This window comes from Haliaeetus leucocephalus, unplaced genomic scaffold (assembly GCF_000737465.1).
Source record: "Haliaeetus leucocephalus isolate CR32 unplaced genomic scaffold, Haliaeetus_leucocephalus-4.0 Scaffold702, whole genome shotgun sequence".
NCBI classification, from domain to species: domain Eukaryota; kingdom Metazoa; phylum Chordata; class Aves; order Accipitriformes; family Accipitridae; genus Haliaeetus; species Haliaeetus leucocephalus.
Window position 1 is genome coordinate 2,210,844 of NW_010973138.1, and position 133,198 is coordinate 2,344,041.

At 41.8% G+C, this 133,198-nt stretch overlaps 4 protein-coding genes across 4 annotated transcripts; 1 reads left to right on the plus strand and 3 right to left on the minus strand.

The window, feature by feature from the left end:
• The first annotated feature begins 7,497 nt into the window (after nucleotides 1–7,497).
• TMPRSS2 (transmembrane protease, serine 2) lies at nucleotides 7,498–19,995 on the plus strand. Its single transcript, XM_010580311.1, has 13 exons — nucleotides 7,498–7,512; nucleotides 8,373–8,568; nucleotides 8,880–8,963; nucleotides 10,391–10,510; nucleotides 11,867–11,996; nucleotides 13,101–13,211; nucleotides 14,060–14,103; nucleotides 14,823–14,997; nucleotides 16,692–16,867; nucleotides 17,873–17,968; nucleotides 18,833–18,975; nucleotides 19,534–19,686; nucleotides 19,879–19,995. Exons 1-13 carry the CDS (start codon nucleotides 7,498–7,500, stop codon nucleotides 19,888–19,890), a joined length of 1,455 nt encoding a protein of 484 aa, XP_010578613.1. The 3' UTR covers nucleotides 19,891–19,995.
• Nucleotides 19,996–22,918: 2,923 nt separating this feature from the next.
• Nucleotides 22,919–40,307, minus strand: LOC104839840 (interferon-induced GTP-binding protein Mx-like). The gene is made up of 13 exons (XM_010580403.1): nucleotides 39,997–40,307; nucleotides 38,280–38,472; nucleotides 37,217–37,354; nucleotides 35,797–35,951; nucleotides 34,028–34,166; nucleotides 33,325–33,523; nucleotides 32,489–32,567; nucleotides 31,396–31,518; nucleotides 30,461–30,602; nucleotides 28,494–28,652; nucleotides 27,508–27,584; nucleotides 25,836–26,078; nucleotides 22,919–23,152 (listed from the first exon to the last, which is right to left on the minus strand). Exons 1-13 carry the CDS (start codon nucleotides 40,252–40,254, stop codon nucleotides 22,919–22,921), a joined length of 2,139 nt encoding a protein of 712 aa, XP_010578705.1. The 5' UTR covers nucleotides 40,255–40,307.
• Nucleotides 40,308–60,609: 20,302 nt separating this feature from the next.
• On the minus strand, nucleotides 60,610–71,780 carry FAM3B (family with sequence similarity 3, member B). Its single transcript, XM_010580312.1, has 8 exons — nucleotides 71,714–71,780; nucleotides 67,879–68,022; nucleotides 66,956–67,079; nucleotides 66,203–66,261; nucleotides 63,840–63,890; nucleotides 62,516–62,603; nucleotides 61,641–61,773; nucleotides 60,610–60,699 (listed from the first exon to the last, which is right to left on the minus strand). Exons 1-8 carry the CDS (start codon nucleotides 71,730–71,732, stop codon nucleotides 60,610–60,612), a joined length of 708 nt encoding a protein of 235 aa, XP_010578614.1. The 5' UTR covers nucleotides 71,733–71,780.
• Nucleotides 71,781–84,879: 13,099 nt separating this feature from the next.
• On the minus strand, nucleotides 84,880–115,798 carry BACE2 (beta-site APP-cleaving enzyme 2). The gene is made up of 9 exons (XM_010580405.1): nucleotides 115,675–115,798; nucleotides 112,465–112,594; nucleotides 105,148–105,364; nucleotides 103,450–103,578; nucleotides 102,093–102,227; nucleotides 98,778–98,879; nucleotides 93,955–94,104; nucleotides 92,595–92,763; nucleotides 84,880–85,984 (listed from the first exon to the last, which is right to left on the minus strand). Exons 1-9 carry the CDS (start codon nucleotides 115,796–115,798, stop codon nucleotides 85,731–85,733), a joined length of 1,410 nt encoding a protein of 469 aa, XP_010578707.1. The 3' UTR covers nucleotides 84,880–85,730.
• Nucleotides 115,799–133,198: the final 17,400 nt, after the last annotated feature.

Sequence of the window (133,198 nt, forward strand, 5' to 3'; positions counted from 1 at the left end):
CGTCCCGTCCCGGCTCCGTTCCGCTCCGCTCCGGCGGGGGCAGCCCCAGGTGAGCGCGGCGTTCCCCGCCGCCCGGCTCGGCCCCTTCTCCCCTCACGGGCTCTCCTCCGAGGCAGAGCGGAGCCACCTCAGGGCCGGGCGGCTCCCGAGGGCCGGAGGGTGCCGTCGCCCCGGGGACACACACACACACCGTCTCGGCTGCCTCGAGTTGCGCCTGCGGTTATTGGCTTTTAATTAAGGAACTTTGGCTTTGCTTCGGGGGGGGCGCGGAGGGAGCCCGGAGACACCTGAAAATCCCCCGTCCCGCGGGGGCAGGGCCCCCGGACGTAAGCTCGGCCCTTCCAGCCGTGTTTCCCTCCCCTTCACCCGGTTGCCCCCTTTTCCGCAGCCGGTTTCTCTGCTGGTAGGTGCAGTGGGAAAAAGTTGCGCTTCCCCGCGGGGCGGTGGGTCGGGCACGGACGGGAGCTGAACGAGCACGGAGAGCGGGACGGGTGTTGTGAAAAGTGAATAACGCGATCCGGCGAGGTACGGGAGGCAGGGCGCAGCGTGCTGGACGCACGCCAACGCTGTCCCACCTCGTCCTTCTCGAGGTTGTCCGTTTCTTGCCGTTGTGGTGAAGGGAGACGAGAGGCTGAGGGATCGGGCAGCTTTTTCCAAGGTCACGGAGCAAGTAGTCGCTCATATGGAGAATAAACTAGAATAGCATCTAGTTCTGGGGCCTCTTTGTTGTGTTTTAATGTCGCCACTGCCTTGGCTTCTTGCAAAAGCGCTGATTTCTGGTTAAAGTTGTCGCAAGTAATTTTGGAAGAGTGACTTTGTTGATAAGAGTGCCTTCCCACAGGAGCCATATCATTGAAACTTCTGGGCCAAAGCTTTGAATGCTGAAATCCACCCCACTCTGCACCTCCCCTCAGGTGGCTTTACTGATGATCACAGCTTCCCTTGGACCTTGAATTTCACCTCGGGTTTCTGGGTGGGTGGGTGTCAGTGAATTTAAGGGACCATTCTCACATTGTTGCCTTTGTCCTAAGTATCCCTGTTTGCCCTGTGTAAAGTGACACTACTGCCTTTAGTGCTTTAGAAAGAGCCAAAGGAAGCAGCTTCACCTATGAAAGATGATTTGCATCAACTAAGGCAGCGTTAGGCAGGGGAAGAGGTGGACGTTGCCTGTGGCACAGATCAATGAAACGAGGAAATGATTGCAGTTGGGGCTGTTGCCTACGGGTATCAACGTAAATGTAAAGCCGAAGGTGGACTAAGATAGTATTTGATGTCAAAGTAGGACTTAACTTTTTTTCCTTTTTCCTTTGGTTCTTAAACTGTTAAAAATTATACCGGGACATAGGAATGGCAACCTAGGGCAAATCTATCATGGTAGTCTAGCCTGAAAATGGAAATAAGTTGAAACTATGTTACTGGATGTTGACGGAAAACCAAAGCGAAACAGTATTCTAGGATGCTGGTCAAAATATTTCTCTTGGAGTTGCTGTTCCTGGTGATACAGGCTCTTCCTCCCGTGTCAGGCAAGGGTCAGTCCACACTGAGTAGTTCCAGTACCGTGACGGTAGCTCAGCTGTGTCTGTGCTACTACATCAGTACTTCTCCTATGTCTTTGATGCATGGGTGGATCCCTAAACCTGTCTCTGGCAATACGAGCCTACCTGTGGAATGAATTCAAACCTTCCGCCAGCAGGCTTGCTTTTCTTTCTTATCTGCCATAGACCCCTTGGAAGTGGTTTACGGCTCCTCAGGATCTGTAGTTCACAGGTGGAAAACAGCTGACCTGGACAAATACCTAAATAAGTCTAATTTGTTAACATTGCTAGGCTTTATTTTTTCTGTGGAGTGGGTACCTTCTGGTACTGTATTCATACAATATTCATTTGCAACTCGAATATGGTAAACAAGTATTCTTGAGAGCTTTTTTTCCTTCCCGGAGACTTTCAGTGCTGTAGACAGACTTGGATTTTACTGCCAGAAGGTGAGGTTATTTGCTTCTGCCATGGAAGGAGAAGGGCAGAGGCGGAACTGGGAATGTAGTGTAGGGGAAGAAAGCATCCAAATGCCAGGGTGGCTGCCTCCTCTAGCAATGCTGGGATCTGTGCACATGAGTTGGTGGGTGCTGTGGGCAATGGCTGCCTCTGCAGTTGTTGCCTGGCCAATAAGTCCATCTTCTACCACACCAATAAATCTGGTTCTTCTGGGCTCTTGGTCCTTTCTGTTTCAGAAATAGATTTTTTTTGTAGGGTCTTCTGCCACTCGTCATCCACTCAGCTAGGCCACAGCTTTTCAGCCTCCTTTCCCACCCCACCGTTCTAACAAAGGCATGTGATGTACGTGTGACAGGCTGAGTTTCATGGTAACAACTGTTTTCAGAGAAGACAAATAAGGTGATTATTCGTAGTATGAATACAGCATCCTATAACTGTTTAAAATGAGACTGCTATGCTCAGAGCTTTTGAATGCCTTTTTTTTTGCATGTGGAAGTAGTATAAATCTTAGTTTGCTGGCCTTGGGAATACTGTTGTGGACTTTATTTGAGCTGCTGGTAGTGCTTATCAAGAGGTACTGGTTTTTGACACCAGTTGATAAATAGTTCTACAGTTTAATGATATTTTAGGAGCTAATCTAGAATAGCTTCAAAGCTATTTCTTAGGAGATCTAAGAATGTCGAGGTACTATTTGTTGCGGCAACATTTCATATAAATATTTACATAGTTTCGTATAGTTCTCTGCAAGATGTGTAATGTTGCTGCATAGGCACACCGAGTAGAGCTTACCTCTATTGAGAAGGTTAGCTGAAAGGCCAGGACATTGGAAGAACCTGATACTGATGACTTTTGAGACATTCATTTGCTTGTCAATTTGTCTTTGAGCTCTTCGAGAGGATAAATTTTACCCTGTGGAGTAAATTGCATTCACTTTTTTTAATTGTCACAATAAAAATATTTAGTACTACTTCCTGAAGAAGTATCAAGGCAATCTTAATGAAATGAGATGAAAATTCTTATTTAGTTCCTTTCCTTTTTCATACATAACTGGATTTTTTTTTTTAACCTTTCTATACTTCATTTGCAAGTCATGATAATTTTTTAGTGCTGCCTGTTAAACAGGAATCTTTACCATGTTTCTCTTCTCTTGTCCAGATAGCAGAAGCAGGAGTCTCCCACTGTGTGAAAGGATCATGCAAATGAATCTGGAATCACCTCTTTGCTTGTTTTCTCTCTTCTTATGTTTTTTATTGCCCCTCCTCCCTTTCCTCCCCACCTTCGTATCATGCTTATATTGTGTTTAAGGTTACTCTACTGAAACTTCTAGGTGGTCATAAAACAGTTGGGAATAAAAAAAAATGAAAGCATACTTCCTTTCTAGCATCATCAACAAAAGCCATAATATGTTGCCTTGCCCTTTTTTAAGATTGAGCTTTGCACTGGAATTACTCCTTGGCTATCTTAATGAGTTTTGGCAGTTTGTTCATTTGCATGTACTGTATTTCTTTATCTGGATAAAGGGAACTGGTAATGTTTTCCATGTGTCACTGTGTTAGTGTTCATGTAGAGTGTTTGGATGCTTTTATGCTTCCTCCTTTTAGAAGCTGAACTTGACTTCATGCATTTGGCTTTTAACTCTTCTGTCCTCTCCCTTCTTCCTTGTTTGCGTGCAGTTGCTTTTACATAGGTCTAACTGTGAAGAACTACTTTGGGTTTTTTGTTGCTATTGTTTTTTCAGTTGTTAATACCTGTCATAGAGCTTAGCAAACAGTTAATGATGTTTCTATTTCAGGAAATAGCACAAAACATGTATTGAAGTAATACGTAAATGCAGGAAGCATACTGTTGCCTATATAACTCTGGCTTCGTTGGCCAAGTTGAATTCACAGTGTTATATTAGTATATCTGAAGGTAATTATTGCATCCTATTGACTTAGGCGTCTAGACATGGAAACAACATGCAGTGATCTCTATATAAAAGCTTGTGGAAAGTAATATAGCTAGTGGTACTTGTGGAACTCTATGCCTCCAAAGCATGGTACTGCTCTTAATTAGCAATTACAACATGGTGTGTACTAAGGAAGTACCATTATTATTTCTTTCATGGAGAACTAGGGTAAAAGCCAGCAAGTCTGGTTTCGTTAACAAAATTGTGGTTCAATCTTTAGGGTTTCTTTGCCTTTCATTCTTTCTGTTGCCTTTGTGGGATGTTACCTCCTGACTAGCAAAGGACACACGCAGTATAAAGGAGTCATGACCTGCTGCTGTAAGGAGGCAAAAGCGGAGGCTCATCTTTGCCCAACAGTAGGGAGGTGAGGGGCTTAGGAGGATGGGGCGGTGAGGACCACTTTCAGCTGAGCAGCACGACTCCATGCTTGGTGCTTTTCCTGTCCAGGGAGAGCGTGGCTGTCACTGCGGTAGGGAGGAGGACAAGCCTTTGGAGGACTAGGAAGATAGTCTAGGAAGTCTATATTCAGTTAAGTACTATGTTATCAAATGAAGTACAGACCAACTCCACTGCAACTTTTGCTTAAATATAAAGAATTGATTTGCAGAAATCTGTAGAAAAACTAAAAAAGCTATTGGATTAAATTTGTTTTGAATTAATCTAATATTTTCAATTTTTTTATTCTGACAACTTTTATTGGAAAAAATGATGTATTTTTTAAATCTTAATGACTCGCGACAGAACTTTAATTATAACACTCCTAAGGCATATGTAAGAAGCAGCTAAGGTATTTCAAGTAATAGTTGCAAGCTGTGAGGCAGTACATTTCACTGTATTGATCGGTATGCTATGTCGGTGATGGCTATGCATTTTCTACTCTTATTATTGCCTGTCATTAGAAACAGTAGCATTATTTCTTTGCTTTCAGAGTTGTGAAACAGAAGCACACTCGATCTTGGATCTTCTGTGTTGCTGGAGGTCCAAAAGCTGGTTCTGCTCCATCCATACTGGAGTACGCTGAAGGTTTTGAAATTCAAGGGCTTGACTGCATATGAGTGATGGGTCCTTTCATTATTTGGGTATACTTTTTCCAAAGCTAGAAGCTGTTAGCAAGCTGACCTGCAAGGCTGTGGCTCCCTGGGCCCTGTCTCTTACACGTTCAAGCCTGCTGTGGGGGTGAGCTCCATCCCTGTTTCCTTGCCTGGGGATCTCTGTACCCTTTAACTCAACCAGCTCACTTTAAAGGACTCTTGAGGTTTGTTTCTCCAGATGTACCCAGTAAAGTGCCATTATAGCTCGGCAGGCATCAGGAGGAATGACTGGCAATGGGAGGGAAGGATAGTTGTGCATTCCCACTAAACTCTTCTGCACCTACTCTACTTTTAAGTGGGATCTATTTAAACCTGTCTGATGTGTGAGGTGAGTTAGGGGCCAAAGTATTGGAGTGAGATAAGCCGGACCAGTATCTTCTAGCTCTATAACTGTTGGGACGCAGAGTGTTTGACAGGTCACTTGTTTCTCCGTGACCCAGCTTCCTTATCTGTGAAGTTGTTGCAGTACCCTTGATGTATTTGTAAAACATTTTGAAGTGTGTCAGTGATGCTTATTTAAGAAAAGTAGATTGTATCATTATTGGATGCTACACATAAGTTTTTGCCTTAAATGTTTGCAAACTAATGGGAGCCCGGTGGTTCTGGTTTAATCTGTTTTTAATACACTGGTGAATGTGTATGTGCAATACCATGGAAATCTGTATGTACCTATGACTTCCCTGTGTTTGGTGGTGTGATAACAGAAAATTGTTATTAATCAGAATCTGGATGGGAAATAGATTAACAAAGACTAAATTGGGAGTGATGGTTGAAAGCCAGTTAAGAACAGAGATTTTTTTTTTCTCAGTTCCTTAAAAAAAAAAAAAAGGCAAAACCAACCAACCAACCAAACCCCCACAAGAGTGAGGAAGACTGTCATCTTCCAATTTGCAAAGCCTTTCAAATGGTAATGTAAAAAATATTTGGGTTTTTCTTTGGTCACAGTACCTGTTGGCTTACCTCAGAATCACCACCTAGTATTCTTCTGTCTGCTATCACTAAACTTCCTAATCCTTTTTCCCCCCTACTTTTCAGAGAACGAGGAACAAAAGTATCTTCCTGTGACTTGTTACTTGTCCTTTAAGTCTGGGCAGAGCTACACTTCCCGACTCTGCTGTGAAGAGCTGGGTAAGAATGGATGCGACATAAGGCAGAAGTTGTGAAGCCTTAGTCACCAATCTGATGGACTTACTGTAAGTAGGAGTAAGACTTGTTTTTCAGCTGTCTGCCATGCAAATAAGGGTTCAACAGTGCATTATTTACTTTTTTTCGCTAGCGCTAATAAGCAAATACCAGAATCAGCCTTCCTAAACTGTCAGGAAGTATTGGCATGCTCGAGGTGCCCAGCTGCTGTTGAAATCTGCTTCAAAGACATTTGCAGTTCAGTTTTGGGTGGGATGACACCTTGGTACAGGTTCTAAAACATAACCTCATACTTCAGGCTGAATTATGCTGTGTCTTAATGCAACTGCTCTTTATAGTTGTGGCTTTCGACAGGGGTCATGGGGTGTGCCTGTGTGTTGGGGTACTGCTCTGCAAGTTGTTCTGGAGAAAGGTATTTCTCAGTGCATGACTGAGGCACTTGCTAGGCATTTTTTCATGTAGAGTAGCATTATGAGAGGACTCAATACATTAAATTATTTATTAAAATGATTGCTTGTGGAGGCGTATAACTGCCTATTCTGGAACTGCGGCAGCAAACATTTTGTATGTGTCTTTGCTAATCCGTAGTTTTACTTAAAGTTAATGTTTAACTTTAAAATAAACTGCTATATGCTTGAAACATTGTACGTAGCTCCTCTCTTTTACTCTATTTGAGAAACTTTGGTATTGGTGTGGCATAGTGTTTCCTTGCCATGCTTCTCTCCCTGGTTTTGGTGTGGTGGCTACAACACACAACCAAGAAAACTGTTTGCAACGCGGAAGAGTGAAAAAGATGTGACTTGTGGGGCTGCTAGCTGTGGCGTTATCAAATGAGTTAGTTGAATTTGTGTTTCCTGATGCTTTGTTCATGTTCTCGTTTCTGTGTCATAAACCTCAGAGCGATACATGAGTAAGCGTTGAGAGAGGCAGGAGGACCTGAACTTGGTACTGACACCATGTGGGTTGTTGCCAGGATATTCTTTAACTCCCATTCTGTCAGCGAGAGTGAGCACTAACTTAATCTTCTCGGTTTGTGTGGCGCTCGTGTTAATGAATAGTTGCCACTGTATAATCCTTAAGGTTGTATTGAGAGGCTATTGAGATCCGATTTCATGCTGCACCTTAATTTGTATTCTCTCTTGAAATACTTCCGTATTTTTTTTTCCCCCAGATTGGCGTTTTTCCAAAGGAAAAAACTGACAAGAAAGGTGGACAAAGCTTCTGGTTGTGATTGTTTTCTGTTTCATTTTGTTTTTGTTTTAATATAGGTTCATGCTTTACTTCCAAACACTTGTATTGTTTTTGTACTGCTGACAAAGGAAAGATGACCTCTACCGTAGTAAGTAAACAAAATATTCAAAATATTCCTCTCTGATTTTTTTTTTTTTATGAGGTTTTTATTTCTTTACAAGTAACAGCCTATTGAATGATGTCCTGGTTAACAAGTGTTTTAAAATGTGGAGTATTTGTTGTGTTTTCTTTTCTGCAAAAAGGGAAAAACATACTGTGAGGCAGGTGTAAGAGGCTTGACTTAACTAGCATTTCAAGTGCTCAGATACTCCTGGGAGATATTTATGCTTTTAAAGCTTATTTTGGAGGGATAGAATGGAATGGCTTCTAACTAGTTTTTAAAGCTCTTCCAGGATAAATATTCCACAACCTGTTGTAGGCCAGGGTGTTTCAGAAATAGCTTAGGTATACCTGGTGTTATCATAGAACAAAATGGGGCAGTAAGCGTTTATCCGAGACCTGGACAGCTGCACGCACAAAGGCTGTTACTTGTCAGCATTTCTTTCGATGATGGTACTGCCTAAAACCATCCTTGCTGCTAATTTCTACCCTGTCAGATGTTCCAGTGCAATGGTTTGTGTGGCCAGCTGGAGGGTTGGGCTCAATAATCCTTCTTAGGCTGAGTTACTTTGGATCAAGAAACTGATCTCTTCATAGTCCTTCCAGCCTCACTCTGTTATTTTTATTATTCAAAGTGCAAGGTATTAGGCATGTACTGTAAGTCTCTTTCTCTGTGTAAATTGGAGTCACTAGCATGTGTATGCATGCATGATGCATTTCTGCATTGGCAGAATTACTTAGTAGGGTTCTGAATGTAAATGACATCTGAAACTTATTTTGTCCTAATTGCAGTCTTGCCTCTTGTTTTTCATGTTCTCCTATTTCCATCCCCTCAACTTTATTATTTAGGGTCCACCGCCATACTATGAAAATCATGGCTTTCAGTCAGAAAACGTCTATTCTGCTAGGCAGCCAGGAGGTGCTAACCCGTATCCACAGTACTTCTCAACAAATGCTCCGTCAGTGCCAAGCTATGTCCCAAGGGTTGCTACCCATCAGTCAACGAGGCCAGTAGCACGTTCATCCAGGACAACATGTGGATCAAGTAAGTTTTGTAGGGATTTCTTCCAATTTTAGACTTAAGGTCTTCCAAAGTAAGACAACAAATAAAAGGGATCTTCCAACTCCTGTATTGAAGGAGCCACCTCCCCATGGATGAAGAAGTAATAGCTGGCTGGGATGCCAGTGTAACTGGACAGGAACCTGGGCAATTTGGAGGAAGGGTGGTGGAATGGAGGAAAGTCTGTCTGGCAAAAAATGTCTGGTTTTAATGTCAAGGAAGTAGATAGTGTTGGTGCCTGGAAATTACCTTATCTGTGAACCTAATTTCTCTTTTTCTCCTTGCTTTCATTTCAGGTATAAAGAAAACCATAGTCATTATATTATCCATTTTACTTGTCATTTGTTGTGCAATTGCTGCTTTCTTCGTCTGGTATTTTGGTAAGAATTTTTTTTTTTTTTTAATTCTGAAATAAAAGGTAATATTAAACTTTTAAAGTTAGAAATATACCTTCTTATCTTCCATTTTATGCTGAATTGAGGACAGGAAAGTCTTTGTTGTTTGTCTCCCGAGAGATGAACTAATATTGCTTCCTAATGGCTCAGTTTTGTTTGTGTTTTTATTTTTTTTACTTTTCTTTTTAATGAACAGTGCTGCTGTCACTTTCCTTTCCCTTCATCAAGTAAATACGTTTTTGATGTAAGTGATGTCATCAGCTTTTTGACTCTTCTGCAGTGGCTTATTCTCTAGAAAGCTCCAATCCATCTGGCAAAAGCTGGTGCAGGACAACTGCACAGCACCATAGCTGTTAGTAAAGAGTAGTTTGACCTCCTGCAAGGGCTTTTGCACTGATGGATAGCTGGCACCTGACTGTGGATGGCCAACACGTTCTGTGGTGCATTTCATTTGGGAAGTCACTGCTGTGCATCCTCTCTGAAATGGAACCCTGTTCCAGATTTGAACTATACTTAATTTCAAGTGAAGGATGGAGATTGAAGTAAATTTGTATACCTTAACTGCAAGAGTGTGAATGGTCAAGATATGTTTTATTTTGGTAAAATGGGATCTCTCTTGGAGCAGAAGTAATTCACATCCATTTATTTGTTTCTGTGAGGCTTTTGCTTTGAAATTGTGTTAATGTTGTGTGAGTCCAGCCTGTGTCTCACCACTGTAAGCCATACCACAGATGATATGTTTGCCTTGGAAGTCATCCCCAACCGGGGTGACTGAGCTCTGAAGCTGGGCTAGAGCAATTCTGTTTGGCTTAGGTGAGGTTTGCCTTGTGCTATCTTAATTTCCCTTTCAATTAAAGCCACTTTTGAGAGGAAACTAAAAAACAATTTGCTGTGGTTTTAGGAGCCTCTGCTTTCTGTTCTGTGCAAGAAATGGAAGGGAGAGAGAAAGGGGTTCATTTAAAACTATTAGGATGACACTTTGTGTTCTTAAGGTTGTTTTTTTTTTTTTTTACTCACTTTGATTTACACAGGGTGAATGTAATCTTGTTTTAAATGGCAGCGAAAGCAAAATAATGTAATTGGAGTAATTGCTTTCTTCCTCCTTTTGTGTTTATAAGTCTTATGCTTTGTCAGTGTAAAGCTGACTCCTTTTAGACAACTTAATGGTGCTTACTTATTGGGGGAGGCAGTGGACAAAATCCAATCAGCTGCATCAGTGACTTAATCTGACAAGTGATGTAAAGGACAGAGCAATACATCTGTTGTGTCAGGGTAGGTCTCCTCCCATCTTTGAGTTTAAGAGCTCTTTCTGATGTTTTGCTCTATCAAAGTGGAATACTCCTTAAGATGAGAGTTGGCAGTAGCTAAGCTGATGTTCAGAACTTAATGCCTGTGTTGCTCTCTCCCCGCAGTAGAGAATCGTTGTCTCGGCTCCTTGATAGAGTGTGGAACTTCAGGAGTGTGCATGCCGCCCTCGCAGTGGTGTGATGGAGTGGGCCACTGCCCCAACGGGGAGGATGAAACCCGGTGTGGTGAGTGCCGGCAGTGAAGTGGGGGGACCTTCAGCCAACTGCAGGAGTTTTTTGAGCCGATTGCCTTGTCCAAAGCTTGCCTAAGTTAAAATAGAGCCGCTTTAGCCTCTATCTCTAAAGGCTACCATAAAACTCTAGCTATATGTAGAGTTACATCTCTAAAATGGTTTAGGATGTTTGAGCGCTTTGAAGCCTGTACCTTGATAGTCAGTTTGTTTTCAGTCTGATTGGAAAGCTGAAACAAAATGACTGACTCCGGGGTTTGAGCTGGCTTAACTTTGAATCAATTTTTAAAATATTACCTTTTAATTTGAACAGGCTTTGTGCAAAACTGAATGTAACATTGTCTCTGGAATGAACAGTCGTCATTGACTTCTTAGTAGAACTTCAGGTGATAACATAAATTTGGTGGTCTTCAGTCAGGCTTGTCTTTTTCCACATATTTTGCATTCCTTGTTCTCCCAATAATGCTTCAACTACTTCATAACTCCTTTGCGTGAGAAAGCCTGGTCTGATCAGCGTTTCCAGTTGAAAAGTTGCCAAGGGAAGCTGTAGTGCAGAGCTGAAGGTGGAAACATCACTGATTTGTCCATTCTAAAGGCATGGGATCTGCTTTCTAACACCTGTGTTGTGCCAGTGCCACCCTGGGAAATCTGTGCTCTTATTCTCTCTCTGGGAACTTTTATTCTGCACATGCCTCATGCAGGGTTAGCATGTACTGGCATATGCCCTAAAGCTGTTCCTCTCCATTTGGTTGTATAATGGGTTTTTAGAGAAGCTTGTTCAATCTATTCTTTTGTTTGAACTATTTTATATTAAATTCCTGTACAAATAAATACATAATGGGGCATGGAATGTCAGCGCTTATTGCTCCTTGTTACACTCTTGCTCTACAAGGGCTTCTCTGAGGAAATTTGGTGTATTAAGATATAAAATAAAATGTATTACAATAGATGATATTTTCTTTATACACAATATATGATATATTAAGAAATATATGTTTGTATAGATAAAAGATAAGAAAAGATTGGCTATTGCAATCTTTCTCAGTGGTAGAATGTTAAAGAGAATATTGAGCATAAAAGCTGAAAAGATGAATGCTATCTTGTGTACTTGCATTTTTAAACTGGTAGCTCCTTTAAATTGCCTTACGCAAAAGAATTAAGACATTGTGATATTCCTGTCTACTTGATATTTACTCAGAATTTGAGTAGAAGGCAGCATTAAATTAACACCAGTTTACACATACAGACAAATATTATCGGTAACAATACTTTTAAGTAGAGAAAGAGCAGTAATATAGCGTGTGGTGTTCTTGGTTTCTTTTTTCTTTTCCCCTTCTTCCTTTTCTGGCAGTTAGACTTTTTGGACCAAACTTTATCCTGGAAGTTTATTCACCTGTCAGCAAATCCTGGTATCCTGTTTGTCAAGATGACTGGAATGATGATTATGGGAAGATTGCGTGTAAAGACATGGGCTACAGTGTGTAAGTCTAACCTTCGTCATACACTTGCACATACACAGAAAGGTTAAAATTTCCCTCTTGCTGTTTTTGAGAATGCATACCTGAAACAAAAAGCAGTTGGCAATCTAGTTCTTGTGAACCCAGGTGGGTTTGATTTTAAGGGTGGTAGCTGTTAGAGAATAAAAACGAAATGTTGCTCCAACAAGTAACAGGGTCTGGCACGCCTGCGGTATTTACTCAGTGGGGTCACTTGTATCCAATACATTCACTGAAAACCATGTTCCAGAGCTCGCTTCAGATCATCTTAATTGCTCAATAACATCCAGTCTGACTTAATCTGTCATCACCAGTATTATACGGCAAGCCTTGGTCTTCTGAGGACACAAGTAACTCCAGCTCATGTGGAAGATTGCAATAAACATTTGTGGCCCTGAGTGCTGCTCACGTTCTCTCCACGTAATGCCGTAGCTTAAATTCTTCTGCGGTTGAAATACTTGATGTTGCCTCTCTTTGATACAGTTGGCAAATACTGTCTTCTGTTGTGCGTGGAGTAATGGAGTGAATTTATTGCTCAGGCAGGCAGAACTTCTGTGTGCCCATGCTATATCGTGGTGTTCTGGATTCAGGTCTCTGAACCAGTAATGACCCTAGTAGTTCCAACTCCAGTAAGACAGCCCAGCAGCAACTACACAGAGCTGGTCCTCAGGTAGAAAGCCTGGCAGAACAGCAGCACTTGCTACCCCTCTTGTTGCCCCACAGAAAAATGGCTGTCATGACTTATTGGACCTGAACTTTGCTATGCTGTGTAAATGTACCAGCAAAGGCATCTCTTCATCTTGCCCTGTTTCATGAGGCTGAAGATTCCTACTGTGCATGCATATTAGATAAAAATATTATTTTAATCTAGTAACTGATGGGAAATGGAACTTGACAAATGTTTAAAGAATCTGTGTCTCTGGCACTGTACTATACCACCAGGGTTCTGAGTTTAATTAAAAAAAAAATTAAAAAAAAAATTATGTTTTTAGTGTTGTTCATGTCAGAAGCTCTAGCTTGGCACAGTTTATTGTTACTTGTTTGAAAACTGAAACTACTGGGTTTCATAATGGACTTTCTGTTTTGCAGAGATACGTATTACTATAGTCGAGGAGTAGCAGCTGAAGTCAGCTTTAAAAGCTACATGAAGGTGAACACAAGTGCTGGGAATACAGACTTGTACAAAAAGCTGTATAGCAGGTATCTTTATACAAACTTTATTCCTTTTATCAGGGGTCTTCCTCACTGTTGTAAGAGGTGTACCTTCTGCCTGTAATGTAATGCAACACATCTTTCAATGGGGATTGTTAGAGAGGAAGAGACTTTTTTTTTAGCCTGGTTGCAGCAACTGCTCTCCCTTCTATTTAAAAACACAGCTGTCATTTTTCCATCCTTCCTCTGCTCTTTTAAAAGCGATGTCCCACCCCGTTCTCTCCGTGCTGTCTAGAAGGTTGCCATGTCAAAGATACTTTTCTAAGGGTCTTTGACCATCAGGAGAAGTTTCTCTATGGTGACAATAGCTACCAGCTGTAACACATTCACAGCAGCTGGTACAGCTTTTTTTTTTTTTTCAGTCACATGAACACACAGCATGCAAAATACGTCTTTCACTGTGGAAAGTATCATTTTTTTATTCTCATTAAACAACTCTGAAGTGTCTAGTTTCTAAACCTGTAGACTGCTGTGCCTGCTAAGTTCCCATGGCTCCCTTTTTTAGGTTCTTCTACAACTACTTCATAAATCAGCCTAACATTTTCTCATGCTGTTCTTCATCCTGCTCCTCAATAGGCTTACAAACCTTTTGTACTGGCAAGTGCAGTCTTCCACATGGCAGTTTTGGTGAATGCAAGAAATGGCACAGGCCAGGTGGTTGCTGGTAGGGTAGCTGGAGAGATTGAAGAAAGGAGGGAACCCTCAGCAGGAAGATGAGGGTGAAGGCAGGGCACAAAGCTGGAAAGGGTAGGAAGCAGATGGAAGGTGAACTTTGCCTACCACTTGCTTCACTGTGTGCCTAAAATCCCGTCTGTTTTTTTTTATTTCTATTGCAGTGATTCCTGTGCATCAGGAAATGTGGTTTCTCTGCGCTGCATAGGTAAGTGACTTTGTTTCTCAAACTTCTGCTTGTTCATGCTTTGAAATGCTCTGGCCAGGAAATCCTTTTGAATCTGCAGAAATAATTGCCCTTGTTTGATGGGCAGATGATTTAACTCCGGTTCCCAAGTTTCAAACAGTGCAGTTTAAGGAGCAGGGTGGGAGAGGAGACAAGGAGGTTGTTGGATCCCCAGTTGCTTTTGTCTTTGCTGCCACCAGTTCCTTTAAATGACTTGCCTGCGGTGAAGCTCTGCAGCCCTCGCCTGGCAGCCGTGGTGGGATGTTTGTGGTTCATCTGCTCTCAAACACACGGCCATTGGGTGGGCAGGGTGTTCTTGATGGCCATGAAGCGACTCCTGGCTGTTGTCTGTTTTGTTCCATGGCCCAAAGATGTGTGTCTGTCCGGCTCGCCAGAGATGCTTGAATACCATAGTCAAAGGTGTCATGAACCACCAGTTTATGGTTTGTGGTGTACCGAGGGCAGCAGCTACCAAATACTCATCTTGACGTTTGCAATGGGAATGGGATCTAGGCTATGGGACGCTTGGGGTCTCGGTGTCCAGGGCAGGGGCCGGAGCTGCGGTGTATCGAACGGCAGCAGTGCAGAGGTCAGACGTGGTCTGCGCTCCCCTCTGCTCATGAAGCCTGAGCTGCAGAAGCCATCTTCCAGACCAGCTCCCTCTTTAACTAATGCCTGTGTGTGTGTAACTGACTCCTTAGAGTGCGGCATGTCCACTAAAAGCGTGAACATTATGAACAGAATCGTGGGTGGCAGCGGGGCGGTGCTGGGGCAGTGGCCGTGGCAGGTCAGCCTCCACGTGCAAGGCACCCACATCTGCGGGGGCTCCATCATCACCCGCCAGTGGATAGTGACGGCGGCACACTGCGTGGAAGGGTGAGTCTTGTTCACCTCTCGAGTGGCAATTTTTCTTGCTTCAGGCTGAAACGCACAAATTTACTTAAGTCTCCCAACTGTCTGCTTTAAAACTGAATTAAATACCATTCCTCCCCCTGCCTTGAATGCACATGTTATGTGCAGTATTTTGTTTATGTAGCAGTATGGTTTTCAAGTGTTAAGGGAAAATTTGTTCTGGAGGAGACTGGCTGCAGATCATCTGTCTGCCTTCTACAGGAAGAAAATCTTATTTTACTTGTTAAAGGTGGAGATTAAATTGAATGGTGGTGCTGGGCACAGATACCTACACAACTCCAGAGGTAAACTCAAGGCACCAAACATAATGCCCAACAGTGCAATGTTTTCATGAAGATGTTGAATTACACTGTGAGGAAAAACAAAGAAAAGGAAAAAAAGAAAAAAAAACCCAAACCCAAGTGCTCAAATATCACACAACTGTAGATATGATCAATTTGAAGATGCCTGTACCATTTATTTCCTCGTATCTTCATGCCACGGGTTAGTAAAGCCCAAGTCATTATTAAATGTAGATTTATACCTATCCAAGGAGCGCTTTATATAGGCATCAACAAGAAAAATAGCTGGTGCTTTGTACATTTTTAACCTATAAAGGAGAGTTGAGAGTGTTGTGGTACGTTGTGTACAGTGGCAGAATATGTTTAAAAGGTGTCTGCTTTTGTTGGAGGGAAAACCCACTAAGCAAAAACATTTTAATGGTTAGTTGGCTGCACCACATTTTGAGGCTAAGCCAAGGAAAAATAGATTTGTCCTTAACCTTGAGAAAGGAATGCAAGTGTTTATTTTTATGTGATGATCTTATCCCTCCTTTGTTTTCTGATTTCAGCTCGGTAGTATGCAAAAGCTTTAGGAATGGCAACCAAGCTGTAGCTGGCACAAAACTGGTTTTCAGTCGTGTGGGTGGTTTGTGGTTTGTTTTTTTTTGTTTGTTTTTTTGGGGGTTTTTTTTTTGGTTTTTTTTTGTGGTTTTGTCTTCGGGTGGTTTTTTTTGTTTTGTTTTGGAGGGGGGATGACTTACAAGCACTACTGCCTTGGCAGTTCTCATGGAGGGAGTTTTAACACTTGTGGGAAGTTTTCTACTGAGCATTTGGAAACTGTGCTGAAGTGCAAGAAACTACTTAAATTACATCCTAATGAGAATGCTTAACATTTAAAAAAACCCCACCAAACCCCAAAACCAAACAAGAAAACCCCTGGCATTTTCAAGACAGTGAAATTCCTTCACTAGATCATGTTTTTACTAATTCTGGCTTCTGCTGCTCGTGCATGCTTTGGATAGTACATGCGAGTGATACCACTGACATGTGAGACCTCGAAAATAACTGCTTGATCCCTCAGCCATGGAAATCAATAGACTTCAGTGTTGCAGTCTCAGACTATAATTTGCTGTGTTGAGTGACTAAGGGGATAGACAGTGATACTTAACCCATTTCAAAGATTTTTTTGGATATATTTATGAAATTAGAGTGAAGCTTTCCCAAAGTTAGATGTCTTGCAATTTGTTTACCTTGTTCTTCAGAAATGGTAGTCAAATGCATGCACATTCTTGGTCGTGCATGCATTTGACTAACATTTCTGAAGATAATTTTTTGAAGGTAATAATCTGTGACTCGTTACCAGAGAAGCAAACCTTCTAACCTTTCTTTTTTCTATAGACGATTTTCTGACCCGTACAGCTGGAGGGTTTATGCTGGGATTCTGAATCAGGATGAGATGCTCTTAAGAAATGGGTACAGAGTGCAACAGATAATTTCCCATCCAGATTATGATACAGATTCTAAAGACAATGATGTTGCCCTTATGAAGTTAGAGACACCACTGAGTTTTACTGGTATGTATTCTGCTCTTCTTAAGGCAAAAATCCAATGGCAATGAGCACGTCTTCTAAAACTTCTGAACTTTATCAAGAAATCCTTGTAGGTACTTATGGGAAGAACACAAAATGTGGGTAGAGACACCTTAGAGACAGGATAGAGGGAGAGGGCACATCCTCTGATTTTCTAAGTAGGATTTGTTTAAATCTAGTACATGGTAAGGGAGTTTGGGCTCATCTCAATAATGTACTTTTAGCCGAGAATGCTGTGTGGTGCTGAAGTATTGCCACTCCTATATGTGCGGACTCAGGATGTAGTGGTGGAGTGGCTGACTAAACCCTAAACCAAGTTACATCAAATAACAATTGGAAAAAAACCCCCCACAACCCCAAACCCAAACGTTACAAGAAGTTGCTTTCTTAAAAGTAGATGTAGGTTGTTTGTAAGGAAGCAGTAAAAAACAGAGGACAAACCATTATTTAAACTAGAAGTGCTTTTTGTGTACAGGTCCTTTATATTTCAGTGCATCAGTTTAAAGCTACTAGAAGTAACCTGGAGGGGCTCTTCTGCTGCTGAGAGCAGGGAGGTTGTCTTTTTACTGGGTTTTTGTTTCACACTTCTTGTATATAGGCATTGAATCCTGCTTGCATTGTGATTATTTTCAGCAGGGTTTTGCAAAGAGAATGTGGCGAGTTAGTTGTCAGAAGTTTTTCTTTGTCCTCTACTGATCTGAGGAGCTGGTGTTAATTGTTCTAGTTAGCCCGATGAGCTAGTACCATTAACTATGCTTGTTCCTCATTCTGAGGTGAAGATTAGGTAGCCATCTGGAAAGGGCAGCTGGTAAGCTTTCTGCTGCTGCCTGCATCGCACAGTGTTGCTTATCTGCAAGTGTGTAAAGTTGAGAGAAAATGCATGGCGTGTATGTATTTAAGTGGTGGTCATACCTAGGTATTTCATATGCATTTATTTTGAATTATGTCTGGACATCTGGGATTACAGATGTTACTGTGTTTGTTTTGTAGATACTGTACGGCCAGTCTGTCTGCCTAATCCAGGAATGATGTTCCAGCCTGATCAGCAGTGCTGGATATCTGGCTGGGGAGCAGAGTACCAAGGAGGTAAAGAGTGGCTCTGGAATATTTTGGGCTTCTGCATAAACCACTCCTCTTCAGTCTACAAATAACCTTTGCATGGGCTGATTGGGCAGTTTGAGCCAGATTTGTTGATATGCTATTTTTTCACCCATTTTACAGTCCCTAATATTTACACAGGGCATTCTGTCTCAAAGCAAGCTGTGATGTGTTGCATTCAGCAGACTGCAAAGGAGCCTCAAATCAGTACTGGGGGGCAGAAATATTCAGAGGAAACAATTCTGTGCCCCTGCTAGCAGGGCCACCTCTCCTGTAACAAGGGTAGCTCTATGCCAAGCCAGTCCTCTGTGGACATGGGAAAGGGCAGGAGGCTGTCCTTTCCACCCCCTCAAGCTAGAAGAACGCGTTGCAAGTAAATTTGTAAGTGAAAAGGAAAGGGAGGAAAGGTTTCTTTCAGTGTGAGAAGGTCCTGGGCGGGGAGGGGGGTGCTGGGGAAGCTGGACCCTGGATAGGGCAATTGCTGGCAGCTTGTGCTGGACCATGAAACTGTGGGGAGGTCCTCTTTGCCTCTTGCAGACTTCATGTGCTTTTAAGAGGCCTGTGGATAACACAGTTGATTTGGGGCTGGAGTAGGGAGATAGGTGCCATGTTCTCTTGCTTTACAGTACACTGAGAGTAAAGCAGGGTAACTCACTGACCTCTTGGAAGGGAGTTTTAATGTCACAGTTGTTTCTGTGCGATGGACTGTACATCTTAAGTGTCCATCCCGATGTTTCTAGTAAGTTTATTTCATCTTGAACAGTGCTAGCTGCTGGGATTTGTAATAGCAACGTAATAGGATGCTTGTTCTAATTTTGTCTCTGTGTGTTTTTGTGTATGTTTCAATTTTAGGTAAAACTTCGAATAACTTGAATTATGCTATGGTGCCCTTAATAGAACATTCTAGGTGTAATTCTGTCTATATCTATAATGGCATGATTTTGCCTACAATGATCTGTGCTGGATATCTAGCAGGAGGAATTGATTCCTGTCAGGTAATTATTCTTAATTAACACCTAATAATGATCTGATTATTTTTATGGTCTTACTAGTAGGCTTTTAAAATCATTAATTACAAACAGATCCTATGCAAAAAGAAAATAAAAAGATGAGTAACATTTTGGCTGGGCTTCTAGTTCCTTTTGTGGTGCATCCCTTCAAAAGCGAGAGCTTTTGTTTCATCTTCTGAATGGCTTCCAGTGCCCGAGTTCTCGCTAAATACCCAGAGAGGGTGAGGCAGTCCTTTTTAATGCTTCAAGGATGTTTTGTTAACTGGCACTTGAAAGTGAAGGAATGCTCTTCATGATCATGGCATCATGCCTGTGAACAAGAGTCAATAATGCATATCTCATTTAGTGGTTTGGGCAAACAATTTTCATCCCTATTGCAAGCAGTCATCATTTAATACTGTAATTGCCATCGCATTTTGGTTTAGTGATTGCCTTAAAACGGTGGTTAGCTTTTTTTGAAACTTAGCCTATATTCCTGAAGTGAAATGGATTGTGTCTTTCCTGGTGGCCAGGTCACTAATAATATGCTTGTATTTTGTGCAGGGTGACAGTGGAGGTCCACTAGTAACTAACAAAAACTCCGTGTGGTGGCTGGTTGGAGATACCAGCTGGGGAACTGGCTGTGCTAGTCGCAATAGACCTGGAGTGTATGGGAATGTGACTGTGTTTACAGATTGGATTTATAAAAATATGCAGGTAAAATATTTGGGTGTTTTTAATAATTTTAAATGTCCAAAATCTGAAACTTGATTTTATTTAAAAAAATAAATGTCACTTGTCTGCTAATGAAGCTATTCTGTTGAGAAGCATCCAGGTAATTGATAAGATAGTCTGTCAGCCTGTCAGCAGAACTTGAACCTTTGGTTTTTATTTTGTTTTTTTAAACAGGCAAACAGATGACAATGCTGTCTGTCCTTCTTGCTGATCAACGTTTCTGAGAACAAGAATAAATGAAGCCATGGGTGCCTGGGATATTTATTCACTTTGCAAATGATTTTTTTTTTTTCCTCTTTGAATTTTCTCTTTAAAAATAACATGAAGGATTGCACACTCGGTTCTGTGCTGGCTACAGTGACTGACCTTAATCAGTGAAGGATTATCACAATAAGCACCTTTCTTCTTGTTGTGGTGCCTGGCAGAAAGTTGTTCTGTCAACTGCTTGCTGAAATGTCTCTCTTTAGTTGAGTAACTTTCACTTGGTAATCAGGTACAGGCTTATAATGACAATTTTAATCACAATTTAATTTAAGATTTTCGTAGCAGGATGCTGAGACAGTTGGTTTAGTAGTGTTTTAAATTAAATGTTAAGTAATGTGAACACTGAATCTCTGAGCTGCTGGTTGGCAATTTAAAAAGAAATGAATGTTTTTTGGTACATATGAAGGGAAGTTTTCATGCACTACGGTAGAGGCACAGAAAAAAAATATTGTATATTCAGGTAGTTAAAAATCCTCAGGATCTTGACACAGCCATCATCCAAGTCAGATTGATTGAAGTGAGACCAGTCTGACTGTCTCAAGTAATTAAAAGTGCTGTTCTGCCTTAAGCTGCTCTGAACCCGAAAAGGGCAAGACATGCCATCACTCTAGAGGTAGGCTACAGAGAGGGATGCTCCGGAGCTGCCGCAGGAAGCGGGCAAGTTAAGTGTCCGATGGCGAGGTCCCTGGCTGCGCACATCGAGGTCGGCTCTTGAACTCTCCCTGCTGTGAAAGGCAAAGCGCAAAGTTTTTCAGTAAGGCTGTGTTGCAAATGATAGACCTCTGATTGCAGACACATGTACAGAGGCTGGATGTTTTATACAAAGAAACACAAATCTGTGTTTCTGTGTAACCAGATGAACTACCTCATTTATTAAATTTGGCTTTTAATTCCTTAGCGCTCTCCTTATGTATCTGCATGTACGTTTTTAGCAAAACGTAATTAATATCAGTGCCACCTCAAGTAGGATTTTGAAAATAATTTATAATCATAGTACAGAGGATCAAAAAGCCATACCAAGTCACTTTTGTTAAGAAGGATAAATCTCTTGAATGAAATGACTCTACTAGTCTTGTTTTCTCTTTTGGTACTGAAATGCAATTATCTTGCATGTGAACACTGCACCAAATAAATATTTTTTTTTTTTTTACAAATAGTTTTCCTTAGTAGTGGTTTATATCTGTTTGCTTGGATATTTTTGGAAGCAGTTGCTGGATTCAGTGTCTGAAGTGCTTTGAGAATCTGATTTAAAAAAACCCCCACAAACCAAAACCAAACCCAAAACAAAAGAGAAACAATGCAAAAGAGTGATCCAAGATATTATTTTAATTCCACTATTTCAGGTCCTTGAACAAACCCAGCGAAAGAGAGCTGGATGTCCAAGAATGTTGGATGTCTTTAGTGGCTGCATCTGATGAACTCACTCTGACTTGTGAAACTGAATTAAATAAGGAAGTTTAGTCTAAAGGCAGTGGGTCGAGGGTGTCACGCCCTAGTTTATCATTACACCTCATGCTGCCTGAAGCAATGTGTACCTGCCTCTCTTCTCTAGGTATGAGACAGGGTGTTTTCAATAGCACCTGAGTATCAAGTGTGCCTTGGGGGATACCATGAAGTAGTCAACAAGTTTAAAGTACTTTAAAAATAGAAATGAAAGAAATTAAGTTGTTGTGGTGTCAGGCTTTTTTATGGCTTCTGACCTGCAGCACTCCAAGTCAATAGTAGCAAAACGATATGCTGAAGTGTGGAAAACCAGCTGAAGTGCTAAACAGGGTTATGAAAGCTGTATGCTGTACTGGCGTGAATGCTGTGCCGCAGAAGTCAGCTATCTGCTGCTGCAGGTTCATGTCAGAGGATCAAATGCCTTCTATTGTTTCTAGCCTGAAGAGAAGGCTTCTCTTCTAAGCATCCTGGAAATTACTACATGGCACACTGGTACAAGCATGTTTTGTTTTTTTAGCTGAATGCAGACATTACTCTGGCTACACAAAGCACAGCTTTGCCCATTAAAATAAATCCTTCGTATGAAAGATGTCATAAATACAGCATGCAGTATTATATTTTGCACTGGCTTCCATGAAATGAAAGAGCTTTTGGAAAGGTTCTCCTTGTCCTGGGGAGGGGAGGGATAAAGGCAGCAAGCCACATGCTGAGACACCCTTCTAATGTTTAACATCCTGGGTGGTTTAATCCCTTTTTGACATCCAAATCCTGCTATCTATTGAATTGCCCATCGGTCCCAAAATTTCAGGTGGTGCTCTGGGTATCCAAAAGAAAGAGCCTCTTAGCCTTTCTCTACAAATCAGAGAACTTAAAAAGGAGAGACAGCCTACAGCATCCTGTGGATGTACCGATCAGATGAAGTTAACTTTCTTTTCTCTCTAGGCTGGAACTGTTTCATGCCCACTGTATGCACCCTCTCTGCCTACTGGGCTGGGACTTAACAGTGGTGACACCTTGCAGAGTCATCTTTCAGGCGATGGCAGGAAAGGCAGCAACCACAGTGAGGCAAAACCACGAAGGGAAGCGGGGGATGTCACTAGGGTTGTGCAGTAAGCTTTATCTAGGAATGTTAGTTAGATAATTTGATTTCTGCAGTTTGTAAGTTACACAGCTGAAAGCCCTCATCCTCATTTAGAAAAAAACCCACAACAAAACACAACCCTCAGAGCTCTAGCTTTTTAATAATTATTTCAATGGTTATACAGAGTTCATGAAGCAAATGATTAGAAGTGGGATAACTTTTATTTAATCACAGCTCCCCCAGTGGAGCACTTTACATAAAGGTAGGTGTTTGCGTATAACTGGTTATGGAAAATAAAGCAGAACTGAGCACTAGAAATGAGTGTTAAAGGTCTGTACTGATATTATATTTTTAGGGGATTTTACAAAGTTCTTCAATAATGCTAGAAAACAAGAGTAGAAAAATACTTATGGAAAATGAAGAAATCTACAGTGAGGTGAAGTTTCTCAGGTACTGGCAGGCTTTGGTGAGACGATTAACTCGTTGACTGAGGTAGTCCCTATGTTTAGCAGCTTCAGTGTCCTCCTGAAGGAGATGGCTTAACTTGTCTTTTTCTTGCAAAAGATGCAACATTGTAGTCTGCAAGTGATCCCCGAAGTCATGAAGGGCAGAAGACAGGATGATCAGAGGTATCTGATTGGCGAGGCGTTTACTAGCTCCCTGCAGGAAGGGGAAAAAAAAGGCAGAATACTTGTTTTCCAAAAGGAACTAAAAAAGGAAGGGGCTACAGGTAATCTGGTAAGAAGCGACAGCACATTTTGAAGTGTTGTGTTGAGTTACTGTTCAAGAAGTGCGTGCTTCTAGGAACTAAAAAATGTTTGCCATTAGTATCTTTTGTGCCTAAAAATTAAGAGTTATGGGAATGTCAGCTGTTGCTTTTTTCCCTCAGCAAAGTAAACCCAAGGCAGGCTGTTCCCTGCTTAGATCTGCCAGCTATCATTGGTAAGAGTTATATGAGGACATGCCTGACGAATAGTACTTGTGAACAATTTCTGGCGTCAAACCTGTCTTCTCTGAACACTACCAGTGTGTTATGGTATAGGAAATCAAACAGTGATTTTTTCCAAAGGTAGTAAATTCCTGTATTTAGATGGTATTTCTGACGTGGTTGTCCTTTTAAGCATAAGACAGCTTTGGAGCAAGCTTTAGCCTTAAGGGAAAACATCTTCAGCAATAGGCTGTGCCTACATTACATCTATTGATATCTCAATGAGATAATTTTCTGCTTCACCTGACAAACTGTCTGGTCTAGTTATTTATGCAAATTGAAACAGATTGACCTAGGAGAGCCTGTGGGGCCCTTTACCCAGAGACATCCACAGGGCTTGGGGGCTTAGCTGGTGCTCTTGGGCGACAGGAGGTTCAAAACCTCTCCAGCGCTGGGAGGGAGCTGCCTCCAGCCTTCCTGGTGCCAGGCGAGCACTTATGCCTGAGTGCCTGGCTGCAATTGAGAGAGGTGCCGTCCTCCTTTCTTTTTGTGGCATCTGACTTGAAAATGGCAGTGGGAAGACCAGGTAGAGGCGCATTTGATTTGTAGGTCCTATAGGGTTTACCTGTTTCCAGAGAAGTCTAAGGTGTTTCTGGCTTTAGATAACTCTGGGGCTTAGTAGCTGCAAATCTTTCAAGTACAAGGATGGGGTTGAGCTCAAGCTGGAAAATACCTAAGACTAGATGATTAGTTTTTTGTTCTAGTTTGCAGAGATCTAGTCAATACCAATTCGGCTGAGTCAGCTAAAGCATTTACTGAGCCTACGTATTCTCTAGGCACTACTGACCATGGCAGGAAGGAGCCTAGGTGCTTTAAATATGAGTGTTTTTCTGGAGCCAAACTACCCAGAATCTTGACAGTCCTGCCATAGGTGACACAGATTCATGCATGCCATTTTCAAAGGCTATGGACACTTCAGAGCTTCCATCTCATTCAAAGTGTATTTGGCCTTGCATAAGTCCCATGAAGATATGATGCCCTGGCATTGGTTATTGTTGAAAGCGGCACTTAGGGCATTTACAAAAATGTGTAACTAGCATCTAAGAAATTTGTGTTATAGCAGAGAGTATAGTGAGGCAGGAGGGAAGAGCTTATGCAGTTTTGCCTTTGTCTCTTGTTCTCTGAAAGCTGATGGTTTTCTCTCCATCAGCCCGAGCAGCCTGAACATTTAATTGCAGGAATTTGTCAAAACCTTGCTATTGAAATTCAAGGTGAGCTGCTACCTACGGTACTGCATTATTAATACTGAACTTGTTGCTTTCTGAGGGAGTTTTACAAAACAAAGGTCAAAAGCAAATCCTGATAGTGCGTGTTCCCTTTGCTGTCTTTCTTTAACACGATCAACAAACATGATCATTTTTGTTAAAACATCCCATTTGTCTTCAGAGACTTCACTTCTATGGGGCTATCTGCAATATAGCATACGCACTCTGATCTCTACAGATAGTTGAATCCATTTTAACTTAATGTTTTATTATTGGTCCTCCTGCCGCATTGGTTTAGGATCTGACTGCAATCCAGTGACACCACTTTCTGCTAGCAGCAGGAACATGCAGAGGGGCTTAAGGCTGACCTGAGCTCTCAGATGCTGTACCAAACACCAAAGTGCTGTACATAATGTTGTTAAGCTTGTGGAAACTAGTGTCATTTGAAAACCATGAGATGAACTTGCAATGGGGAAAGCAGTCCTAGGACTGTTGCTTCCTTTGCTGGAGAGGGGGGCTTGCCATCAGCTGAATACCAGTAACTTCTAATTACGCGGTAAAGGCTCTTCCCCATCCTATCCTCTCCTCTATGCTGGTAAATGACTGTCCTCTCCTCCCCTGACATTTGTCCCCATAGGAAAGCCAGCAAGAGAGCATTGTACTGGCGTGGGGCTGTATAGGCAGCAGGGAGTCACCCCCTTCTCCCCGAAAGGCTGGAGGAGGGTGAGGACTCACTTGTCAATGGCACATTCCCCAAGCGAGGGGCGGCAGCAGCAGCAGAGAGCCACGCCGGGCTGGAGGGTAGCTAACAAGTGGTTTAGGAGCCAGCTGTCATTTTAACAACCTGCAGGCTTTTCTAATCATTGTATCCCACAGCGTGCAACTACTTCTTCCCAGTGACTGTGCTGACACAGCCCATCAGACCAGCTCTGCCCTCACATTTTCATCACTGGTCAGAAGCTCCGATTAATTCGTACAAAAGCTGTGCGCGTACCTGGATGAGACACTTATACCTTCTGGCTACTATTCCCTGCATAGTAGTAGTATTGTATGAAAGACTCATACTGGCTACAGCAAGATCTGGACGAGGGGTATATGCTATAACGTTGAGGGTGCAGAAGAACTGCTGTGTCATGGTCTGTAAACTCACATTGAAATAGGCCTTTGTGTGAGAAACCATTTCCTGGACAAAGGAGGGCTCTTGATTCGAAACAGATCCAACTTGCAACTCTTTCACATTGCCAGCTTTGGTAGTGTTTTCTGCCTTAACAAAGTTTAAATCGTTAATGTAAAGGTTATCCTGGCAGTATACAATTCTCTCCATTTTAAACTGGGTCCGGATGTGTCTTTCAGCCTCCGCTGCTTGTTGCTCTCTAATGTCTTCAATTCTGGTCTAGGAAAGAAAAGAACAACAAATTCTCAGACATCTATTTCCTTTTTAAAGGTGCCGGTGCTCAGCAGTGTCCCCAGGGAACGGCAAGTTGGGCACAGTGTTCAACAGTCCTTGCGCAGCACTAATCCCAGACCGGCTCTTGGGAGCATGGAGTAATGCTTTAGACTCTGGTTCCTCTGTTTTGAAAGAGCAGGAAAGCATGACATTTTTTTCCCCTCCTTAAACACGAGTGGGATCGGTCAAAACCTGGTGCTTGGACCCTGAAGGAAAATACAAGGTTGATGGGAACAAGCAGCAATAGCCAGCCATGAGTTCAGCCTGCAGCCTCAGTTTTTGCATGCAGTTTGTTTGTGTCTCCCTCTTGCAGTAGGCACTGACAGCAGGCACTAGTGTGAACTTCATTGCTCCTCCTGCCCTTCTTAAAAACTGGAGTTTCTGATCTGTTGTCAGCAAACCAACCCTGTCTAACCACTCAGTCTGGTGTTTTTATTGCAGTAATCTGATGCTCTCTGGCCTTTTCGATACTTCTACCCAAAAGTCTGTGGGGGCAGCAAAGTTCCCTCGGTCATCCGCAAATTCCCTTAAAATGCTTTCCTAGTATCCCTAAAGATGCCTAAAGATCCTCCCTAAACACTTCTGTGTTTGGCTGAAGTAGCTTATTTGCTTGCTGTCTGGTTGGCCTGGGAGCTCCGTAGGGTTTGGCCATGCAAGTCAAATAGCAAACCCATCTATTTCACTGACATTTGCCTTTGACTTTCCTTTTCCAGCAGTGCCCTGTGAGGGCACTCTGCTTCTTGGCTGTCCAGCATTGCTTCTCATCTCTTCCTCAAAGCTCTTTCTGAGAAAAGGCCTTCAATGAGATCCATATCATTTAACTCCACCCCAAAACATGCAATCCCCCAAATTGTGAACAGTCATCTTCTAACTCTGTCATAGTTCAATGATTTTTGGCTTATCTGCTGCTGCTCCTTTTTATCAAAGATGAGATTCGTGCAGTGGCTAATATCCTGGCTTGCTTTTCAGAGAGGTAAAAGCACTTTTTAGCCCTCTGAGGCTACCCAGATGCTTATAAATCATTGCAGGACTTAAATTTGAAATTATGTTTGCCTCTTCAAGGCAGCCGTATCAGGTTTTCTTTGTACTGTGTTGTATGCGTCAAGAATGTGATCAGAATGAATGAGGAATATATGTTTTAGGTCTTGTCAAAGTTGTACCGAAAGGCAGAATGCACTTTCATTAATGCCATTATAAATATTCTATAATTTTCAAGCTCTTCCTTAATTTATAAAAGCCATAGACCTGCAAGAAATTCCATGCTTGCATGAGGGTAACGCAATGGGGTAGGTACTGTAAGCATGGCTGTATTTACAAATGCCATTCTGTCTTGCTCTTGTTTTATCTCAGTTTATAGGTAGTGTCAGCGTCTCACCTTAGCAGCTCTGTTTAGGTTGTGAAAATTAGCAAAATGCTTTTTAGTGAGTTCCATAAATTTCTCTTCAACCAGTCCTAAGGAAGAACACACAGACAAAATAGTCAGGTAAACAAGTGAGGTTTTTAAACTGTTAATATGAGACTTGGGAAAATTACCCATTTTCTGTGTCCATCCAGAAATAGCTGAGCAGCTGTACTGATGCACTATGCCTTTATGACCAATAAAAACAAGTAGGAATTTGGATTTCTAGGTCAAAGAGTGTGAGCCATTAAAGACCTCCTGTAACCACTTAACACCTGAGAGATTGAATATCCCTGAGATTTCTTTGATAAAGCAGTTTCTGAGCTTTGTCTGACCAGATGTGCCATGACTTGGCCATGTAAGCACATCTGCATCTCACTCTGAGTGGCCTCCCCAGGAAGAGGGACTAGTGTATATAGTACAGAGCACTGAGTCTGGCACAGATGCTGTAGCTGCCTTCTAAGGCAAACACAGGAGAGAGAGGATCATAAAGTACTTTTTCCTTAGGCGCTTTTTACTGGATGAACTATGTACCCTTTCCCCCAGCCGTAAGAGTCACTGTATAATACATACAACATCATGCAAAGAGTTGACAAAGAAGCTCCGTTCCCAGTTCAGGTTTGTGAATGCCATTCCTAGGGCTTGGGAATACCAAGCAGCTTGGTTGGCACCAGGTACTTCTACTATACTATTTCTTTACTGTGTTATTTATTATAGTTACTTTCCTCCCTTCCACCAGCCACTGGGAAAAGTATTAACAAATGCTGGAGACCGGTAGAGATTAGAGGCTCTAGAGAAGAAACAAATCCCCAGGTTGAATCAGATTCACTTCCCCACTCTGGAGTACCCTGGCTGGAGCTCTTGCTCCAGCAGTGAGAACATCATCTTATCCTGGGAAAAAAAAAGTGTCAGGCGCACCAGTAACTCCCACGCAACAGCCTCATGTGGCCTGTGAGACATACCAATCACGTTGTTCAGTATCTCAACGGCTGGCTCCTCCAGTTCTATGATTTGCTCTTTTATGATGTCCTCAAATGTCCTATAATTGGTAAAGCCCGGGAACTCCCGTCCACGATACTGGTCTTCATATTTCCACACTTTACTGGGTATATTTTTTTTAACTGTAATATTAAAATAGCATTGCTTTACTACTAAATCACTCAATTTATAAATTTCAGATTTAAGAAGGAAGTCTATTTCTCCTCTTCGAAATAGCCTTGAGAAGAAGAGATACTTGAGACGATCTTTCGAGCAATACCATTACTACAGAACTGAGCTAACACACATTATTGCTCAGTGAATGAGCCATCTCACGTGCTGGATCAAGAATCTAACTAACAGAAAGAATCCAGAAATTATGGTGGGGCTCAAAAATACCGGTTCTTCTTGGAATTGCTACCCTCACAGAAGTGGCCATTACCAGTCAGTTCTGCGTTTTAAAAAACTCAGAACAAAACAAAACCCCAAACTCGCTAAACAGTCTTATTCCAGGGAAACTACTGTTGACTAGCTAAATTTATTTAAGTTATCACAGTCAGTATTTCTTCGTTGACATCATATGAATTTGCCATCTTAAATGAGGTAGATCCCTTTGAATTGGTTTACATATTCAGGCAAATATGTGTTTCTAAGTGTTTTGAAAGGTTTTGATATTGCCCTGTTTTGGGGTCAAATTTGTGAATCATGGATCCAGTCCACATGTGGAAAGTAGAAGTCAAGACATGAATGCATTCAGTTCTAACATTCAGATATATGAGTCCATGGTTGGATAACAAAAAAAAAAGGGCAGAAGTAGATGTGGAGTATCTGGCTCAGAGTCTGAAGACGTACCTGTACAGTTAAGGTAGTACAAAGCTGCAACATGGCCACAAGAACATCCATCAGCTTTGCAACAGAAAGTTCAAGGCTTAAAGTATCTGCTATTTTTAATACTTTCATTCATCGTAAGAAAGGAGAAGTTAAACAGAATAATCTGACATGCAATGACGTACCTTCAGAAATCCTAGTGGTGGCCGATAACAGTGCTTTTTGCTGAGGAAGGGCTTGCTAAAGCTACCACTAGTTTCCAAGCTATGTAAGTGAACTTACTCTGCTGCACATGTAAATACTTCACCTGAGCATATGTACACATGATTTTGGGGTAGCGTATTGTCAGCAAGAGCTGTGCTGTTGTAAGAGCTGCTGTGTGCTGCTGCCCTGATCCTATGGTGAAGTCGGACCATATAGTTTAAATCAATGGGGATAACTTGAAAGTGCCCAGAGGATTCCCCACTGTGGTTCAGCAGCCATGTGATGCCTTGCAAGGCAAAAGCAAATAATGGGGTCTCTGAAAGATGTGAGAAAGATGCTGCAAAAGCTGTTGCGTGTACAGCAGAGTGCAGTCTGCGTGTATCACCCTACACCTCAGTTTAGAACTGAGTTCAGTTAAGCAATTAGCAAGATGGGTGATGCACAGAAAGGGGTACTCTTTACAAGGTTGTGGTTATTTCAGGCTCAGAATTGCTTTCTCCACACCTTAAACCAGAGCTAAAGTAGAACAAAAAAGACCAAAATTCCAAAACACTAATAATAATAATGTTACTACTACTACTATTACTATTATTTAGTGTTGGTTTTATTGCTGTTATTTAGAAGAATGGTTTGGAGAATCACCAACCAATTCTGTGCCACAGTCCACAGTCTTGATTTTATTTCTTTCCTGGGAGAAAAGACATCCACTGATCTCTCCCTAGTGACAGCATTTAACACAAGCTGGGTCTTTGTCCCCAAGGACCAAAGCATAACTTGCCTAACACTACAACAGATGAATGCTCCTAGCTTCTTGTTTTTCACTTTCTTGAAAACAACCTGTTGATGATGCTGTGTCTTGATTTAAAAGCAAGGGAATGGAATCTCAGGTCACCTGCAAGTGATGCTTTTCTATGCTTACCCTTTGCAGAACACTCTAGGAGAATCAACTCCCACGTGCAAAACTCTTTGCGGATTTTTGTAAACAGTCTGATTTCATTTCGAAACAACTGTTCCTCTCCACGCATTGTCTGAGAGATGTCTTGATTAAAGAGTTTGATCAACTGCAATGAATTAAAGAACAAGCAAGCAATGTAGTAAAGTTTCAATTCTTCAGACTAACTTGCATATGTTAAGTAAATCTACAGTCATTTGATATTAAAGCAGGGACATGGTTCATTGAAAACATCCCTTCCTTACATCTTTTATGCTCTTAGCTCCTGCTCTTTCCTTTTTTTTTCCCCAAAACCAGCACAGCTAGAGGAGAACAAACTTGATACTCTTTTGTTTGTTTTTTTCTTTTGTTTTCCTGTGGACTCTCAGAACCATTTACTAAATTCTAATTGACCAGACCTGTATGAAGTCTTTGAAGGCTGATAAGCCTTCATGAGCACCTCTGCCGTTCTGCTGAAAGCTCACTTAGGGAGGGATTAACTCCCCAAGACAAGACACTTAGGTGGACTTGCAAACCATATTTTGATACCAGGAATGCATTTGATCTTAGAAGTGCTGTAAACAATAGAAACCCTTCAAAATGTCAGGCAGGCAGTAGTGTAAGTTTTCCCTCTCTGAGATGCTTGATTTTGACTAATCAACTGAGTTGTTCACTTCTCTTGTCACATAATCACAGGAAAAAAAATTGCTGGAAGGGGGCTCGAGCTCCTGTGGTCCATTATTTTTGCAGGTATGATATATTCCTGCCAGAGGTTTGTCTGTGTTACTCTCGAAACACTTCAGTGACATACCACAAGCTTACTGGTGGTCCATGCTGACGGTTTGCTAACTTTAGGTAGTTTCTTTTTCTCCCACACTTACCTCCTAGCTCTGCTCTGTGACCAAACCAATATTGATACTTACATCTGTGAGGAAAAACAGCTTCTCAGACTCTGTTCTGGGTGTGCCTCTTCTATACTTCTGTAAATCTTGTAACGTTTTTTGGAGTGCCTCACGTATTTGGTTCTCTACTGCTGGCAAAGTTTTCTGGGGGTTAGACAGTAAAGAAGGTAATTTAGGTAGGTTGAACATGTCTGGTTTTGGAAGGAAAACAAAATCCCTCTAAGAGTGACCTACACCTGCACATGACATTTGCTGCTCTTAGGAGTCCAAGAGCTCGCTGTCCTTGCATCCTACGCATGCGATAGCATGGAAGCGCAAATATGGCCTTCACTGAGAGAAGGCAGGGGCTAGCATCTCCCTGCGAAATCAGGCTGGACCTCACTGTGAGGTGGGCAGAGTAACGGCAGACTAGGGCAACATTTCGCCTACAGTGAGCCAAAAACTATGTCCTCCCAGGCTGTGCCAGGGAGGTGGTGATGCGGGGATTGTACTGACCCCTCCATTCCTGATAAATACCTGATCGAAACATGGCTGTTCAGTTGCTTATTTTATGTGAGGTTATATAATTACATATTTTTTTCTGCTTCAGGACTGATTTTAGACGCTCCCTGTATTTTAGCATTTTCCCTTAATGGAATAAGATATATTACTTACAGATATATGTGTATAAAATCAAGACCCCAATATACTTATATTAGTATAGTAATATCATAAAACAATTAGATCGTACAGACATTTTTATTTAAATAGAAATTATTGCTTTTTAGTAAGCTTTTAGCAGTAACTTGTCACCCAGCCGATCAACACTCTTCACAAACAAAAAGAAATATCATGGCTGCCATTGAAAAGGCAGGAGTTAGTTAGGGTCACAAGTAGATGAAATGATTTGCCTATTGTCAATCTTCAGCTTAAAGGCAAATCTGAGGACAGAGCATGGGTTTCTTTACCTCTAACTCTCAGGTCAATTTGTTCTCAGATTGCCGGATTGAAGGATAATTAAGTACCACCTATGCATGTAAAGATGCAATCAATTGCAATCTAAGGTTGAAGGGCTAAACTTATTTTTAGGTAGTAACTGATACAAACAACTTAGTATGGCACCTCTGTTACTCACAATAATATGTTTCACAAGTTCATTTGTGAGCTTCTCTGCCAGATGAGGGATAGTAGCCCTTCTTTCTTCCATAAGAACGCTGCAAAAAAGAGGAAAAGGTGGTTTGGGATAGACCGCTTGTGCAGGGCAAGGAGGCAGCACTGATGCTCTGCTCTGTTTTCACTAGTTCTACTACACAAATTGAGTAAAGAAAGGGCCCTCTGGGGAGTGCTAATACAGATGCAGCAGCAGCCCAGGACTCTCTGGGCACCATGGCTTTTATGCAAGAGTTGTTTGACAGCTACTGCTACTGGCTAAGCAAAGGGAAACGGAGAAGAATCTGAAAATAGCAAATTCTAACAGCAGATTAATGTGCTGCTATATTATTTCTGCATGTGTGAAGTTCACTGATTCAAAACCCTTTTCACCTGCCTTTATATTATTATTGTTTTGCTGCTGAGTCATCTGGGGAAATCTGTGCCCACAGCACAGGCAGTATCCTTTCTCATGCTGAGTTTCACTGTGTTTTCCAGTGAATAGAAATATTTCAGTGCTTGACTTGACATGCTCAGATGCTTAACCTGAATTCTTTGGGACTATTCTGAACTTCTGAAGTTCATTGCACTTCTCCCAGGCTTAAGGAGAGATATATATCAATCTTGCATCCAAAATACATTTTAAAAGTTTGACATGTAAAATTCTTCTGGCTTACTGGAATGCAAGACTACATGGGCAATGAGAAATAGCGAGTCTAATTAATACCTGTTTGAAACCCTAATTTGAATCTCAGCAAGTCAACAGGAAGCTTTGAAGTGACTTTAATATGTTTTTGTTTAGGTCCTTTCTGTGAGAAGTACCTGAAATGTTTATGAGTCTCAAAGAATTTTCTCTCCTGCTGGATTGCAGCAGCCAAGGCCACTTTGTTGTGGATGTCCTGCTGCCCACGACACTTCACGATCATGTAACCTTTTTTGAGGGGGATGACCAGGTTTCGTATTATGTTAAGGATAGACTCTTCGGTTCCTCTGTCCACCAGGTCGGGTTTCGTGAGGATCCCTGTGAAGTTCCCCAAAGAGAAAGTTAGTTGAGTGCAGAAGTTAAAGGTGGGAGAGGTGCAGTAGGACACCCCGCCACCAGTGCAGGAATGTTCTGTACTGTGTTTTATAAAGTAACTTCTCTTTGGTTTTTTTTTGTCTCTCCTAGAAAGCTCTCAGCTCCTGGGCTTCGCACTGTAAAACTTGCTCTACAGTTGGCCTCCCACCATGCCTTTTGCCTTGCAAAACTTTTTTAACAGGCAACAGCAAAGCTTTCCCACCATTAACTCTGAGATTTTCAATTTCCAATTATTCATAACATGAATGCCAGCAAGACCAAAATTGAGGGATTCTTAGAGCTACTGGATCATCTCAAGCTTTGTAAATAGTTTATTTAGGCTGTTTGCTTTTTTTTCTTCTTCTAGTAGCTAATTTCACAGAACTGGGGTGGAATACAGAACATCAGACCTTCATGGAAAAAAAGATTTGCACTTCTCTTCAGCTTGTAGCTTAAAAATTGCCTCACCTAGTGTTCTTTCTCCACTGGGGTCCACCTCTTGAGCCATTTTCAGTGCTTCTGTTGTTGCAATATCCACATTACATGGCACCACTACCAAATTGAGTGTCTCTTTGCAGCCAATAATTTTTTTAAGTAGCATTTTGATCTGCAATGCAATACAGCAGTAATGAAATTCAATGAAATCAGATGCTTGCATGTAGGCTGTGACCATTTCTAGCAATACAAGCCACTGTCTGATGACATTAAATATCACGTATACTGAGGATAGTATTACATGCTAGAGGATGGCATGGAAATGGGTCAGCAGAAGAATGCAGCCTCTTTTCCTATGTCAAGATTAATCTGAACATCTAGCATGAATGAGACCAGACTGTTGTTACGCCTTTCCTGAAAGCTATGTAAAGTTTAACCTCTCATGCATATAATCTTTCATTATAGAAATATTAAAGACATTTCATAAATAATCACATGTAAGAAAAACAAGTTCTGATGTCTAGGTACACACTTATGGAAAGAAAGTGAGTTAGATTATGCTGATAAATCTCAAATTTGCATCTCTGAAAGGAGAGCAAATGTCTTTGGCTTATATTGCAGTGGAGTATGTGTGAAAAAAAAAAGTCACACCTGACATCTAGTTGGTGTTGTTTCTTTGTTTCAATGCCAAACTGAAAGAGTTTCTCATAGTTTGTGTTGTATTGCAAAAGGTTAACACAGATCTATTGTGCTTATACTGAAGTAAGTTAACTCTTTTTTTCCCCCTGAGTTTTGGTAAGGGTGCCTCTCTTTTCTACTTCCCATCCATCCCAATTTCTGACATGCTACAATACTATAGCCTCCACCTCTGAAGCATGCAGGCAGCTGGGGATGATGGAAATCTGTGGATCATGTCACATCTGCTGCTTTCTTCTGAATGCAATAGAAAGATTACTATCTAATTGTGAAATGAAATTCCTCTTCTCCCAGAGAGTAAAGCCCAGACAATCCAATCTTGTCTCATTTTTGTTGATATGTCTAGTTTAGTTTGGGCCACTCTTATTCCAAGTTCCTATATAAAGGTATTTTAGGAGAAACGATACACCCAGCTCCTGCACTTCACCCTCACAGCTGGCCTTGTCCAACTAGAGTTTTATTTGCATTCCCCAACATTTCTTCTAAAAGCAGCTAGAGGAAGAATAGAGATCCCCTCCACTTTAACGCATATTCTGTTTACTTCAAAAAGGGTCTGCTGAGATCCCTTAAGGGATGAGAAAAACCAGGACAGGTCTGATTCTGATGTGCTCTGTAAGTAAGGGATCACAGAGCGATGAAACTGCAAGAGGACCAATTTGCTGCCTTGCTCCAGAAGAGCTTACAAGAACTCAGATCTATTCACCTTTGCCAAATACATCCACAAGAGACAACTCATTCCGGGATGTATCTATCTTGCAGACTGTGGTCTAGCCAAGGGACACAAGGGCAACCCAGTGCTCAGGGTCCATACGGACGCGTTATTCCGTGCTGCCATGGGTAGGCTGTGTCAAGGCACCTGAGGTAGCTCCTTCACGGCTAGCGTGGGCAGCTCCCTCCTGCACGACAGGACAGACAGGAGATCCTGGATGTCACTGTTCCTATCAGCAATTCCTTGCCTGAAAAATAGGCCTGTTTGTTAGTGTAGCTGTATTGCTGGCTCAGAAGCCCAACATAACAACTCTGGTGTCCTACGGCAAAGGCTCGCGTGTGAGGTAGGTTACAGAAGTGACCCTGTGCACGGGTTGGCATATAAGACTGAGTTTTACCTGTTCCCCGATGTCTTTTGGCTGATCCCCCACAGCCACTCTGGCAATTCCAGGAAGATCAATTAGTGTCAGATCTGGGACATCTGGGGACCGAATTTCTAGGGAAATTAGTTCTCCACTAATGGCACCTCTCGTACCAGCCACAACATCCTGAGCTGCAAGAAGAAAAGAGCAAGGCAATGAATACAAGCTTCAAACAACGCACCAAAGAGAAGTTGAACACAATGACTCTGAAAAGTACCTACTACCACCTAAGGTTCCTTTAGGCTTGGCTTTTTTCAGATCCAGCCATGCACGTAAATCCATTTATGCAAAAATCTAAGGAAAATTGTTATGTAACACATGGATACGTGAAGTCCTTTTAGAATGTGAACTGTAATACTTTACACAGCATATACTTATGAACTCCCATATATGCAGTCAAAATACATGTAAATAAACCACAATGCAAGTGATCAGATAAAATACTGGTCAGTTGTAGAAAAGCTTCCTCAACTTCAAGACGGTTTGTAGTCATTAATTAATCCTTTCCTGCCTTGAAAGATAAATAGATTTTATTCTATATTCTTCACATTTTGATAGAGAGGTTGAGAGATCAAGTAATTTGTCCCAGATCTTATAAGGCAATAATGCTTGAACTATGAACAACATAGAGAGGCAAGGAAACCCCATACTTATTCTCATGAGACTTTTTCAGCTCTGTAATTAGCTTAATCAATTCATACTACTTGCCTTGCTGGTTTTGGAAGGATATATTGAAAATATCCAAATAATGCATTGAAAAGCTAATGGAAAAACATTAGGACCAATAACAATGTTGCAGAGCTGTGCTAGTCAAGGAAATAAGGACAATCCAACTTTCACATTTGGGGCAAGTGCTTACTGCCCTTTGGGTAAGAAAAATGTTTCCTTACACAGCATGAAATACCATAAAAGTAAAGCTGTGACATGGGAAGCACGATGATTGAGGCTGTAGTCACACTAGCTGGCAGAGTCTCTCTAATACCCTCCACTCTGCCTTCTTGCAGCTTTCTCCAATATCACAAGATTCCCTGCCACAGACACCTCAAGCATTCTCTGAGCTTTTGAACTAATGACAGGAACCATTTCAGGCTCTGCATGTTCACAATTTGACAGACAACCTCCCCAAACCAGGCAGACAGCATACAGCTGAGGACACAGCCTGAGCTTATGTTGAACATCATGGGTCATCTTAACCACTGAAGTAGTAATACAACTCTCTTGAGAGAGTTATATTATGCTATCCCGCCGCCTTCTGCTCTGAATTCAGCTCTCGGTGTTACTCGTGGCTACAATTGCTGTGTTAGGCTGGGGACTGCTGCTCAGCCTAAGAAAAGGGCAGAAAGGATTCAGAGGAGATTGAGCAAGCCAAATCAGAGGGGAATACGTTACAACTCACCTTGTCTTATTGCTTTCTCCACCTCAGAGGCATTCTGGAGCTCTGCGCTGATGTTGCGGTAACAAATTTTCCCTTTCCATGGCTGGCTGGCAGGTATTCTTTTCAGTTTAAGTTCCAAGGGACATCGAGTAACAATACCTGCAGAAGTTCCAAAGACAGAGGCAACTCTCTCAGCAGTTGTTATGCATGATACACAGCCATGGACTGCGTGGCGTACACAGCATTGCCTAATACTTCACATGGAGACACAGAAGTGTTCCAAGAGACATTGCCAAAGGGCTCTGGTCTGACTTCCCGCCCAGAGTAGGACTGTCACTGACACTAGAGGAGGTCAGCTGTGGCTCTGCCCAGCCATGTCTTGTCTTGCAAACCTCCAAGGATGGAGATTCACACCTCTCTGGGTGACCTCTTTCAGTGCACCTACACCCTATGAAAACCTTTTCCTCAAGTCCAGCCTGAAAGACTAGATAGTATTGTCAGCTCATACAGAACTTGCAGAAGTTGTATGTGTGTGTTTACACACACACACAGAGATGGAAAGTGAGCCTTCCAACAATCTTCTCTGACTTAAATAACATCCAAGGCACATGTTTGTAAGTAAAGATCTTTGTATGTTTTTGCCAAAAAAAGGTATGTGTAAGAAAACCGTGTTACAAAAACCCAAACCAACCCCAAAAGCAAATTTCAAAACTAGTCTTCCATGTGAAACCAATACTCTGCTGCACTACTCTTTGCTGGGAAATGAACAGAGTCAGCTGATGGTACCTTTCAGTCTGTCCGTAGTTTGGGACAAGTATGCTATACTATACTCTTCTTACTTCTGGTCTCTTGACCACCCAGAACATGTGCCTTGCTGGAGTTACCCTGAGTGCCCCACCTGTACATCCATTTCTTCTACTGGAGACCAGAACTGAGAAGGCCCCTGGAGTCTCACAATTTAGATATAGTCTCAGTCATGGAGTTATCCAATCCTAGACCAACCAACCAAACAAAAAATCCCTTCCATCTCATCAAAGTGATCAAAGTGAAATTCAAGTGAAAACCTGAGAAGGTGAATTCTTACCATTGCCCCTAGGAAGAGCAACACCAGACAGGGCTTCTAGGACGGAGCTTTTCCCGGAGCTCTGGTCTCCAATCACTGCGATAGCGGGCAAAGCCAGGTCTTTTTCTATTCCGAGAGCTCTTAGGCTGTCGATGAGATCAATGCAGGGTCGGATCTTTACCTCATATTGGTTGTACAAGCTATGTTCTTCTGTCTGCTAGAGATAAACTTACAGTGAATTTTCCATAATTTTAAAATAAGTTGTTTCCACAAAACCCCCCACCCACCCTTCTAGGCATCTTTTCCAGCTCATCATTCTCTAGTAAACCTTATGTAGTGGTATGAAGCTGTACTTCATATCACTGTACATCCTTGCACCTCCATGTTATAAACAGGTATTCTATAAATATGACAAGGTCAGTTGAGGTTGGCTCAATCACCATCCTTAGTAAAATTATCAAATTTTGTAAGCTATCCTGAGAAGGTAAATAGTAAAAGGAGACCTCATTGCTAAGTGTGCTTTGTTAATTTTGTTTTTTAATAACTGCCATTTTCTTCCACTCATCTACAGATGTACTGAAGTATGTGTATGCAAATGAATACTAGTCCCAGTAATAAGAGAATTTAGTTCAGCTTATTAAATCTTTGTTTTGAAGTTTGAAGATTCAGTCTGTGCGCAGACACCAAAAGTGTTCTGCTGTAGTGTCCTTAACAGGTGACTAAAATCTTTTAGATCATCATGGCTCTTCTTTCTTTGCCTCATTTTAGGCTAGGGTAAGGGATGAATATGAGTGATTTGTTTTAAATGACTGATTATTGTCATTTTTGGTTTTGATACATGTGCCAGGTATTAACATGGGCTCTTCACTTTCATGGAATCAAACCAAATAATTTCCAGCCCTGCTGTTGTTAAATATGCCCAGCTAAAGTGTATAAAGATCAGCTTGGTCTCTTCTCCCTGTTCCTTTCTCTGTGTTCCAGTCTGACTGCTGCATTTAGAAATGCAGTTTTGAGAACACCAATATTTTACAGGCCCTAACGGGCCAGGCACATTCATACCTGATTACCTGAAAAGAAAAATTAAATTTTCCCACCATCACGTTTGTCTAAGAAAGCCACTTCTGAAAATATATCTATCAATCAGATGTAATCAAACAGAGCAGATTTTTCTTTCAAGATGAGAAAGACAGCACACATTACTGGAGGCAGGTATTTTAAAACCTTTTGGTAACCCCTCCCCACTATCTTCATTACGATGTTTACTAGCCAGTAAATCCCAACCATTCTCAAGGAACTTCATTAACTATGACACAGACTTCAAAACAATCTGTTTTCAGTGTCAAATATTCAACATGTTATTATTAACCTTTCTTTGTATTCCTGTTGAAGGTGGCAGAGCCTCAAGTAAAAAATATCTCAGATTTTAGGATTTCTGTTCAACTTTTGCTAATTGTTACCAATGAAACAGATAGACGTTGCACATTAAATTGGCTGCTAGGCTGCTGCCATCCTATTTTTTACACCTACATTTTTTTATGCGTGCAGATTAATTGCAGGTACCTATCTTCCTACTTACACAAATGACTGCTTGGCCTTGATCCCAAAGGTACTCCTCTGCTTAGACCTAACAGATCTTGCAGACTGCCCAAAGAGACAAAGGAATTCATTTTGGGGCACAAAGTGAAACACAGGAGTAAGAGTGGGGAGGATCTGTGCCCTCTTCTGATATCTGCCTTACCTTGTTCTGTTCTCCGTAGTACTGTTTCTTCAACTCCTCCTGCTTATAGTTAGGCTTTCTCTCAACTGTGTTCTCCGACATCACAAGATCTTCATTTTCTAAGTCTGGTGGGAGAGGTACTGAAAAAGCTTCTAGAGAAGGTGGTGCAAAAACGTCTTTCTTCACGGCAAGTTTGGGTCTTTCAGAAAGTTGTTTGAACACTACACTATTTTTATCCATGGTCTGCTGATTTTTTGGCCTACCACTTAGCTTGTCCATAAGTGCTTCACTAAATAGTGATTACTGTCTGGTCCAACCACTCTTCTGTACAGATTCTGAAATCAAATATGGGGCATAGAGTGACTCCAGCTTGCAACAGTGATCATAGCAGAGAAAATCAAACACCACTTTTATTTACTGATTCAAACCCTCAATAGATACCAAGTGCCACAGCTCTTTTCAAATCTCTAGAATTGCTCTCCAGAGGGTAGACTTGAAACACTTCTCCCTACTTCCCTTATGCTTTCTTTGTGTTTTCAAAAAAAAGAAGTTGCCACAGAGTAAACAAGCATATTTTTGGGGAGGGAAAGCATGCTACTCCAGTTTTTGCAAAAAGCCAGTTTTCCTCAATGAAATATTTTACTGAAAGGTGTTTAGAGAAGCTCAGTCAGTAAGACACCTGCTGGGCATGGCTGGAGAGTCTTACACCAGTTTTAGAAGCTCGGGATCTCAGTGTCCCCCCTCTATAGCTTAAAACCCTCTCCAAAAAGCAGACTTTGCTTGGCATGATGTTAGAGAAAGGAGAACTAGGAGACTTTTTATCCTCTTGTTCAGCTTTTCTTTATGTAAAAGTTCTGTTGACATATTTTCTATGGGTGACTGAAAAAAATGGGGGCTTTTGATGTGATGTGTTCCAAGGAAAGCGATTTCCAGAGAGAATGACCTAATGAAAAAAAACCCCAACAGTATTTTTTCAAAGCTAGGTTTTTTTAACCTCCCCCTGCCAAAACCAAGATCTGTTTAACTCAAACACTTGGGAAAATGAATTAGGAGAAAGACATTTTTGCTTGAAATATCTTCCTGTTCTTTATTTTTTTGGTTGAATTAAATTTACAGGTTTTCTAATTTGAGCAGATGTTGAACTAGGATGATCAGACACAACGTAAGTTATACTTTCAATGCGTAAAACAAGTGTAGAAAAAACCCAGTATAATTCCACACTTGCTATTCAGTCTTTCTTTTTAATAAAGCGATACTTTTTTTAAATACATATTCCTGTCTCCTTTTATTGAAATAAAAAATAAATTACTATGGGGAAACTTTTCAATTTTGATCAGCAATAAAAGATGACTGAACTACTTTAATTTCTTTATAGGTATTTATTTTACAGTTCCCTCATCTTTTGCCACATGTCCCCTTTCTTTAATATTTTAGTATGAACTTTGTTCTCTTTCTGTTAATTAATTATAAGATTTTTCTTCCTTGAATGAAGACCCAGTGCTTTATGTGCAACAAATATACATTCCTCAGTTCACTGGCCACCAGATTCTTTTGTGATTTTCTACTGCTACAGGAAATAATTTACTGATAATAATGTTTCTAACAGTAATCCCTTTTATAGCCTCTCCCATTCTCTACCTGCCTTTCAATTTAGTGGAATGAACACTCCCTATAAATTTTTATTTTAATGTAAATATTATCCAGGAACAATTTTCTGTCACTTTTACATTATTATTTATATTCACTGGGCTGCGTTCAGAGTTATTCATGTACTGGTTTTAGCACACGGCCTCCTAAACATGGATGTGTTCCCTTCAGAAACACATATACATACAGCAAGCTTTAGCCATCCTTATAATGAATAGGATAAAATGCAAAAGTAGTGTAGTGAGGCCACCAGGAAAAAACAAAACAAAAAGAAAAAAGGAAGATCTTGCAAGATAAACTTGTGACATCTGGGAAACTGAGAATTAAGGAGTCTGACAAAAAAAGTGACAGCTTTTAAAAATTTTAGTGCAAGGGCTATATCTTACCACGTACCTAGAAGTTTTTTTAGCTAGGTCTACAGTGCAGACAACAGTGTGCACACACAGATACACAACCTAACAAAGACACCCACAGTAAGCAGAGGAGTCAATCAGCATGCGTGGATTTCTGGGACTACCCAGCTGTTCTCCACCTGGACCTCAAAAACGTTAGATAGGTTGGTGCAACCCTTCACTCTGCCATGCAGGCATAGTGATTTCTTTGTGTACTGAGCCTTGACAACATCTGATGAAAGAAAGAAAGGAGAGGAAAAGAGCTGCAATTTTCAAGTGCCTTTCTGAAACTGGCCAGAATCCACATGTGAAACAACACCTGGATGACCTGATACTGAAAGTTTAACACCGCCCTCACCAGACCCGCCCTGCCTCCGTCATTGGGATAATATTCGTTTCCTTGAACCTTACCTTTAGATGCCTGCCTGCCTGTGTGTTGAAAACCTCCCCCGGCACAACACGAAGCGCACCAACCTCTACACAACCACATCTGCATGAAGCACCAACCTGCTGATGGTCCTGAAGAGGAGTTGCCTCGTTTTTCTCTAATGATGCTGCCTTTGCATCTGGAGGGGTAATCCGCTATCAAACCCAAAGCTGCGGTGCTGAACCCACACTGCTCTTGCATTCATTCACTCTGTGTCCAGCCAGAGGAGTGCATGGACTTCTGCCTGCCATAGCCTCTGACTTCAGGGTATTTGGGTAAACCACACAGACTCTGGGTTATATGTTTATTAATTCTAGCTGTCTTCTCAGAAAAAAATGAAACAGTGCAAAGCTTATGACGCTACACATGACTACTGCTGGCTGGACTGTGTTGTGGAACACTGCCCCCACACAGCACATACTTTAAAAAATGTGTTCCAATTTAAATGCCATCTCTCAGTCATCTTCCTTTAAAGAAGAAATGATGCTAATGTCTTGACTTTTTCCTTACCCCAGAAAACAACAAATCCGACTCCTGGCAACCTTGTTCGAGCACATTTACTTTAGACACTTATGCAGCCTTCTCACATGCAACTATTAAAGGGAATGAAGCTAACAGTCAAAAATTGCATGACTATTTTTAGAAGAAGGAAAAGAGAAACTCCTACCTGTGTAGCGTCCTGTAGCAAGGAGAAACAGTAACTTCTCAACTTCTTCTGGTGCTTTTTTATTTACAGGCTCCACCTACACACTGTGACAAGAATCACGAGAAATGAAACCAATTCTTACATGAAAAGGGGCTCGTTTCATGATAGCTCCGGAAAGAATAATGCAGTGTGCTTTTTTTTCTTTCATTTCCTTATATGCCAGCCAACTTTCCTCCTGTTGTTTAGCGGATGACAAAACCAAAACTCCTCAGGAGCACAGCTGGCTGCCTCCTGGTGTGGCTCTACTGCGTGGTGGGGTGACAGGGGCAAATGGCAGAGGTACTTGGAAACATTGCCCATGAGCAGCAACCCCTCTTTCCTCCCCCAAAAAGTCAGCTTACCGAGTCAGCTCACTGGCACGGGTGGGGTAAAACCAGCCGGGTCGAGCGGAGACCAGGCAAGCTGCCGTGCCTCACTCCCAGCAGGGCTGCCCACCGGGGATGCTGGCCCCACGCCATCCAGGGGACCCTTTCAGCCTCCCCATCCTTTCCTGTAAAAAGCAAGTGGGTGAGGGCCCCCTCCACAGGAAAGGGAGGTTTTTTTCTGCCTCACAACGAGACTTTTCAGCCCAGGCAGGGTGGCAAGCCGTGCCAGCGCTCACCCGGGCTGCACCTTTGCTGTCAGAGGCTGCAGGGTACGGCTGAGGTTGCTGAACACGGGTGACAAGAAAGCAAAGCCACACACAGTGTGATTTATCGGTGTTATGCGCTGCTTCGGGGCAGCCAAGGTCTTGAGCTGTTTCTCAGGTCCTTGCGCTGTTTTCGCAACGTTACTGGGTCAGGATGCTCCCTCTTCTGCTGTCTTTGCTGTCCTGCCCTCATCTTTTGTGTTTTTGTAGGCTCTAAGCTGTTAAGCAAAACCAGCTTGCTTTGTCCAGTCAGGGGCTTTGCAAGTCTGATGCAGGATCAGCCCTTGTTTCTCACTCTCTCTGGTTTTGACTGCTGCGTCAATCAGCTGCTGTCAGTTCCTTAGTGGGTTTTGTGGGGCTCAAACTTCCTTACTCCAGTCCGTGGGTCCGACCGAACAGCAGTCACAGTGTTCATTAGAGCCAGCCCCAGCCCTTCTTCCTAATTCCTCGTCTAGCAGTGACTGAGGGGGCTTGTTCCCAAGCTCTGGCTGCAGGGAGTGACACAGAGCCAGCCCTGCGTGGGCAGCACCACGGCTCGGCGTGGGCCGCGGCACAGCACCGCGGCTGCCGGCTCTCCTGGCCCCTCCACCATCTCTCTTCTTGCACTCAAGCCTGTAGGAGACCTGTCTGAGTGGGAAAAAGAGGAGCTCTGGGCAGTGTCACCTTGCTGTGAAGGGAGAAATCGGGGTTCTCCTTTCTCCAAATGTCAGGATTTTGGTTCTCCTATTTTCTCCTGAATCAGCAAAATAAAATCTTTACCCCGTTACTGCAAAATGTTTTAGTGTAATGCATTGAAAACAGTTTTCATGCTTATGTAACGATTTATAACAGCATGTTTCACTGGCAATACAGTTCTACAGATTAAGACAACACAATAAAGGATGTTTAAAAATAGGTTAAGCAGAATTTCGTTCAGAAGTCAGAAATGTAGATTATGTTTTGAAATGATTTTAATGAACAGAAGAACGGGACATGATGCAAAAGATGAAAGACCAAGCATTTGTCAAAGCAAATTCAGATTATACTTTAAAAATGGAATATTGTAATGTAAATGCACTAGTTGGCAGGATCATTAAGTGACATAAACCATTAGGCAAAATCCTTAATCATAAAATTATTCAGGTAGGAAGGGACTGCCAGATATCACCTAGTCGAACCTTATAACTCAAAGTGGTTCAGACTGTGTTGTCTCAGGCTTTATCCCATTGAGTCCTGAAAGCCCCCAAGGATGGAGATTCTACAGCCTCACTGTGAAATTAATTCAATCGATTAAATAGGCTTAGCGTGGGTTTTTTTTTTCTTCTTCATATCCAGCTGGATATAACCCCCCTGTTTCAGTATATGCCCCCTGTCTCTCATTTCCCCCGCCCCATGCATCTCTGCAAAGAGCCCAGCACCATCCTCTCAGACATAAGTGCTGGGGGGCTGCTACAAGCCCACCCCCACAGCCATCCCTTCCCCGGGGTGAGCAAGCCCTGGGGCCACTGCTCCTGCCCTGCCCTCCCTCAAACTTGCCATTCTGTCCATGTCTTTCCCATACTGGGGCCTCTAAACAGGAGGCTTGTCATGAATGAGTGATTTAGGTCACTTAAAGCATCACCGTCAAAGTTATTAGCAAAAGGTGATTTTCATGTGAATTTGTAGAAGTGTGACTTAACAAGGTTCAATGGCAAGATTCACTCTATTACTTAGTACATGGAAGAAACATACAAAGGAAAATTGAGTTAGAATCCAGTTAGAATGATTCATACAGAGAACAGAGATGCAAAAGGATAAGGGAGACCCTCCCATTACATCACGAGGTTCAGAATGACCTCCTTGCTTTCTAAATTCCTTCTCAGAGAAGAGTCCAGGTGCGGCTGGATCCAGACTTAGTCTCAGACTTGGTCAATGGTTTCTGTCTGATTGTATTAATATGAAGGGTAAGGAAAACCTCCCGTTGAGTAACTACGCCAATGTGTCGGGGAATGAGTGATTATGGATCCTACACAACTTTGAGGTAGCAGCAATTTAAGATTTATTAGCACTATAACAGTAAATCACAAGATTAAGTCATATGATTTTTAACAATACATAATCATCAGCCAATTATCAGAGTGATTTAATAAAATTTGCTATAATCAACACTACAGTTTCCTAAATCGAATCGCACACACACAGAGATACAGAGGTTAACCTATGATCAAGATTTTTTCTCTCTTTGCCAATTGTAGTAAATTATTGGTACCAAATTATCTTTGAAACTTCGCAAAATCTAATTGTAGCAAATTACTCACTATTTTCATTTGTCAGCATTTGTCAGCAGACAACCTTTGACCCCTTCTTCATCGGCATCTATCAGCGGAAGATCTTGGAAATCCTTGCAAAACCTACTCTTCGAAATCCTGGCAAAATCTACCCTGAGAGGCATCCCAACTCAGGGGGAGATGCTGGGTCACAGCCTGTTGCGATCCTGGAGAGCTCAAAGACTCTTGCTTAGGATCGCTATTTATAGGATCGTGAGATGATTGACTTTGGTCAGTATATTTCCATTCTGGCCACAATTCTTGTCAGGTAATTCTGGCACCTTCCAGGGCAGGCCACGATCCAGGCAGCAGGAGTTTCAGGTATGGTTAGGGAGTGCCTAATCGTCCTAACTCACTGTACCATAACCAGGAAAAGAAACTATCAGATTGTCCCAACTCACTGCACTTGTAGCCAAAACAAGAACACAGTGTTGGCTGGTCTTGACATTGCAACGTGGCGCAAAGGGTCTGCACCACCACAAGGCTGTATCCAGATGAGGTCTAACCAGTGACAAGCAGAGGGGGACAGTCACATCCCTCCATCTCCTACCTGCTCCTGTCCACACTACGCAGGGCACTGCCAGTGTTCATTCTTGCCGGGACACGCCGCTGGCTCACGTTTAGCCTAATGTCCACCACAACCTCTACGGTGCTTTGCAGCAGAGATGCTCCCCAGCTGGCCGGTCCCCAGTTCACGGCACTGCAGGGGTTTATTCTGTCCCAGGAGTAGGATTTTGCATCGGTCCTTGCTGAGTAGACAAGGTCCTTCATAAAAAAACGCAAATAAATTAACATCCACAGACAACTGTTAAGAAAAACACTACCAAAAAAAAAAAAAAAAAGCCCAAAACCCCTACAAAAGCAACCACTGCCTAAATAAATAAATAAAAGTCCCACAAACAAGCCAGAACAGAAACAAAGCCAGCAATAAATAAAAAAATCCTACAAACAATACTAGGAAAAAGAACACACCCCCAAAAAACCCACACACAACAAAACATCCTGCCAAAATAAATGAAATAACCCCAACAAATAGAAGCTACCAAAAAATAACAGGAGAGAGAAAAAAAAAGAAGAAAAATATCCAAACTGGTGTAAAATGAAAAGGAAAACCAAACCCTTAAGCTGCTTAAATATCACTCGACTCAGGAAGTTACATATAAATATGCAAGAGAAGGGCGCTCATTTCAAGTCTCTCCTCTTCCACTGTCTCTTGAGTTCCAACCACGCAGAAGCAGGGTGGAGCAAGTAGTACTGGTGTTTTTATGTGAAAAAGAGAAGTTGACTGGGGTGTTGTTTTGGTGTAAGACACAGCTGGTAGGAAAGTGAGCACTTTCATTCCACTAGCCTGCTCAGTAGCTCCTGTAAAGCTGCATAGCTGCCTGTAATTCTGCTGCTGCAAGAGCATCGTCCTGGTAGCTGCAGATGAGTTGGCTATACGTCCACAGCAAGGGCGACGTTAGCACAGCACGGATATGTGCTGTCAAGGGAGAAGGGTGTGGGTTTGGGGTTTAGTTTTCAACGCACCCCTATTCCAAGGAGTGTCAGCCTAGAGTAGAAAACTCTTTAATTCCCCATGGAGTGACATGAGCAATGACAGGATGATGTACATTCAAAGTCTTTGGAATTAATGTTATGTGTATGGAAACGTCGTTTAGGTTATGTAAATTCCTTCAAAGCAGGGGACCTTTTCCTCAATTTATATAAGGTAGTGTGGCTAAAGAATTGAAGAACTGAAACTGTTATCTAGAGTATTAAACCTATTTGTTCAAGGCATATTGGAATCTGTTAATGATCATTATGATGATGGTATCTTAACAGTTCCCAGGAGAGAATGGATCCTGACATCTGGATATTTACAAGTGGTGATATTTTTCCCTAACCTTTTTTCTACTTTTCTAGCTTCTGACAATGAGAAAGGAATAGAAGAGCATTATCTACTACAGGTAAGGCAAATAAAGTCAGTTCCTCACAGCTGTTTAGTGGTTTAGTGTTATAATTTGGGGCAGGGGGAGTATGAAGCCTAAAATACTGCATGTAGTGTATATGATTGCCCATGAACTGTGTAGGTGGAACTAGCTTTGCATGTACTTACTCTGCTTCTGTTCCTTTAGTCTTGTTACATTAAAAAGTACTGACATGAGCTCCTCAATTAATGTAAGTTAGCACTTTCAACAGGAAACTAAATGGTAGCAGAGGATCTGGCAGAATAGCGTTGGGGGATTTTTATTGTACCCCTTGAGGCGAATTAAACACATGTTTGTGCTTAAATACAAAAAGATTTAATGAACAATGTATTGAACAGAGTCCTACCACCATAAGCGGTTCTATGAGGACTATGCAAAGACGTAGCACAAGCTGATTCCTTACACTTGCACCTGTACCCTTCATGTCAGCATCAGCATGGGGCACCTCAGCCCCATGGTCCATCCCCCAGCACCAGCTCTGCTGCCCAAAGGTGGCCCCTGAGCTCTCCCATCGCACCATTGCTACAAGACACTGCTGTGGCATTTCTTAATCTCATCACCCAGTGAAACTTCACTTCAACTTCACTGTCTCTGGCATCCCTGCTTCCAGCCAGGGCAACCTCTTCTTGCACTCCATGCCAGATCATTCCTTGGTCATGAATGACCCTTGCTGAGCAGTTACAATTTGAATTTCCCTTTCTATGGCATACTAGCAAAACAGGTCACGAACCAAATCAATGCTGTCTGTTTGCTATGAAATACGGCTGTAGCTCAAGCTGTCTGAGCTTCACTCCAGCAAAACAGAGGTGCAGACACCAAGCAGTGGACTAGGAAAGAAGGAGAATGCTTTCACCACAGCTTGGGAATAAACATAGGGACAACTGCGTAAGGAAATCTGAAGGGCCAGTTTCATGTCTGAATTGCATTTGTTGTGTCTTACAAGTGTTCAAGTACTTAAGAAACAGCCTTCTTATAAGGAACGACGTGATTCCTGACTGATGTATATGTTTCACTAATGTTTTGTGGCTAAATTATATATATGTGAAACAACACCTTACCTTGTAAATATCTAAATGCAAATTCATCTGTGGGAAATCCCTGGGATATTGCACATTAGTTTCAGCATTATTTTAACATTTCAGCAGCATTAGAAAATGACTGTTGTAGTGATATACGCATAAACAAGGAGTCTTTTACACTCTGTTGAGCAGGGTGAGGAAGTCTCGCTTTCCTTAGTTTTACTGCATCCCTAATGGAGCTAGAGCCAGCCCCGACAGCTAAGGGATGTGTTGCATCCCTGCCTAGGTGCCCTGCAAGAAAAAATGTGGGAGATTATATCATAGAAAACCCTTGAGCCCTTGTTTTTAGTACAGTGCTATGAAAGTGTTAAGAGAGCAACAACAAAATAAATCCCCCCTTTTTTGTCGATGGGGTTGTTAGCCAAGGGAAAGGAGGAACGCGGCGCACAGTGTGGTGCTGGGCTGGGCTCCCAGCTCAGGGGAATGTTACACGTTAATCCAGATGTGGAGAGCTGTGGGCAGCAGCAGGGAAATTTTCTTTCACTTTTTGTTGCAGTCCCCCAGGTGTTTGGGGAAGTGCAGTCTCGCAGAACAAGGTTATTCTGCATCAAAGTCTCACCAGCCGTCAATCCCTCCTCTGGAGGGGGTTCTCAGCAGCATCAGCTGGAGCTGTACATGGACATGGCTTTTGTGACAGGGAAGACCATCAGGACCTGAACTTTCTGTGCTCCTGGCCCATTTCTCTGAAATGACGTGAAACAGGACCCTAGAGAAGAGGGATGAAAAAGCCCTCAGGGTTTGTTCATATCAGCTGTCAGAGGTGGGACTGTCAGTAAAGCAGAAGAGATTCACTCTAAATCAGTTGCTGGGTACGTGCAGAGGCACTGTCAGGCCAGTGCTGTAGTTGATGAAGTGAACAGGGATGTGTGGAACCCTGGTAAATTTTGAGGTCCAGACACTTTACATGTCTCTAAAAATTCGTCACTTGTTTATTTGTGCAGAAGCAGCTTTGAGTCTACAGGACTTTTCAGAAGATTAAATTACCACGCGTGCCTGACTGAGCCTTTGCAACCCTCTTGTGATGACTAGAGAACAGTATAGCTTGTGTACTTGATATAAAATGCTACCTCAAAGAGTAACTAACAACAACCACTCAGGAGGAACTCCTCATCGGTATGACCCCTGCAATAGGTCCTTTCTTCTCCTGCGACAGCAAGCCTTTCAACGCGCTTGAAAGATTGATAGATTAGTCCTAATTTTAGATCAAATGTGCGCAGTGCCCAGAGAAGCAGCCCTCAGAAAAAGCCCTGCAGTCTAACCCTTTTCTGCCCCAGCTGGAGGCATCTGCTTCTTCCACGTCTGAGCCCTCACCTTTTTGCACTGCACATTGAACAGCCCAGTCTTCTCCTATATGATATACTGGAGTGTCCCTGAGAACAAGTGCCAGTGCAAGTGGTGCTCTACTGGTACAGAATTACAAATGTATTGGGCTGTAATAGCTGTTTGCTGAACAATTCCTCCTCAGCCAACACTGTATACTGTGGTGATAGTCCTGCACATAGGAGAGTAGCTACCAAAAGCAGCAGTTAAGCTACTGGTTTTACCAATAGGGGATTATTTTTCTTTTTAATGTCAGAAAGCAGAAGTTACCTTGGGTGGTGAATGAGAGGAAAAGACCCGGCCCTACACTGAACTCGTCGACAGCTTGCAAGCCCTCAGAGCAGAAGAGAGCTTGGCGTTGCCAGTAGTTGCACGGACCGGAGATGGTTGTTGGAAGACAGCTCGGTCCTAAAAGCCCTGTCTGTATTGCTTTTCCTAGAGACTGTAGCAAGGGTTCACTTTATCAGCTTTAGACCCCAAGTGTCCTGCAGTACCGAGGCATGCAGAGGTAGCATTGTTTGGTCCAAGGATTGCTTCAGCTCCGTGACTTTTGACTTTTTTAAAGCAAATCTCAGGATCGTCCCCAGCTACAGCATTTTGCCTCATGTCACGGGAGACTCAGCACATCCAAACTGGATTGCTTCTGGATGAGAACAAGCCAGCAGATGTACTCCAGGAGTGCACCTAATGCACCTCAGTCACTCTCAGGTGTACAGTCCCTGAGAGCAAACAAAAGGTTGTCCAAAGCAACCTCCTCCTCTCCCAGGAGCTGTGTACAGTGAGGCCATGGGGACCTTGGCAGGGAGGATTTTGCCCCACAGACCTGTCCCCTTGGTCCATGCTGAGGAGGCCAGACAGGGCCTGAGCAAGCTGGAGGGGAACCGGGGCCGTACCTGCGATCCCAGGGACACGCGAACCTCAGTGGGGCTCTCAGCTGTGCCAGCCTGTGGGTAGCTTTGCCCCCCAACCCTGTCTGTCAAACTGAACTACCAGTTTGTAAAACAGGTCTAACTATAACGTTCTTGCATATGCATATATATGATGGTAAAGAGCACTGTGTGTTTTAAGTGAAGGGGATTAAAAGCCTGATCAGAAAATCCTCTGTGTCAAGAGAAAGCACCACAATAAATGTTAGATTCCTTGATCTTTAATACTGGGCACCTGCAGAGCAACTACAGGTGGTGTCTTTGGTTATAAAAGACAAACTCATGAGGAGTCACATAGCAGTGGCTTCTGAAGGGGAGGAGAACATTTGGTTTTTTTCTTTCTTGCAGAAGTGGGTTGCTTTCGTTTTGCTTTGAACACATCGCTACAGGAGCAAAGTAAGCGAGAGTTTATTTCCTGTTCTGATTTTTTTTCTAGCTTGTCTGAATAAATACCCCTGTAGATACACTGAGTATTGGGTCTTCTGTCTCTAGACCAGGATTTGATGGCTGCTAATGGAAAGTATATTTAGCCAAGTATGAATAGCTACCAGAATCAGGTGCCCTGCCTCCCAGATGCCAGGGACCATGAGATCAGCTGCGGGAGATCAGCTGCAAGATGCTGAACCCAGAGAGCGCTGAAAAGGGCTCTGGCTGAGAAGCTGGCATATTTATAAGAGTAAAAGTTAAAGCGCCCTGGTCTTTGAAGAGGTTTTCTGTGCGGGGGGGGGCGGTCCCTGCAGAGCCGCAATTTGTTCCGTGGAGAATAGAAGAGAGCGAGCAAATGAGGGCTTTGAGGTTAGCACGGAGAAAGACTGCTGTGTGCCGTCATCTCTGAGCGGAGGGAAACAACTTAATTCTGTAGACAGGGCTGTTGTTCTGGGAACAACGAGACTTTGATTAGGATTGTGTGAAAGGATTTTCTTCTGAACACAGGCTTGGGTTTTGTAGCCCTGGGAGGCTCTTATTTTAGGGCTTGCTCTGTGCTTTTTCTTTCTCAGTTCCATTTAACCTCTCAAACTTTCCTCATTCGCTTTCCCTCCCTTACTGTCAAAAGAAGGAGCAGGAGAGATTTCTTTCTTACTTATAGTATCCCAGGGATGCTGCCATCATCAGGTGCAAGCCTCTGATCACTGAGAGGGTCCCAAATTCGCGTGCACACGTATGACAGAGCGAGCGGGGAGCCTGCCCCCCCCCCCCAACAGAGGGTGGCAGTTTACGCTGAAGCTGAGCTCTGGGCAAACATGGGCCAAGCCACAAGTCCTGCCCATTTCAGCAGCAGTCTGCTCTCTCTTCCTCCTACCACTTCTCTGTCTCCTGCTCAACGGAATTAATTTTCCTCGACATTGCTTCCACATTGCTTCTTGGAAAAGCCCCAGGGTAATTAGCTCATTCTTCCACGCAAATATGGGGCAGATCAGTGAGGTTTAGTTGTATGTGAGAGACCCTGTAAGCCCATTTGCTATTCCTAGATGGTTCACACACTGGAAAATGTTGGAAATCCCTGGCATTGCTGGCTATCCTTGCAGAACAAAAGAACTTGGTCAGAGAGGGTTACAGACCATCCCTCCGTATTATGTATTTGGGGGAGGAGTGAGGAAGGGTCTAGACTGCTATAGATAGGAAACTGAAAAGGATGGCATCTGGGCTGCCAAAATTACTCTCACGGCCTCGTTGTCATTATTTTCTTCAGGAGAGGGTTGTGAGGAGTGAAGGGATTCACAAACAGCCTCTCAATGGCACTTGCCAAGTCATATCTCTAAATAAATTAGTGGGTAACATCTCCATCTGAACATGGAGAAGATGCATACTCAGGGCATGCATATACACCCACGATCCTGAGGGCAATAACTTTATATAGACAGAGACACCCTGTATAAAATAGAGTGCTTCCCAGTCTGTAAAAAATCGGTTCATATGACTCCAGCTTTGAAGGAAGGCAAATACCTGCAGGGCCATTTTGTACATCCTCATGTTCTGCTCCTATAGCTTACCTGGAGAACAGGCAAGATTTTGTCGTAGGTGAGAGGCTTGGTTCACTCAAAGAGCAGGGGGAGGAATACTTCAGTTGGGAGTTGGAAAGGGAGACAACATAAAGGGGTCTGGGAAGTTGTCTCTTGCAGCTCTTAGCTGGTAGTACAAGAGGCACAAATTTCCACTCCTGCTGGGTCACCAGGGAGAGAGTGCACTGCAAGCAGGAGCCAGAGCACTCTTATGTTCAAACTCTTGTTCATGGGCAAAAAGGAAGCACACCTTATATATATATTTAAAGCAAAGCCATCAATTGATTGTTAGTATAATGGAAATCTTAACAGACTAACTCAAGAATCATTATTACACAATCTAATTATTACAGAGAAACAAAGAACAGTAATGCAGGTAGTGTGCTTATATACAGAAAAAGTCACAATAATAGCAATAATACAATTAAAATTGTAACACACACCTCTTAGCTCATTCCTTCACCATTTCTCTTGGTCCTAAGGTCAGTGGTTTCGTGCTGCAGTTGTTGGTGGTGGGATATTACAGTGAGCTGTGAGCATCTGAGTCCTTCACAGGAAGGAATACGACGTTTGTGTTGATGGTTTCTTTCTTCCTCTTTTCTTTTCTTTTTTTCCTCTCTTCCTCCTTCCACTTTGGGTCACATATATGTGTTTGCTAACACATATTTACACCTTTCTCTTTCTTCATTGGTCTGCAGCTCCAGGTTACATCTGGATTTACTATATACAGTGCCATTTACACATTAAATACTATTTCCTTGCTCTCTTTGCTCCCCCTAAAACCAGTTCTGTCCAGCTCCAGGTCTGCAGGTTGGAGCTTTTTGGTTTTTTTTTTTTTTTTAACTGACCATTACTGAGTTGGCTGAGGAGCACATTCGTATTTGCCACCTCTGCTACGGAGCCAGGCACGCACAGCAGAGGGTACAGCGAGTGGTGATAGTGATTTTAAACGGTGGGATTCTCAGTGCTTTTTGTTAAAATGTTGACTATTTGTGAGTAACCTGGAAAAAACTGATTACTGTATTAATCAGAGCACAGTGAAACATGTGAAGCACTGTAGGAAAAATCAGGAAAGTTGAAGACGTAAAATAAAATGCCATAGCCTTTAGTAAATAGCACAATTCAGATCTCAGAGGATCTAGATAAAGCTTACCTTTTATATCACTATACCATTTCCTGGAGCAGATGATAATCAGGGCTAACACTTGTACCAGCTGGGGCAGCAGTGCTTCTCTATGCTGAAATGCTTTTTCAGATGGAGTAACATTAGAGGTGATATATTTCCATTTTTTTCATTTTTTAAAATGACAGAGCATAATTATAGGCATAAAAGAACCACGAGAGGAAAGGACTAAAATTATGATTAATGAACAATTCAAACCAGAAGGGATTTAGTGGTAGAACAATGCTTACCAAGATCTAGTAAAATAAATGGGGAAAAGCCTGTTACTTTTTGTGTTCTCAAGAACCATGCTTCTCCGGGACTGATTAAGGGTCAAGTTCTTCAGTAAACTGCAGAGCTAATTGCATGGTGCTGTGGTAAGTGCTATTGCTGGGAGCTTTGCTGTGCTGCAATGCCAGAAAGCCACTAGCACATGAGAAAGTTCAGGGGCTGACTTGAAACTAACTTTGGCAGCAGTTGAGCTGGAGCAGCATGAGGTTCAGCATTGCCTACGTGAGTCTGCTGAGCTCCATATTGCTACAGCTAGTTTCTGTGACCTACCCAAATCAGCTAGCTAGCTTAGAGCTGAAACTAAATGGATAGCAGTAATCTATCTTTGTTAACTATGCTTTTATATCTCCACTCAATGGCTTGAAAAGTTTCTAAGTGGAAATTAATTTGTGAATTGTAGAATCCCTTTTCTTATATGTCCCTTTCCTTTTACTTGAAAATTATTGTGTTTCTAGATTTCCTTCTCAAGGAAATTACTGAGGCCCCAGCAGAGCGGGCAATAATTTACTGCAGAATGGACTTACCTTTAGGGCTGAAGGTTTCTTGTGGAAGGACCAAATCCATTCAAGCCTCCTTGTGCCTGCAGTGGGCAGGAATACATCACATCACACAGAAATCTCCCTCATGAATGTGGAAGAGCTGAGGACAGAGGAGGAGTGGTCTTTCTCTTCCACTTCTATTATTATGGGCATTTTCAACAATCAGTAGCCAAAAGACTGTGATTTGGGACTCGAGCTTTTGTTCATCTGCCACGAGGGATGCCTGCTTAGCTGGCGAGTGGAAACATGGCAAGTAGGGACTTCAGGAATTAACTAAACATCCAGAGATGTGAATCACTGTGAGGGATACAAGTCTTGCAGAAAGCAGAGCTTTTCTACTGGGCTCCAGTTCTATCCTGTAAGTTATCAGAAGGAAAATCAGAAACTGGTGTTTTCTGTTCTGGCTGCAAAATCCAGAGATATTCAAGGTCTAATTCTTCCACTTCCAGTCCTTGCAGGCAATAAAGTCTGATCAGGTAGCACAATGCTGTTGAGTGAACCCGGATGGGATCAAAACTGGAATTTATGGTCAGATGTGACATCAAAGCACTAATAACCCTTTAGAAAGTCTTACTTCAAGACCTCCTTCCTCTTTTCCAAGTCCAGATTGTCACAGACCTCCTGGCCCTGGGAGAGAAGGTAGAAGTTCAGTCTCATTCCCAAGAACTCTGGTAGGGGAATGCCCAGGATATAGAAAGCAGCTATATAAAGCATAACAGCATAAGATTTATATGAGAAGTACAAGGCTGAAATGCATATTGCTTTTGGCCGAAACATAACAATTTAAAAAATATTTTTTTATTTTTAATGAGACCTGCAGTGGAGACTGGGACAGACTAAAGAATCTGTCTCTATGCTCTCATCTTTGGAAGAGGGAAAAAGTTATATTAGAGCTGCTAGTGTAAAGTTTGCATTTGAAGGGGGAGAATCTACATTTCCTATGCTACTGAAAATCTCCCCTGGAAAGAAAAAAAACAACACCAAAAAAAAAAAAAAACCCAGCAGAGAAGGGAAACCACAACTTTAGAGTCCTAGGAAATGAGGAAATTGCTGTCACTCAAGCATTATTAAAACCACCCATTTTAATCTTCTGAATTCTAGTCATCGTTCAGCATTTCACTTGCAGCTAAGAAGAGATCAGAGATATAACACTCATATATTACTTCCCACCAGGCATTATGTATAAGTAAAAGCATCAGCTTCTCTTTGCTCTTCTGAGTGCATTGCAGTCAGTGGGAGTTTTGCTTTAAGCACAGCCTGCCTGCAAAAGGGCATCTTCCACTGAAGAACTTTTCCTTTCTTGCATTTTTCTTTTAAATGTAGCGGAAACTTCCCACTTTGTGGTAGATAACATTACACAAAGAACCTAAAGAAGCAGTTACCACTGAGAAACTGAAAATGTTACCTATTATTTGATCAATATTTCCTATGGCTGGCATCAAACTGGACTGCCAGGGATTGAGGGATTTTTAAGAGACATGTCGAGACCCTGAAATGCTTCTCATTCTCTTAAACGGAGAGATAAAAAAGGGCCTCTGTCCAGGTACTTCGTTCTTTATGGGATTGGTTGTCACGGTCACACTGGAGGGAAAAATGGGAACAATAGCTACTTTTTCTAATTGCTTTTATCTAAAATGTCTACCTAAACGGTCAGGGAGTACGAGGGACCCTCTTGTGAGGAATGCTGACCAGCTGGTGGGGATATTTGAAATGGGAGCCTGCCACTGGCAAAGCACAGGAAAGGAAGGTCTGGTGTGGTCGAGGCAAAGCTGCTGGCTTCCCTCCCGGCCGCAAGCGAAAGGCAGGGTGACCTCCACCCGTGTCCGTGGCTTCCAGTCTCTGTCCAGGACAGGTAACCGCAGAGAGGTCGGGTACTTCGACAAAGGGATGCAGAGGCTCTGGAAAGACACTGCTGCCACCTGCTGTGTTATTTTGCTTTTAAATATATAAACCCAAGCCCGGAGTAATGCCACTGCCTCATTAAAGCTCACGTTTTCCCATTGGATTTGCCTACTAGGGTTAGAAAAAGATGAATTGCTCTGCAAGTTTTAACCTTATTTTGTGGTGGTGATCCCGCGTGTTGTACTAACCACCCAGAAGTATTTCACAAGACATGGTGAAGATCACAGCACCTGCCCAGCCCCGGAGAGCGCAGCAAGTCGCTTCCTACCCACTTCCTAACCCACTGGTGGTTGGCAGTGTCATCTGGCACCCACAGCCTTCATCTCCACCTCCGGAGTCTGCCTGTGGTCTACAGCACATGAAGAGAAGGTAAGGAAGGAGACCCGCATTAGGGATCCTATGCCCCATGGTCTCGATCCCAAATAAAATTAGCTTCATCATCTTTTGATTGTTTTTATATCAAAAGCTATTTAGTATTTCCGCAGATTAATTTTTCAGAATTACAGTTCCTTGAAAAAACTTTTTAATCCTCCTTAGAAGGCAGTTCATTTGAAAGTGTTCCAGTTATGTGTGCAAAGTTGAAATCTCACTTTCAAACCAACTCCCTGTAAAATTGCTTCTAATCTGAAAAGTGATTGAAAAAGTGGCACTTTTTTTGCTCAGGTGACTACCTTCCCATGTTTTCTTGAGATCAGAGAGTTATCAAAGTACTTGAGGCTCCTCTGCCTACTATATTTAAACACTGTGGCATAAGCAAAGAAAAACAAAGCTGACGATAGCTATTCAGCATTCAGATTATTAACACTCTTGTCTAGGTGACTCAACTGCATCTCTGAAAAAGTGAAAACACGATGGAGTTAAAGAACATTTTGCAGGGACTTGCGCTGTGAAATGTTCTCAGGTGGTTTGATCTTTGATTCAGATCACAGGTATGCACCTTTTACTGTTGTCCATTTGTAAAGAACAGAATACTTGCACAGAGTGTGAAGAACAGAGCAAACGTAAAGAATGGAGTACGTGCAGAGAATGGAGTACTTGGAGTACTTGCACACTTCATGGTAACTGCTAAACAGAAATTGATGTAAAATTTAATTGTAATTGATGTAAGATTAATTGTTGCCTGGAGTAGAAGGCAATGACTGTCAGACTACGCAGAGTTTGAGGACCGTCTCAGAGCTTGGCACTCTGAGGACTGCCAACTGTTAGCACTGTAATTATGTCATTCTTGTAATTCAGGCGTGTAACAAAGGGTGATTACAATGTAAAGGAATAAATGTTCTGCCAGTAACATTAACACTGCCTGAATAAATTATTGGTGACATGAAGCACTTCTTAAGAAAATGGAACATACACAAGCCCTATGTCTTGGCATTGATCTGGATGACAGGAACGTGTAAGTACAATTGGTTAGGTCACTTTATCCAAAGCACATGAGAGGTTTGATTTCGCTGCAGTGCTGTAACATCCCTAGGATGCATGCACAAGGCACCTGGAACCCCCTGCTTCAAACCTCCCAAGGAATAAGCACAGCAGCTGTGTCCCACCACAGGCTCACATGGAAGATAGACACCTATGATAGCTCCCCTCTCTTGCAAAAACACATGTTTAAGGAACAGCAGCAGATGCGGAGAAGCTTTCTTAACTGTGAAGTAGCCTGCAACTGCTAGCAAACCCTAGGTCTTCCATCCAAATTCCCAGGTTTCAAGAATGAGGCCAAGTTCAGCACGTTACAACAGTTCACATGCATTTACTGTTAGATGTATAAAACACCAAAGTGAGACCTACACAACATGTAGGATGAACAAGCAAAAAGAACAGAAGAATGATTTCGATGTGGAAAAATACTGAAACAGCTACTTAATTACTTAATTTGTAACCACCTCATCAGAAGCAAGGTGATAAGGAGCAACCATTGTGAGTCTGCCAAAGTCAAATTGAATCAAACTAATTTAACTGCTTTCTTTGGCAGCATCCCAGAGCTATGGAGCAGTTTGCAAACTGGTAGCAGGAAACGTAGCTTTATGTACTGGTGGGGGATGTGATCCCAGAAAGCTGCTGGGAACACAGCAGTGACTACAAGTAGATAGTGGCAGCTGAGACAACAGTAGAGATTTGAAGCACCACTGAGAGGGATTCAACCAGGCAACACGGAGAGCAAGAGCAGACTGAATCTGGCTGTTGGCAGCCACCCTCTCAGGTCACCACTTCTGATTTTCTCCTGCCCAAAGTCTAGAGTGAGGGACACTTGTAAGTAGCTGCATAGAGTGCTGTGACCTGTTTGGAGCACAGCACGTTAAGAAAGTTGCTGCTAAATGACCATTTTAACATTGAGAAAAATGTAAAGAAAGATTAAAATATACCAGGTAGGTTCAGTCTAGGGATGAGAGAGTTGATAAGGACAGTCTTCAGATATGTAATAGACTGGCATAAAAAGAATGGTGATGAGTTATTCTCTGTATAATTGGCTTGGTCCTTTTAGGTTAATTCAGTATGTTTGGGGAATAACTAGAATAACAGTGAAATGCTACAGGAAGCAACTTAAGCTGTGGAATCTGCCATATGGGAGGCTTCTGAACAACAGCAGGACAAAAACCACTTAAGAAAGGTGCAGACATACTTGATGTGCTTCAGAAAAAGGGAGATTAAATGAATGGCTTTTACAGTTTCCTTACAATCATGCGATTGATTCTACTGTTAGCATGAATAACGCTTAAGCTTGCATGAAGTCACTGCATTTTTTAAAGCTAACCTTACAGGAATTATAAATAATTAAAACAAACCATGTAGATTTGCAGCTTAAATTCGGTAAAATAATTCAAGTAACTTGATCTTTACATGTTAACACTGCTATTCCATGTTGTCAACATCACTAAAACCAGCTCAACAAATGTAACTGCTATTTCCATACTTCTTCTGAAGACAAGTGACATTACTAATAAACTAACACCAAAATAATTTGCTTTATTGCTAGTGATTTTATATTACAATTTAGTCTAAGTTCTGTTTGCATATTAGTCTTTAAAGAGAAAACACATGCTAAAACCAACCAACCAACCAACCAAAACCAAACCCCTAAAATTACTAATGACAATGTATACTCATTTTCAAAAATCCTGGTATTTTATGACTGACTTCCTGAACACTGTAATTCCAAACCAGAGCATTTTATTTCCATTTGTCATCAAAATACCTACATGTTTTCAGATTAGAGTAAAACTTCACAGAGGAAAGAAAGGTTAAAAACTGTGCATATGACTTATTTTACAATTAGCATTCAGATGCTTATTGGGTTCTGGAGGCAATTTACTAGAGTCACAGATATAAAAATATAGAATCATCTTTATTAGTGAGGTATGCATTTGTTCAGATCAGGTTTCTTGGGATACAGCCTTCTATTTGAATTTCAGCTGGCCAGCCATCATATCTGTTCTTCTTCTTGTCAGAATGGTTTATCTGTTTTAACAAAAAAAAAAAAAAAAAAAAAAAAAAAAAAAATAAAAAAAAAATCAACAGTTCGTTCTTCATTTACAAACTATTTTGTCAAATCAAATCTCACACAACAGAAGGGGGTAATGGGGTAGGACTGGGAAGCTAAGGAGCATGTTGCACATCTTGCTCGATGTAACAGGTGAACATTACACCAGCTTCTCTCTTACACAGAGTGCTTTATTTATTTCCCAGATGGCTGTCATACATACACTAAATTGTATGAGCAGAAGCTCTGTAATGTGAAGAAAATTGCAACAATATTCTGGGAAAAAAATCTATGGAAATTTCACATGCCTTTGGAGGAGTCAGTATCATCAAGGGAACTGACCTTTGTATTGGGTTTTCTCATTTCTGCCTGCCTCTGTCATACAGATGAGCACTACTGGGCTTATGGAAACCAAATACAACAAGGTCACAGATGCAAACAGAAATCTGATATAAAAAATGGTATCTTTAGTCCTCCTGAAGCCTGAGGGCAAGTTATTCAGAAAAGTTTTGTGATGCAAGCATTGCTGTACTTCCACAGCCAATTTTACACAGCCCAATTTTCATATAGAAACAGTCTTTATTTTTAGGAAGTCCTTGGAATTTGTCCTTCCAGAAGAAAACATAAGTCTCTGTACAGCATGTCAGGTTGGACATTTCAAAACTGAGACTCTCTAGAATTGCTGGTCACTTCTGAAATTTATCTACAGATGATTTAGCGCTAGTGTGGTAGAAGTCAGTACTGTACATGTACATGCCCCAGATCCAAAGCAAAGAATGATGATACATTAGAGAACTTGCTTTGTGCGACTGAGGCTTACTGAACAGCCTACAGTTATTATAGCCACATACAAAATCTGCACCCGAAGGTTATATCTGATACACAGCCAAATATAAAGTGAAAAAAAAATGAACCTGACCTTTTCTTTTTGGATGTTATCTGGCAGCTTGAAGCCTTTGGCAGCTATAAAAGCCCAGCTTGATCTGAACTTTATATTCTGTATTTCTTTACTTCCCAGCTCTTCTACTAATTTTTTGGCGTCATTTTTTAACCTAGGAAAATGTAGTGAAAGAAAGTGTTAAAAGTTCAGGATGTGAAAAATGCTGAAAAAGAACACAGCTGATTCATGCTTTATTGTAGTAAGTCAGCAGAAGCAAAAATGAGAAGTTTAAAAAATCCTGAGAGCTGTCTTAGTAGCATGCCATTAAACTCACAGAGCAAAATTCTTTTTCTTCCTCCTCTCTACATTCCTGATGTTAATCCAACCTGTTTGTAACAGCACAGCAGAAAGAAAAATGTATCTCAAATACTATTTGATAGTTCAACCCTTCTTAAATAAGGACAAGGGCATCAAATGTTTATCAACTGCATGATTAAGTCTTTCCCTGTATAATTACCATATCATGAATGCAGCTAAAAAACCCCTAAGATTCGAAAGCACTTGAAGAATCAGGTTAAGATGTAAGAAGGAATGCAAACTAGATACATTATAACTGGAGGTGTGGATCCCTTCTTAATAGAAGGTTGTGACCCAGAGGTAACAGCAGTGCCCTTTATGAGGACGACCGGTGCTTTTAAACAAATACAACACTATCTATCCCTCTTTGGAAGCATCAACATACATGATATGGGCAAGCACTGAATGGACACGGAACCAAAACCTTTTAGGCAGGAAAAGAGAGAACAACCCTGACTATAGAGTGAAATTTACCATTCCTTTACACCATTATGCAATAGTGATTTTCAAGCTATTCTTTGCTCTGTTCCTCAGCCTGTCATGAATAACCTGCTTACCGGGTGCTTCCATCATCATGAGTCACCATCAAAAGGAGGGACCCTTCTGGTGCATTTCTAATGAAAGTCATCATCTCTCCTGAGTGGTCTGTTGAATCAATTACAAAACTGATTATGCATTACACACATATCACAGTCCACCTACTTTCAACTTCTTTTCACTTTTTGGTCTTGTCTATTCAAAATGAGACCTAATGAGGCAGTTTTTCTGTTTACAGGCAGCAGAAAGCTGCTAGCTCTCACTGAAGGCTCGGAGAGCATGGATTGATCTGCATTTCCCAGTAGTAAACAAAGATACTTCTGAACTTCTACAAAAGCCATTTACGCCCAGGATAAGTATATAGATGGTTTCTTAAGTTTACCTCACATAATATTATACATGCAAGCAAAGCATGGAATCGCCTAGAAGTCATTGCTATTCTGTGAGCTTCCATGCTAATACTACCATGGAATATTACCACGCTAACTGTGGAGCTGAGTTACACACCCCAGTGTCCACCCACTTTCATTAAGGAGCAGCCTATTTGCAGCACTAAGCTATTTATTGGTTTTGCAATTGCTAAACATACACAAGACACTTGTTTTCCATACAAAAAAATGTAACAGGCACCCTGAAGACATTATAGTCTACATACCATATATAAAATTGTAGCCTCATGATTAGTCCCAATTTGACTTCTGTTCATGCACATAAGGTCACAAACATTCCTAACTGGTCAGATAATCAGCTTCCAGTGCCTCATAGCATTCTGTTTCTCCTTACTAATAGGTAAGGAAACTGTTATCATTCAAAGTTTGGAAAACATGTTAAAAGCTATTCTTAAATAGCTTAAATATTCTTAAAATCATCTTTCTAGCTACATGGAAGGATGTTAAGAAACAGACTAACATATTTCCTATGATGATTTTACAACTAAAATAGAAGAAAATCTGCCAGGAAAAGGAATTTTGCTGAGTGAAGTATTTGGACGTGGTACCTGGTTAAGTGCTACTCCTACCAGACTGAAATAATGGACACACAAAAAAAAAAGACAATTAAAAAATTGCAATTTTAAGAATTAAAAAAAAAAGGGGGGGGGTGAAACAATTTAAAAAAAAGGCAATGAACTATCTCAACCGACAGGAGAAATTCAGCTTTTCAGGCAAAATTTGTCTTCAGATCTGCCCAGAGCATATTTTATGAAGACAACGGCTGTTTGCTTCTAGCTTATTCCCATTGATATTACAATCATAGTCATTTGAAAGAACAGGATAATTATACAAATAAAAGTCCTTTCTTAATGCTGAAACACTAACAAAAGCTCTATTGCACTCTTTTCCCTACCTCCTTCCCACATGTCAAAAAATTTTGCCGATGTAACTTTTCCTGTTTTATCTGTAATTAAAAAAAAAAGTTGTGTAAATATGAGCAAAAATTATTAAATGCAATCAGCTTATACAGTGTTTTCAGCTAAAGCTAGGCATCTCTGATTTTGTGTATTATTGGGCTTCTGAGTTTTCTTTTGTTTAAGTTTTTAAATTGGAAGGAATATGGAGTAACATAAGTTTAAGATTTGGGGAGAATATTTTGTTTCATGTAGTCTCTGAATCATCAAATGTGACTAAACCATTTTTATTGCTTTTTATTTTAAGGAAGGAGTTCAGTTTACTGTGTGCTTCCATGGTTTTAGATCTATAAATACTATACTAGGTCACAACCATAAACAGGAAAATTGGTTAAGCCTAAGACTATCTGAATGAGCTTAATACTATTCTTTGCAGTTTCAGGTGTGCAAGTTTTCATACCATTTGAATCTCAATGGAGAGAAACTCAACACTCATCATTACCATATCAGAAATTGGGCATGCAAACAATTAGTCATTCCAAAACATTTTGGTCAATATTAATAATTAATTATGCTGCTTTAGATGGCTATCTTTGTTTAAACAAGACATGTACAATTGGAAATACTTTCCAAATTTCTAAATCCACGCCAACTGAGTTAATTGATTTTCATTATCCAAAACCCATATCCCTGCTACATGAGAGGGTCTTTTCCATTTAGTGTGTCAGCTCATTTCTAGTGAGAAGAACCAGCAGTTCCTGATTCATTTCTGGCTTATATATCCATATATGGTAAAATCATGAAGGCAAATTCTTCTGAACACTGGATTTTAAATGGCAGGTTTATCACACTGATGAGGGTAAAAGGTGGCAAAAATCTGTCAGTGGTAAAACAGCATACTGGAGCTGGGCTTCTGAGCAGAGGTCGCAAAAAAATGGAAAAGGCTGTAGTGAGGACTGCAGAAATCCACAAAATTCTTTTTCTCTCCCTCTGTGTTGTTAGCTTAGGCTTAATAGTTCTGTCTTCCTTCTCACAAAAGACCATATTCATTCAGAGAAGAAAGTTATTATGGAATAAAATACAAGTTTGATACCATAGGAAACTTACTGAGCACAGTCATCAGCCTGACTGATCTAATTAGAAGACATGTAGAAAATATATCTCACTACAAATTCGTTCAAGATAAAGGGCAGATTTACCTGCAGATGGAGATGAAAGTGTAGCTAAAACAACTATGTATGATGAAGGAAATGGCTGTTTAAAAATGTGTAAAAGTTGATATATCACTTCTTTTTCCTCACTAATGTCAGATGCAAAGACAATGCTAGTTCCCTACTCGTATTTGCTATAGCCTTGCTTATGCACTCAGGATGACTATTTGCCCTCTTACTCTACAGCTTTATGCTGAAAACTCATTTTTAACTGTTTACCTATTATAACCAGTAAAGTTTTTATGACTCCTTATCAGAAAAAAAAGCGCAGTAGTTAACTGGGGAAAAAAAAATGGAACAGGTTCTTGTCAATGGTAATTTAAGCCTGTGACTTCAATAAAATCATGCAAGTTTAGACAACGTCAAGATCTTGCTTAGCAATACTGAGACAGAAAAACTGGAACATGTTTTGTGATCAAAGTCAACTTGACTGTGCATCTGAACTCCCTTTCTTTCCCTCCTCCAACACATTTAGGCATTCATTTCTCTCATGATCCATTATTGAATACACTGCACTTCATCACCATTCCCATTCATCTAAATTAAAACGGTGCCTCCAGATCTGGAATAAACTGCACCTTCTGCTTTCCAATAGCTCCTACTATAAGCAAAGACATATAACGGCAGCTTAATATTAATCAAGCTTTGAGTTTGTCTTTCTGTCCACTGACCCCAAGTCTGCAAATGGAATTAGTACTTTGGTTGTACCTCGGGGCAGCACTGCAATTCTCAGTTACCGCTTGCCCCTTATCAGTGGAGCAGTAGGTATCTTCTGTCAAGGACTGAATCTGAAAGTTGAGTCTTACTGCTGGAGGTCGTGGATATTTTTGCTATGTTACATAAGAAGCAGTTCATTTATCTAATAAAATACACATATATGGCTTCTATGTACACATTTTCTATTTTCTTATACTGATTATGAACACGTTTCTTTTGTTTATCCAGAAGACTATTTCACTCAAACACAGATTTGTTTTTCTTCCATTTAACATGAATCAAGTTTGCAATTTTTTCCTTTCCCTTTCCTTCCATATTAGCTAGTAAAAAAACCCAAACCCAAAACAAACAAAAAAAACCCCAATACCCCCAAAACCTTTGTAAATTATTGCAGTACAAAAGTATGTCTCTCTAACAATTTTTCTCTTACTTACAATTCACAATAGCAATGTTTATACCTCTTCCAACACTACCCTTCTCTTCACTTATAAGCCTGGAATCAAAATAAATACAGTATCAGCAGAATGCATTCATCCAGAAGCTCTGATCCAAAGTTATATTTACCAATGTTAAGTCACTTTCTGATGTTCATATTTTCTTCAGTTACTTAATTCAAGATTTTGTAGTAAACAAGAGCTATGCTTAAAAATCTTGCAGAATTTATCAGTTTCCTTCAATGATACACAATGAGTCTTTCAACATGAGCAAGATCAAGAAAGTACTTCATACAAGGGCTGCCAGAAAGATAAACCTCAACATAAAATGCAGTTTTGTGGCTGTATTCTGTGTGGACTATATCTACACAAAAGATCATTGCAAGGTTTTGAAGTCACTCTACCTGTCCAGTTTGAAAAGCCATGAAAGAACCTGACTTTCAGAAGGTGCTGACCATTCAACATACTGTAAACTAGCTATCCTGCACCATGAAAATTAAAAATCATACTTGAAACTAACAGTTGAATGCAGCTTATGTATAGAAGCAAAGAAAATAAACCGAGATTAGGTATTTAAAAAAACAAAGGAGGGGCAGGAGAGAGTTAAATATTGTCAGATATATTGCGAAGTTTATCACCAGAATAGAAGCCCCCTGCTAGGAGCTTACTTGCTGCTACTGAACCAAAACAGTGAAACACCCTTCTTCACACTACAAAGCACTTGCTTAGATTTGAAGTTAGACTGGTACTTACAGCTCATCCTCAAAACAAATTTTAGCCATCTTTACTTTGCCACCACCACTAAGAATCCGATAGGCATAATTCCCAGGTGAGCAGGGAGACCAGTGATCACACTTCTGCCTTTTTGGGACTGGGGCTACAACAACAAAGAAGAGAAAATGTTTTCTTGGCTGCTGCATAAACAATTTCTACATGGAAAGCATCACTAAATGTCAACATGTTAAGCTCAAACATATACGCACAGAAGCCAATCCTGCCAGTTTTCCAGTATCATGGCAACATTATCACAGATTTGCCTGGGCTTTAAGTTATCATTGACTTTCAAACAGCTGCTGGGATCGAGAGCAAGCCTATCTAGGGAAAATGCCCCATATACTATGATCTGATTTGAAACTACAGTAATTATTTTGTGCTATTTCATATAACAGGAAACAAGGGCTAGAGGGATGAAGGATTCGTACCAATAGGTTGAAGTTAATGGCTATCATTCTCATTTTAAGCCTTTTTCACATGATAATATAGGCATAGAATGACAGAAATGTATACGTTAAGCCCCCCAGTCAGATTAGAGGAAAGAAATAATGAGAATTTAATCACAAAGTTTGGTTAGTGATTCAACAGTTTACCATAACTGTAAAATACGTGTGATAGAACCAAAGCTGCAGCTTTGTGCTTACATGCGACCAAACAAGGTTTTCTTACATTACTATTCAATTAATTATATTTGCATATTGGCAAATATAGGCTGACATTGTGTTTCTTCAAAGATAGCGTCTAAGAAATAGTTCAGACTTGCACTAATTAACTTCACACAGCCAGCTTCATTCTTACAATAGCACACACCAAATCATTTATCAGCTAACAAGCCATTTGTCATTTAGCATGTAAATATACAACTTTAAATATAGTATAAGAAAAAAAATGCAACTACACACCCCTCAACATTGGTTTCTTTCCAATGTCTTGAAGATTAGCAATAGATCTTGTTATTGCCTCTTTGGGTACAAGAGCAGCGACTAAGTATCCCAAGTACCAAGCAGCCAACCACATCAACAGGAGCCCTGAAAATTTCACAAGATCTGCCAAAGGAAAAAAAAAAAAAGAAGAAAGAAAACCACAGAGACATAAAGATGTTTTCATAGCAACAGACAAAATATTGTATTTTCTCTGGCACTGCTACACAAACTGGCTATTTTATTTCTTATGTACTGTCTTAAACACAGCCTTCAGAGACGTGCCAATAGAGCATTTGTTGCATTCCCATCTCTGACAACCCCTTGCGTTTCTAAAACTTGATCTTCAGGCAGAAAACTCCCCACAAGACTCCCCTCAATCCACACACATAATACTCAAAGAAACATGAAGTTCAACTTAATCCTAGTAGGATTTTGACTCTGAAATGTAAGTACCAGGTACTACACATGACTATACAGGTGGTATGCAGTTACCATTGATTTTCTGCGATAGGCAGACGCTACAGGAATGGTTTAAAACACTGACCATACAGAGACCTCCCTCCATCCACCCTTTTGACATGCTGGGTAAAAATAACTGAAGAAGGCCCAAATAATCTCACACAATGAGCTCTGACTGCATTCAAACATGACTAGAGTGACTGTTTCACCTCCTCTCAGTTGTATCACAGTTTCCATGGACTGTATTAGCAGTGCATCTACACACTACAAAAACAACAGGATTCACAATTTTCCTGACTATGAAGAAATAGTAATAAATCGCATATTGGATATCTCCTCTTCCTCATCATCAGAAAGGCTAACATGCACTCCTGATCTAGAAGAAATGTGCCACCTAATTCATGATGTTGAACAAGGAAATATCACACTGCAATAGTGAAACACTGATGTTTTGATGTCAGAAGATACTTCCTGATCTGTAAAGAAACATGTCCTTGAACATAATCATCCTTTAAAGTGAAAAAGGAAAATTTTTAGTTTCATAGTCCTGAAAATCAAGTTCAACAGAACCAATGTCCAAAAACATCCAGTATGTTCACTTTGCCAACCTGCTAGAAAATATTGCCTATTACCTAGTCTAAATCTTCCTTATAACTGTTTACACTCAAGAAGACATTTGTTTGCTTCCTGGAACTGCCTTTTATAAATATTAAGATTTCTGCCCTACCCCTTCTCTAGAATAAGGCCAAATTGTTCACTTGTTCTCCTCAAGTCCTGTTTTGCAGGTCCTACTGCCCTCCCATGAATTCTGCCCAATTGCTCTGCATCTTTTACTGCAGAACGGACACACCAGTCCAACACACCCATTTGGGAGGCTCTACTGGTTATTCATACCAAAATGAAGTTTGACTTTTTTTCAAAAGAGTAGACTTTATTGACTCAGGTTCCGTTTATAATCCACCATAAAGACCAGATCTTTTTCCTGCAAAGATTTTACCTCCCTAGCTACTCGCTATCCTGTATTTGTGCACGTGGTTATTCCTGCATTCTACCTAGCTTTAAAAATAAAAAGCCTAACAAAACACGACAGAAAAAGCAGACTGGTAAAGCTAACACTGAACAGTACCGTCACCTAAACTCCCCATTCTTTATAATAGCAACAGAAGTAGCAAGAGGCCCTCTCTGACCCAGTCATCCTTCACAAATGAAGCACAGCCGTACTCCCGTCCTTGAACCTCAGTGAGGAAGAATGCAGATCTTTATGAACACTGAAGGTTCTTCTGTAAATAAACCCAGTTTCTCATTTCCTGCATCAGAAAAAAAGGGGGGGGGGGAAGAGAGGACAGTAAACCCTTTTAAGATACTGATCTGAGCTCTTAAAATGTTCAGTGTTATTGTATTTAGGAATCATAAGTGTGTGCACTTGTGTGACTAAGGAAGATACTGTGAGAAACTTACCATATTTTCATCAAAGGATTAAAACAGTAATATAATGAATCTTCAGAGATATAACAAATTTCCTAATTATTGCCTCAGTCTAGGAGAAAACTGTCTCACTCTACCACTAGTAGTGGTGCAAATCTGCACTAAAATAATACTAAAAAGTACTCCAACATTTCATTCATACAGTGAATGTGAAGAGACAAAGTTCATGTCCACAAAGAAGGAAGCTGCAGAAACCAAGCAGAATGAAACTTACTCACTTTTTCTCTTTTTGAATATTAAAAAAAAAATCAGATTTATAGACAAAATTTATTTAATTTGTAAAGGAGACCAAGTCACAAGTTTCAAAGACAAAACCCAGAAGGAATTAAGTGAAAACTTATTTAAAGATTCCAGTGATTTTTTTTTCTCGGGGGTGTGGGGTGCCTTGTAAAGATCTATGAGACTGTCAGTCAGGTTTTGTTTTGCTTTTTCTGTTGTTGGCTTAGCAGGTTTATCTTTACAGTGATTTTGCACTGTTTTTCGTCAAAACTATGGAGCAACTCTGTTGCAAAACAGGTTCAACAGCACAGCATTTTACCTAAGTAGAAGAGAAAGTACAGAATGTCTAACTTCTGTTATTATATTCTGTATTTTATTTAAACCACAAGCTCCTTAAACATTTCTAAAATACGCATTTTAAGGTTTAAGGAATACATTTACAAACTCTCCTGCACAGTTTGTACTTAGTTCTCAAAACTGTCACAAAATACTTTCACTGTCAAGCAACTTCTGGTTTTGCTTTCTTGGATTCTGCCAAGGCTGCATTGATGCTATCTGCTGGGTCCACCTGGATCTCTTAGATTTACTGAGGTTACACATCCTGCACACGTAGACTCTTATTTTGAGTACTGCATAGACATGCATAAAACCTGCACAATAGCAGCTAAGCCATAAGCTCAGACAAACTTAGGATAGTTAAGAAAGCTTGAGATTTGCTATCCACAGCAGTTAGGAGTTATAAAACGCAAGGTCCGGTCTACATTCACGAAAGCCAGACCTCGCTTCTGCTGATTTTAGAGGTTGTGCGGCTCCTCGGCTCCGCGCCGAGGAGCGGCAAGGGGACATCGTGCTGCCGAGGCGCTTGCTGTGCTCAGACAGGTGGCACGAACCTCCCTCGCTCTGTTTCTGCCACGGAGAGGTACTGGGGCAGAGATCCTCGGCAATACTCAGGGAGCCAAACAGGTAAGAGGGCAGAGAGGAGCAGGGACGAAGAACTGCGCGGACGGTCTGGATGGCGGTGTGGCAGGCAGGGCGCGACAGACAGCAAGGCAGAAGGAAAAGACGACGATTAGCAGTCCCACCCCACAGCAGCTCCCAATTTCCTTTCTGCCTCGGGTGCTCACTTGCCCCTTGCCGGCAACTAAAGCACTAAACGTAAGCACTATATATATATATTTTTTTTTTTTGTGCTTAGCCGACTTAAAACCCCCATGCTGCCACACCTCGCCAATACACACCTACCCGTACGCAGCAGGACTTTAACGGGGGACACACACACACACCAAACCCATTTACGACTCGACCTTACATTATTCCAAACTAAAAAAGCTGGGCGTCGACCCGTTTTCAGGTGTTGGCCAGGGGCCCAGCGGCGAGGCCCGGCACAGGCCCCTCCGCCCCGGACCGGGGGCTCGGCCCCCGCTCGCCTCCGCGGACGCCGTCGGGACCAGCCCTGCCGCCTCTTCCCCGCGGCGAGAGGGGCCTCGGATCGCCCCCGGGCCGGCCGGGGAGCGGCTCCGGGCCACCCGCCTGAGGAGGGCGCAAGGCGGGAGCCAGGCCCCGGCTAGCCTCGCCGGGGGCCCCCGCGCCCTCCGCGCCGTCCTCCTCACCCGGCGGGACGGGCCCCGGCCGCCGCGGGAGCGCTACTCACGTTGCCGATTCAGCCACATTGTTCAGGACGGGGGCGAGCTGCCCGCCCTTCCTCCTCCTCCTCCTCCTCCTCCTCGTCCCTCTCCCCCACCGCGTCCTGCAGCCACCGGGACGGCGCGGGAAGGGGAACAGCCACCTGCCCGCGCCTCACCGCCCCGGCGCGGCACGGCGCGGCACGGCAGCCCCGCACCCCGCTGTCCTGGGCGGGCGATTTCCTCTGACGGGAAGGGCCGCCGGGGGAGGCAGCGGCGGCTGCTCCCCCCCCGGGGGGCGAGGCTCTGCCGCCGCCATTGCGCGGGGAGCCGCGGGGCACCTCAGGGGAGCGGCGCTGGGGTCGGGGGACGGCCGGGGAGGCACGACGGCCCCCTTCGACTTCCCGGCCGCTTTGCCGTTTGCTGGTGTCGGGGGGAAACTGGGCAGCAGCCCGGCCTGCCGTTATCTCCTTGGCAAAGGCGGTTGAGGGAAGGGCCTGGCGCTTGTAACGGCCGCGGGGGCGCTGGAGGAGGAGAGGGCATGCGGGGTGAGGGGAGGGAAGGGAGGGTTCATCCGCCAAACTGAGCCCCCAAGGCGGTACAGCAGCAGACGCCACCCAAAAACTCAAACGTAAGGGGTCGTGCTAACAGTTGTTTTCCCCAGAAAGAAACCAACTGGCCGGCAGGATCAAAAGGAAGGCTCTCGTGCCATCCGGCAGCCCCTTCGAAAAGCTGTTTTCCCCCAGATCTCAAAATGAACCAGTTATTTTTAAGTCTGCTGAACCCAACCCAGAAAGCAAGCAAGCAAGCAAGGGCTTTTTGCTGGCGATGGCCAGGGTCTGCCCGCTGTTTTAGCTTTTGAGGCCACGGGCCAGGTCCCCGCTGGAGCCCCCTCATCCTTCTTCCACCCGCCGCCACAGCACCGGGGTGACACGAGTCCTGCCACGGACACTGGCCCAGCAGGCCGAGCCCTTGCTTCATCTTTTCTTGCGGTGGCCCCCGCCAGTGCCGCAAGCAAAGCGTCGTGCACCCTCGTCTGGATGTTTCCTTCCCCGTGGTGGGCTATCTTGGTCAGTCCTCGGTTCCCATCACCCCACCAGAAAACCGCTTCTCTCCCGCTCCCCAGCCTCCCAGGCCAGATGTAAGGAGCGTGAAACTACATGCTGCTGGCAGCGCGTGTTTTCTAGTCTGCGGCCGGTAATGTGAGATAAAGGCATTGCCCGTCAGGACCCCACACATCATGGGCTTGCTTTTCTGGTTTTAAAACTTCCAGTTTCCAGCCTGCTATGGTTGATAGGTGTTTGCAGGCCCGCGTGGGCACTGAGCCCTGCCAGCACCAGTCAGCCCTGACCCTGACCCAAGGAAATTACAGCTCACATCAAGGACAACTTCTAAGGACTGAAGTAGGCATTCAAACAAGTTTAGGAAACTGAGCTGAACACCCCCAAGTTGGGCAAAACTCAAACAAGGAAGCTAGTGATTTCATATTGAAAATTGCTCAAACTGCACTGGGAATCAGCGTTTGCCCTTAAAACTCTCTGATTTAGTTTCCCTTAAGCTTCTTCGCTCCCTCTGCCTCTAAGGATGCACAGAAATTATGTTTAGTTCAGCAAACATGAATAAAATCCTGCAGGAGGGCACATACAGGACCACAGCCAGACCGGGGCTTTTGCCTTCTTCCCAGGACACCCATGAAAGCCATAAATGTTTCCAGTCCCTGGAGAAGAGGCATTTCTTGTCCTCACCTGCGAGTGGGATATTATAGTATCCTATAAATTGGAGGTAAAACCTGAGGGAATATTGCTGCTCATTATTTTCACATGTACTGGAGCTTGCAAATGAAAAGCAACATCCAATAAAACCTAGGTGTGCAAATAATTAAAGCAGTAGCACAGGACAAATAAGAAATGAAAAGCATAGGACAGAAAGGAGAAGGAGTTATGAATGGGCAAGAGAATGTTAAGGACAACACTGGTCTGGGTTACTTTTTCAAATATGCAATTATTTCTGCAGGAACTGTTATCCTGCAAGATGGCACATCAGAAAATGATGTCTCTTCTAATAAATGATTGAAACTATTGAAGAGTGCATATCTAGCCTTTAAAGTAAAAATAATGTGTCTTTAAACCTCAAATGCTACAGTTCATGGTAGCCAAATGAAAAATTCTGCTACTTTTATTAAAGCAAGGAAAATTAACTAGCACTCAGGATAATTTAATTTTGAAATAAATTTATTGTATGGGCATTGGTGGGTCACAGACTCCATGAATAAAAATTTTAAGCCCCTAGGAGCTTTGTCACCACCTCAACACCTTACTGTGAAAAAACTCCATCATTAGCAATCACTGTCCATTGGATAACTGCCAGTTTGCCTGCTTTTACCCACAAGGAAAATGTAGCAGGTTACTTCATTTTCATTACTGCTTAAACTACATTGAACTACACCCAGGCATTTGCTACAAAACCAGGCAACACTGTAATTGGTTTGCTTGCCTGCCAAAGCCCAGGGATCCAGTGGTCTCTAGCTGAGGGGATTTTAAATACCAACGGACTAGGAAACTTTAAAATGTTTTACTTCAGGTGTCTCAGTTTTGTGTCTGCAAAAAACCCACCATACTGTTCTGTCTTTAGTAATTAATCAAAGATGGGGGGATGCAGAACACTTTTGAAGTATCATTTCAGTTCTTATTCTGTAACCATTCATTCTGTAATTTGAAAGCTTAGAGAAAAACTTTCAAAACAATCTTCACTCTTGATGCTTGTGGGGCTGTAAGACCCTTTGGTGATAAGCAGCATAGGAAATCTACTCAGGAAACAAATGACTCTTGCAGGCACTAAATGGAACAGGTGAATGTATGTACACAATGCTTATGTGTTTTTCTTGTCTTATGATCACAAAAGCCACAGTCCCTAGGGAAAGTTTATGGGCATTTGCTAACACTGTAAAATTACGCCAGAGAAAGTTTCTGCTTGCCCTTTGAGCTGCTGTACCTTCAGAGGTATTTTCTGCATCTGTCCCACTTGGCTAACAAATTAGCAAAAGTGTCATTCCAGTCCTCATAGCTATTTAATTTACATGTTTTCTGCTCATCCACAAATGGCCAACAATGTATTTTTAATCCTGCTAGGATCAATTAAAAGAATTTAATGACTTAAAATGGATGCAGAGTTTGTAAGGCAGAGAAAGAATATTGTACCAAATCTTTGCTTGTAGAGGTCACAAGGACTTCAAGGGCTACTAGAAAAAGTAGACCACCTACCTAAAATATGCAACTGATGTTTAAGTTAACTAATTTTACCTAAGACTTGGGACAGATAAGAACATACACATAGACAATAGGGGTGGCAATGTGGAAGAGCAGTTCTTCAAGCTGCCATAACTCAGCCATGGTTCACCGTGTGCTTGTGCCTATAATTCAGGTGGAACCTCAGCATCCTGAATTGTGGTAGCATGAAAAGTAATGTGGAGAAATAGGGATTTAAATGTATATTTTAATAAAATTACTTTTTTTTTCTAGTATATTGTATTGGCTTTGTGTGGCAAGGTTTTGGTAGCGGGGGGGGGGGCTGTTTACAGGGGTGGCTTCTGTGAGAAGCTGCTGGAAGCTTCCCCTGTGTCCGACAGAGCCAGTGCCAGCCGGCTCCAAGACGGACCTGTCGCCGGCCAAGGCCGAGCCCATCAGTGATAGTGGTAATGCCTCTGGAATAACATATTTAAGAAGGAAAAAAAAGTTGCTGGGACAGACAGAAACGGCAGCCGGAGAGAGGAGTGAGAACATGTAAAAGAAACAGCCCTGCAGACCCCCAGGTCAGTGCAGAAGGAGGGGGAGGAGGTGCTCCAGGCGCCGGAGCAGAGATTCCCCTGCAGCCCGTGGGGAAGACCATGGTGAGGCAGGCTGTCCCCCTGCAGCCCAGGGAGGTCCACGGTGGAGCAGGTGGGTTCCCGAAGGAGGCTGTGACCCTGTGGGAAGCCCGCGCTGGAGCAGGCTCCTGGCAGGACTTGCGGATCTGTGGAGAGAGGAGCCCACGGAGCAGGTTTTCTGGCAGGACTTGTGACTCTGTGGGGGACCCATGCTGGAGCAGAGTGCTCCTGAAGGACTGCAGCCCATGGAAGGGACCCATGCTAGAGCAGTTCGTCAAGAACTGCAGCCTATGGGAAGGACCCACATTGGAGAAGATCATGGAGGACTGTCTCCCGTGGGAGGGACCCCACACTGGAGCAGGGGAAGAGTGTGATGAGACCTCCCCCTGAGGAGGATGAAGCGGCAGAAAATAATGTGTGATGAACTGACCGTAACCCCCACTCCCCGTCCCCCTGTGCCGCTGGGGGGATAAGTGGAGAATCCAGGAGTGAAGTTGTGCTTGGGAAGAAGGGAGGGGTGGAGGTAAGGTGTTCTGAGATTTGGTCACCCATGAGCCCTTTGTTATATTTTCTCTCCCCTGTCCAGCTGAGGTGGGGGGGAGTGATAGAACAGCTTTGGTGGGCACCTGGTGTCCAGCCAGGGTCAACCCACCACATATACCTTGAATGTCTTTGTGAAACCCAGGAGCAAATACTTAGAACAAGATGACAGCTTTTAGATACTTCTTTTGTGGATATATTGAAATCTTAACACTTTCCCCCCAGATATGCAAAAATGGATCGTATAACAAAAAGCAAAAAGCAAGCACTGATTACTTTCAGATGATAACCTAGAAAACCTGTAAAGCTAGTGAGTCTAGCTCCCAGGATGTTGCTGGCCTGTTAAACAAGGCAAAGGTGGGGCATATTTGTTTGTTTTTCTCATGCTTTGTTAATCCAGAGATACACAAGGAAAAGACATTCAATTGCACTTCATCCAGACAGATGTCAACCGGCAAATTTTCCTCAGTATTAGCAGCAACAGCTTAATACATTATCGGCCCAAATCTCGTCATCTTTAATACATAGCGGCCCAAACTTTTCAGAAGAGGAAGGCAAGGGTATAGAGAAGTGCAAAATGAGAGGGAGAGGAAAATCCTTCTATTTAATGCTGCATACTTGGATATAGCTTTGCACAATCCTACAGGATCTCTGTTGTCTGTTTTCTTGAAATGCTGCTGTCAGCATGGTCATTAGGCCTACAGGTCCCTATTAGCACAGACCCTGTGCAATCCCACGTTGTCTACAGCCATGTCTGGTTGTAAACAATTCTGTAAACCCACTCAGTCAAGCAGAGATTTACCGCAGGGAGCTGGATTGGCAAGGTCCCTGCTATCAGCAATCCCAAAGCACTTGTAGCTTGATGACATCTGGTGGTATGTCCTGGAGCTCTTCCCTGATCCATTCTGCCAACACCAGGTTTCTCAACAGGGACCCAGGCTGGTGCCACTGCGATGGTCTCAGGTCACCTGAAGGTGATGCTGGAGTTCTAAAAGAGCAAAAAACCACAGTAAATTGACTTTTGAAGCCCAATCCCCACGCATAGTGAGAGAGATGGATTTCTTTTAGACCTGCCTCCTAGAGAGGGGGAAAAGAGAAAAAAAGTATCACCTTACCTGTGGGCCAGGATGGCAACAGACATGGGTAGTGACAGTGGGTCAATATTTCAGGACAGTGTGGGGGAAAAAGGTGGGTGTAGAAAGGGAATATATGTGCAAACCAGAAGACTGTAAAAATACATCAGCAGTTAAAAATCAGTATAAAACACCAGCCAAGAGAGTGTTCAAGGTGTACAACAATAAAAAAAATCTCATACAGTAAGAATATGGAAAGCTGAAGTTAATGTTAGGCTTACAATTGAAAAAAACCAAAGGAAAAGTAAATAGTGTTCTTACACATAGTACTTCAGAAAAGCGCTGGGTGCATGAAAAGAAAGAAGTTGAAGAATCACAATATCTTGTTTATTCATAAAAAGTAGTTTTATCTAGCTAAAAACTATAAAAATCCAATATGTTAATATTTGTATATACACTGGCAACATAGATTCTTGTAGTCTTTACAACAACTTGTATTTCTTAGGAAATGCTATTGAATTTCCTAGAAAAAAAAAAAGATGAGTCAAGGTATAGGCAGATATTACTTGTGAGCCTCTAGAATGAAAAAAAAAACCATCCTGAACCATTTATTTTTAAAAACAGTTTGTTTTGGTGCAGAAAGGGAAGAATAGTTAATGTTTAAATAGCCATCAGAATTACATGTTGTCCTGAAAAATTACATTGAACACTTGAATTGTAAACCTTCACATATTTGTCTACACTGCACTGTAGTTATCAAAAAAAGTCATATTCTTGCAATAAATTCTTACTTTTGTGTTTCATACACAAACTTAAAAGGTGTTTTGTCTAGATAGGCCAGCTTTAATGGGGAAAGATGAGCAAGAGAAGTGTGAATGAACAGACAGTTTTACAGTTTTGGATTCAATAAGCCTGAAGCACAGAGGGTGCTCTGACGATGATGGCAATTTCCAAAGCATAAGAGAAGTTTAAACACAAGAAAAAACCTGAAAACTTGCATAGTACCCCTGTGAGCAGAGCTGTGTAATAATAAGTAGGCTTCACTGAATATCAGGACAGTAATAAGCAAAACCAGCCAGCTTTCCAAACTGTGAAATAAAAACGCCATGTTAAACAGTTGGTGCTAATCTGTCTTGCTTGACCAATCCCGTAAGTTTATCAACATGCATAATACACCATGCTACCTTTAAAGATAAAACCTGAGGACTTAAAATAACGGCCTTTTAAAAAAAGGCTTTTAGGGGGAGGGAAGAGGGATATTACCAAATGATCAGGAGACCCCAAGCTAAGGACCTTTTTAGGTAGGATATTTAAAAAAGAAAAATTGAAAGTACTTTTAATAGAATTCAAGCAAGACAACAGAAATTGCTGTGAAAGGGCTCAAAACTCTCCCATTTGAAAAACAAACCATGTGCGCCACCTCCCGGGGTACAAACCACAGAGCACAGTACCCACTCCGCGCTCTCCCCAGGTAAGAAACCAACACTCCCAGGGTGGCTGGCTGGCTTAGGGACAGGTACTTTCAATTTGTATGCCTTCTTGATTTATAGTCTAGGGCAGCAGACAGCAACAGTCCAAAATATTACTGTAATCCATTCCAGATGATCAGAAGCTTCATCTTCTCAAGTTAATGTTTTCTGTGCCCAATTCCTGTCCAATACTGAAATGAACTGATGAAAAGTTGAAGCAAGGAGATCTCAGTTATTTAGGCATAAGCAGGAAAAATCACCTTGGAGCTAAACTTGCCTGCCTCCCCCCATCCCTGCAAGGTTCAGATGAGATTTAAAGCAGTTCTGCTTCCTTTTCAGAGCTAAAGCCAGAAGTTAGAATTGAAAGTCACAAAGTACTAGGAAGAATTTGGATGGATATAATTTATTGGCTTTGAAGTTAATCTTAACAGGATTTAAAAAGACACACAGAATAGGTTGAAAGACTTAATCATTTATTTTAAGCAGCATAAAATTTGATTTTTTACATACTGTTTATCTGAAAATGGCAAGACCTGAAAGTACAAAGTATAAATTTTTGGAAAATTCAGTAATGAGGCTTGACAGTAAGTAAGTGGGATAGACATCCTAACATCACCTGAAGACGGAATTAAAAAGACTATACCCCTTTTTTCAAAGTTTTGATCCCATTTTCCTTTCGGTCAATGTTAAAAACTGTCTATTAAAAAAAAAAAAAAATCAGGTGAAGAAATGCCTGTACAAGATGGAATCATTTCCTTAAAGGTGAAATCCTTTCCACGCTTCCTAAATAACTATCAAGTAACAGCTGATGTAGTGTTAAAATCTTAAAAGATTTCTGCATCTCCATACAAAATTTTCAATAAAAAATGTGAACTGCCTGTTTCAGATAAATCTTATTTAAACACTCAACCTTGTACAGTTTATGCACACACATAGTATTGGCTAGCAAAGCAATTTTTTCCAGGACATATTGCAGTAATCCATGCCTTGGTGCTATCAAGAAATTGTCAGTTGTCTTTTCAGTACCACTTCAACATGACTTTCTTGAGTCCATTTTTTCCACCCAGAATTTTCCAAGGGACAGCTATATTGCAAAGATGGCCATTTACACATTCAGCTATACAATTCCTCTCTAACAACACAGGAATAAACATACCCTTCGCAGATTTGACAAAGCTCTGTGAAAATTCCCTCTTTAAAGAGGGATGTGATGAGAAGATGGTTACAAACAATGTAGTTTATTCAAGTATTTTGCCTAAGTACACATCGCTGCAAAATCAGAGCGGGCCGAGTTGCTCAACTGAAAAAAGCAGAAGTGTCTCAGTCAGCAAAAAGACCCAACAGACAGTAATGGTCCACTACAGCTGGCGGTAGGACAAAAAAATGGCAAGGCCTTCAAGGAAGGGGCTGTCATCTGCTTAAGGAATGGCACTAACCCTCACAGCTCCTTGTGGTCCTCCTCTCCACCCCTCTATTTCATAAGGACAGAGAAAAAGGAGAATGTACAGGACCAGTGAGGAAGACCAAGCAGTTAAGTATTTATTTCCAAGTGGGAAGTGAAAGAGGTCTAGGAAACGTAGTAAAATGCACAAAGGAGTTCTTTGCACACAGACAAATTCAGGGACCACTGACGCAGATGAAGTTTTGGCTCTATTTCTCCTAATACTAATGCAAGTATTTTCAACCTAGAGTTAATTTCTAAAGCCTTACAAACTACTTTAAGACAGGTCTGTGAATGGTCACCGAGAAAAACCTATCTTTTGTTAGAAGGCTCAATTTCAGATATAGAGGTCTTCAGCTTTTAGGAACTATTTTTTGGGGGAGAATAAGGGGGCCAGAAGACAATGAGAAAAATCAGAAGATTTACAGCCAGTGAGTTAGTAGGACAGCAGCTATACTAAAATACATTGATTTTAAGTGATTATCATCAGTTAAAAAAAAAAGAACACTTATTAAGGGCTAATTCCTTTTAAATGCTGAAAATTACCTTCTGCATTTTACTTTTTGGCTAGCTGAAAAGAAATTCTGTATGTGCCTTCGTAGTCTAATCTAAAATTCCCAGTATTTCAAAAACTACCAGACTACAAAGATCCAGCGAAAGCCTAGATACAATGAAAAGGGGGAAAAAAAAAGCAAACGCAAAACATTCTTATATTACTACTGTACAATCAGTGATGTCAACAGGTTTTAAAATAATCTGTTTTGTTGCTTACAAACAGACTTGCTAGGGGTGAGACATATCACTATGAGCTTTGTTATATGGGGCGGGGAATATTCAGTAACTGGCCAATGATTCTATTTAAAGATGATCGTGCCCCTTATTCACCTGTGAGTGGATGATTCCCAGTAGCAGCAACAGGCACCTTAGAGTACACTGGCTTTCAAAACATTCAGACAAGTGAACCCGTACCAAAGAAGCCAGGTTAACTAATGATGTTACACTTACAGCAGCTTGTCAGCAACTGCGGTTGCTATCCTGTTCTGCTCTAGCAAGGAGCCTCAGCCTTGATTTCGAAGCCTCGTAGAAGACTCAATTATTTAGCATCTCCACATTTCACACCACCAGCCAGCTGCAGCTCACCATAGCCCCTCTGTCAGTTAGTGCAAGTCATAGCAGTGGCTTTTGCGGTACGGATCCATCTCATCCAGGGGTTCGGCTGAAGCCAACAGTTATATTTCAGATAATGTTCCTGAGGAGCCATTACCAGGACTCTGGATTACTCACAAGCCTGGCCTAACATCTAATTAGGCCCCAGAAGCCAGAAAATCTGACTGGCTCAGAAGATTGCTCTTATCCCATTACCAATCTCTTTTCACTTCTCTGAACAGCAGCAAGAACTTCATCAGCCAGAAATGAACAATTTATCAATCAGAGCGTCAAGTTCGACAGGAACTAATGTCTTGGTAAATTGTACAGACCTTTCTTAAAAGGATCAATCCGTTATGCTCTTAAAATTTTTAATGAAGTGAAGTTAAGGGTAGTTTACTTATTTCTCTTTCCATAATTTCCTTTACTTTCACCTCCATAGGTCATTGTACCAGCCCCCCTCATTACTCAGCTCATATTACTACTTATATATGTGAGGCTCATGTCTGAGATCAGGTTATGACAACTAACCAACCTAGTTGTTGGAAACGTCTACAGAAATCAAAGCAGCTTTCAGTAGCACAATCATTCTGGAATATCAGAAAATTTAAGGACCACTCTCTCTCTGAAAACATGCTGTGTTAAGCAAGTCTCATAAACCTTTTCATATTTAAAAGGAAAAGGTTAGTATACAAATGGCTCATCCTTCAGTGAAACATAGCCAGTTGATACACAGCAAGTAACTGGGTAGAATACCCATAAGTTGACTTTAGCTGATGAAGAGTTGATGGTTGTTAAGCAACCGATATGTTAACAAGAGATACCAAAACTGATAGCTCTGTGATTACCACTAGTAAACCCGCACAGCATCAAAACTGCGAACTGGAATGGTACACTGCCTTGATATATTGCATTTAGGTTGATCCAACATACAAATCCCAAATACAAGCTCTTTCACCTTAAAACCAGAACAATCCCCTCTACCTAACTTCTGTTACAGAACCTGAATAAAAGGCTTATTAAAATTCTTCACCTATTTTCTTCAGTGTTTAAATTGAGCCAAAAAGCCCATGATATTATTTCTAAAACTTGTGAAGGCAGTGGGATAGAACTAACATATTCCCATGCCTGAACTCAGGTTTAACTACTTGAGCTGAAATCACACATCTTCAAATCCCTAATGATTGCACTGATAGCATCAATTATCTAAAAGGCCGCATCCAATGAAACATGGCTTTCTGACATTTTCATGGTACATGATACTACATTCACATTAGAACGCTGGTTCTGCAAGAAATATCGATATGTGTAGGAATGCTTTGCAGTGCTGTGATTTGGAGCATCCTGTCTTCCATAATAAATAGAGAATATTTTCCAGCACTGTCTTTACTCAAAGCTTTGTTTTTTTCACCCTTTTTTTAAGCTATGGTTAATCTTATCTCTGAAGTTAGTTAACAAGAGCATAAAATACCCCCCAGCCCCCTCCTTTAAAAAAAAAAAAAAAAAAAAAAAGGCAGGGAAAGACATCACCAGTAAGACACACTTGGTTACACTGTAGTCTGTCACCGTATTTCATCTTTCATAGAAAAATGCTCAAGAGCATTATTTTTCTTAATGTGCTGTAGGCTAAAAATGAACCCTCAAGGGTTTCTATTGCTCTTCTCGTTGCCAGAGCAACAAAGCAATACTCACCTGAATATCTGCCAGTGTAAGTATCAATTTACAAGCTGAGATGAAGTTTGTGCTGCTAGCAGATGTCGCTAACAGCATTTTTACAATAAGCCAAATTTTAGTGGCAAAGGATGCCACGAAAACTCAAGAATATATTACTATTTCATTTGTGCTACTTGATTATTGCTCCTATAATTCAAGTGTTTCTATTAAAATGTCTTGACCAACGACATTCAAAGTGAAAGGGTAAACCTGAAAGGCTTTTATATGAAATCTAGCGCACTAAAAGACTTCATTAAGCAACTCAGAAGAAATCTCACTTGTCATTACAAAGCATACTAGGAAACTTTCCCAATAAATTCCTTCCTAAAACTCTTTGTGGTAAGGAGATAGGAGAGGCTGGGGAGAGGGAAGCAGCTAAGAAACATTTTAAGAGCGTACAAGCATTATTACTTTCTGAATTGGAAAAAGGGCTCATTGTTTACCACTGTATCAATCCAAACATTCACACTGTGTTTCTGTTTGAAACAGGTGACAGAAGCATTACTTATATTACCATACTGTAGAATAAGGAATACAACTCTGAAATTATTTGTTCTGTGTAAAACAAAACCCAGGAGGATGATATGGAACCAAATCCCAGAATTGGAAACATCACTAACTTTTCAGAGCAAAGTATATTGCTTTAAGAAAAACTCAAGGGAACTACTTCTTGTTATAACGTGTACTAAAAATTCTAATTATAAGACATTAAGAAAGAGATGTATGGATAATAGAATATGGAGAAAACACCTAAGCTCTATAGTTTCTTACATTCTTTATAATTCACCATTTTCCTCCTCTTAAAAACTAAGAGGCAGAGGAAGAAGGAGGCAAACTCAAAATTTCCTCCTATTTCCAACTCCTAATTCCAAGAGAAATAATTTTCAGACGTTGGATCACAACACCAATTATTTTACTCTATTCAGCCAAGTAATCTGAAAGTGCAAGAGTTAAAAAGGAAAGAAAACCACAGGCACTTCCAGTTATGAAGTGAAATACACAAGTTAGTTTAAAAAAACCCCAACAGTGCTTTATTTTCACACACATTACGTGCACCTCTGTAAAAGCACCATTCCTGAAAAAGAGAAATCTTTGCTTATTCCATGCAGAGTCAAATGCAGAGGCAGTGTGAATCAGAAAGCTATATGAAGGGATTATAGGCAGAAAATTTTCTAGGCAAGGGATTGGGAGATTCAGAGCTAAGCTTCCTTTTTTTTCTCCTTGTTTCCCACACAGGCATGCAAACCGTTCTGCTATCAAAATGCAAAGGAATTTTTTTTCCTTTTTTTTTTTTTAGAAGAAATCCCAGATAACTAATAGTTATCACCGGACTCCTCAACCTTGCATTGTTTATCTTTCAAACCCACTACGCCAGTGTTACAGAAAAGCTATGGAGGTCCTGCAACGCTCACTGACTAGATACAAGAAAAATTGTCTTATCTGCAAAGAAAATACCATGTTCTGTCCTCAGCATTAAGATCTGCACTTGTACAATGGAGGTCTGGTCAAATATATTCTTCCCTGCTCTCTCCCACTATTGTTTTCAATCTTACCACGTATTTGTTTTCAGCCGGTCAGTACACACACTTTTCATTTGACTGACACACCAGTGAAGCTAAACTAAACACCTCCAACTGCTGTTCAAGTTGAAAAACAAGCCAGCATTAAGACTTTCACTTCACAGTCTGTCCATGAAGACAGATACTTTTCCCTTGAACTTCTAGGTTGCTGAGCTCAGCCAAAAAAAAAAGGTTGTCTTATTTTGTTGTTTCCTTTTTGTTACACGCTCACTAGAAATACCAAAAGACACGGCAGAACACAGATCTTAGCTTTATCATCTGTCCATGCATATGCAGACCAGCCTTTTCTACATATCAGTCATCCTCAACTCAAAAAAACCCAACAAACACCACAAACCCCCACACTAGGGGGGAAACTGAAAGGCTTTTTTTGATGCACTGAAGTGGAAAGTCATGAAGTATTCATTTTTATAAAATCCACTACTCTGAAGCCAAGGCATTGCATTTGGTTGTATGGAGTGTCTTGTGCTTCAAGACCAGTTCTAAACCACACACTTACCAGCAGTAGCATCCTTGTAAATTAAGAGAGGTAGTCTTGTTTTACACTAAGGCTGAACAAGTTTGTTTCTCAGTTTTCACCTCCTCAACTATTTTGTAACAACATTCAGGAAGGGTGACCCTCTCAAGTGGCAGCAGTGATCTTGAGGAAAAAAAACCCATAAACCAGCATTTCTTCTTGACCTCACTTGCTTTTCTCTGCTGCTTAAGTCTGACCTTTCTCCCTCCCCCACACCATAAGCACAGTTTCAAAATGAATTGATGTAAACAGAAAGCAGTATTCATTTAATGAAAATAATAAGAAAGATTATTAAGTTTTTTCTCTTTTTCTACAGTCAGGGCTCGATTAGTTAGAAAATACTGACAGCTTCTTTTTTTGTGAAAGAGGGATGGACACTTTTGTTCAGACAGTGGAAGAACATCATGGTGTGTTTTTTTCTTTTTTCCTTTTTTTTTTTTAAGAAGGTACTATTGAGAGCATAAAGGCTCATTGTACTGCAGTAGCAAATCCATTACCGTAGCACTTAAGAGGTGGTTAACAGTGCTTTGGTTCAGAATCAGTGTTAGAAAATAAAGCTTAAAAAGTTATGATGCAGGATATTTGGCGGGATTTCAACAGCAATTTGTAAGGAATGTAGAAAGAACTGAGGCATTGGCTTCTTCCCCTTGGCAAAGTACTTTGTTCTTCATTCTGTTTAAGTCCCAGGCTTCACGATCAAGTTTCTCATTTCCATCGATGACGCACTAAGGAGGATTCGTCATTGACCACGTCATTGTCGGTGTAACGATGCTGACACCGTGGTGGAATAAGCAGCAGGATGATCAGTACAAGGAGGATAATTGCACACAGGCTCATGAGAGCATAGGAGGCAATCCACAACACTGGTTCATGGAAAGAAACAGTAGAAACACAGTTGCTTGCAACATCTGCTGTTGTGAAAGGGCCTTCAATCTCAGATACTGGAGAGCCATCAACTTCTGAGAAATTACGAAAAGAAAAACATTAAGTCTATAGACATCATTTAAAAGTAAATAACATAAGATCTAGCCTAAATACCTATATATCCCTTTCCTTCCATCATCATACATCTCAGCATACTCATGCTTTCTTGTATTTCTGATTGCAATAAAAATGCTAGAATCCCATGTTTATAAAATGGGAATCTGAAGCATAAGGAGACCATGACACTCCCACATCTACACAGGCTGTCAATGAGAGAACTGACATTTAATCAGGTCTCCCACAGCCCAAGCCACTGGATCACCTTTTCTCTCTGGACTAACCTTTCAGAAATGTCAATTTAACAGAGCTTAAAAATCCTACAACACCTACACTGGAGTAGGTCAGGGCCTAGGCAGTTTTTGTTTGTTTCTGGCATTCACAACAACTCGAAGAGTACCTCAGATGATGCTTACATCTTCTGTGTTTGCTATCTTCCAGGGTCTTAGGCAGCAGCATGCAGGTTCGCTAGCTTCACAGATATCTTAAAGGACTGTATCCTAAACACAAGGTGCGGGGTGGAAAGCAGCACAGATACTCTTGTGACTGGAGGTGAAAATTCAGAAGGAAGGGAAGGCGAGACGGGAGAGCTGGATGACAGCTCTCCAGAAAAGGGGAATAGTGGAGAGGAAGGTCAATGACAGGAGTGAGGAGCTGGGACACGAACGAGCAGAGCTGTTGGGCAGGGAGGGAGAAGCTAACGAAGCAGTTTGAAAAATGGAGATGACAAAGCTAAGGCAAGAAGCATGAAGGGGTGCCTCGGCAACTTCATTTTCGAACAGCCATCCATCTCAGTAACATCACAGACTGTGTGACTTGTTTCATTACCATCACAAACCCCTACTTGTTAAACCAGTATTTGCTAAAAAGGGTTATGCTGCCCATGGTTGTCACAGTAACCGTGGCAAGCACAGCAAAGTTCCCCTGAGTTGTGGACAGGGCTACGTGTATTGTAAAGGCAGAGCAAGTGAGTTGCCTAGGGCAACAAAATATTCAGAGCATTTCATATCTGCAGGTGCGTGGCCAGGGAAGGATGGATACCTTTTAGCTTGCTTGGGGCAACTAGGAGCCTGCAGTTAGTACTGTCTGTGCATTTTAACAAGTCTTCCAAACAGCTGTAATTCACTTCTCTAGTCAGATACTTCAAGACACATTTGTGTCTTTCTTATAAAGGCCTCAGTTTTAACCTTCCTGCTTTATTTCTTGTTCATTTCATACACAGAGACACTCTTGCCAAATTGTAAGTGATCCTGCCTACTGAAAACAGTATCTCTTATTTACACACATCTTAGACACAACTCCTGAAAGCATGTTTAAAGAGATTAGCATAAAATACCCTTTGGAAGGAAGAGGGGAGCCTGGGCTTTGGAAAGGCAGGAAGGTGGCCTTTAAGGTTCTCTGTGGAGAAACAAATGCAGAATAGGTGGGCTGCTTTATCTACAATTTATTGGGAGAGATTTTAGTTGATATGCAGTCCCTGGCCTCCCAATACCTCATATTATTTTAAGGTTTAAGTCTCATTAGACTTAATTCAACTTAATTGCAGGCTGCTGCTGCAAGAGACAGTCCTGCTCTCCCTCACTCCTGTCCCTCACTGCCTCTTTTGTATTGGTGCTAGTGACTGGCAGCCTGCAAGGAGAGTCAGGGCAGCTCTCTGATCTGATGGAAAACCAACCTGTCATAACAAACAAAATGCCGAAACGAGGAATTTTCTGCAGGATCACTCAACTGAACCAACCCCTTTTCCAGCTGCGAGTGTAGGAAGACTCCTTTAGCAGCAAAAGGCTGTTAGACTGGGTGAAAGCTGAGGCTGTACCCACAACCACCCTAACACTGGTGGATACCAAACACGTACTCTTCCAACTCATCAGATGGTAATAAACTGGCCTGTGCACCCTGTATCATCAGCATATCTTTGCCAAGACACTGCTGTTACATAGGTATATGGCAAGGCAGCTGCACAGGAGCAGACATACTTGTAAAAGACTATCTAGAAGGTCCGTGGCAGAATCTGTTTTGTTCCGAGTCCCATTATTGAACTTTGTCTACCATGCAATTGTTTCTTCTGGACATTTCACCCCCTCACACCAGTTCATCTGTCTCCGTGAAGTCCTGCAGTAAAACCAAACTAAACCACTTTTAATACTAATGTGAAATGCAAGGCATAAGTATTACTACTCAGGAGGTTAGTATTTTGAAGAAGTGGGAAAAAAAAAAAAGCAGGACAATTTTCTACCTTGGAGATAGCTTTGAAAATAAAGAGTCCCTAATTAGTCATTATTTGGCTTGAGTACATAATTACGCCTATTAAAAAAGGCAATACAAAACTGTTGCCATAGTGGCTAACATTTTAAATTAAATTTTGAGAATGCCTGATAGCAGCACAGCCTCTGCTTTCTTCCCTCCAAAAAGAAAAGTTTTCCCTCACTCTCTTCCACCCCCAAAGAAACTGAGAGGACATCAAAAGAGGGGAAATTTGCCTAAAATGTTCAAACAAGCCATTAACATAAACTAACAGTCACACACACTTAGCATATTACACATTAGCTGAATTAGGATATTTTGGCATTTTTTGATTAGAACATTTGGTGGTGGCTACCTACAATAAATTCTTGACCTTGAATAAATGGGATTTTCTTCAGTATTGATGATTACAAAAACCAAAAATGGCACCTCTGGAAAAATGCTATTTTATAACATTTGTGTAGAACTCAAACACGCTCTCACTCACTCACCATCTTGGGTGGTTTGGAAAGGAAACAAACTTGAAGTTAGATCAAATTTATCATAAAATTGTAAAGTGCTGTGTCATGGTTTAACCCCAGCCAGCAACTAAGCACCCTGCAGCCGCTTGCTCACTCCTCCTCCCTCCCACTGGGATGGGGACGAGAATTGAAAAAAAGTAAAACTTGTGGGTTGAGATAAGAACAGTTTAATAACTAAAATAAAATAAAATACTAACAATAATAATAATAATAAAAATATAATAATAATAGTCATGAAAAGGAATATAACAAAAAAATCCCACCCAAAACAACCACCCAAGAAAAGACAAGGGATGCACAATGCAGTTGGTCACGACCCGCTGACCGATGCCTGAGCAGCGGTCCACCCCTCCTGGCCAACTCCCCCAGTTCATATACTGGGCATGACATCCTATGGTATGGAATATCCCTTTGGCTAGTTCGGGTCAGCTGTCCTGCCCATGCTCCCTCTCAGCTTCTTGTGCACCTGCGTGCTGGCAGAGCATGGGAAACTGAAAAATCCTCAACTTAGGATAAGAGCTACTTAGCAACAACTAAAACATCAGTGTGTTACCAACATTATTCTCACACTAAGTCCAAAACACACTGTACCAGCTACTATGAAGAATATTAACTCTATCCCAGCTGACACCAGGACATGCTGCTTGGAAGGGGCCCCTGGAAGTCACCTAGTCCAGCCTCCTAGTCAGAGCGGCACCGTCACCATCAATAGATCAGGTCAGCTGTAGCTTTATCCAGCCAGGTCTTGTAAAACCCTGAGGATGGAGACCCCATGATCCCTCTGGGCAGCCTGTTTCAGTGCCATACCACTCTCCTGGTGAAGAAGAAATTCCTCATGTCCAACTTGAACCTTCCTGAATGTAACTGGTGGATGTTACCCTTTGTTATGTAGTTACACTTGCACTCACCCTTGGCTTGCATTCAACTTTAGGCCCACCGTAATCCCCAGTTCTTTTTCCACAGGGCTGCTGTTCAGCTGGTCCCTTCCCAGACTGTACCCACGCGTGGTGTTTTTCTGCTCGAGGTGCAGAACTTTGCACTTCTGTACACTGAAACTCTTGAGGTTTCTGCTGTCCAGTACTCCAGGTTACCAACGTCCTTCTGGACTGAAGCTCTGCTATTCATCATGCCATCCATTCTCTCGAGTTTAGTGCCCGCAAATTTGGGTGCATTCTGTCTCATCACAGTTTAGTGTAGACGTAATTTATGATTACAGTGCTTGGTGCATTTCTTCCCTAAAAAATACCCAAGTCTTGCTCCTATGATCTTGTCACTTACTACAAAAATACTAGGGGAGTAATTCTGCTCAATACCAAGGTACCATTAGGTTGCTTCACTAATACTAACTAGTTGATCTGAACATCTTGTCTCAAGAAGGGACCTGATCCAAAACCTTTCCTAGTCATCCTGTAAACAGTAGGTTATCCCTGAAATTATCAACAGGCAACTTGAAACAATTTGAAATTAGTAACAGGCTGAAGAAGTCTTAAAGGCTTTCACATACTGAGGAAAAAGCAAATTTCTTTTCATGCTACAATGGAATAGCTTCCTGCAGCCATCTATCTAACTATCCTCACTCTTGGTACATCCTGGAGAATGAAAATGATGCAAGGAATATTGTGGGATAAACCAGTTCTCATCTCTAGCCAAGTCTGAATAGAAACTTGGGAGTTCAATGAAGTAAGGCTTTTAGTCCCGTTCTCCTCATTTTTGTATTCAGCACATACCCATTTAACATTTTATATAAACATGGGCTTAAATTTAGTGTTAACATTCTATTGTAAACAAGAAAGCATAGGTCATTGCAAAGCCACACCAAATGGTCTTTTATATTTCTCTGTTTCTGAAGATCTATGCCACCAGTAATTCAATTTAATTTATACCCACGAACAGCCTAAAAAGCTCCAAATAAATTACATTAATACAGTTGCTATGGAGGACATGGCTGGCCTCCACAGGAAGCCAGTTAGGCAGCTTAATCCCTCACATTGCACTGACTGCTAACCACTCACAGTTGTGGTTTTCTGATGAAAGTAGTGTTAAATATGGAAACCACAAGCTGTGAAGAAGTGAATTCAGAATAACTGGCACATCCAGCAAAACGTCATCTACTTCGTGTGAGCAGAGTCTGACAAATCAGTATATCTTGTCTCAGTCAGTGGCTTGTATCATCTGATCTCTCAAGAAGCTAAGTTCCCACGATGCTAGCTTAGACGTATGCATGAAACATGGACAAAGAAACAAGGAGGAAATGCCTTCTAGCACCAGCTGGGTATCATCATGTGTCCAAGCTCATGCAAATTCAGATTTCATTTCTCTTCAGCAAGCTCAGTTCCTCTCTAGACAAGGCTGGCAGAACTACACGAAGTGGCCAAACTCAATGCTTCTACGTAGCAATATTAACATTAAGGTGTTATCATGGTTCCCTGACTCTTTTTCTCAACAAAGATGTGCCCTCAAAGCAGTTCTTACAGGCACCAGCTGGCTTGTGTCCCCTGCTCACCACATGTCGGTCAATATGTTCTGTCAAAGTGCCCCCGCCCCTCTCCATTCACAGCTGCAGCATGGCAGGGACAGGAGGCAGCTCTACGCTTGCTAAAATTGCAGTCAGGAAGCACAAGGAAGAAGGAAAGGCAGGAAAACCTGGTCTGCAGTATTTGTCTAGTTACACTCTCCTTCCAGATGCATTCAAAATGTGTCTTTCATCACTGCCTGGTACCTCATAGAGGTCTTCATTAAGCAACCCACATCAATATCCAGATTTTCTTTCGTAGCAAGCTCAAAGACGACAATTTTGAACCCATTAACAATGGGGAGATTTAAAAAAAAAAAAAAGCTTTTAAAATGCCCTGGAGCTACAACTCAGCTAGCTAGTCTCTCCCTCAATTACCTAGTCGCATTAAGCACTCAAGTACTTACTGCCTTTACCCTCTCTAACATAAAACTGGGGGAGAAATAAGCACTGTCCATCATAGTCCTTTTCTCATGCAAATCTCAGATGATACAATATTTTTCAGGGCATAGACCACTTCTGTTTGGGACAGAGACTTGCATATGAGTGCACATTCTTTCCCTCCTCTCTCACTTGTATGTTCTTGTGGTGCCAAAGCAATGTCTCATCAACAAGGGGAGGAAACCCCAAAACTTTTGGTTTTAGCTACTTGTGGTGAGACAGGAGAAATCATGAAAAAGCAAGAAAGGTAACCAGCACTGTAAAATCAGCCAAAATTATGAGCTTTTCCACATTTTCTCAGCAGCTAATTAAAAAATTAACGGCTTTCTACTTACACTGAGAAAACTATTTGTTTAGAACCAACACAAACACCACAAGTCTTAATTTGAATCCCATTTTCATCTTAGCTCTTTCTTTGAGTATTTCTGAGAGGCTGAAAAGGCACAATTTACATGAAAAGCGCTAGTAAGGTACTTCACTGCATATTGCAAAAGTTAGTTGAAGAATTCTTTTAGAACAAAAACTACATAAAAATGAAGCTGCATTAAAAACAGGGACTTGTCTCATGTAACTGTTGGGGAAACTGCACACACAGACAGATGTCTCAGAAAGAAGATCTCCTCTCAGAGGAAGAATGCAGCTAAGATGCCCAGAGCTGAGGCTGATTTACTTCATGCCAAAGACTGTTGCGTGCAATACAGCTTTCTTTTTTCTCCCCTTGAAATCTGAATAGCTTGGGATTGCTCAAAAATATACCCTTCGCACTTCATGAGTAACCATGCTTTTCCCCATCAGGTAAGTGGCAAATGTGTTTCTCTGAGAGAGCAGGTGTTTCCTCACTCACCAAGTCCTGAACAATATTTCTCTTACCTGCACACGGACTCACTGCAAAGCCCACTCTCCTCTGGGCTCTGTCAAATATTACATAGAAACCTTCCATGACTGTAGCACCAATAACTAGAGCATTTGTGGAGGAAGAGATGCCGAATCGGTAGCACTGTAAATTCTCTCCTATTCCAAGAATGGGTTGAATATAAAGCTATGGGGGGAAAAAAAAAAAAAAAAAAAAGCCAGAGTGTAAGAAGCAACACTACACAGTACTTAGAAGTTCAGATCTTTTGATTTTTATATTCAAGCACTCAAACTCCACTGGAAATAGAGAATGAATAGGGGCAAACAGATTTCTGTACATGATTTAAAACTGGTCAAAGCTTACATGCAGGTAAGAGGTGAAGGTCTTGGATTCTAAGCTTAAATTTGAACACAGTCAGTCACTATGTGAAGGTCAACAGCAAATTCATGAGAACCACTTTTTATTGTATTTTCCATAAGGGAAGGATAGCTGAGAAAGAACTTGGGATATGAACTCAAATTAGAGAATAATTTTATTATTTAAAAAATTATCAGGATGGAATTGATTCAGATAGCATTCAGTGTCAGCTTCAAGGTTCTAGATTCATAAATTCAAGTCACATTTTACCCCTTGTCTCCTCAGGGAAGATGAAAGATTGCCAAGCTACATGATCAATACAGAAAAAGCTTACCATTAGGCTTTACTATATTTCAAGTTAAAATGTACTTAATAGGTTCATTCTCCCCTTTGCTCTTGACCATCCCCTGAGGTAGAAGACTGTATTAGTAATGCTAGAAGATACTAGCCTGTATTGCAACCTATACTGGGAGGGGAAGCCAGAAAGGAAAAATAAAAGTGGCACATTATATTCTAAAAGCTGGGATGGAATATTAATAAAAGATAAACCAACCAAGTTACAGAAACTGGTGAAGAGATCACATAGGCTCATTGCCAAGACTGACATATTCAGAAGAAGTGCTTCAACTCAGAATGCCACGAAAAATAAATCAATTTGCTTCCCAAAATGAGAAGGTCAAAATGAGCAGAGACATTCTGTATTGACATCTGATGTGGCTAAAGCTCATGAAAAACAAAACAAAAAGTTGCCTATTTTTCCTGACAATTTGAAAAAACCATTCCCAACTGAGATTACACTCAGAGGGAAACTGTGTTTTTCTTTTTTTGGGTTTAGGTTTGACAAGTTTGTTATTTTCCCCATTTAAAATTTTATTTTTTAAATTTCATTTTAAAGGATTTCCTTTGCATGCAATAAGCCAGTTCTCTATTACTGCTACAAATAGCTCCTATTTTTTAAAAGCATGTGCTTTATAATAGTAAAAATAAATGCATAACTGAATAAACAAAGAAGGTTGAGACCTGTGGTAGGATAGAGATCCGAAACGACTGACTGGAGTTTTCATCCCTCAGGTAAATGGAGAGTTTGGGAAATAAGGACCAGGGTCTTTCAGTTTTATCCCAGCATGCAAGCTGTGAACCAGTCCAGAAACCAGAAGAGAATTCTTGTATCTGTTAAAAAAAGGAAAGTGATACATACAGATTACATGTATTTTGATACATTTTTTGTAAATGGTCACTGCTACTGTTCAATACTTCTTCCATTCCCATGGAGAAATTCAAACACGAACACAAGTCTGACAAAGAGCTTTTTCTTTAAGGATCAAAGCAAAAAACCAACACACAGTTGAGGTGCATCATAACCCATTATGGCTTGGAAGAAGGGGAAAGAGGCAAAAGCAAGTTTAGCTTCCCTTCCCTCCCCATCTGTATTTCATTACTTTTACTTCTGCAATGGACCTGTATGATTTCCCTGAGCAATCAGTAACACAAAGAGGCAAAGCATCAACGGGCTTCTACTACTTATTTACCTCTTCCCTGAACAGCTCTGACCAAACGCCAATGTTTTGAAGCAGCAGACATTTTTTTAAAAACAGAAACCAAAATACAAACCACATGAATATGTAATGGAGTCATCTCCCTTCCTCACATACTTATAGCTTCTTACTCAACTTTAGGGTTTTGAAGCCAAGGGCTAAGCCAAAATCTCCTGTCATCTAAGGGAATCAAGGTCTGCTACAGTCAATGGAAAGAAACATGTCCCTCTGTCTCTTTTGCTGCCCTTCCACTCACTACCAATACAACTTGACACGCTTTTGAAATAAGGTTGATAAACAGTACTTTTTAATATATCCAGGGCACTAACAAAACAAAAAGAAAACCCCTACAGAGCTTGTTTGCCTGAGACAAACATCTTCTCTAATGTTCATGCTCCCCAAAGCTGATCTGCTGCCAGATCAGAGGAAAAACCTTCCTTATTTGAGTGCATTACTTTGTGCTGGTTCTTATTCCCACGTGAAGCAACATCCAAGAGAGTATCTTGTTCTGACAATGCACAGCCAAAGCCTGCCTTTTGAGTGAAGAAGAAATATGGAATCCAGCCTCTCCACTCCCCTCATTTGTATTTATCTTTGATATTGATTATTTTGTAAACATCAGCTCATACTTTAGTTATAAGGCATTTTACAGGTGACAGGTATTCACCCCATCCCACATACCTGCCAATGAAATATTTGTTAGGGCTGCACAGTATTAGAAACATAATACTTCCAGGTGCTCATCTCTGTTCTTGGGCCAACAAGCGTACATTCATGTAAATACACAATGAGACTTACCGTCACAGACAGACTGCTTTTACCCTTAACTCTCAATGCACGCTGTATTGGCTTTGTGTGGCAAGGTTTTGGTAGCGGGGGGGGTTACAGGGGTGGCTTCTGTAAGAAGCTGCTGGAAGCTTCCCCTGTGTTCGAGAGAGAGCGAGCCCATACCAGCCGGCTCTAAGACGGACCCGCTGCTGGCCAAGGCCGAGCCAGTCAGCGATAGTGGTAACGCCTCTGTGATAACATTTTTAAGAAGGAAAAAAAAGTTGAGAGAGTCAGAAACAGCCGCTGGAGCGAGGAGTGAGAACATGTAAGAGAAACAACCCTGTGGTCACCAAGGTCAGTGCAGAAGGAGGGGGAGGAGATGCTCCAGGCACCGGAGCAGAGATTCCCCTGCAGCCCGTGGGGAAGACCCTGGTGAGGCAGGCTGTCCCCCTGCAGCCCAGGGAGGTCCCCGGTGGAGCAGATCTCCACCTGCAGCCCGGGGAGGACCCCACGGTGGAGCAGGTGGGTTCCCGAAGGAGGCTGTGACCCCGTGGGAAGCCCGCGCTGGAGCAGGCTCCTGGCAGGACCTGCGGATCTGCGGAGAGAGGAGCCCACGGTGGAGCAGGTTTTCTGGCAGGACTTGTGACCCCGTGGGGGACCCACGCTGGAGCAGTGTGCTCCTGAAGGACTGCACGCCGTGGAAAGGACCCATGCTGGAGCAGTTCGTCAAGAACTGCAGCCCGTGGGAATGGCCCGCATTGGAGAAGTTCGTGGAGGACTGTCTCCCGTGGGTGGGACCCCACGCTGGAGCAGGGGAAGAGTGTGATGAGCCCTCCCCCTGAGGAGGTGAAGCGGCAGAAAATAACGTGTGATGACCGTAAACCCCATCCCTGTCCCCCTTGTGCCGCTGGGGGGGCTTGGTGGAGACATCTGGGAGTGAAGTTGTGCCCGGGAAGAAGGAAGGGGTGGAGGGAAGGTGTTCTGAGATTTGGTTTTATTTCTCATTACCCTACTCTGGTTGATTTGTAATAAATTGAGTTAATTTTCCCCAAGCCGAGTCTGTTTTGCCCATGACGGTAATTAGTGAATGATCTCTCCTGTCCTTATCTTGACCCGCAAGATTTTTGTCATATTTTTCTCTCCCCTGTCCAGCTGAGGTGGGGGGGAGTGATAGAACAGCTTTGGTGGGCACCTGGCGTCCAGCCAGGGTCAACCCATCACACACGCTTAAGTACATCTCTTGGCATGGGACAGAACGCTCTGCCCCTCACAGCTAAGTCCCAGGCCAGAGCTGCTGAAAAACATAGTTCTCCTCTCTTTCCATTTTCTCTTGGAAAGCAGAGCTTGTGAACTGAGAAAAACTGCAAGATAGCACCCAAACTGGACAGACCAATTCTATAAAGTGCTCTATTTTTAAGTGCCTACTTTCATTTCCCGGAAAGACTGCTTATTACATTGCATTTCTTTGCCTTACTTCTGTATGCTGAAGAACTGCACTGGGGGGATTTGGCTGTATGATACCTAAAAGGTTATTAAAGTAAAGATTTTAGGTTTATTTGGGCCTTCCTTTCTTCAACATATTAAGTTCGCATTATATTAATGCTGTGAGTAGATATGCTGTTCTGACTTCAGCTCGGTGAGGTGTAATAGCTGCCACTCCTCTGTGGTTCATCTCTGTCCTTCTGCCAAAACCACCACCTTCAGACCTGCTAACATCAAACTGCATCTATAGCTGCTCCCTAAAAGACTTCAGTGCAAATAAGTAAGATTTAAAAAACTATCTGCACCACTGAAGAGCATAAAGCTCACAGCCTTAGTTTATAACGGAGCTGAATAAAGGAACGCTTCACATGCAGTTATCCCAGCGCACCTGTGGGAGCAATAACATTTTGCTGGGAAGTTCGTAACAAGCTGCTAGGAGCTGGAACTTGTTAACCTGGTTCACCTGTGGTCAGAGAAGTACGTCTGACTACAGCAGGCGCTTTTATGTTTCAGTGGTACATAGCCTGCCAGAAGCCCATAGCGCTACAAGTAGGGTTGTGATGCCATGGTACAATTGCTGAATATACCCATTTTCCTGACATTACTCCTACACAGCTGGAATCTGATCCTTACATCTTGTAACTACTTTCTTATTTAATAGACTATCTCCTTTGTTTAGAGTGGTAAAAGTAATTTTTGGTGTGTGTGGGGGGAAAGGGGTACAGCAGCAAGGTGCTGGAAATTAAAAAGAAACCCTAAAAAAGAAGAGTTAGTTTATGCGTTTTTAATAGGAAGAACAAAAACCATTATGCCGAGTGAGTGGTTCCCCTCTAATACCTTATCAATCAGTTGACTATTTATGTGTCATGTGAAAGGGCCTAGTTCAAACGTCCTGACCAACATCAGGGAGGAGTGTGGACTGCTGTGACCCAGTTCCCAGGAGGACGCCCTATCCCAGGGTGCCATTACGAGAACTCTTGGGGAGGCTTCTTTCAATTCCCCCCGCATCGACTGAAATTGTTCCAGTCAATACTTAAGTGCTTTGCAAAGAGAAGAACTTTTCAACCAGGGAAGCTGAGCTACATAAGGTAACTGGTACACATTTATTTCAGATATTGGACACCTGCAGGCAGTGAAGAACACTTCATGCCAAATCTCTGCTCTCAATCGGGTAGGAAAAGGATCTCAATCTTGAATTATAAGCATAAAGGCAAATACGCTGTCTTTTTGGCAGCCAGCCAACAGTCCCGTTACTGTATTTCCTGTGATATGCAATGACTGCTGCTGTCTGATTGTGAATCCATGACAAAAATATTAAAATTGTTCACATTGAAATATCTGGGATTTATTCTTCATCTTTAACCTTCTTGGCGCTGTTCACTATATTCAGCCAAAATTTATGAATACTTTTTATTAACTAGAAAACGCTGCTTCAGTTACTCTACACTCAGAGAAATCCGGCATCCTCATGTCCTGCTTCTAAAGCCTACTCTATTTTCAAAGAAAGATTTTTTAAACATAAATAATTCAATAATGAAAGTCAAAAGCAGCTTTATTGATATGAATAATCCTAATGAATGGCATCTGTTTTATACAACAATAAGCATTATACTTGGAAAGGAACTGCTTGCAGTAGCAGCTTTTTCTACTTTATAAACACTCTGTTTTGAATGAAAGGACTGATTTTTCCACTCTTAGTACTTTGATCAGAGCAACAGGGATTATGTCCATGTTTCTGAAATGCTTAGAACAAAATATTCTCTCTCTGCACTATTTCTGATACATTTCCATACACACACTTCTTGTCTGTACTTGGACCCCCCCTTTTCCCTCCTCTCTTTCCCTTTTCAGCTCTTCCTTTCCCTTTTCTGTTTCCATCAAAGATTATCAGTCATTTCTCACTTATTAACAGGAGCAGTCCAGGAAAGATTCTGCTCCCCTCAGGTTAAAACCCTATGACTTACAAGGTAGATAGCAAAGATGACACTCCTTTCAAAGATCATGTGATCATTTAATAGGAATTTAACAGTTTGAGCAGATTGAATGACATTAGCTTACCAGGGACGTGCGAGCTATTGCTTGCACAACAACACTGAAGACTTTCTGGGGCAGTCGGAGGAGCGTGGTTCCGCTGTCTACTATCGCTTTATCAGCATTATACTAGGGAGGGGGAAAAAAGGAGAAAAGTTACACACTGCAGTTAATGTAATGCAGATTCCACTGTTTCATAACAATGACAAAGCTGTTCCTTTTGGGTAGCTGTCTGCCCAAACCTGCATGTCATACCTGTCAGCAGCTCTCTCTAGTTGATAGCTTGAATTCAAATAAAAGTCTGAGAGCAAAAGCAGGATACGGTCAGCCTAGACACAAGACTGTGTTTATCTGCACCATTCAGGAAATTACTGAGTGTCACCACAGCTGGTGCAAATGGCTAAACCACCGTAAAAAGAAGTAAAGCCTGGGCCCTCTCAGAGGTGTGAGCTAGTCCACGTTACCTCCCGTATGCTTTGGGCAAAAACACTCTCATGGTCAGTACAGACAGATACTAAGCATGCTGATGTAGCTTACACATATGTCCAAACCCTGAATCAAGGTCTCTGCTGTCACGGAAGCAACTCACTCTAGTTTAAACACAATACAGCAGCCTACTTTTAATGGCTGGTGTATCTTATTTAAGAATAGTCAGGGAACATTGGGCCTCATTACATATAGTGTTTGGTACTGGTTCAAGAGTACAAATGCCAAATGCCCCACCTTTCACTCTTGACTGCTGAAAATCACTAAAACACAGACAAAACCAAGTACAAAACCCCTTGAAATGTCAATCTTGCTACCTCAAAATCTGCACTAAAAACCTAAGCAAACATTTCTCTTCATTATTAAAACCCCAGCCCTCAGATTAAGAGATTTCGGCAAACTTCAGATACCAGAAACAAAGAATAACTATTTTAAAAGGTACGTCTTTTTTCATGAACTCCTTAAAAACTATGATTAAATGGAGGGGGAGGGGAGGCAAGTAGCAGTGGCAGCTGTTTGCATTAACTACTTTCATTACCAGCTTAGGCAGCAGGATCGATATAACTGAACACTGACATGTTTATAGCATAATCATAAGACACAAGGTAATACACAGCATAAGCTTTTTAGGAAGAGGTCAAACAGCAAGCGAATTTAAAATAGATTGGTTTAGATGTTATCAAGTCACATGGACTATCTTCAGTGCAGTGACAAAAATAAAGCCCACCAAAAAGTAAAAAAGTAACTCTGACTTAGTTATTTTCTTTTTGAAAGAAGAGCTGCTATAGGCTGCCAAGCAGAGCTGAAAGAAAAGCAAACAGGAAAGCATTTATGATACACTCCGAAATGCTTCTGAAGAGTGGAGAGAAATATCAAGGCATTGTGGAGTCCATTTTAACTGTGACAGTACCACAAATACGCAATCACCAGCATCCTGGAAAGACACCTTTGGAAAAAAGTAGGTAGGAGGCACAGCCAAGAGGGTCAACCACTAAAACAAACCCATGCAAAACGCCTGAAGTAGCAGGATCGCTTGGCTAGGGACTAAGCACCTGGATTTTCATGCTGCGTACAGCGTACTTGGCAGCCCGCAGTAACTTGCCTTCTTAGTCTTCCTGGTTAATACTTAACAGCGCACCCTATGCAGTGTGCACTGCTGGCAGCTCAGTACTTCTCTCAGCCCTGGTCTGCCAGGCTCAAGGCCACAGCTGCAGTGTAACACTGGACAGATTCCCAGCATTGAAGCGAGGGGACTACTTTTCCCTGGCAAGGAAAGGAGTAGTCTCTGGTGATGGTTACAAAAAATGTTCCGTTTCCTAGAAAACAACTAAGAGGAGAGAGGGCAAATAGTTCATCATCCTATACAGTGAATTATGCATGCTCTGCAAGCCCCTAACTAGCCAAACTTTAATCATACTAGCTCTAATTTACTGTTCTTCCTCTAATTTTTTTTGCGGGAAGATCTCCTTTGATCAAGAAAGGAATCATGCCTTCTGTAACAGTGACTAGCACACTGTGCTAATACGTACAATGCGAAAGCAAACTCTGGCTCAGAAAAGAGCGACAATAACAGGAAACTTTCGTAACACTCCTAGGTTTTTAAGTGAGTTGTTTTCTGGAAACAGCATGTATTAAACCATTAGCACAAGGGCTCCTCTTCAAAAACATGTTGACTGTTTTTTAAGGCAAGAAAGAAAAGCGAGCACAAACATTTATGTCAAAGGACCAGTGGTTTTGCTTTCCTAACACTATAGTAGAGAGAGGCATTTAAATAGACCTTGTTTTGCTTATTAAGTTGAAAGACGGTATGACTCATTTTAAATATCTTATATGGCAATATGATTTCCATATTTTGTATGGAAATATAATATTTATGCACATATAAGATTTCTATCATGAATTTCACTTCATTTGTATGAACTATAAAAACTTTAGAATTATCACATCCCAATGATTTCCAACTAAGAGAACAATCAGGAGATAAAATTAAGATGTCTACTGAAAACAGGGCATGAAAATTACAGAATTAAAATCAAAACGTGAATAGCAACAAGCAGCAGGAAGGAACAAATAAAACACACACATACACACATATCCTCCAGAAAAAAAAGAAACGGCTTTGGAATAAAAATTGCAACAGCACAGTCTCATTAGACTGATCCAGAGATAGCAGAACATTATTCCTAATAAAAACAGAAAACATATCCATCAGGAATAATAACTGGCAATGCTGAGGCAAGCAAAAGTGGATTACAAAAATAAAATAAAAAAAAAAAAGGAGGCATAGGATGAGATACTTTGGGAAGCACCCCAGGATGACACCTGCCCACTGCCATCATGAATTACATGCTTAGACATCTCCACAGGGGTCAATCCAAAAGCTTCCCTTTTCTTTGTTTGACCAGAATTGCTTTAAACCCCTTTGCTTTGGTTTTACTGTGTAACAGAAAACCATAAACTGTAGTTGTTTAAAGGCTGTTGTCCCCTTGAATCAATGCACTATCTTCAGTGTTTAGACACTTTGTTACAAGTGAAACTAGTCAAGGGGCTGAGCCCTTCCAAACCACAGCAGCCTTATTTTCAGTGGACTGTTCACTTAACAACTGTAGCTTGGTACCTAATTTACTGAAAATACTGTCAATGACTTAAAAGTCCTATTTGAAACAATGTTAGCATGCTTGATGTACACACTGCATTTCACATGGCTCAATCATTTCTTTTCAAAGTTACCATGCAGCCTTAATTCTCACAGGAGACTGCAATACACATCTGCTTGCAAAGACAAAACTGATCAATTAAGTGTTTTTCTTAACCAAACTTGCATTTTATATAGACAGAAACACATATCACAGATACCTCTCTGCAGTCCAATTGGAGGTTCTGTCCTCCAACCTCCAGTTTGAGAATTTCAACCTGGTAATACCACTCTTCTTTGATCGGTGTGTACCAAATATCACCCTTGTACAGACTTGGTTCAATTCCACCCAGAACCTAAGGGAAAGGAGAAAGGAATTCACAAACTTTTAAATCCTGGATGTTTAGTTTTGGGGCAAGTACAGGAAAAAAGGGAAAGATTTAATTGTGATACACAGGGCATCAAAATTTTAATTTAGCACCATTTGTAAGGATTTTACTGACAAGTTCTTTGTCAATAATAAAGCAGTACGAAACATCTAGACATTAGAGAGATCGTGCTTCTCTCAAACAGAATTCCCAAATTGGGCCAAATTGCCAGCATCTTCATCTACAAGCTCACACTGATTCTCTCATGAAAGCTCCACTGTTTAAAATCAAAACAGTATCTTCAGTGGTTTAATCTAGGCAATGTATAAAAATGGGACAGAATATTAAACTTGCACATCATAAATTCACTTTATCAGATCAGAAAAGCCTTAATACTGTTCAAGAACATTTCATTTTTCTTACACACATCCAAAATGGAATATGACCACCCTATCATTGCTATCACTTTTAGCTTCCATCAAAACTTATGTTGAAGCTGACTGGGAGCATACTAGACCATCAGACTTTGAACTGAACTAACATAAGCAAGTTCTCTCTTGGGCTTCATCTATCTCAAGTGTGTTAACATTTACAGTATGTGAATTCACAGCAAAATAACTATTTGTGATTAACTCCTGTGCTGATATGCTTATTTCAGCATAATTTGGGAACAGTCATTCCAGCTCCTGATTCCAGATAAATAATGGCCAATTCTTGGTCCCACTAAAACTGATGGAAAGATTTTCCAGAGTAACAACAAGCGGAAGATCTGGTCTTGAGATTTTTTTCTTTAATATGTTGTCTACAACAAAGGAAAAGAGCCTCGATTCCTCTCCCCCTTTTCACATCATGTAAAAAAAATTACTGTAGCATTTTGATGAGATTGACCAAGCTTAGCAGCTGAGTAAGGGACTACTCAGTTTGAGAAAGGTAGCAGAATCTGCCCTGAGGAAATACCACAATATTTATGTTTTTCTTTATTAAAATTAAACTTGAAATGCAGAAGTTTACTCAAACTTGAGAGAGCAAAAAAGAATGGAGAATGAAAATAGACACTTGAGTTTTGCCTAAGTGCTTAACTTTTCCTTAAAAAAATATAAAACATTTCATATATTTAAACACTAAATTTGGAAGAAGTAGCGTAGTCATAGAAAAGAGGGAGAGAGATTAACAAAGATACATCTTCCCTCTCAGATTGACAGATACCCACAAGACTACCTCCGTTGGTACCACTTCCAGAGACGGGCAGTCCAGCACCACACATCTGCAAGGAGAAAATGTTGGGGATCTTTGCCTGCCTCACGAGAGAATCAAAGAATGTCTCCACAGAACTTGAAGGCTTGAAGGTGTTGAAAAACAAAACAAAAACCAAAAGAATTGCAGAAGTATTCATTAAAAAGTTTCTTTGCAGAAATGAGCAAATCATTCAAACAAGACCACTTTTCACAAGTAAATTGAATTTCTGACAACCAAGTGATGAAAATTCTAGATACAATAAGTCATTAAAAAACCCAACATCTGTCATTTTTCTGTTTCTGTTGTTTTTAAAAACATTTTTACTCTTGACCATTGTCATAGAAATCCCTAAAGCACGAGAGTATTTTTCAATTGCAGTTTTCAAACTCAAATACTAGTTTCACTTTCAGGCAGAAACTCTCACTGACGCTTTCTGTTTGGAAAAGGCTTTGGGTTATTAGAACAGAGAAATGTAACTTGCCCTTTGCACCTTTCCACGGTTAAAAGGCAGAATTTTAAAGTGAGGATTTTCAGTTTTTAAAGATAGTTTAATTCTAATGAACTTTGAATTCGGTGACCCTTATTTCCTCTACTTTCTTTTAAAGAACTTCATTTCCAAGCATACTTACTTCAGCTGATTACTGGCCTACAGGTTCTTTCCAACACTGCATGTCATGCTCTCCTTTGCAGTTAGAGTACTGCAATTTCATTGTAATTCAGATTTCCGTGCAGCTACATCTCATGACAGGCAGAGACCCTAGCTAGCTTGTGAGGTGCTCTTACTCCACAAAGCACAGAGCAGCCTCAGAAGCCAACAACACTTAAGTGTTTGGAAGAGGGGAAAAATAAATGCCCTGAATACACTATTTGCCCAAACCAGAGTTTGAGAAGCAGCTCTTCTCTGTCTGTCTGTTGACAGTGTATGACAGCAAGTACGGCAAAAGTCAATACAACGATCACATAACTCTTGAATAAAGCATTTTAATTCCAGAGTTGGCAGGCAGTATTGAATCATTTGTTCTAACAGGATATATCTCAGTTTGTGAATTTCTCAGACAGTTATGTGTAGGTTGAAAACTATGACTGTGTAGTATTCCAATCACGTTTTCAGTTTTAGATTATAAGGTTATAAATTTTAGACTATAAATTTTAGGTTTTAATTTAAACTTCTACCTGAATTTCCTACCTCCACAAGAACGGGATGTGCTTGGTTCTATGTTCATGAAAGCACCGTAGCTAATATTTGTTCTGAAATCATCCATATATGCCCTCCATCTCAACTTTTACTTGATGAATGCAGAATGTCTTAGAAAGAACTTTGCCAAGTAAGTCCACCAGTCCATCTACAAGTCTTGAGGGATATCCTAATACATGCCCTCCACACACATACCAGAAGCCTTACTCCCACACTCTGGTACTACAAGCTCTGTAAAAGCTTATTCATTCCAGAGGAGGTAAAAATCAGAGCCTTCACCAACAGAAAAGCCAAAATCCTCACATGGGACTGTGGTACCATCACAACCCAATTTATTCTTTCTGGAACAAACATAGGAAAGAGTGGTTGGAAGGGAGGAGTCTAATGCTGACAGATCATCTGCTCACTTTATTTTAGTAGTTACTTTTCTATTTATTGTCATTGTGAAAGACAATAGCTGGGGAAAGGATGATTTACCTTGGCTAAGGCATCATAGGCAAGACCAAGAATCCCATGCCATTTAACCCCCGGTAAGAAGAAATTCTCCGATTCAAGAATGGTAGCAATGTTGATGGTGTAGCTGCCATAGATTCCTTTCGGGATAGTAATGACATCTGTACCCAGCACTCCAGTCCAGCTTCCTTGACTGTACTTAACTGTGACATCAATCCCTTGAGATTTGTATGTACTTGACCTTTAAAAGGAAAACATAAGCTTATGCATGAGCTGTTCATTTACAGTGCAAGATGATAAAGTATACTCAATTTCAATTTTTCCCAGAGAGGAAGAAAAGTGAAGTCTGCAAAGTCAATCACATGTGCTCACAGAAGAACGGGGATGGATTGTAAAAGCAGTAAAAAGTGGAAATAAAATCTTGAGGCCCTGTTTTTATCCTGAAGCCGTCAATGACTCAAATCTTCACAATGTGTGTCCTTTTTTTTTTTTTTTTAACTAAGGTATGATGCCACCTAGTACAATGTGTCCCTGACTCAGACTGGTCCATCACAATAGGAGCAACACTCTTTAACTGGAGACGGAACGTATTAAGTGGCGCTAGGAAATGAAAAGCTTCTGAATTCAAATCTAAAATTGAAATGCCAAGCTAACTGAATAGCTGTAGATTAATACCTCATTAATATTATTAAAAAATCCATTTTGGGTAAATTGGAATATTATTGTGAGTATCAGCAGTAAGACACAGGTTTTCTAAATCTGCAGTTTGGTCTATCTATCAGGAAGTAAGTAGATTTGGATATTATTAATGAATGATTCACTGACTTGGAGGAGGAAAGGAAGGAGTTCCTTCTAGACCAGGGCAGCAAAGGCAAAGGAGCAGTTAAGTATGGCAAGCAAAGAAAGGAGAAGAGTCCTGTTTAGAAGGTTTAACAAAAACATTAGAAAAAACTTCAATAGATTTTTTCATTTTAAAATCCTATAGTATAAATACAGTAATCATCTTCCACCCGCATCACTACTGAAGAGCTACAGAAGTTCTAGGTCCCTTACAATTTATTTTGGTCTCATTCCTCAGCATACAGCTTCACCTTCTGAAGAGACAGATGACCATGACTCATGTTCATCTGAATAGGCTTTTTGCTTGACAGCTTTTTTAAAAGTAAATATAAAAAAAGTGTAAAATAATTTCATAACACCACCTTTACATGTGTGTAAAACAATAGAAAGTGCAGTTCATTTATCAAATGCAGATAGTTTTATCAACCCAGCTTTAATGTAAGGGCTCTGACAGAAACAGCCTCATGAATTGGCTTCACAGCCCCCTGTACCTGAGCTCACCAGAATGAAGTCGGTGCAATTTTGCCTATTATGGGGAACAACCTTTAGATGGCAATGCAGACAACTCCCATCCATTCAAGCAGACACTTTATCTTGAGGGACAATTTGGCCATATGGACCGTGCGACTGATCCTCTTCCTAGCTAAGGGAAGGAGGGAGTAGTAAGAGGCCAGGCTCTAACCCTAAGCAGTTCCTGATACTCCCAACACCTGACCCTTCAAGGGTCTTCAGGGTTCAGTAGCTTGTAACATCCAAGACAGCAGAAATACATGAGATAATAGGCCCCACAGATTACATTTCAAAAGGCACGAATTCCAGAGATACTGTTACTACCTCTATCTGCTCACTTCTGCTGCTACTGCTGTTTTACCTTTCTGCATAATTCTGCATTTGTGTGACAGACAAAGGGACATCTCTGCTCAGGCAGGGTCTTCAGAGCACCACTGTGATACTGGCAGTACATTTTATAAATCAAAATAGATTCTGAATAATTAGTGACATAACAGAAACTGGGGGGGGTGCAGGTAGGAAAAGGAAGGGAAAACACAGGGTTCTTCATGTAGAAAAGCGTCTGGCTGTGCAACAGAAGAGGAAACATCTGAAATCAGAGAGAAAAGTGAGTGCTGGGAGAATAAAGCGAAGCTCATCTTCAGGTGGTGCATGACTAGCAACAACAGCAGCACGTAGCTCTTCTTCCATAAGCGGTAACAGCCTGATGGATTGAGCTGTGAAGCAGGACACAGAAAGACTGGGTTCGTTTTCCAGCACGCCTGGGGAACTTTCCTGTGGCAAGGCAGGACAAGTCACTTCCTTGCCTTCTGTGCCTCAGCCTCCCCACCTGTAGAAATGGGTATGAGGATAGTCATCTCATTTGTGAAGCGCACAAATGTTGTATTTAAGAGAAGGCCTTATTATTTCCTTCAAGGAGCAAAATTCCTAATGTGGGAAGGGATCTCACAGAATCCTTGTGGCAGTAAATTATGTTTTGTTCTGCAAAACCACTTCCTTTTCCATCTTCTTGACTGTAATCAGCCCGTGGTTTTCCACCTCACTGATCTAAAGGAAGAAAACTTCTTTAGAGGTCAAAACTAGAGACTTGTTCTAATTCATGGGCCGAGTGTTTTAGAACAAACACACAGCACAAAAAATTCCAAACAAGCTGTTTTGGCTGTGATGGGAAAATAAGAAGTTCAACTCTTCTGGCAGGACAGAGTGTATTTTAGGCAGAGGTGAGGGAAAATGGCCTCCTAGATTATGGTGCTGTAGTGACACTACTTCCTTCTCCCTCTCTTTCCTGGTTACTATCTTCTCTCCAAAGCAGCCAACAGAAACACGGTTCCTCAAACCTCGAATGGATCTCAAGCCTCAGCTGAGAAAACTAGCAATGGGTTCATTTTCTCATGCAGAGTTATCTCTCATTACTAGCATATATCACTGAACAAAACATAACCAAAATATTATTTCCCATGTCGTGCTTCATTTGAAGGAAGCTCAACATGGCAACAGCAAATCCACTATGCAGAAAGCCCTGCTTAACACCAACCTCGCCAGACATACAATTCCTTCTTAATTCCATGCTCTCTTGCCGCTCTGCAACTAACCGGGACCTCCTGCTTACTCACTCACTCTTTCCTAAGCACCAAATCAATGTCTCCACGGACAGCAATGGCAAAGAAGGGACAGAAAACAGCAATGAACAAAAAAATCTGAACAGAAGTTTTGATCCCCTCTCTAGTGATAGATGGCACAAGGTAAGTGATTCAGGGCCAATGACTTTAAGACACAGCAAACATGAAAACCCAACATAAATTATTGATTTTTAACCAAGAAGTCCCATCTAATTTGCAGGGGTTCTCGAACAAGCTTATAATTTACACCAAACCACAAACTGTACAGTATACACAACCAAACTGACAGGATCATACCGCAAAACAGCAGCTTACTTTTGCTTGCTGGTATATAACTTATTGTATTACGTCAACTTATTGCCCATAATTTTCTTAGCTCCCTATCTCTTGGAATTATTAACTCCTGAGCAGTTTGCTCTTGAAACTTTAGATGATAAGGGAGTAGTACTCACACTGAAATAAAACTGAATACTATTGCTGAATATTGACAGCCCTGAGTACGTCACTCTTTCACATGCTGCTACAGAGCCATCACTGATAATTCAGTTTCAAGTGTAAAAATCCCTTTATGCATCTCTTTAAGTAGCTCTTTTATCATAAGTAGCATACTCAACAAAAACTACTTGTTACTTTGAACAGCATGAGAAACAAACTCTGTGATTTCTTTTCAGTTCAGGACAAATTAGGCCATTTCCCAAAACCTTATACATCATGGTGACTTACACAGCATGATCATCACAGCAGACTTAGAACTTTTCACAGCAAAGTTTTGTCAGAGCCACTCAAAAGCCCAAGCTGTGAAAGAGTTCATAATAACAGCTTTATTCTTTTTGTACAGAAAGACCCAGATATTTAAACAGTAGAATTATACGACACAGATTATATGACACACAACATCATTTAACAAGGTAGTTCTAAAATTGCTCAAGGAGGGCTCTTCCTGAACAACACACCCTCTGGGTCCTTTGAAACAAAGATAATGTCTTTTCTATGCACCCTCCTCAATTTCAGTCAAAAACCAATCATGCATTTAATTTCAGATTTTGTTCATTTGAATAAAATTAAACTAAGAGCGTGGCAATCAGGAAATTCAGACCCGTCACTCTCTTTCTCTAACACAATATTAATATTCTAATAAGCACACATCTATAACTCAGTCTCATTAACCTAACAAATTACTAATCCTTCTTTCCCCTTGTCTTCAATTTGCAGTTTATGACTTTCATATGGAAGCACTTCATGACAATATAGGGGAAAACTGCAGGAATGATTACGACATGAGAGGAAACCTCTTTATCTAATTTTGAAGTGTTCTACATAGTGTGGAAGAAAAGTGACCATAGGTCATTTATCTCATTTACACATAGGTAAAGATCACTCTTAGGTAATTTTACAGATCCAGCTGATGTGATATCAAAACCCCTGCCTACCATCTATGCAAAATCATGACAACCAGGGAAGGTAACTTGACTACTGGGAAAAGGCTTTCATAAGGCCAGTCTCAAAAAGAGACAAGCAGCAGGACCCAAGGAACTACAGGCCACTGGGCTTCACCTCAAGTCAGGAAAAGTCTCAGAGAACAACCTCCTGGAACGTATTCCCAAGCACGTGAAGGACAAGAAGGTAATCATGGACACTCAACGAGGAATTTCACAGGCATATCACACCTGACCAGCCTCATTGCCTTCTACAAGATGACTGGCTACACAGATGAGGAAAGCGCTGTGGCTGTAGCACATCTTGACTTCAGTCAGGCTTTTGACACCATCTCCCACGGCATTCCTATTTGGGACCTGAGGATGTGGAGCTGAACAAACAGACCACTGTGTGGATTGAAGATGGGCTAGGCCACTGGGCCCAAAGGGCAGCGACCGTTGGCTCAACATCAGGCTCATGACAAGCATAGTGCCCCAGGGGTTGTGAGTGGAGGAAAAAGTGTTCAACATCTTCATCAAGAACCTACACGACGGACAGACTGCGGCTTCAGCAGATCTGCACAGGACTCTACATTAAGGGGAGTAGCTGACATGCTGAATGTCAGAGCTTGAATCCAGAGGAACCTTGTGGAACAGGAGGATGGGGCCAACAGAAACCTCATGGCGTTCAACAAGAAGCAGCCCAAAGTTTTGTAGCTGAGATGAAAAAACTCCATGCATCAGGACAGACTGAGAAGCAACTGAAAAGGACTGAAAAGGATTTGGGGTGATGGTGGGCACTAGGCTGAATAAGAGCCAACTCCGTAGTCGCCCTGTGCATACAGCCAACTTTACACCAGGCCACATCTGGAGGCCAAGGATAACACATCCAAGGAAGATGCTCCCACCCTCTGGTCAGCACTGGTGAGACCACACCTGGAATAGACTTGGGCCAGCTGTGGGAGCCCAGTTCAACAGGGATCTGGAGAAAGAGAGGGGGACTGGCAGAGGGCTACCAGATAGGTCAGGGTCCATGAACACAGGACCTGTGACGAGAGGCTGAGAGGAGCTGGGCTTCAGTGTTGCAGACAGGAGGCTAAGGGGAAATCTCGCAGCAGCTTACAACAACTTGAAAGGCAGTTACAAAGATGACACAGCCAAACTTTTCTCTGCAGTGCCAGACAATAACACAAGGGGCAACACCCACGAGTTACATTTTGTGAGGTTCAGGTTGGACGTTAGGAAATACCTCCTCCACAGGAGAGTGTGGTGCAGCACTGAAACACGCTGCCCATAGAGAGCACGGATTCTCAACCCTTAAAGGTTTACAGGACTTGGCTGGACTCAGCTGTAGCTGACCTGATCTGGTGACAGCCCTGCCTCCTTTGGGATATGTACTAGGTGACCTACAGAGGTTTCATGCAAACAACATTTTTGAAACATCTAACTGATTTCAGTGGGGCCAGGATCCCTCCCAGATGACATTTATTTAAATGTATTTAAAGTATCTAAAATGGAAGAAGCATGGTGTAGCCAGGTTCAAACACGCTAATGGTTGCACTTCATTCTGAGCATATTGCTCCATCAATCCAACCCAAACCTGAAATTGCTATTGCAATTGCTCTGGACTCTAATGACTTGAGTTTTGAACATTTTACAAGGCACCCTTAACTCTTCAGGGCCTAAATTTCAAGGTTTCATTATTAACTTCATATCAAAGTTCTCAAAACAGTGTGCACTGAGAACACTGATAAGAGACTGTGACTTTCAAGTGATGTCACAGCCTTTCTCAACACACAACCTCTGCTGTTGCTACTGCTTCTAATAGTTCATGGTTCTTACGAGAGAGGCCTTGCCCTTCCAGACAAAATAACATCACCTAAGAGAAAAGGGAAAAGGAATGCTTGTGCTTTTAATTCCTTGCAATTAAGTTTCCTCTAGCCACTACCTATGGAAGGGGATATCGGGCATGTAAAACTCTGCAATAGTGCAGAAACAGCTTTCAAGTACAAATTCTGGACTTTCTAGACCTGTGTCATATCAGAGTGAGATGTGAAATATTTCCATTAACATCTGAGTATGTGACAGGAGGTAAGGCTATTCTAGTAAGCAGCATGGAAATGCTGGCTTTCCCTCCATTACCAGTGCATCTTATTGGAAAAAAAAGCGCAAATCCCATGTTAAAATACATGAAGAGGTAATGAGAATGGTGATACTCTCCAGACTCCCAATTGTATAAGTATTTTTAGTCATCTGCTTCAGCTAAAGATAAACACTGTGTTTTGGAGAAGTTTACCTGAAATAATTGAAACTAGAGAAGGGCAGAAAGGAAGGAAGAAAGGAGGGAAAGTGATTCAGACAGACAAAGCTGTGCTTGGCTGCGACTAATGTTGGCTCATGCTAAACACAGCAAATTTAGCACATAACAATCACCAAACCCACCAAGTCATACCTCATAAACAACCAGATTCAGCAGGGCCTGTCCAGATCACTAACTGATTGAGGCCCTTGGCCAAACTAAACCACAAATTAGTTTTTGACTAACTAATTCTGGTTTTGGATGAAATGTCAAGTAACAGATACAATTACTGGGTTTTAAGTTTTGTTTGTAAACAATGGGAAAGTATATTTAAACTTTCAATTCCTTCCAAGACTATTCAAATAAGAAATTGCCTGAAATTGGTGTGACTTTTACCCTGTAATCTTCTTCCCTTTTCTCCAGCTCTAATCAGCACTGTGCTCAGACCTCAGTTGCTCTGCCACCAGTGTGACTGTTCATGATGTCAGGCGGGACTTTGCATCAGGCAAAGCCAATCTTCCCATTCCGGCAACAAACATCCCGTTCTCATGGGACACCGCAGGAGCCCCACGAACTGCCTTATCATCCTCTTTTGCATGGAGAAGCCAGAGTCTAAAAGACATCCTAACCCATCACGCCGTGCAGAACAGGTACTTACAGCTTGGTATTGAAGTAGGAGGTGACATCAGGATCAGGCACACCTGCTACAGCAAAATTACTGCTCCCAGTGTCAACCAGAATATTTAACTGCCGAAACAGAAGAAAGGAGAGGTGGTTTTCATATCCAACTAAACAAACAAACAAACAAAAAATCATTAAAGTTTTTGTCTAAACTACCTTCAGTTTCAAAACTATGATGAAAGTTGCTCTGAAAATTAAATACAAAGTGTCACTTTTGGGAAAGATATATTGCTGCAGCCCCTTCAAAACAGCTGATCATGCTGAAGTGCTTTAACATACTCATGTTCCTGGAAGGGGAAAAACCCACCAAGCCCATATTTGCAGAGCAGATGAGTTCACAACTATCTCAAATTTCTTTTTGGTCCAACCCACGTGTCTTGGTAACCTGGCACGTCCTGGACACAGGCTGAACTGCATACTTTTTAAAGCACTGTTTGCCTTAGAGCTTATGAGGTTTCAGGGTAGGGGGTGAGCGCAAGTCTGAGCAGAAATAAGCAGAAGCATGAATCTGCTTCGTGGCTTGGAGAGCATGGGAACAATGCCCAGTTCGTCCTGAGCAGCAGCAACCTACCACAGCCTGCACCGCCTTTAAATAGGATGGCAGATTTATAAACACTATGAAAAGCATTGATTGAAAGGTGGCCTAAGAGCAGGGCCACTTGTTTGCTTAATTGGGAGGACGATTTAGGCCCAAAAATTGCCTAACAAAACCACACAGACAAAACGAGACGTCTCCTTTCCCCATTTGGCTCAGGTAACCAGGCTGGTTCACCACAGCTGCATGATGGCTTGTGCTAACACAAAGCAGAAGGTAACAGCATGGGAGCTAGCAGCCAGATGCAGGATCACCTCTTTCAGTGAGACCTTGAAACTACATTAAATGTAGTGTCATTAAATGATAATTTAAGTCAGTCAGAGACTGTACTGCTACCAAAAGCAGCAGTCACACTTTTTCCCTGCTCTTGGCTGGGTGCTTCCCAGGGCTTCTTGGCATAAGCACTCGTACCCATGGGGCTGTGATGCAAATCAGATCAGGTTCCTCACCTACTGTTACCAAAAAAAAAAACCCAAACCCCCAAAAACCCCTAGCAATCTGCCATATCAGCAGCTACTTGAAAAGAGATGGTAGTAGCAGATAGTAGAAAAGGGCGATTCCTCCCTTGGTGACAGTGCGGTCTCAGATTGGCTTAAAATGATTGTGAAATTATGCCCTAGGCAGTAGGGGGACACCTGCTCCCCAGAAAAATATTAAGGAATTAAGAATTTTCCTGTAGGAGGAAGTGAGACATGAGGACTGGGTTGCCCGTGGTTTGAAGTCAGCTCAAACCAGCCACTTTGGTAGTCCTCATCACTTGTCAAGACGTGAGGTAGCTAGGGATCTAGCACTGAAAGTGGACATGGGAACAGTTAGAAAGAACAATAGGGGAAATGAGTTTAGTGTTGACAAATGAAGTGGAGAAACAGGGCCGAGCTCAGAAAGGAGAGAAAAGACAAAGGAGGATAAAGCATTTGGAGAAGATATGCTGAATCCTTCATTAACAAGTTTAAGACTGAGCATAGACCAAAAAAGTGTGAGTCGATGTTCAAAAACATTTTTGGTTTGCTCATGGAGGCGGAAGGAGGAGATGGTTACACTTGTTTTACCTAGTTAATATAGGATGGGACTGAGGAGCTCTGAAATTAAAACATGAACACAAAACCAACTAGTAATCCGTAGGACTCTCTTCTGAACTGCACGCACACTCTGGCATTGGTATTCCCAGTCCTAATCATGCAAAAATTTTAAGACTAAAAAGAAACAAACCTACCACCTTAGTCAAGTGCCTCACTGCATCCCAGATTTTAGATTAAGCGGAGACAATATATTAAAATTTATTTTGCAACCACACGAGCTAGGCACAGAGATTTAAAAACAAAAGGACATCTACAAGTTCACCTGGCTCCAGGAGCTGAGGCTTTAAAAGAAAATAGGAACCTCTGAGGCATGGCTTGCAATAAAATCCAAAGTTTGCTACATACTTTATTTCAACAATATCAAAAGCCTAACATTTTGTCAACTACCTAACAAAGTAAGAACTATTCGTTTTTCCCCCCTCTTTGGGAGAGAAATCATATTAAAAATAAATAACAAAGAGCGGCTACAGTGTGTGCATCTATCAGAACCAACAAAAGTTGCCTCAAAGGGGTGCTGCAGGGCTTAAATTAATTAGCCTTTCCGAGGCAGTCTGTGATGCTTGAGTAATGGGCACTGTACATCAGCTGCATAAAAACATGTAGGTGTTGCCCTAGCTTCAGTAATATGCATGACACCATACACGAAGGAGGACTTGGGGAGGAAAAAAAACCCCCTGAACCCAAACAAACCCCCAATCACTAAATATAACATATATGAAAGATATTTTACCCCCACACCTTAAATACAATGTTATCATCACAGAATTGACAAATCACTGAAGAAAAGGGCAAATTTACTACCCACAGTACGGAGCAAATCAACATTTCCAAAAGAAAATAAATATCCCCCACCAAAAAAAAAAAAAAGAAAAAACAAAGCTGGCCAACCATGCAAGTGCCAGCCCACTCGGACACAGCAGCATTCACATGACAGATCGCTATTGAGGCTGACATTCTCTCTCCGCATGTTTGTGCATAATGAGATGCAGGCGGCCAGGGCAGACACTGATTTATTGTAGTCCTCACAATAGTGCCAGTGATTAGCAGCTCATTTTGGGGTGGGTATAACTTACTGAGTTCTCTTTCTCTCCTGGCTACCCTTTGGGTCTGAATTTTCTTTAGTGCCTTCACGTCTCATTAAGAATCACTTTCGTGTTGTCACCACTGAAGCCTACTTTATTCTGTACTGCCTGCTGCCGGTTTAATGGTGCTGCTGGGGGAGCTTCAGGGAAGCTCTGGTGAATCACAGGGTGGCAACTGAAAGAGCTGTGGTCCAGGGCTGCCTATCCTGCCCCATCTCCAGAGGTCAGCCCTGCCCTCTCCCAAAAGATGAAGTCAAACGCACTATCTGCTCAACTCCGCAGCCTCTGCGTTTCGCCGCCCAGCTTACTAACAAAAACCGAAACCGATGGCACCTCAACTTGATTCACTGAGCTCTGGGCTGTGACGGCCGGAGAGCGGTCATACCTCTCTGTGCCTTTACCCTTCTGTCACAGGGACAGAAGACCCTGACGCTGAGGCAGAGCCAACAGCGGTGGTAGCGTCCTCTCCAGCTGCCTCCTGGTGAAGCCCCAGATGTGGTGAATCAGAGCTCTCGCGCGCAGGCGGAGCAGGTTCCTTGGGTTTATTACAGCCATCTCCAGTGAATCACTTCCTGTCACCGAGAGCCGATTATTTAGTGATCGCCCTGTTTTGTCAGAGACTGTCAGATGAAGTCAGATTTTGCGAAAGCCAAGGTCAGAGAGACACGGCTGAACGAGGCTATGAAGGAGAAACTGCCCGAAGACTGCTGACTGATCACGTGCCCAGCATTAAAAACAATGAAAAACTACTTTCCTTTTGCTTTTGGAGGCACAGAAGGAAAGCCTTGGTTTCTTTTTTATTGTGGTTTCCAAGTCAATTTCAGACCTATATAGCAGAAAGCAGACAGCAAACGCAAAAGGCCATTCTTCCCCCCTGAAGGTCACCTTTACTACAGCTGTGGGACATAAAGTCTGCACATAGTATTGTATCTGGAGATTATTTTGCTGGATGCATTTCCTGTATGGAAATAGTGTCGTTATTATTAATAAGTTCATAAAGATCCCTAGCTATAGAGTAGGCAAGACAGTACCATCCACCTCTGCCACGACAAGCTTACAGAGGAAATCTGACACTCTGTCTATATGCCATTAAGTTGTGCTTATAAAAAGAAACAAATCCAAACCTGTTTACTGAAAGTCACGAACATTGAAAGCAGAAGCCTCCTTAGGCCATGAATTTTCTATTTTTTCTACTCTGAAGGGGTAGAGACACTGAAAAAAACCCAGTCATAATGATTTATTTCAACTGGAAGTCAAACATATTGTCAATACTTCAAGGATCCCTCAAACTTTCCAGCGCTTGGTTTAGCGCCAACTTCAAATAGCACTTACTGGATGCTATCCTGCTTCAATAATGTAACTTACCGCTATGTCTTTAATATTTTTAAGCTTTCTATTGCTGAATATTGTTGTATTTTGATATCAGAAAAAAATATTGCCTATTGATCTGTCATCTTTTTTTCAAAGCTTCGTCTGCCTGTGGTTCAGGTGCCTGCCCTATCTGTTACAGCAAGTGGCGTCAATGCAGCGTCATCAACACCAGGCATTATCTATGCCTCATTTAACTGCCTGGTGAACAGCAATTTGCAGTTATCCCACCATGCATTCAGAAAGTGACTTCCTTCACATTTTCAAGGAAAAGTGATAAGAGGTGGCAATCATTCCATTTTTGTTGCATAGAGGTTGCTAGCATGCTTTAGCAGGGACAGATGTTGCCTCTGTTCTGATCTACACCTTACTTGGACTTAGTCCAAATTTCTCTTTCCTGTTTTTAGTTTGAGGTCAGGAGTTTTTGGTAACTTTCAGAAAAATATACAAAACAAATTCCACAGGCTACAAGTGCATAATGCATTTCTTTGAAGCAGCCCTCCACACGGTTTAGCATACACAGCCTTCTTCAGGTGGGAATCCTAGGGCTTGCATGCAACCCTGTTGTGCTGCTGCTTTTGATGTGATTCCCTGGGTAACCCACACTGAACTAGAGATAATCTTCATCCCCATTAAAAGACTGGCCCATGGAAAAAAATCCATTATAGGTTTTTTCCAAGTTAATGGGTCTGATCCTTTTAGGTCAAGCAATAAAGTTTCACCACTGGGCAGAAGAAACCAGGCTGCAAAAACTTATTCGGCTCTTCATCCCTGCTTCAGCTGAAGCATATGGGGAGGAAAAAGAAAAAAGGAATAAGATTTGCACAGATAGAGCCATAAATATAATAATCAACCTCATTCAGCCTTACATTTACTCTGGGGTTCAGTCAAAGTCTTAATAATGGGCAATTGATACTTCTGCTGCACGAGCCAGCAGACCAAAAAAGCTCACTCCGCAAGAGTTCATGATGAAAAACTACAAGCCATCATGCCTTCTCTAGGATTTTAACTCGACCTGAGGGTGCCCCCTTCTTTTCTCTCCTCTCCCGTCCCCAATAAAGAGAGCGACCATTCCACACTAGTAACATTCACATGCCGTTCAAAATCTTGTCCTGCTGTGCTTTCATGATTTCTCCCACACACACACTTAAAATAGGGCTTAGAGTCCTACTCTGCTTGATGGAGTATGCTACACAGTGAACTATCACAAAGTAAATATGGGTTTTTGTCCACATGTAGAGACTATAAATAGCAAGCATCCCATTACTGGCTCATGAGCTGTTACCACACATCACGATGTACTGGTTTAGTAGAAGTCTACCCCATCTAACAACCCCTGAACTTGTAACATCTCTTAACTCCCTCTCTTTCTTATTTTGTCCCCCACATAATAAACCCTACTGAAAATAATTTGCTAGACAGTGCTTAAAAAAAGGTGCAGAGAAGTGCTACGTTTCTTGTTAGAGATTAGCAGCTAGAAATCATTTGGGTAACAGCTCTTCTTTTTCAAGCTGGTTAATAGATAGGAAAATTAGTTGCCAATTTAAATACCGCCTCATTTAACACAACAATTCCTAATTACATGATCAGCCCATCCGGCAAGAATTGCTTACAACTATCACACGAAAAAGAAAACACACTAGCAACTATATGCTGTGTTTGCCCACAGTTGGAATTCCGTGTTATTATTGGCACAGACTGTCAGTCAGGTTATTTCAGCAATTTGTTTCTACAAATTAATACTGTTACAATATACAGCAGCTTTTTAAGCACAGAGTTACTGTACGTTGGTTTTTTTGTGTGTGTGTTACTTGGAATTAGCATTTACGGCCTACTTTCTAATAAACAATTTCAGAAGACTAGGCTGTAATATAGATCTGTTCCTCTTAAGATACAGAAATAAAACCTAATTAAAAGATGAGTTAGAGGAATCTTTGGAAGCATGTCTAGATGTAGAGGCCTGCAAAGTTAGACATAAACTGAAAAAGCCTCCACAATGACACATTTCTGTTTGCAGAATAATACGTATTTTGCTGAACAGGTAATACTGAAACCAAAAAAGGGTAAGTTTGTTGGTCTGTACAACAGACTGACGCGCTGCCCCCGAACACTGGGGCAGGGACGGGACTCTCCCATTTTTCATTGCTCGTAAGTGGTCCCCGGACTGGAGCAACCCAGTCCTCATTGCTCTGCAGCGCCTCACAGAACGGTTAGGGTTGGAAAGGAGCTCTGGGGGTCATCTGGTCCAAGCCACCCGGAGCGAAATAACTCTCTGCAGCTTGGACGGTATCGAATTCATCTTTGAGGAGGAGGAGGAAGGGGGCAGGCCCACGTGTTACGCTGAGTCCAGGATGAGAAGTATTTCCTGTGGTGCCCTGAGCAAGGTCACCTCACCGGTGGAAACACACCTATCTGCTACTACCTCCAAAAACAATCCTCCCACAGTCATAAGAAGGGTTTAACCATGCAGCCAAGATAAGAGAGGCATTGTGAGAAAGAAAAATGGAATGGAGATTAATGATTTTCTAATGCCGTTTGTTCAGCAGGTGGTGCCCACGTTTCATTGCAGCGTCACACCAGGGACGCAGAGGAAGGTGATTTATTGCAGCATGAAAACTTGGCCAAACCAGCAGGGTCAAGTATATCACCAAAGATAACTCCTGCTTTCGCAACGGCAGAATGTTGTCCCAGAAACTGTGGTGTGTTTGTAGGTTGCGGAGTAAGCAGGAGAACAAGTGGCAAATGGAGACTCCTCAGGGCAGCAGCAGATCAAGCCCACCAGAGCATGTCTGGTGTTCGCTGTCAGTCCCCTCACCATATTCCCAGCTGGTGTCAGGAGCTGGGATTTGACCCCGTATCTATACGACCGTTACATTCACTCTCTCCTCCAGGCACCTAAACCACTCAGCTATCCCTGGACACTCTCACACCTGTACTGGGCCCAGGAGAAGACCAGAGACTTTTGCCCTCAATCTTTTCATGATCTGCACTGCTAGACTGGGAGGAATACTTCATTTTTTTTTTTCTTTCTCTCTGAAAAGCAATAATCTCTTTCTTTGCCAGAAGATTACAATGTACTATCTGGATTAGCCAATCTATCCATGCTTAAGAGCACTGCGTGCTTCTGTAGTTGAGATTTGTATTAAAAACACAAATGCTAAAATGACTGATTGCTTTGAAGTATAAACTTGCTAAACTAAATTGTGAGTTGAAATATGAGCATCTGACTCTGGGACTGATGAATAGTCATTTTGAAGGGAAATATTACAGGAAGTGCTTTATATATATTATCATTTTGACAATAAGGGAAGGCTATTATGGTTTAAAGACAAAAAAAATAGTCAGCCAATCAATCCTGGTAACAAAACAAAATATCTATTCTTCATTTCTGCGCTCTCCTTTCTGCCAATGCCTTCGGTTCCCTAAACATTAGCATTCTTTCTGCACATGCCGTCTCATGTGGTATCTTATTTTTCAGGCTGAAATTTATTTGCTATGTCTAGATTTATCATACAACACATCCATCCTATTCATGCTATATGAACATGCTTTGCTGTTGAACATGAGCTATTACTTGCTTATCTTAGAGCTGTGTGAATCGTAGCAATTTTGTCTCATTGCCTTTTCAGAAAATACTAACCTTTTTTTCCTCTTTTTTTTTTTTTTTCAGATGCAAGGCCCTCTCTCATATCACGCCCTATAGCTGACAAAAAACTAGGTGTGTGAAGCAACCCTCTAGTTCACATAAACCAGCTACAGCTGAAGTCATGCCCTGCTCTAGGCATCAGGTTTTAAGATCTGGACTAGTTAGAGAAAGTTCAGTAACAACAATAATCTAGAGGTCTAGAAAATCTCACCTGTAAATAACCATTGAAAGGCTTGAACTGGTTTGAGAAGACCGAGCAAAACTGTGATAGTCTTTTAACAGACGTATGGTTGCCACAGAGACCCCCTGGGAGCCGCGCTTTTCAGAAAAAAGGGGTTGCGTGTGAGCCAACCGGTATCTTCATCAGCCTTTCCCAGTGTAGCCAGCAATGCACGTTAACATCAAATAGACTGTTAGTTCTTACTAAGAGCAGTAAGGCACCCAAGTGCTCACAAATTTGAGTGAGGAAAATATATGTATTGTCTATATTTATACTAAACACGTTCTTGATTGAAAAATTAATGAGTGCCTAGATAAACAGAAAATTAAAAAACCCCCACAAACACACCCTGAAATTCAAGAATGAATGCAGGAGACATCAGCTATTTGCACTTAAGTACACACAGAGCTCTTGTTAAATCCGAAAGCATGTTTCCACCTGTTAGTAGGTGTATAGGAATTAAATTCATCAATTTTCTGTTAATTACAGTACAGCACTGATGACACAGGGAGACCGTAAGCCGAATGCCATTGGGACCAACTCTCACATCTAACTGCAAGACTCGTGAGGAATCCCAGTGCCCATGCAGTCTTGGTTTAGAGACGGGCTACATCTAAGCTCTGTGTCACATCTAAATTAGTAAGCATCTCATCCAAAGCTCCCCCTCCCTCCCCAGAGAACACAGTGGCCAAAGGTGTTGGAGAGACAACTATTAATTCAATAATTCAACAGCTAAAAAGAAACTGAAGAAATGCCTGAAATGCATCTCTACCACCAGCCTGACTCTTGGAGATACACTCGTGAATGCCATTACTGATTTCACACTCACCTTCTCAACCTAAATCTCTTTTTCGCTTTGAAACCACCAGGCGTAGCCACCGCAGAGCAGACCTGCTGGGCACCACTTGGCAGGATTTTGAACTCTTCGGAGCAATGGCTAGCCACATCAGATGGCTACTAGTCGACAGAGCTATGGGTGCTGTGGGAGGACCTGAGGAGCGGGACAGCTTCTAGCTCCACAGCAAATAGAAGGGTGGCGGAGGTGGGCGAAGGGCTGCACAACTGTATTTCATGATACCGGGGCACAGACACCACCGGCCAGTGAAAAAGGGTTTTGCTGTCCCCAGACAGCTCCCTCAGCAAACCTCTGTGCACTTGTGCTTAACTGCAGCCTGCCTTGCTTCATTCTTGAAGAAAACCACTGTCAGATTGCTTCAGTTGACCTGAAGCTAAACTTTCTCTGTAAAAAACAGACAACCACCTCACTGAAAAACAATAAACCATCCACCTCAAGTGCGTTAGGTTAAACATCTGCTATGTGTGTTCTGTTTACTACCACTACTTGGGGCATGATACTTCTAAAAACCATAGTCTTATGTCAAACAATTCTAGAGGGTTTTTTTTATTTAGGGAAAAAAAAAAAAAAGGAGAAAGGGACTCATCATGCTAATACACTACCTTTCAGAGTATGATATCCAAGGAAGGCTTTTTGCTTTGGGGTTTTTTTTTTGAAGGAAATGAAATCAGTAAGCCTATGTTAATGTATTATACCCAGTGAATGATTACAGTTAGAAGCTGCATACAGTTCAGAATTTCAATTTTCTGAGGCTTTTGCTCTCCAAAATTAGCTTCCAATTTATTTTGTCAGGTCACCCTTTTCTTTACCTCTACCGTTCATTAGACTGAGAGAAACTGCTGTCTGGAAAAAAAAAAAAAAAAGCGTTTTTAGTTCTTTTCTACCTAGCTTCAGAAGTCTGACACTATATAAAAAAAAAAAGTTTGTTTTGAAACTAAAGCAACAACCCCTCCAACTGCTGTAAGACTGCAACAGTTTTACACATTTGCACAGAGCCAAGCTATACTAAGTAAAGTCAAGAAGGCTTGAACTAACTACACCTTCTTCATGCTGTACAAGCTTCTACACTGTGAGTCACTGCCCTTGTTTGCTGTGCCATTTGGAAATAACAGAATTAATCACAGGCCACGTTGCAAACTTCAATACAGCTTATGAAGCCCATTCCTAATGTTCTTGAGAATAGGCTAGGAGGTATCTCTAGCCACATGAGCACGGTTATTTTTTTTTGTAATCTCACTTTTGTCAAAGACACCACAGTACCCTTGCCCTTCAGCAGCAGGCAGAAGCTTCTCAGGAGAGATTCAGTCTCGCTCCTGTACTTCTACCTCCATTAAAAGGTCTCCCTTGCGCCAAAGATCTGAACTTCAATCTCCAATTTAAGACAGACCCTGGATTTCAAATTGCACTAGAGATGTGAAACCAAGTGCCAAAGCTGCTCCTGCAATATTTAAGAAGCTTTTGAAGGCAGCGATTAACTTTGAAAAAGGCTACATTTCAGAGACAGGTAGGAAGAAAAAGAAGTTGGCAGGACAGCAGTGAGAAAAATCAGAGTTTTGAGAAGGCTGCACGCTGGGTCTGATCTCTTCCCTCTCCTCCCCCCATCAACTCACTCTCGTAGTGACATGATTCTTTTCAGGTTTTTTCCCCTCCCCTGTCAAGATGTTAGTTTTGGAGACGGGTGTTTGTTAGCAAAGGTTTTTCAAAGTCTGGAGAGCCGCTAGAAGAAGAGGTGAAGGCAGGACACTCCCGACACGTCAGGTCTATCCTTTCTCCCCAGAACAGGCTGTTCCCAGCGGCACTGCCATACCCACACAGCGGGGCCGCTCGTTATAATGTCCTTCAAGCTGCACCTACTGCCTGCTTTCAGGAGGGGCTTACTTATGGGTTTTTTTTAGTGCTTTTCTTCAAGAAGGACACTGAATGCTTATATGACATTTTCCAGTCAGTCCCCTGAAACACCGTAACAAAACCAAAGTGGGTAAGAGTCATTTTTCTTGGGCTTTCCCTATCCATACACTGCAACAGTGAAACAACCAACCTTCCCAAAACATGAAAGCCAATGGACATGATTACATGGGAACCCCCACCTTATTGCTTAAGTCAAGTTCATGGGTGTGAAAGCAGTCTCTCCCTCCTGGAGGCCAGGAAACTACCACCAATTCCATGTTCACACACCGGGATCCATGGATTAGCCAAGATTGTTGGACATAGAGAGGTAAATAAATTAGCACACACCTTGGGAAAGCAACTGTGAACTCCCTGTACTTCAAGGCATGACCTCTGCTATAAAAATGCCACGTGTTCTTCAGGACTGGACTTGCAGCACTGTCAGATTTTGTTTAACATATGAGAGCTGCTACTGTATTTCATATTGCCAAACTGGTATGTTTCAGCCTGGGGAGCTGAAAAGACTGGTCCTGGCATTTACCCATCCTTTAACTCCCTTGATCTACCTCTTCCCCACCTGCCACAGCAGCTCCCACCTCCATTCTTCCCTTTCTGCCCAGAAACAGGCACGATCACGTACTTTCGCAACACCTCCTGGGCTGCTGCTATATGGACGGCAAAGGGACATGACTGGATCCGTTGCTGCAGGCAAGGAGAGGGAGGGAAGAGATGAGGAAAAAAAAAGGCAAGTACAGCTATGTCAACCACAAGGACTGGAATTCTGGAATTTGGTTATTCTGATTGTATTTCCTGCTAGAAAAGCTGTGCCACATCTCTGGGGAAAGGCATGGGGTCAGGCAGCTGCCTGCTGGTCCGTGCCGTCTTAAGCAGCCACAGGAATGTCCACAGGCAGCCCCAGGTCTCAGAGCACAAACAAGGTGATGCAACTCCAGTGTTTTTATTTTCCTGGTAATTAATTAAGGGAATACAACAGACAGAAGGCTTTTGCTCCCCATTCCACCTGACCTATTTAGGATATTACCAAGGAGCAGAATTTGATTGTCATCATGGGTATTTCTTGGAATTATACAGGGGAGTTCAAAGGCACAAACAGAAAGCAGCTTTCCACTCCATAACACCAGGAAGGACTATTTGATCGGAGGAAAAAAAAAAAAAGGGAAAAAAACAGCTGCTAAGCAATGTCACAATAATGTGTTTGATTTATTAAAAATACAAACAGTCTTTTTTATTCATATTTATTCTAACATTTTTACTTAAAAATTTGGCAGGGCAATTTAAAAGGCAGATTTGATTCTCAAGTGAAATAAGATACGATTTTTTAAAAATCCTTTTTTTTTAAAAGCAGCAGTGTTTCTCCCCCTGCTATTGGACTCATTTATTTCTCTCTCTCCTTCTCAAACATGCACACTTTACTCTTTACCCTCGCTAATACTGTAGAGGCAGCAGCTCTGGGAAATGAACTAGCTTCGCCTGTGGCTCATACATCATTACAATTGTTAACCAAGTTCCACTATAAAAATCTTTATTACACAGGAGAACACAGAGGCATGCAGGAACACAGCTTTATTTTCAGATACCAGGTTGAGTTTGTAGGGCAGGAAGTTAAAAGACTTTTTCATGCTCTCAGGTTGACAAAGTCTGCTACTACACATTGCAACAACACACAGAAGACAGCTTCCTACTATCCATTCCTCCGCATATCAACCTGTATGTAGGCCTAAGCTATCTTCTACTTCGGCCGGGGTTACAACCCATTGTGTGATGATGGTACCTCAGGTCCTACAGCAGCCCAGGGCTCCAACATTTTATGAGAAGGTGGCAAGCGCAGCCACGTTGCTGCCTACACGCTGGAGCTGATGGTGCTCAGACCACTGGAATTGTGGAAGTTCCCCCTTTAGCAACAGCAAAGGTTGTCGTGCACGCCTGCTGTGGAGAAAGTTTCCGAACCTGAACAAAAATGCACAGGTAGTATCACTAGTATTTGGTCACTTGCCAACCCAAAGGCTCAGCAGGGTGCAAATGAAAGTTAACTTTAGCTGGAACACGTAACATGTGCCAGCATTCATAACTGCGGCTGCTGAGAAATTTTCTCCACCACCCCACCACCCCCCATTTATCTCAGCAGTCCAAATGCAAAACTCTGGCACTTTGGATCATGCGAGATGTTTGTGTTATTCCCTGACGGACTTTGCATCCGTGAAGTAATGAGAAGGTTACTCTGTGACACATAAACTGAAGCACTGTAACTGCATCAGACGTTATCCTGATACAGCACTTCTCAGATTTTTGGGAAGCGTGACCACCTTTGGACTCCTCTGGCTTATTTGCAACCTGAGAGTCACCGAGAAGAAAAATGAATGAATTAAATAAAAATCTCTTTAGTCACAGAAAAGTATCAGCAGGACTGATGATTCATTTTCTGACACGCCTCACATTTCACTCTTACCCGTAGCAGACGTCTACTAGACAGCACAGTGAATGAAAGCGTAAGTCTTTCCATAGCATGCTTAAGCAGCATAGTAACATTGCCCTGAAGACCTTCCAAATTGGTATAGCATGCTCTGTCTTGAAAAGACACTACAGCTGTTAATTTCTTAAGCCACAAACACTGACAGTCAAGGTTTCTCTATCAACAGGTATCTTAATGGAATTTCAGAAGTAAAGTTTCCAATTAGGTAGCAAAAAATAAGAGAAAAAAATCTCCCTCAAGATTTCGCAGTGGCAATTTTGAAAATAGAACCGAAGCCTGCAGTCAAAATAGACATTCTAGTATATTATTTTCTATGCCAAAACTACTGCTGCCAAAGGCAATCTTCAAAATTTACCTTATGCTGACCTGATGCATTTTTTTCTTCCCTAATACCACAATATAATTTTCAAGGGGGGACACAGAGGACCCAACCTTCCATACAGTGGCTTAGCAGGTAAGCCTTTTGGTTCTCTAAAAGCCCCAAATGGCTGATCATCTCTGGTATGAAGCTTCCTATGGTAGCAAAGTAAGAAACAGAAAGAGCCTGGGTGGGCGAGAAAATTCTTGCATTTGACCTTGATGTAAGCCTGAGCACAAGCCGCAGCACCGCAGCTGGCTCCGAGGCACTCTTCTACGGACCACTCTCTCAGGCAGACCCACAAACAAATATCAAGGAATTATCTGCGAGACAGCCACCAAAAGGATTCCATTACTTTTTCCCTGTCAAATGGCAGGTGCTGACCTTTAATGTGAGAAGGCTTTTGCTCCTTCCCTCAAGTGGAGAGGTGACTCTTAGTTCTTGAGTTGTCCTCTGTTTTTCTTTAAAACAAAAATGCCAATGGGAAAAAGTAGTGCTATCAAGCAGTTTTAGATCCCTAGGAATGGATGCATTTGTGTCTTTAAGGAGGAGAAGCTTACCAAGTGTTACTGCAGTGTTAATACCTTTGCTCTTTTAAAATAAAACCAGACTAGCAACAACTTTGAGACACTTTTCCCTAAACACATGCAGTCCAGCTTAACAGCAGTTTTTGCTAGTAAGTAGGTACAAAAATAAACCAACCATAAAGCTAAATAAAATCAACTGATTTTAGTACTCACAAGCTGAGCAAAGAGTAAAAAAAATCTATGAGTAATTTATTTTTCATAATTTCAAATTATTAGTAAGCAGGGGTGAGGGGAAAAAAAGATTGTAGAGAGCAATTACTGTCTTAACAGATTCCCTTCAAAAGAGCCTTTTAATTATGACACATTAATTGCATTCAATTAATTGTAATTTTCACTCAAATAAGATTTTTCTTATCTAGCTTATTTTCCTCAAATTCCCTCTCTGCGATACCCCACAGGTTTCATGTATTTGAGAAGGACTGTTGAAAAGCAAAACCAAGCTCTAGAACATCTGTCCCCCGCCACCCTCCCGGTAAAAGATATAAAAAGGCAGTGAGAGCAGAAGAAAGAGTGACAGGCAAAAGGAAGAACGAAGGAACAACTCTGCTGGAGGAGCGAGAAGGGGGAAAAGAGTATTGTTTTATCAACCTTTGGCAAAGAGGGAGCAAACGTTGACTCTTGCCCAAGGCTTTCCGAAGGCACGAGAGCTGACTTTGCTACACAACCGCCCTGGGACGAGCCCGGCCAAAAGCCCATCAGCCAGCCACGCCTGGAGGAAGCCACGCTGGGCGCGTGGGCAGTATCAGGTTCAGCGGCCAAACTTTCGTCCCAAGAGAAAGAAGTTTATGAAGCTCCTCTGCAAGGCTCACGGGCGGTTCTGGGCTGCTAGAGCTTTTGCTGTGCAGAGCACGCAGCCGCTGCCATAGCAAAACCAAACCACACAGTCGATGCAGACGTGCTCGAGCTACTTCAGGTGCTGGCAGCAGTAGCGGAGCTCACTGCGTGTTGCAGAGCCACTCGGAAAAGCACAGTAGATCGCTCGTGTGGAGGTCCCCGTTGTCACAACTAGGCTGTTACCAATCTGAGTTAGCTGCTTTCGACTAGCTCAGTTCTTTAACACCGCAATCCTTGCCGCATGGGTGGCTGCGACGCAGGCATATGCAGAGGAGACAGAAAGTCAGCTAACTTGTTATTTTAAAACTAAGGGAATTCATGTGCAAAAAATTGCAAATAAAATCTATTTTGGTCCTGGGCTATTTCAAGTGCTTGGAAGGACACTGAACTAACAGATACAAATTCAAATGTAAAACTTTTGATTTTAACAGCAGTCTGGTATCTGTGGAACACATACGGCATTTGCTTCGTGAACTCAGATCTACGTAGCAAAACCAGGCTGAAAAGCAGCAAGATGTATGACAGTCCCATCAATGGCAGGAAAAACCACTTCCTTTTTCTGAGGCAGCTGAGTGCTGCCTCCTTTACTTTGAAGATCTGATCTCAAGTCCTAATCTGGGCAGAATTAGGAGCAACAAGTTCCTTTACTTCTTTACACAAATTATGATTAAACATGTATTTCACAGCCAGTAAGAAAAGGGAGAAAGGTATGTCTGATTCATACTGGAGATGCACATGTGCAAGGGTATGCCATTGTATCAGCTTCCTTTTTCAAATGTAGCTATACTTGAAAATGACCAGATAACATTTCAGGTCAGGCTCGCTTCACCTAAAATAAGTGAGAAATTTTCAAAGATAATAAAACGTGGAAGCAATGTAATAGCTAACGTGTCCTCACAGACTCAGAGTCATAAGTGCCCTTCACGAAAATAAAGACCCCTGCAGGGTGTAGTAGTTTTTAAATCTGTCTTGCCAGACACTGTCCCTAGAGCACACAGCCCTCTGGTTACAGGAGTGGAAAAAAAGGAAAAAAAAAAAATTTCTTCCTTAATAATCCCAAACATCCAAACATAGAGGAATTTCACACGCCATTCCTTTTGCGAGGGCTAATTTTGTATGGAATGAGGTGTTAGAATGCTAATTTGTAAAGGCAGGGACCTTTCTGTCAACCCAAACCTGGTATGTTTTTTTGCTTTGTCTTTGGTCAAAAATACATTACACCCCACTGCACCATAGCACATCACTATATTAGTCCTGCCTTACGACTTTCAGGTCCTTGTCCTTTTTATTTTGCAGGCATACAACAACAACAAGCAAAATCTACCCAACTTATCATTTAACAACAGGAATATTTTGCATTTCAATAATACTTCCATTAGATGGATCTGGAGGGATTTTGACACTGACACCTCAAAATACTCCAGTATACCACAGCACTTGTCTTTGCTCCTCAATCCTTCTTTTTTTCAGCTTTCATGAAGAGCTAAAAAATAAACACAAAAGACCTACATATTTATTAAAAAAAAAAAAAAAAAGAAAGAGAGGGAGAGAGAGAGACTTGAGTTGGAGCTTGCCTTCTGGTATTTGAACCTCGAAGGATCACATTTGCAAAACTTCTTGTATCTAGAAAGACAGTAACCCCCCTTTCAGCAAAATTAAGAAAGCAGAGCTTAGCTTCTTAGGTAATAGCACAGCTCCAGAAATCAGGCCCTTATCACCTAATATAGCAAGACTAGTGAAGCGATGAAATTACAAGAGCAGTTGAATCTTCCCTCACAATCTTCATTCCTTCCAACACTCAGGAAATAAGAGCTATCAACAGTTAAGGAAGAATGGCTGCATGTTCAGAACTTGCTAATGTGCATGTTCATCACCTTCAAAATACCGAGCTATAAATTATAAGACTCCATGACACACTTGAGGTGTTTAATACATATCCTTCTTTATCCTTTTTTTCTTTAACAGCTGGAAGAAATTGAAGGAAAGGTAACTTCCCACCAATTACACAGAAATTGGAGTTTGTGTTTCACAGCAAAGGCCGTTAGACCCAACATTGATGTTGACCTGAAAACTTCAGAGCAAGTTTACAGGATGGGTTTTTGCTCACCCTCTGCACAGAACAAGCTGCCATTAGGAGAAACAATAGCCGAAACCTCTTCATGCACAGAATGAAAAATTGACACTGTAATTTCAAAAAGAAGCCGTGGCATTCAGAGCACAAGTCAGATCCTATTGTGGTTTCAATACCCGCTAATAAGAGCGCAGCTACGTGACTCTCAGCTCTCAGAAGGCACACGCCTGGTCTCTCTTCGCAATGAAGTTGCAGGAATAATATTTACCTGGTCTCAATAAAAAACACAATTTGGAAACACAGTGAGACCGGCAGGACTACCATTACCTCACACAATGAAGACTAGCACAAGAGGCAAGACGAGGCAACAGTACTTTCTTTGCAAACATTTAATGCAGTCCAGATGGACTTCAAGAAAGCTGTGAAGAACATGGGGTCCTTTAGGAGTCTGACTATTCTGTTGGTCAAAAGCTCGTAGGAGAAACAAAACCAATAGGACGAGAACTGCGGTGAAGATAATGAAAAAACCCTAAATGATCTTTGATTCGATTCCTCACAGTGCTTATAATCTCAGGGCAGGCAAAATAATAAAACATAGAGCAAAGGAATTCCATCAGATTATTTAAAGAAATAAGTAGTAAGAACAGCGCACACAATTAATATTGCGCTCTTGCCACCTCTTATTTCAATCTGGAATTGGAAGAAGTGCACCTATACAGACAGGTGTAAAGCACATAATCCGTCAGATGTAGGACACATAATAACACGTCCATGAAGTAAGAGACAAATATATCACACTCTTCAATACAATAGACCTTCTTTTTCACCTTTCACATAATTCTGAAGTACATGTGCATGTGAATGAATGAGAATTAATGGGGGTAATGACAGCTGACACTGACCTGGTAGCTAGCCTGGAGATCTGATAGGATTAGGAAGGATACTGTTGTTATAAAACTGGAAGTGATGAGAAACACTTTGGCTGCAAACACTTTGCAAAACTGGATTGACTGCACTGAAGTTTCCTCTCTTGAAAATAAAATAAATTTGACTTCACACAGCTGCTCTATTTTTATATCGTCAGAACAAGTATTTCAGAACTGCCATTGTGAAACTCAGTTCTGTGCTGTGTTTATCCGCTCTATGACAAATCAGAATGGGAACAAAAGCCAAACAGTGTGCCTTAAATGACCTGAAAAATGAAATTCTTTTGTAGTAGCTTCCTTCCAAGAATGGAAATTAAAAAAGGAAAATTTCTAAAAATGCAATTGAGCAGAAAAGCAAGCTCAGTAGCGCTGAAGTCTTTCACAAATGCTCATTCCCCATACTGGCACAGTAGCTTTCGACACTTAACGCACACACTTTCAAAGTTACCAGGCACCAACACTATTGTAACCGTGACATTAAGCTCTGTGCCTTTTCTCACAACCTGCTATTTGGTCTTGGTCCACTACTGCCTTGTTTGCATTTACCCGTCCCCTCTCTGCGACACCGTCTGGAGCAGCAGCTCTGCCATCCGCCTTTCTGCTCCGACAGCGCAGAAGCGAAGCCATGCTGCTCTGCAGCTCTTCTTCGTTGCCAGTATCCTTCTTCCTCCTTGGCAAAATGTCAGGGCAGCGTTACCCCCTGCGTGGGCTCGGCAGTCCTGGGAGAGGCCTGGCTGAGGAAGGGAGTTAGCCTGGGAGAAAGTCCCATGCCAGAGGGGTTCAAGGCTAAAGGCAGGTGTCCAAGCATCACTTTGCACTGCAGCTTCTAACGTCAGGCAAAGTCAGGATGGGAGGAGCGTGTAAATCGATAACAGACATCTCTCCTTTTCTACCTGATCATCGCCCAGTCTGACTCCAGCAACTACTCGCCGGAGGAATTTAACACCATCCCAGCTCTTGGCAGTATGAAGATACTTGCTTTTAGTATAAGTGCTGTGAAGGATTCAAGTAGCACTAGCCTGTAGCGGCTTTGCAGCTTTATACTATTCATTGCAAAGCAGAAAAACAAGTACATTTGTGATCTTTAAGTCTTCCAGTTTCAGGCAGGGAACGAGATAAAAAATTCATCTCCATCAAAAGTAGAGAATAAATTTTAACTGCACTCTACTGAGTCACTACATGCCAAGATCTGATTTTGGAAACACAAGTGCATTTATAACCTTACTTACAACCTCGGTGGGCCTACTCGTGAATAAAACTTCACATGTGCTAAACACCACTGGCGGTCTTTTAAATAATTAACTTTGCGAGAACTCAGAACTGGTTCAAAATAGTAAAAGCTTTGCAACCAGATTCGGAGCTTTTTTTCAGATGGGAAAAAAAGTCACTGAGGCAAGTTTATCTGAAACCTTACATCCCATGTAATACACGTAATACTAGCTGTTAAGTGTAACTGAAGCCTCCAGGTGCACTGAGGGCAGCACATTTCTCCCTCTTAGACCTCCGGTCACATTATCAAAAGCCTGTCATTTTTTTCTTTCTCCATTTCTTCCAATTTCAGAATCCCCCTAGACATGTAAGGAGATGATATGCTTGATAGTCACTTTTTCTACCTAAAATTTTTTTTTTCATTTAAGACATACCGAATTGGATTATTAGTCCAATCAAATCTGGTATGTTGATTCTGGCAGAAACCAATATTGAATGTTCCCTGGAGTAATGAAGCACACACAACGGCCACACTAACAGAACTAGTCAAGTATACAGCACACGACACGGAGGAAAAATTATTTCTTGGCCTTTGTGGCTATCAGGCCACACCTTGATACATCAGACCTAGTTAGCTTTTTTTGTTAAACTCCATCTACTGAGCATAAAACAATGCCACCCTTTCTCAATACATGTATTGATCCTACCATCATACTTTTCAATTAGAGTGACGATGTGGCCAATCCTCTTATATTGAAGGAGTAAAAAAGAAAGAGCTCACGGAAGTCCAAAGACGCAACAACGGCTGGGCGCTCCCTGTTGGCTAGGCATTTTGGCATTCATTGGCTTTTTATTACATAGAGGAGCTAAAGCAGAAGAATAAGGACTTTTTTGTGTACACTAGGAACGCAAGGACCTAAACTCCCAAAGCAAACGTGAAGTTCTGAGGGAAAGCCCCGAGGGTTTTCAGGAAATTAATCCCCACTCAGCTGACCAGTCATCCCCACCAGCTGCCCAGCACCGCTCCTCCTGGGATCTCATGACACAGATGAAAGAGCTGCTACATTGCAAAAAAAAAAAAACTTTAGCAATGCTGGTGAAAGCAGATAGAAGGGAATATTGAAGGAAACACGGTCTATTTGAAAACAATATTCAAAACACACACGTTCTTCGTGTTATTAATGAGCAACACATGAATTCCCGAAAGAAAGGGCTGGTTTTGTCTAGCCATCACTTAGTTTAGCAGGAAGATTTCGAGTGCTTCTCCCGGGGGCACCGGGAGGATCTATCAGAGCACCCAATCACAATGCAAAGCAGCTTAAAAAAAACCAACACAACAAAACCAACAAAAAAGCACCCCCTGACTCTAAACCACACTCATTTCCACTGCCGGAACAACTCGCTCCGAATCAAAACGCCATGAGACAGCATGAAACCGGGGACCAGCTCCGCAGGGTTCAGTCACCGGGCCGGGGCAGCGCAGCCTCCCGCAGCCGCTGCCC

Excerpts from the sequence above, each read along its gene's own strand:
- FAM3B (XM_010580312.1), bottom strand. Across the intron at positions 67,080-67,878 it reads AAAGAAACCAATGTTGAGGG|CCCCAGTCCCAAAAAGGCAG; the intron begins GTGTGTAGTTGC and ends TTGTTGTTGTAG. Across the intron at positions 66,262-66,955 it reads ATTTGTTTTGAGGATGAGCT|GCTTATAAGTGAAGAGAAGG; the intron begins GTAAGTACCAGT and ends TTTTGATTCCAG.
- BACE2 (XM_010580405.1), bottom strand. The coding sequence starts at position 115,798 with ATGGCTGTAATAAACCCAAGGAACCTGCTCCGCCTGCGCGCGAGAGCT. Across the intron at positions 103,579-105,147 it reads CCTATGATGCCTTAGCCAAG|CCTTCAAGTTCTGTGGAGAC; the intron begins GTAAATCATCCT and ends AACACCTTCAAG. Across the intron at positions 98,880-102,092 it reads TCCAATTGGACTGCAGAGAG|TATAATGCTGATAAAGCGAT; the intron begins GTATCTGTGATA and ends CCCCCTCCCTAG.
- LOC104839840 (XM_010580403.1), bottom strand. The coding sequence starts at position 40,254 with ATGGACAAGCTAAGTGGTAGGCCAAAAAATCAGCAGACCATGGATAAA. Across the intron at positions 34,167-35,796 it reads CAAAAGACATCGGGGAACAG|ATCAAAATGCTACTTAAAAA; the intron begins GTAAAACTCAGT and ends ATTGCATTGCAG. Across the intron at positions 26,079-27,507 it reads ACCTAAACAGAGCTGCTAAG|ACCAGAATTGAAGACATTAG; the intron begins GTGAGACGCTGA and ends TTTCTTTCCTAG.
- TMPRSS2 (XM_010580311.1), top strand. Across the intron at positions 8,569-8,879 it reads CAGGACAACATGTGGATCAA|GTATAAAGAAAACCATAGTC; the intron begins GTAAGTTTTGTA and ends CTTTCATTTCAG. Across the intron at positions 13,212-14,059 it reads TACAAAAAGCTGTATAGCAG|TGATTCCTGTGCATCAGGAA; the intron begins GTATCTTTATAC and ends TTTCTATTGCAG.